At 42.0% G+C, this 143794-nt stretch overlaps 1 protein-coding gene across 1 annotated transcript; it reads left to right on the plus strand.

Moving 5' to 3' along the window:
* Nucleotides 1–1418: 1418 nt before the first annotated feature.
* Nucleotides 1419–107617, plus strand: HEG1 (heart development protein with EGF like domains 1). Its single transcript, XM_049785532.1, has 19 exons — nucleotides 1419–1428; nucleotides 16956–17121; nucleotides 18377–18564; nucleotides 44259–44543; nucleotides 55660–55998; nucleotides 58140–58460; nucleotides 59510–59782; nucleotides 60832–62100; nucleotides 64383–64499; nucleotides 65059–65178; nucleotides 70946–71037; nucleotides 75001–75059; nucleotides 75302–75462; nucleotides 83610–83744; nucleotides 89684–89726; nucleotides 89849–89886; nucleotides 98472–98559; nucleotides 101485–101659; nucleotides 106594–107617. The coding sequence occupies exons 1-19, from the start codon at nucleotides 1419–1421 to the stop codon at nucleotides 106741–106743; spliced, it is 4029 nt and encodes a 1342-aa protein (XP_049641489.1). The 3' UTR covers nucleotides 106744–107617.
* Nucleotides 107618–143794: the final 36177 nt, after the last annotated feature.

Consider the following 143794-nt stretch of genomic DNA (forward strand, 5'->3'; position numbering starts at 1 on the left):
TGTGTGTGTTGTGTGTGAGTGATAGCAGTGATAGCACTCTTGGCCAGAGCTGAGGTACTCACATGCTCTTTCCTGGTTGTGGACCATCGATTGCCCCTCTATTATGGTAACTGAGGTCCCAGACAGCAGAACCCACTAGACTGAACTTATCACATATGGGTGGCTCTGGGCAACAGACCTATAGCCTCACATTTGCAAGACTTTTAGCCATTAAATTATCCCTGGGATTCCAGAGTCCTTTTATTGAACATTCATCTACTTTGCTATTTTAGTATTTCTCCCATGGACATATTACATGCTCCTATTACAGTATTCCTTTGATAGCACAGATGCACCAGAAATTTTGTTTTGTTTTGTTTTTGTTGGGGGCCACACCTGGTAGTACTCCTGACTCTGTGCTCAGAAATCACTCCTGGCAGGTTTGGGGGACCATATGGGATGTCAGGGACTGAGTCTAGGTCAGTCAGTCCTGGGTTGGCTGCATGCAAGTCAAACACCCGATCTGCTGTGTTGTTACTCTGGTCCAGAAATTTTGTATTTTATTAAATATGACTTATCTATGAAGAAAGCATCTAGCAGAGTGACATCTTGTAGGGTGAGAGGTGACTACCATACCATGGTATCTCTCTATCTGAGACCTATTTCCTGTAGTGTTTAATTCATGATAATCACTGAGCTCTGCACAGCTCACTTAAGGCACCATCACTTTGTTCTATGGACATCACGTTTCAATCTTAAGCAAAAGATTTGAAGAGTTGCACATGTTTAAAATAGTTGCAAAATACATTTAAATGACAGAAGCCAGAGAGATGGCTCAACCAGTAGAGGCAAATGTGAGCAAATGTGAGGCCCTGTGTTTGATCCCTAACAACGTTGTCCTCTTTGCTTGGCTGAGACCTCAATCATCATGTTTGCATGCCTAAGTTAAGCATAATTGGAAGTGACTCAGAGTCCTCAAATTGCTTTTGGGGAGTGGTCATCTATAAAAATAGGTACAATCAGGCTAGAGGGAAGTGCACATGTATTTTTAAGTCACTGACAGTAGTGCTAGAGCATTGTGGGGATAAAATGGATCAAACTCAGGAACTTGAGATATCTCTGCCCACTGCCTATCAGTTTTAAAAACAAACCACAGAGACATTAAAATTTATTCTACAAGTATTCCTTTTTTTTTTATTTTTGAGTCACACATGGCAGTGCTCAGGGGTTACTCCTGGCAGGCTCGGGGGACCATATGGGATGCTGGGATTCAAACCACTGTCCTTCTCCATGCAAGACAAATACCCTATCTCTCCAGCCCCCTACAAGTATTTCTTGAAATTAATTTAGTTCAGGGTGGAGCCTGATTAATGCTTAACACTTTACAAGTGGCTGCAACTTTCTGACCTTACCCTGCCCCCAGAAGTGTCTGCGAAAGCATGTTTGGAGGTGAGCTGGAACAGCTCAGGAAGGGTGGACCCTGATCAATGCTGAATGCCTTACAAACGGCTGCAGCTGTTTGACCCTCTGCTGTGGGTTTTGAGACCAATCTTGCCCAGAAGCTTTTGCTGAAGCTATGTAATTAGAGATGAACTAAACCTCCCATGAAGGAGCTAGAGGAGCCCAACCTCTCCCCTCTCTCCACAGCTAAATACATCTTGTAGTCAATACACCCTAGCACAACATGCAGAAAGCACCACACTACAGACACAACAATGGAGAAATAAAGCAGGCCAACACCATGCATAGAGAATTAAGATGGCAGCTCTGATGACCCCCAAAAGTGCCAACTACCTATTTAGCCTCTTAGATAAGGAGTTTAGAAAAAATATGGAGGATGTTCATAGATTGAGCTGAATGAACCACAAATAAGAATCAAGAGAATATGAAAATAGAAATCAGAAACCTCAAAACTGAAATAACAGGACTGAAAAATGTAGTAGGTGAAATGAAAATCTCACTGGAAAGCTTCTCCAACAGAATAACAGCAGCAGAGGACCGAATCAGTAAACTGGAAGATGATATGCATAACAACTTCATATAATAAAAGATATTGGAAAACAAATGACCAGACAATGGAAAAAAAATCTTGAAGAATGTGAACAGATGAAAATAGAAATACTTGGGGCCAGAATGATGGTGCAGCAGCAGGGCATTTGCCTTTTATGTGGCTGACCCAGGACAGAACTCGGTTCGATCCCCAATGTCCCATATGGTCCCCCAAGCCAGGAGCAATTTCTGAGCACATAGCCAGGAGAAATCCCTGAGCATCACAGAGTATGGCCCAACCAAATACCTGAAAGAAAGAAAATAAAAATATTTGATAAACTGAACAGAAACAACATAAGAATCACTGAAGTTACAGAGACCCAGGAAGAAAATCCACATGAAGAATCATCAGTCCAGGGAATCAATGCAGAGAAATCCCCAGATTAAAGAGTGCATGCAACCAAATCCTGCATGCCCAAAGAGTACCATCTAAAAGAGATTTAGAAAAAAGCACCCAAAGATACATCCTAGTCACAATGATGAATCCCACAGATACAGATAGAATACTAAAAACAGCAAGATCAAAAAGGGAAAGTACATTCAAAGGAGCGTCCTTAAGATTTACAGCAGACCTGTCAAAAGAAACCCTTAAGAAGGCCAGAAGGTAAAGTGGGTATAGTGACAAAACGCAATGAAATAAATGTTTTGCCTAGAATACTACATTCAGCCGACTCTCTTTCAGATTTGAAGGAAGTATACATTGATTCATGGATAAACAACAGCTCAGAAACTTTACAGATTCAAATTTAGCCTTAAAAGACAAACAAAGCTATATTTTAAGACAAGACAGACAAAAAGACACACCAAACTCCTACATAAATGTGACACTAAATCCTATGGCAATCATCTCTCTCAATGTCAATGAATTAATATTCCAGTAAAGAGACACAGAGTGGGCATCAGAGAGATAGCATGGAGGTAAAGCGCTTGTCTTGCATGCAGCAGGATGGTGGTTCGAATCTTGGCATTCCATATTCGAATTCTGGCAGGTCCCCGAGCCTGCCAGGAGCAATTTCTGAGTTTAGAGCCAGGAATAACCCCTGAGCACTGCTGGGAATGACCCCCCCCCCCAAAAAAAAAGAAACACTTAGTGGCAAAATGGATCAAAAAGCCAAATCCAACATCCTGCTGCCTACAAGAAACACATCTGAATAACCAGAACAAACATAGCCTCAAAAATCAAAGGTTGGAGGAAAATCATCCAAGCATACAATTCCCTTATAAGTTGGAGTGGCCATATTAATATCAGATGACTCAAACTTTAGACTTCGAAAAGTTATAAGGGACAAAGATTGACATTTCATAATAATCAAGGGGTATGTACAACAGGAAAAAAATCACACTCCTAAACATATATGCACCCAATAGGAACCAGCAAAATATTTAATACAATTGATGAGGGCTGGAGCATTGGCACAGTGGTAAGGAATTTGCCTAGCATGTGGCTGACCTAGGACAAACTGCGGTTTGATCCCCAGGGTCCCATATGGTCCCCCTAGCCAGGAGTGATTACTGAGCGTGTAGCCAGGAGTAACCCCTGAGCATCACCGGGTGTGGCCCAAAATCCAAAAAAAAAAAAAAAATTTAATACAATTGTTAACAAATCTGAAAGAAGACATCAATAGCAACACAATAATGTTGGGAGACCTCAACATCACCCTGTCACCCCTTGATAGGTCAACCAGAATGAAACCTAACGATAATATACTAGCTCTAAAAAGAGAAATGAAAGAAATTGGACTAGTGTATATATATGTATGTATGTATATATATTGGGCTTTCCAACCCCCGAAAACTGGATATACATTCTTCTCCAGAGCACATGGGTCTATTACCATGATAGACCACATGCTGGACCATAAAACAAAACTCCATAAAACCAAGAGTATAGAAATTATACAAACTACCTCCTCAGATCGCAAAGCACTGAAGTTAGAAGTGAACTACAGGGCCTAGAGAGATAGCACAGAGGCATTTGCCTTACAAGCAGCTGATCCAGGACCAAAGGTGGTTGGTTCAAATCCCGGTGTCCCATATGGTCCCCCGTGCCTGCCAGGAGCTATTTCTGAGCAGACAGTCAGGAGTAACCCCTGAGCACCGCCGGGTGTGGCCCAAAAACAAAACAAAAACAAAAACAAAACAAAAAAAAAAGAAGTGAACTACAAATAGATGCAGAGAAAAAATTTAACATCTGGAAATTGAACAGCTCACTAATGAACAATGGGTGGGTCAGAGATGAAATCTAAAAGGAAATAAAAAGATTCCTGGAAACAAATGCAAATGAAGACACAAATTACCAGAATTTGTGAACATGGCTAAAGCAGTACTAAGAGGAAAAGTTATAGCTTTGCAAACACACATTAGGAGGGAAGAAGGGGCCTACATAAATAACTTAATGACACAACTTAGAAAATTAGAAAGTTATCAACAAAATAAATGAAAAATAGGCAGGCAGAAGGAAATAATGAAGCTTAGAGCAGAAATTAAAGAAGTGGAAAACAAAAAAATTCAAATGATCAATAAAAGCAAAAGTTGGTTCTTTGGAAAAATAAACAAGATAGAAAAACCACTAGCAAAACTCAACAAAGAAAGAAAGAGGAAAAAAAGAAAGGGAGAGAGAGAAACTTAACAAACCGGATTACAAATGAAAAGGAGGAGATCACTATAGATACTACAGAGATTCAAAGGGTAATCAGAGACTACTTTGAAAAAGTCTATGCCATGAAACAAGAGAACCTGGAAGAAACAGATAAATTCTTGGGTTCTTATAATGTTCCACAGTTGAATCAGGATAATTTAGCATATTTAAACAGACCCATCACTATTGAGAAAATTAAAATAGTAATCAAAAGCTCAGGTCTAGATGGATTCACTAAGGAATTCTTTCAAGCCTTTCAAAAACTATTACCAATCTCAGGCTCTTTCATGAAACTGAAGAAGCAGAAACACTCCCAAATAGTTCTTATGAAGCTAACATCACCCTGATACCAAAACCAGTCAGAGATGCTCCAAAAAAAGTAAACTACAGACCAATATCCCTATGAACACAAATGCAATGATCCTCAAGAACATTCTAGCAAATAAGATCCAACACCTCATCAAGAAGATCATACATATGACCAAGTAGGTTTTTTTCCAGAGATGCAAGGATGGTTTAACAGCCACAAATCACTCAACATAATCACTGTATCCACAAAAGAAAAAATAACCATATGATCATATCAATAGAAATTCATTTATAAATACTCACGAATAGCTAAATTAACCCTAAGGAAAAGGAAGATGGAGGTATCACTTTCCCCAACTTTAAATTGTATAACAAAGCATTATTATTAAAACAGCATGGTATTGGAATAAAGACAGATCCTCAGATAAGTGGAATACAATGAGTATTCAGAGAATGTTCCCCAACATACAACCAATTAATCTTTGAGAAAGAGGCAAGAAACACAAAACAGAGCAAGGAAAGCCTCTTTAACAAGTGATGCTGGAACAAGTGGTCATCCTCATACAAAAAAGTGAACTTGGACCTTCAACTAACACCATGAACAAAGGTCAAATCTAAATTGATTAAAGACTTTGATATCAGACCTGAAACCATAAGGTATATAGGATAGCACATAGGCAAAACACTCCATGACATTGAGACCAAAGGCATCTTCAAGGAGGAATCAGTACTGTCTGAACAAGTGGAAGCAGAGATAAACAGATGGGACTATATTAACCTGAGAAGCTTCTGCACCTCAAAGGAAATAGTGACTAGAATGCAAAGGCCACCTACAGAATGGGAGAAACTATTCACCCAATATCCATCAGATAAGGGACTAATAGCTAAGATATGCAAGGTACTGACAGAACTTAACAAGAAAAAAAAATCTAACCCAATCAAAAAAATGGGGAGAAGAAATGAACAATTTCTCAAAGAAGAAATACAAATGGCCAAAAGGCACATGAAAAAAATGCTTCACATCACCAATTATCAGGAGATGCAAAACAAAACAACAATGAGGTACCATATCATGTTATAGAGACTGGCACATACCACAAAGAACAAAAATAATCAGTGCTGGTTGGGATGTGGGGAAAAATAAATTCTCATTCACTACTGGTGGGAAATGCCATCTAGTCCAGTTTTTATAAAAAACAATATGGAGATTCTTCAAAAAACTGGAAATTGAGCTCCCATATGATCCAGCTATTCCACTCTTAGGAATATACTCTGGGAATACAAAAACACAACACAAAAATGCCTTCTGCACATCTATATTCATTGCAGCGCTATTTACAATAACCAGAACTTGGAAACAACCCAGATGCCTGACAACAGATGAGTGGCTAAAACAAGCTGTGGTACACATACACAATGGAATACTATGCTGCTGTCAGGAAAAATGAAGTCATGACATTTTCCTATACATAGATGGACATTAAAACTAGTATGCTGAGTGAAATAAGTCAGAGGAAGAGAGATAGATACAGAATAGTCTCACTTGTCTATGGGATTTAATGAAATAAAAGATAGTATTGTATAATCCCCAGAGACAATAGAGATGAGGGCTGGAAGGACCAGCCCATGAAGCTTACCACAAAGAGTAGTGAGTGCAGTTAGAGAAATAACTACACTGACAACTATATGAGTTTTTTTTATTAATATATTTATTTAAACAACTTGATTATGGGGCCGGAGAGATAGCATGGAAATAAGGCATTTGCCTTGCATGCAGATGGTCGGTGGTTCAAATCCCGGCATTCCATATGATCCCAAAGCCTGTCAGGAGCAATTTCTGAGGTTTGAACCAGGAGTAACCCTGAGCGCTGCTGGGTGTGACCCAAAAAACAATGAATAAATAAATAAATAAATAATAAAATAAAAACACCTTGATTACAAACATGATTGTACTTGGATTTCAGTCATGTAAAGAACACCTCCCTTCACCAGTGTGATATTCCCATCACCAATGTTACCATGACAATGTTAATGAGTGAGAGAAATAGAATGCCTGTTTCAAATACAGGCAAGGGGTTTGGGAGGAGGAAGATGGGGGCATTGGTTATAGGAATGTTGCACTGGTGAAGGAAGCTGTTCTTTACTATAACTGAAACCCAACTACAAACTTGATTGTAATAATAGTGCTTAAATATAGATATTATTATGAAAAATAAATGAATTTAGTTTTGCATGCAGTTTATTATTCTTTTGTAGGGGGAAGCACCCAGTAGTGTTCTGGTTTCTATGCTCAGGTGTGATTTTTAGTTGGGCTTTGGAGACTTGAGATTGATCTGAAGTCATTAATATGCAAGATGAAACCTTTTTCTCTGCTATTTCTCTGACTCATAACAGTTTTCTTCTTCATAACAGTTTTTTAAAGAGAAGAAACAGATAAGAGGGGGAGAATGTGTTGATGAATTGATTGGAAAAAAATCATAAAAGGATTGGGAAAAGGGTCAGAGATATAACTCAGTGGTAAAGAACTTGCCTTGCACATCATGGGATCCTAGATTCAAACCCTGGTGAAAAAAAGAGAGAAAGAGATTATATCGGTTGAGGTAGAAAAAGACATGGGCTGGAAGGTGCCTGAGATGTACAGCAAGGCAGAAAAAAAAGCATCTTTCCGAAAACAAATTTTGAGGAGATAATGCCAACAGAAGTAATATATAAAATAGATGAGAGGGAAATAGCACAGATAGATGGAATGCATGTTTGTATTCTGGGAGTGACCTCAAAGCACAGAGCCAAAAGTAGCCCTGGAGCCCCTCCAGAGTGGAGGGGAAGATGAAAACCCAAGTCTCAGAGAATGAGGCAGAGAGGAATCTGAGGGCAGCAAAGAGTTTTAGTAGTGGTTTGTGCACCTGATAGTTGTTCTTGAGCAGGCAGGAGGAACTTTGTAGTCACATGAAGACTGCCTTCCAGGGACACTGGCCCTATGGCCCACCAGGAGGTGCTCAGCAAATGCATACTGACAGATGAATGGATGGATGGATAAATAAATGGATGGATTTATTACATAATGGGTGGAGGGGTTGTAGATGGATGAATGGATGGATAGATGAAGGACGAATAGAAAGGTATATGGATGTATGGCTGAAATAGTGGATGAATGGATTGATTGGCAGGCATATGGATGGGTGAGTGGGTGGCTAGATGAATGGGTGGTAGATGAACAGATGAATGGCGCCTGAGATTGCAGGTCCTGGATTCACAGAGTAAATTTGACCATCGGGCTTCCTGCTCATTTCCCTCTGTTCCAGCCCAGGTTTCTGGCATCCCAAGAATTTCCCTGCCTGCTCAGAGGAAGATTTTTTCTGTGATGGAAGTTTTTGGTTTTTATTTTTTTATATTTTGCAAAATAAGATGCTTTATCAGAATCCTGTTGCGTCGGAAAATGTTCCTGGCCAGTTGACGTTTGCACTATGTAACCGATTTTATCAGAGGAATGTTGTTTGGAATGGAATAGTCCTCAGAGATGGGCAGACAAGAGACGGAAGGTCATCTGAGGGCCCACCCCAAGCTGTGTAATCTGGAAGTCAGGATTTCTGTACATGAGGCTTTGGAGTCTGGCCAAATCATGAGCAAGCCTTCCTGCCCAAGGAGGAGAACTTGCCCGTTGGTGGCAGGTCAAGATGTAAACATGTGAATAAGATGTAGACTTGTAGACAAGATATAGATGTGGATATGCTCACCTTATCCCTCCAGGGAATGGAGGTACAGCAAAAACTCCCCAAACTTGTGGTCCTACTCACAGGCCTGGCTTTGTCTGGACAAAACCAAACCATTTTTGACATGCAACAAATGGGATGTGCCTTACTCCATTCAGGTCAGAAAATAGCCCTTTCATCAAAATCCCCAGTGGCTCTGCTTCCTGACACTCTGAACAGAAAAGAGCAGGTGTAGCAAGTGGGGATTTGCATATAGGATGAGAGTCTGTGACTGCCTCTCTCTACAAAGCTTCTGGATATTTCTCTCTCTGGACAGATTGAGACTGAACAGGAAGGGAGTTATACCAGCAAAAGAGACCAGTATAATCAACACTCCAGAGGGAAAGGGTAAAGGATACCCCCCTTCCTTCCCAGGCTAAGGAATCTAGATGCCATGCAAGTGGGGACTTGTCTGTGGTACTCCAGGAATCTAGATGGGCCTGGGAGTTGCAATCCATTTCTCTCACTCCAACTGTTGCTAAACCTCTCTGTGATGCTTATGATTGTATGTCATAGAGGATATGTTCCAGACTAATCCCTAGAACTTAAACATGAAATTCATTGATTAGCTTCAAAATTTGTTTTTTGGTTTTTCAGTTACACCGGCTATGCTCAGAGGCTATTTCTTTCTTTAACTATTCTCTTTTTTGGGGGGGTGGGGTGGGGGGAAGAGCACACCTGTGGATGCTCAGTGGTAATTCGTGGCTAGGAATTACTAGAGAATTACACCTGGCAGTGATCAGGGCACATATGTAAAGCATGTGCCCTACATCAAGCCCCTCAGGGCTTATTTCTGGTTCAGTGCTCAGAAATTACTCTTGGCAGTTTTGTGGGGAGGAACATATATGGTGCTGGGGATTCAAGTTGCGGTCATGTGTAATATCTTTCTGGCCTCCTTAAACTTTATTTTAAGATATCTTTAGGGTCATGGCTGTGATTCTGTAATAGAGCATTTGTCTTGTCTATGTGAAGCCCAAGTTTGATGCCCAGTACCACCATATTGTCCTCTGTACACTGCCTGGAGTAACCTCCAAACACCAAGCTGGGAAGTAGCTCTTGAGTAATGCCAAATGTGGCCCCCAAACAAAAACAAGCAATCAAAAAATATATTTGTGGGTGACATCTGGTTAAAATAAGAGCAACCTTTTTTAAAGGAGGCCATGAGGAATCTATGGAGACACAGACATGCACAGAGGGAAAGTGGCCATTTGAGACCAGTGTGGTGTCTCCCAAGCCAGAACCATGGCTGACCACACAGCAAACTGGACAAGGAAAGATCTTCTCTCAGAGGGAGAGAGCACATCCTGGCCCTTTGAAGTAGGACCTCCAGCCTGTAGCTCTGAGAGGAGAAACATAATCATTTTCTTGCCAAGGATCAAACCCAAGTCCTTACCTATGCAAGGTGCTTTCCAGCAGAACTCACCTCTGGCTTAATTTCATTATTTTAAGCCAAACTCATGACCATGAGCTCATAGTCATCTGTTTTCTCAGCTTTAGGAAATGTATCCACCTGTAATCCTCAGAATTTCAAATCCCAAGGTTGGAGAGAGGGTATATAGGATAGTGTACTTGCCTTACATGTGATGGACTCCTGTGCAATCCCTGGAACAAAATATGGTCCCTAGACCACTGAAGAGAGCCAGGCACAGACCCTGAATCCCACTGGGTGTGGTCCCCAAACCTAATAAACACATTTAAAAATAACCAAAAGTTTTTTCAATCCTAAAAAATAAATTAAACTCCCTCAGGACCTACATCTTCAGTTCCTCTACTCTCAGCCAATAACCTTGTGGAATTCTTGGCAAGAATTCAAAACAAGCTGGAAACTTGACCCTATGCCATGCACCTCTCCTCCCTTCCTTCTCTGAGGGCCTGTCTCTACATCTGCATTCTTAATTCTCTTCCCTCATGCTTCTTAAGAAACTGGTTCTGTTTACCATCTTTTCTGTTTCTGATCTTTGCTTCTCTCCCTCCCAAACAGATCCTTTCCATGTCCCATTAAAAACAAAGAAAATTTCCCAAACCTTACATTCACCCATCCTTGACATCCTGACTTGCTCCTCCCCTTGAAAGCTGGAAAATAACTAGAAAAGTTTTCTCTACCAGCTTGACTTCTTTACTACTTGGATCTCCAGTTTGTTCCAGAGCCTTCTGCTTCTGTCACTACCTTGGAACACCACCAGTGACTGCATCCGAAGTTGCTAAAACCAAGGAACAATTTCCTTTTAACCTCACTTGACCTTTAGTAGTTTCACACACTCTTTTTTTTTTTTTTTTTTTTTTGGTTTTTGGGTCACACCCAGCAGCCCTCAGGGGTTACTCCTGGCTCTATGCTCAAGAAATCACTCCTGGCAGGCTCAGGCGACCATATGGGATGCAGGGATTCGAACCCCCGACCTTCTGCATGGGAGGCAAACGCCTTACCTCCATGCTATCTCTCTGGCCCCTTAACTTTATAACTTTTTAAAAAACTTTTAAAACTATGTTTAACAATTTTTTAACTTTCCCCCCTTAACTTTATACATTAAACACCATGGTTTATAACACTATTCATAATTCAGTTATTTTAGGCATTCAGTGTTCCAACACCAATCCCATCATCACTGTGACCTTTTCTCCATCATTGTCCCCTGTTTCCTATCCAACACACAAGCCTACCCCTTTGGCAGGCATAAAATAATTAATTTTATATTGCTGTTGCAACAAAATGGTAGGTGGAATTATCAAAAAATAGTTCAGTAAAAGCCATTGTCTGAGGTGTTATTAAAGTCATTGTCTGAGGATTTAACTGAGCTATTTGCTGCTAGTTGAAACTTCTGTGTTATGTTTTCCATTGTTGAGGTTAGTGAGCTTCTATACTACTTTCCCAAGCATTACAAACTCTTACCCACAATCTTTTTCCATTTGCTCCAGGGATATAATCTGCTCTGGGACTTTCTTCTGCTTGTCTGTAGTTCCTTTCCAGTCTTATTTCAGACTAGGCCCTCCTCTCCCCAGACTCTGCAGGTATATCCTCAGGACTCAACTCTCCTCACTTACGGTACTCCAATTCTTCCCTGAAATCATTGTTGTGATGCAGATTTAGGTTTCAAACTTCCTCCCAGATCTAAAAGCACCCTGGACATTGCCACTTGGATGTTAGAGTCACCCTAGACTGAGGTCCAAGACAATTAAGGACCTTGACCTCAAAGATCTATTTTTCAGCCCTCGCTTTTCCTTGTAAATGGTGGCCTTGCCCTTCTAATTATGGAAGCCAGACACTCAGGAACCTTTGATGCTGCTTCCCTTTCTTCATCTATATCCATCAACATATTATGTAAATTGTTACTCTCTATACAATCTTGAATCTCTGAACTCTATATCTCCTTGTCCAAGAATTTTTTACTTGAATTCAGAGTTCAATCATTAGCTCAAATTTCTTTCTAAACAGTCCCTCTTCACCCCTTTCTTTCTCTTCTTTCACCGATCACTCCAGCTCTCCAACTTTATATATATATATATTGTTTTGGAGTCACACCTGGTGACACTCAGGCATTACTCCTGGTATGTGCTCAGAAATTGCTCCTGGCTTGGGGGAACCATATGGGATGCCGGGGATCAAATTCAAGTACATCCTGGATCAGCCACATGCAAGGCAAATGCCCTACTGCTATGCTATCATTCTGCCCCCCCCCCTCAGCTCCCCAGTTTTAGCCTTACAATGGTAGTCCATTCTGCAAGGCCTGACCCCTAACTCTGCCTGGGAATTTGGACAGAGCTGTTTTCCACACTGTTCTCTTTCAGCTTAATACACTTCTAGAATTCGCCTGGATTACAGAACATCTCATTTATTCCCTTAGATATTCAGGAGGGACTCTTCTAAACTACTGGAGAGAACCAAGCATCTTGTCTGCATTTTTATATCCTGGAAAGGAAACATGGCCAATGTCCCCAACAGAGGAGAACACTGAAGCTTGCTCACAGATGTGAAACTGATAAAATCATGGCCTGAAGGTGCTTATACTTTCCAAACTTCTGTCTCTAACTCCACCATGTTGTTTTCTCTTTTTTGAAGTTAGAAAAGAAAAAATTGTGGAGCCAGAGCAATAGTACAGTAGGTAGGGCATCTGCCCTACAGCCATGCAAATGACTGACCTGGGTTCCATCTTCAGCATCCCATATGTTCCTCTGAGCCTGTCTGGACTGTTATTTCTCATAGAAGGCAGAGAGCAGATTGGAGAGACCTGTTGGGAACTAGATAAAAGAGACAAATAAGATGGGTAGTTTATGGGATTTTTAAATCCAGAGTGCTAGCAACTTAGAATGTAGGTGGAATGCTGTCCCAGTGGGGGTCCTGTAATTGCTCTATCTGCTGCTTCTTCTGAAATAATCTCCCCTTGAGAAAATCCACCACAAAGAATTTGTCCTAGTAAGAGAAAGCACAATGATGTATAAGTCTATTTAGTACAGATTAAAATAGGCATTTGACCAAAGTAGTTGTACTTCGGATGATTACTAGTTCTAAGCAATAAATATTGCATATGGAGGACAGTCTGAGCTCTCAATCTATGAGGCTTTGAGTTCCTTGACCCTATTTATGCCTTTTCTCTTTTATTGCTGTCTTTTTTGTTTGTTTGTTTTGTTTTGTTTTTGTTTTTGGGCCATACCTGGCGGTGCTCAGGAGCTCCTGGCAGGCACGGGGGACCATATGGGACACCGGGATTCGAACCAACCACCTTTGGTCCTGGATCGGCTGCTTGCAAGGCAAACGCCATTGTGCTATCTCTCCGGGCCCGCTGTCTTTTTTCTTAATCCTCTAAGTATCCCTATTTCAGGCCTGTTCATCAGTGGCTGGTCCCTTGCAGAGACCATTGGGATCTATAGTTCGTGAAAAAGAGAACACTGGCAGGTAACTGCTTGCTTCTTTAGTCTTAGTAGTGTTGCTGGTGAGTATCCCTGGGGGACACTTAAGTGAAGTGAGGAAGAGAGGCAATCTCTAATCTACTAATTTCTCCCTATCTCAGATAGGTAGATCTAGGACTGATAAAGTCTGTGATGAGCTCCTACATGGCTGTTCAGTCCCACTAGCCCCACTAGACAACCCATCAAGCTGCACCTGATGTCTACTTATTCTACCTGGCACAGGACTTAATCACCACCACCTGAGAGAGATTTCTCTCAGGAAGCCATGAACTCAGGCTGGAGAGAGGAATTGCTCTATGCATAAATGAAAGCCAGTCTTTGACATTACTCAGGCCTTTCAGGACTATCGCCTTCCCACACAAAACAGAATTTCAGGAGGAGACAAGCATTAAAGTAAAAACACAGTTTCTTTTATTTTTTTAAAATTAATTTTATTGAAACCATTGTGATTTACAAAGTCCTTTATACTTGGGTTTTAGACATCAGGGACAATCCTACCATCAATGTCCACCTTCCTCTGCTAATGTTCCCCAAATGCAATCTATACCACTCCCCCTGTCTCCCAGTCTGTAGTATAATAAGCCCATTTTAACTTTAGATTGTTAAAGTTTGGGTCTCTTGATTCCATTGTTGTTGCCCCTTTAGCTTGGATATTTAGTTCTGTCCTTTTTATAACACTACAATGCCCCTGAGATTGCTTGGCTCCTTGCCCCCGTTCTTTCATATTTGTGTTTCTCCTTTTCCACTTAGTTTCTTTCTGTCTCCTTGCTATACTGTGAGGCCAAGAGTGTTTGAGGCAACTCCCATTTAGACCATTGCATTCCTTCATGCAGTTATTCCAAATACCACATACAAGTTATATCATTCTGTATTTATCCTTCTTCTAGGAGGCTTACTTTATTTAACATAACATCTTCCAGTTCCATTCAGCTGAAAATTGCATGATTGCATCATGTAGTATTCCACTGAATATATGTACCACATCTTCATAATCCACTTGTCTGGTTTTGGACATCCAGGTTAATTCCAAGTCTTGGTTATTGTATCGAGTGCTGCAGTGAATAATGGTGTGCATATCTTTTTGGATGAATGTTTTTCTGTGCTGGGGATAGATGCCCAAAAGAAGAATTGTGGGGTTGTATGGTAGATCAATTTTGAGTTTATTGAGAACCCTCCATACTACTTTCCATAAGGGTTGGACTAGGCAGCATTCCCACCAACAGTGGATGAGAGTTCTTTCTTACCACATCCCTGCCAATAGGATTGTTCCCAATATTTTTAATACATGCCATTCTCACTAGTATAAGATGGCATCTCATTGTTGTCTTGAGTTGGATTTCCCTAATGATAAGTCATGATCATTTTTTCATGCCTCTGTTGGCCATCTATTGGTCTCTCTCAGAGAAGTGTCTATTCATTTCCTCTTCTCATTTTTTGATGGGGTTTTTAGGTTTTCTGGAGTTAACCTTTATGAGTACTTTGTATATCAAACCTTTACTTGATGTGTTGAGTGCAAACTTTTTCTCTTTTAATTTTAGCATGTGTTTCTTTTGTCATACAGAAACTTTTTTTGTTTGATGTAGTCCCATTTATTCAGGTGTGATGCTATAGCTCTTGCCATTGGCATTCTATCATTGAAGATTTCTTTGAAGTCTGTGTTGGTGTGTTCTGCTTATGTCCTCAGTGAACTTTATGGATTTGGATCTAATCTCAAGAACTTTAATCTACTTAGAATTGACTTTTGTGTAAAGTGTGAGATATGGATCAAGGTTTAATTTCATGCACGTGGTTATCCAATTGTTCCAATACCATTTGTTGAAGAGACTGTCTTTATTCCATTTAAAATTCTTGGCTCCTTTGTCAAAGATTAATTGACCATATACTTGGGAGGTTGTCCCTCGATATTCTATTCTGACTCATTGATCTGAAACTCTATCTTTGTTCCAATACCATGCTGTTTTGATCACTATAGCTTTACAGTAGAGCTTCAAATTAGGTAATGAGATGCCTCCCAGTTTTTGATAAATGAAGAGAGAGCACAGGCTTCTGCAAAGGTGGAGAGACCCCAGTACATGTCCCTGAGGCACCATGTACCCAAGCAACACATGTGCCTCCTCTTTTGTTCTAAGTTGACTTTTAGAGCATTTCCCCAACCTGTTCCATGCTGAACTTTCTATCCAGGTAAGATTCCTGTTGCTAGGGTGGTTGTCAGTATGTCCTTGAAGGTCTTTTTTAATATATTTTTTTTTCTGGCCTCTGTTTCTGCCTGTGCTTCTCCCATTTGAGGATTCATGTCTTTGGGTCTGCAGTGACTCCAGATGAGACTTATCAGTGATGAAGTAACTCCTCCAAATCCTGTCTTTTCATTTTATTACATCCCGAGATTCATTGCTTTGTGGGGGCCCTTCCCTACCTGCCTGTCTGCTTCCTTAGTGAAGACAGATTTTCTAGTGGAATTTCTGACTGCACATAAGAAGCCTGAAAAAGTCTCTAGCCCCATCTACCTTCTCAGTTGCCAGGGAGGGCAGCCTGCCACGTGGAATATTCACTGGAAGGGCAGGAACAGCAGTAGCCAGAGTTCTGAGCACAGCCAGTTCGCTAGGTTGGGACTTGTATCTGGGAAACAGGGCTGCATCCAGAGTTGAGATGGGTTCATCAGAGTAGATAATCACTTATACGGAGTTATAGGGTGACACTTTCTTAGATCTGGGAGAGTGCTGGAAAGGGGGGGTTTGTTCTGTGTTTCTTTGAAAGTATTAAACATTATGAACCTTAACCACTATTCCTCACACCACATTAGAGCTCAGTTTGTTTTCTCAGCACATCCTTAAGGTTTGCTGCCAGTTGTCTCGCTTGCTTGGACTGAGTCACCTATGAGGGGGGCCTAGGTCTATAGGCAGATGTCCTAGTCACTGTGATTTTTCTACTCATCCCTGTTCCCCCAGATGTGCTCTGAGGCAGCAATAGAAGAGTAGTGGATGAGGGAAGACATGGTCTGACCAGGAGATTTTTTAGTCATAATTTTCTGAATATCTGATGGTCAGACAGGAATCCCCAGACGAACTCAACAGATCCCCCAAACTGCTCCAGTCCGAGTTCAGCTGAGATTATTGCAAATCCAGAATTAGGGTTTCAGTTAATGAAGTCACTCACAGGGCGATTCACAGAGCAATCAATCTCAGGGTCCCATCTTCAGAACCATGAGTGAGTTGTTTTTTCATATTGGCCCCTCTCTTCTCCTTCGCCCCTAGAATCAACTGGGAGCTTGTACAAGTCTTAACAAACAGAATCTGAAAAGTTCCCTCAAATTGTGGATCTCTTCCCTGAAGGCTTCCCAGTGATCTCAGTGCGGGTTTATTCTGGGCCTGCCGCAGCCCTTTGCCCTGAAGATGAGTTTGCTGGAGCTACTGGCTCCATTCGGTTTCCTTATCCCGGGACCTTATTGGGTGTCCAGGTAGTGACAATTTTGCAGCAGTCGGGTGTGGGCCAGAGGCTGTAGTGGGAAAATAAGAGTAGGCGAAGTGGAAGACATCAGAACGCCTCTGAGGCAGGCCAGCTGTAAATCCTGGGCCAGCAGAGGATTTTTCCAAGGACACCTTTTGTCCTATACATCATCCCCAGGGCTTGAATCCTCAACTCAAGCATTAGTTACTTTCTACCAGAAAGTCCCTCTGTAACTGTATTGTGTGCACCATTTCTGCATCCATCTGGAAAAAAAAGGAATATTGGGACTGGAGCAGCTAGCGGGCATCATCTCCGAGGCGGGAGAGTTGCCTGGAAGGCTTGCAGGGGTCTCAAATTCAAGGCCCGCAGGGCAGGCCGTTTGCGGCCCTCCATACAACATTTTGTGGCCCTGCCCTAACCTAGAGGAATCTTTTTGTTTTGTTTTGTTTTGTTTTGTTTTAGTTGTTTGGGTCACACCCCCCAAAGTTCAAGGCTTACTACTAACTTTGCACTCATGGATCACCCGGACTTTGCCTCCTGTGGCCCCCAGGTAAATTGAGTTTGAGACCCCTGGAAGGGAAAGGGTGTAGGGATACTCCCAAGAGAACAAAGTTGGGGATTTTTGTTGTTGTTGTTGTTTTGTTTTTGGTTTTGGGTCACACCCGGCAGTGCTCAGGGGTTCCTCCTGGCTCTATGCTCAGAAATTGCTCCTGGCAGGCTCGGGGGACCATATGGGATGTTTTTTGGGGAGCAATGCAAATCACTAAGTTTTAAAGGAAAGGGTGTAGGGGTACTCCCAAGAGAGCAAAGTTGGGGGATGTTTTTGGGGGAGCAATGCAAAACACTAAGTTTTAAGGGAAAGGGGGTAGGGATACTCCCAAGAGAGCAAAGTTGGGGGATGTTTATGGGGGACAATGCAAATCACTTAAGGCCTCACCAAGCCGGCTGGGGGTGTGATTTTCCTTTTTTCATAAAGTTAAAGCACTTGGGGGGTGGTGGGAAACGAGTGCCAAGCCTACACCCAGCACCCACTTCGCGCCTGTTTCGGTGCGTGTAAGGAGTCGGGCAATTCTGGCCCCCGGTTTTGGAGATTCGGTTCCTCCTGGGGTGGGTGGGTAGGTGCGGGTAGCATCACCCCGTGGCCCGTGCCCGCCCTTTTCCTGGCCTCTCCCCGCCCCGGGGCCGGTGATGTCAGCCCGAGGAGGAGCCGCCGGCCCGCCGCGCCGAGCCGCGACCCGCCCGGGCTCAATTAGCACCGAGCGGCGCCGGGGCCGCCTCCGCCCGCTGCGCCCCAGAACTTTTGAAGCGGGCCCCGCTGCTTCTCCCGCCGCGCCGGCCCCGCCGTCCGCTGCCTCGCACCCGCGCCCGGAGCCGGGCGGCCGTGTGATGTGAACGCCGCCACCATGGCCTCGCTGCTGCTGCTGCTGCTGCTTTCGCTGCCGCCGTCCGCCTCCCCCGGAGCGAGCGGCCCGAACCCCGGAGGTGCGGGCGCGGGTGAGTGGGGGAGCCTGGCCAGACCCGGGCTGCGGGCTGCGGGCGTGGGCGCGTCCCTGGGCAGCAGCATCTTCTTCCCCTTGTGGATCCCGGGTGCGAGTGGGACCCCGAGGGTGGGCGGACAGCGGATGGGTGGAGGCTGTGCTCTTGGCCTGTGCGTGTGTGTTTGTGTGTGTATGTGTATGTGTGGTTGTGTGTGTGTGTGTGTGTGTGTGTGTATGTGTGTGTGTTTGTGTGTATGTGTGTGTGTTTCTAGCATCCTCCTCACCCACCTTTTCTTCCTGGAAGAAAACTTTGCTCTCTTGGGGTACCCCTACACCCTTTCCCTTAAAACTCTAGTGTGTGTGTGTGTGTGTGTGTGTGTGTGTGTGTGTGTGTGTGTGTGTTACCTTGCTTTCTTGGGGGTACCCTTACACTCTTTCCCTTAAAATTCAAAGCCTTCTCCTTCCTCGGGTCTTGGTGGTGACACCCTTTCCCTTAAAACTCTAGTGTGTGTGTGTGTGTGTGTGTGTGTGTGTGTGTGTGTGTGTGTGTGTGTGTGTGTTACCTTGCTTTCTTGGGGGTACCCTTACACTCTTTCCCTTAAAATTCAAAGCCTTCTCCTTCCTCGGGTCTTGGTGGTGACACCCTTTCCCTTAAAACTCTAGTGTGTGTGTGTGTGTGTGTGTGTGTTACCTTGCTTTCTTGGGGGTACCCTTACACTCTTTCCCTTAAAAGTCAAAGCCTTCTCCTTCCTCGGGTCTTGGTGGTGATGCCCACTAGCTGCTCCGGCCCCAGTATTCCATTCCTTTTTATATTTTCAGATGGACGCAGAAATGGTCCTCATAACACAGTTACAGAGAGACTTAACGGTAGGAAGTATCTGATGCGCGAGTTGAGGGTTCAAATTCTGGGGATAAGGTATAGGACAAAGGTGTCATTGGAAAACCTGCTCTGAGAGAGGAGGGAGGGAGAGAGGGAGGAAGGGACAGAGAGAGAGAGAGAGAGAGAGAGAGAGAGAGAGAGAGAGAGAGAGAGAGAGAGAGAGAGAGAGAGAGAGAGAGAGAGAGAGAAGAAAGAGAGAGAGAGAAGAAAGAGAGAGAGAGAGAAGAAAGAGAGAGAGAGAAGAAAGAGAGAGAAGAAAGAGAGAGAAGAAAGAGAGAGAGAGAGAGAGAGAGAGAGAGAGAGAGAGAGAGAGAGAGAGAGAGAGAGCCAGCCTTTCATCCTATTCCAGTTTTTTTCTTTAGATCTGGAAGAAACACTAAGGAATGAGTGGAATTCCAGCCATTACCCCCATTGTGACCTCTGGGGAATGGCCCCTCTTTTGAGCTCAGTCTCTTCATCTGTGAAATGGAAGCAATGATCCCTGACTTCCTAGTAGCTCCCTAGTGACCTTGGGACAAAAGGAAAGTAAAAATAGCTGAAGATGCTTTGTACTGGTGGCAGCCTTTGCTTTCGTCTTTTCAGGGTTATCTTGGAGAGAAGCAGGGTTTTGCCTGCCACGCTAGGCATAGATGTGGCATTTGGGTGAAGGTGGCAAAGATTGCATTCCCAGGGAATGGTCAGGTCACTGACGTGTCTTGTCACACAAACTTTAGTTATGTGCATGAGTGTTTCACTAAACCTGGGGATTCTTCACCTCATTAAGAGAAGTTAAGGGCACTTGCTTTGCATATCGCCCATCTGGGTTTTATTTCAGGCACCACCATCAGAGTGATTCAGAGACTGGAGTAAGCCCTGAGCACAGCCTGAAACCAAAAGAACTAGGAAGAATTAGTAATTAAAAAAAGTTAAAAAAAAATAGGTCCCTAATAAAAACTTAACTCCACATCTGTTGACTTGTTACTATGAAACGTATTGTCCTTAGGAATTTCTCAATCTCTGGTGCTCAGCTGAGAAACATTAAGGAAAGGGAGAGGAGAAAGACACACCCACAGGGACCCCGAGTGTAGATGACTTCCATTGTTTTGAAGTTCCACGGGAAGGAATAAAACATAGAAGAACATAAAACAGAATGTTTCCTGACTTTCTCATATTAGAACAGTGATTGAGAACTACAATGACTGGGGAACACAATGTAGGATTTGGGGAGCTTTCTTTTTTTCTTTGGCTTTTGGGTCACACTTGGCAGTGCTCAGGGGTTACTTCTGACTCTGTGCTCAGAAATCACCCCTGGCAGGCATGAGGGACCATATGGGATGCCGGGATTTGAACCACTGTCCTGGATGTAAGGCTAACGCCCTACCTCCAGGCTATCTCTCCGGCTTGGGGAGCTTTCTAAATAGATCTTGGGGTGCAGATGTTGGGAGGAGAACCTGGGATTAAAGGACAGCTTTTTTTGGCTGGTCTTCAGACTCTCTTAGCCTCAGAGCCTCATCTTACTAGGGTGTTGAATGGCAGAATGCTGGGGGACCCTAGGAAGATGAGCCTATTACATGAGCATCCTTCCTTCTCTTAGGGCTGGGAATCCCCACAGATCCTGGAGAGCTTTATGTTACAGAAATAGGGGAGAAGTTGAGACCCATCTGTTCCTAGAAAGGTCTTTATCCTGATCTCTATTTACTCAGAATAACTCAGAGGGGTGGCAGTGTACATACTAGATCTGGCTCTCCAGAACCTTTCCTCCAGGTTTAATTCATTGGGTAGGTGAGAATGAAGGAGGCGCCAGGAGACATCACTGTAAAGACCATGTCTCTTCTGTGTTGGAAAGTCCCAAATTCAGGGAGCGTTCTCCTGGTGTTTCCACAAAGAGCTCCCAAGGAGCTTTGATTGGCTCACTGTTCTCAGAATGTTAGAATGATTAGAAGAGATGAATAAATAAAATAAAATAAAATAAATAAGTGGGCTGTCATAAGATGAGTTGCAGAAACTACTTACGTGGCTGAAGACCAGGCATGACTTTTGCTCTCTGGTATCTGGCCCTAATAGTATATCATTTAGTGGAGAATGAAATAAAGAACAAGAGAACGAGCTTTGGGGATTTCTGCAAGTCTGAGGTTACTATGTTGATTGATTGATTGATCTCTGCATTCTTGGGCCACCAGGTTCAAGCAGTTATTTCCCAAGACAGCAAAGTCTCAAACTGACAGGGCCCATGGAGGCCCTGCAACCCACACTATCTGCCTTGTAGCCACTTCTCAGCACTCCTGTAGAAGTCCCTTCCAACATTGGAAGGGGAAGAGAGGAAAATACTGGCAGTGAGCTGACTTAACGGGACTGACAACTAATGTGCTTCTTGGGGGATGTTGGGGATGCTATCTGCAGCTCTTGCTGCTTCTAGGGTTCAGCCAAGGGTATAGGGGGGTTTTGTCAGTGTCTTGGCTTCATGACCTGGGTTTCCAAAAATACCTGGGATGCACAACAGAAACCCATTAGGCCATTTCCAGTCCTTTTCCTCCTCTTGGTTAGTTTGAGTTTCTCTCTGTTGTTGGTTCCTTTTGTGTAGTTTAACTACATCAGACAGAACTCTCCCTCCATCTCTATTTGAAAAGCCAAGAGTCCTCTCCTTTTTTTCTATTTTTTGTTTTTGGACCACACCTGGCAGTGCTTAGGACTTACTCCTGACTTTGTGCTCAGGGATCACTCTTTACTCTTGGCAGTGTTTCGGGGGGCCATATGGAATGCCAGAGAGAGGACCTAGGTGTGCAAGGCAATGTCTTATCTATTGTACTATTTCTTCAGCCCCAAGAGTTCTGATTTTGAGCCCACCTGTTACTCTGTTGGATGTTCAGTTGAAGTTCATTGCTGGTCACAAGAGAGGATACTGGGTCCTGAGGTTTTCTTTTTCTCTTGGTGTGTTACTTTGACCAGTCTGGGCTTCCGAGCCAGAGTTCTAAGTTGAGTGTTTTATATAAGCCTTTATTTTTGCTTTCATGGTGCTCTCTGCACATGAGAGGGGTGGAATGACTTTAGTCACTAGGAAAATGGCTATGGAGGGAAAGAACTTTCCCACCCAAAAGGGAAATGATGTTGGGTAGTTGAGCAGCAGCTCCAGGAAGAATAATCTTAGAAGAATGCAGATCTCTAGAGGAGAGGAAGCGCAGGCAGCCCAGCCCTTCTGAGCCTCTACAAAACTGCCTAGTTGTCACTCTGTCACCCTTCAGCCATTCTACTCCTCCCTCCCCCCCGCCCCCCCAGTGCAGCCTTTCCTGATAGGGGATTGGTCTTCTTCAGATTACACTGTCTCTCCACTGAGAAGTCTATTTGCTCTGATGGAGAGGTTTGGGGGAAGGGATAATCTGCAATGTGTGTTTTTAAAAGCCACACTTCCCTCCCTTTTTTAAATGAAAAATAAAATTATTCAAGATTATTGTTGAGGCTGGAGAGATAGCATGCAGGTAAGGTGTTTGCCTGCATGCAGAAGGACGGTGGTTCGAATCCTCGCATCCTGTATGGTCCCTTGAGCCAGCCAGGAGTGATTTCTGAATGTAGAGAGCCAGGAGTAACCCCTGAGCGCTGCCGGGTGTGACTCCCCCCCCAAAAAAAGATCATTGTTAAATTTTGCTGGGTGATAGTGAAAAATATTTAAGTCATAGTCTCTGTGCTCAAGAAGCATACAATCTAGAGGTGATATAAATAAATATTACATAATTATCAATAGTTTGAGTACCTTGTACCTTGAATTTTGTTTATTATTATTTTTATTTTTGGTTTTTGGGCCATAACCAGCGGTGCTCAGGGGTTATTCCTGGCTCTGTACTCAGAAATTGCTCCTGGCATGGGGGACCATATTGCTGGGGATCAAACTTGAGTCTGTCCTGGGTTGGCCATGTGAAAGGCAATCACCCTACTGCCGTGCAACCACTCCAGCCCCTGAATTTTTGTTTTTGTTTTTTTTTTTTTTGGTTTTTGGGCTACACCCAGTGACGCTGAGGGGCTACACCTGGCTATGCATTTAGAAATTGCTCCTGGCTTGAGGGCCATATGGGACATCGGGGATCAAACCAAGGTCAGCTTCATGCAAGGCAAATTGCCCTACTGCTCTCTATCACTCTGGCTCCATCCGGACCCTGAATTTTAAATACTAAAGTATGAAAGTAGATTACTACCTTTTTTTTGTCTATTATATATTAATAAAACCTTTATTAGAGACATTGAAAACTAATTTACAGGGGAGCCACAAGGAAGAAAGGAAGAAAAGGCATCTGTCTCCTTTGGGCCTTGCAGCCTTTGCACTCCTTTGCCCTGGGTGTGTCCATAGGCATTCCTCAGTTGGGGTACCCTCTACCCCCAATACCACCTACAATCCTGTGAGGAGGTATCTTCCCTTGCATTGGGGTACACACAGAGGCCTTAGCAAGGTTAGCATGCATGGCCAGTGGAAGAGGCAGAATTTCATTTAGAACATTGGCCATGGCCAAATTTAGGCGGCGGATATACTTTATCAGTGAAAGGATTCTGTCTAGATTCACACGGTCTTCTTCAGTTCCTCCTTTTCTGCTCTTCCTCTGCTCCTCCCTCCTGCTTCTACAATATTTTTTCTTTACTTTTGTTTATTTAAGAGACTGAGATTTACACTACTGGTCACGATAGGGCTTTGTACATACAGTATTCCAACACCTATTCCACACTAGAGTGTTCCCCTCAGCCCACCCCACTCCCATCTTTCTCTTGGTAAGCTCAGTTCTGTAGACCGGTCCTCAGGTTCTGTTGTCTTTGACCATTGATTGAGCTCTTACTTACTTTTATTTTTTTTTTATATTCCATATATGAATGATCATTCTGTGTCTGTCCCTTTCCTGACTAACTTCACTCAACACGATATTCCCAGATCCATTTAGAGTAGCAGCAAATTGCATGACTTCATCTTTTCTTATAGCTGAGTTGTATTCCATTGTGCTTATGCACCAGAGTTTCTTTATCCAGTCATTGGTTCTTGGACAACTGGCTCTTTCCATATTTGGGCTATTGTTAATAGTGCTACAATGAACATAGGGGTACAAATGTCACATTTCTCTTGCCTTTTTGGAAAAAGGAATTTGGAACTAGGGTTAGTGTGGGGGGGCAGGGATGATCCATTGGTAATGAGAACTACTAAGACAGTGGAAGCAAGAGCACACGTAAAGCATGAAGTATTATAGAAAAGATAGCAAGTTATGTCCTCTCTCTTCTCATTATTCACTAAGTGGAAAATTATCGGAGATGCTCTTAGAGAATGCTTACATGGGGCAGTGTCATGAAACCTGCCAGGAGTAGGAGAGGCTATCATTGCCCCTTTCCAGAGACTGCAACATAGTTTTCTTTTTTATATCTATGTTTCTTCACTCAATCTTGGTCCATCCATGCAGAGACTGGGGAGAATGAATGCAGGGGGAGGGAAAGGCTGCGAGCAGGACAGTGGGAAGTGGAAGTGGAAGGCAGGTTAGTAAGGAAGGAAGGGTGGGTTGGGGCCCTGGGTGACTCAGAGGGCCACTTGGCCCTCAATGAGGATTTCTCTGCGGGAGTATTTTCATACTAGGGCAGTGGAGAAGAGAGGCTAAAGTATGGAGGAGGCAGGGCCACACAGAGCCTGGGAGGTCTGAGGGTTGAGACCAGGGGAAAGGAGGAAGGCAGCTCTAAGTGAGGGGAGCGGGAGCATTCAGGGAGCCCCAAGGGAAAGTGGCTACCCTGGAGAGTCTACTAGGCTTGAAGGCCTCAGAGGGCAGGCAGGCTGGCAGATGATTTATTTAGGGTCCTTAGGTCTGGTGTGCACCTGTATCTGTATAGTGTGGCCATGCATCTGCCCATTGAAAGGGAGAAGGAAGGAGACAGGCATGTGGCACTTGTGAGACAGCCCTGGGTTATCTGCCCTGTACTGTGCATATGCACACACATGAGCACATACACATGTGCCTAAACACATGCACACATGCATACTTATTCACACAATGCATGTGTATGCTGTCACATAAGCATCCCTTCCCCATTGTCCACCACTTGAACTAAAAATATTCACAAATGAGCCTCTTATACTGATAGGCTGGAGCCAGTGGGTAGTGATGGGATACACTGTAGGAACATAGTGGAGGGAGATCGACACTGGTGGTGCGATTGGCTCTGATTCCATTGTATATCTGAAACCCATCTATGAAGGACCTTGTAAATCACAATGGTTTCAATAAAATACAATTAAAAATTTTTCAGAGATCATACATACAGCAAGGAAGGCACTTGCCTTGCACATGGCTGACCCCATTTGGGTCCCTGGCACTTCATATGGTTTTCTGAGCTCTGCTAGGAATCATCCCTAAGTACAGTCAGTACCACTTGGGTGTGGCACCTGCAAACAGGAGAAAAAAGTTTTCCTTAAAAGGAAAGGAAAAGAACTGGAATGTGTGAAGGCTGTGGGATATGAGTGGGGCTTTTTCAAGCACAGAAAGAAGCTAGGTGAGAGAAGGCAGAGGTTGCCCTGCCAGTGATGTTTGCCAGTGATATAGAGAACAAGCCCCTAAGTTACCCACCCTGCACCTGTTATTGGTGTCAGGAATGTGTAACACTGTCCTCTGATTGATTCAAGTGAGAAAGCTAGAAGCCGTCCTCCCATCCCTACTTTTCGCACCCTCTGCACCCTTCCATCTTTTGTTTCTTTCTCCCACTTGTTTCTTCTTCCAGAATTTCACAGATCTGTTCTCTTGGTCTCCTTGGGTTTTCCCTCCCCTGGTGCCCTTGGTCATGTTCATCCTTTCCCTCTAATCTCTGCTTACACAAGCCAGAATCATCTTCTTAGAATGTAATTCAGGTCACCTTCCTTAGAAAATCCTCCAAGGGCTTTGTACTTGGAATAAACCCCAGACTCCTGGGCTATAGCGCCCACAGGCCTGACTTACCCAGTTCTGACCTCCTCTAGCTCCTCTCCTGCTTTGAACCCTGAAAAGGAGACAAGGAAATAGTTGTTGTGTATGCCATACTACTTCTCATCTTGGACGCTCATGGTATCTCTCTGGTTTAATGGAGGGAACCTTTCAAGCAAAGGACTTAGCCTATGCAAACTCTTTGAGGCTGTCTAGAGCAGGAGGTTTCAGGGTTGGAAACAAGGCAGGCAGGGTCACTCAGGGCAAGAGAAGCATGGCTAGGTGGTTGGACATTCTGTTAGGAGCTGGGATAGGGATTTTTGAAACCAATGAATGATGAGAAGAGGGGATTGTGGGATGATGAGAAGAAGGGAAAGTGGGAAGTAGAACTGGTTCAGGCCCAACACATGGGGAAACCACAGTGATTGAAAAAATGATTGTGAAAGGGGCAAATAAGTTCAGATGCAAATGTGGGAGGAATAAGTAGAAAGCACACTTGCAGTACTATCTCAGACTAAGCTGCCCTTGGGTCACCAAACATGGAATGACACTTTCATCAATTTTGTAGGACGCTATTGATCTCACTCATCCCGTTTGTCATTGGGCATTTTGTTTTAATTGAATTTTTATTTGTGTGTGGGGCAATCTGGGGCTGCTTCCCACAGTGTTCTGGGATGATTTCTGGCTCAGTACTTGGTTCAGTTCTGGTGCTGTTTAGGGAACTATACACGGCACTGAGGTTCGACTATTTGCAAAGTCAATGCCTGAACTCTTGTACTATCTTAGATTTTAAAATAAAGCACCTTTCTTCTACCTTTTACTTTGTTTGTTTGTTTTTTGGGTCACATCTGGCAGCGCTCAGGGGTTACTTCTGGCTCTATGCTCAGAAATCGCCTCTGGTAGGCACAGGGGACCATATGGAATGCTGGGATTCGAATCACCATCCTTCTGCATGAAAGGCAAATGCCTTACCTCCATGCTATTTCTCTGGCCCCTCTTTTACCTTTTACTTTTACTCAGATAATTTTTAATGGCATGTGTGTTTTATAGGGTGTGTGTGTGTGTGTGTGTGTGTGTGTGTGTGTGTGTTGGGAAGGGTCAATCAAATTTCCGGAAACTTCTGTAACTCCACCTCATCCTTTTGTGTGAGGCCCACTGAGACTGACTTTAAAGACCAGCAGGAAGCTTATGCTATGTGTGTTGGGGAGGGATAAGAGGGGGTGCTGCTGCTGGAGGTGGTTCCTACCTACCAGCAGCACTTTTGTCATGGTCATGCCCATGGCAATAACTTCTCTGTAGGCAAGCGGGTTGTTTTTTTGGCAAAGTGGTTGATGGAAGATGCTTATTTCTGAAGGTGCTGGAGTGTGTGATTTGGATGGGCAGGAGAATGCAACAGGGGTGGGCCGGTGCCATAAATTTATAAGTGAGAGTCAATCAAAGGCTGAAATAGAACCTTTACATTGTGGCCACCTGGCAGGGATTATATTTCTATGTTGGGTCTGAAGAACACATATTTCTTGAGCATCCTCTTTGTATTTCAGAAGTCCAGGATTCTCAGCATAACAAGGAGCCTTCACATCTGTCTCCCTTAAATAACAAAAAGGCTAACTGGTCTCTATTTTGTTTTAGGGCTTTTGCTATTCTTGAACTTTAACTACTCTCATTAGTCCCTGTCCTCACTCCCCCTCTTGTTCCCCCAACTTCAGTGTGTGTCTCCTCTTACCCCCCCCCACTAGTGAATTTCACTAGAGTTCAGAAACTTTCCATTATTTTGTTTATGCCTGAGATCATCTAAGAAGATCTTGCAATCCAGCTGCTTCTCAATAGGAGATAGAACAAGCTGAGGCTCATGGAGTCTGGAAGATTCTGTAAATCAGCAAAGCAATTTCACAACCATCCTAGCTATAGTTCAATCTGCAGTTGGGGAATGGCTGGAGGTTAGCACTGCTCCTGAGCTCAGGTCTTGGCTATGCCACTTTGGTAGGGTGTAACTAACTTTGGCCAAACTATGCCACTCTTCTGGGCTTTCCTTTATCTTTAAGTGACGGCTTGGAAAAGTTCCATTTCTGAGGGGACCCATCTTTATCCTGTGATACTCCAGATTCCCCTCATTCTGGTACAAAGCATGAGAAGACTTAGTTTATTGGCTTCTTCTTCTGGAGCCTGTGTGTGTGTAAGCCTGAGTGAGGTGCTGAGGAGGGCCTGGGGAGGCACTAAGTGTATACCTGGGGCTCCCTCTATCCCCGTTTCCTGAGCTCAGAGGCTCCAGGGTTAACCTGATTTTACTCCTGGTGCCCTCTTGGCCCAAGGAGCACCATAGCCATGGCCTTCATGGGCTTGATGGCTACTGTTCTGAGATCTTATTGGTGGGCAGCAAGACAAGTTGCTAAGACTATAGCTATTCTAAATCAGTAAATCCCTCATACTTTATATTTTGGTTTCAGAGCTGTGAGGTCCTGTTTGGACATTCCTGTCCTGTCATATTATTTAGGGAATGTTCATGATTTAGATGGTGTGAATGGCAGGCTTTGTGTGTTCCCAGTGTTGGGTTGTGGGGGGGCCATGTGAGATGACTCTGACTTTGTAAGAGACCCTGAATACAATAGCACCTCCTGTGGCAGGGAGATGCATTTAATAAACTCCATAGGTTTCCACCCATGGTCTTTGCCAGTTTGGAGCTGAAGACCAGAGGATAAGACAGGTGATGAGAAGCAGGTAGTAATAGTCCTGCTTTCAGCTCCAGGCTTGCCACATAAGGGACAAGTTCTGAATGCTGTGGATTCAAGCCCACCTTCCATGGATCTCTATTACTTGTTGCCCCTAATTTGGGCCCCTGCCAATATCACCTTGTGGTATTGGTATTCCTTGATCTCTCTCCAGTCTTAGCTTCAGAGAAAGGAATGAACTTTAAATTCTGAAAATGGGAAGGCAGTAGCCAAAGTTTGTACTTGCAGGAGACTGAATAAAGAAGCAAGGAAGGTCCCTGAGAACACCAGGTGATTGCCAAATAATAAGCCTTTATATGTGCTCTGAGAGGTCAGCTTATAGCCTTCAGTAGTATTACACATACCTCAAGTATATGGGAAATGAATGGAAATCAGCTTTAGAGCCAGGGTACTTGCTTCAAGCTCCTTACTAGGGTTTGATCACATTTAAATTTCCTTCTCCTGAACCTAAGTGGGGTGGCTTATCTCCATCTCAAGGTTCAGGCTTTGCATTTTCCACAACAATTCAAATCCATCATCAAGGGATAAAATTTTTTCATTATTTAGGGAATGCAAAAGAATGTTCTGTTTTCTTGAAAGTGAGAGTTGTGGAAAATATCTGGAGCAGAACCAGTGTCATTGGGAATAAGAGAGGCCTTCATGGGCCTCTCTGAGCAAGATCACACTCACTGAGTAGGTGAATCCTTGAGGTCTGTTGGGAGTTATTTATAGCTCATGTACCTGGTGGTAATGGAGTGCTTCTATCTTTAGCAGCTGGCACAGATAGGGAAGGAAGATGTAAGTGGTAGTTGACGAGTTCTGACTGCCAGAAGACTTGGTCACAACCCTTTGCTATGGGTTGTGTGTCATCAGCTAGATGCCCAACGTCTCTGGGGCTTACCTTCTTCCTGTTAAAAGCAAGAATAAATAATGCTCATTTGACTTTCTTAACAAAATTCTTAAGTGAACTAAGTTTAATCATGGCCACAAAGTACTTTTAAATGAAAGTATAGCAAGTCATTTGAATTGTAATGCAATGTTGTAAGGCATTTCACCCATAAGTGTCTCCTGAGCTGTAAAATGGTGAGCGCACCAGCTATTTTCTGGTGAGATGAGTTCATTTATGTGAAGTTTTGTGAACTTGCCCATCTGTATGAATGTTGGTCCATTCATGCTTCTTTTTTTTTTTTTTTTTGGTTTTTGGTTTTTGGGCCACACCCGGTAACGCTCAGGGGTTACTCCTGGCTATGTGCTCAGAAGTTGCTCCTGGCTTGGGGGACCATATGGGACACCGGGGGATCGAACCGAGGTCCATCCAAGGCTAGTGCAGGCAAGGCAGGCACCTTACCTTTAGCGCCACCGCCCGGCTCCCCATTCATGCTTCTTAGCACACACCAGGCATCAATGTTACTCTAAGTGAGGTGGTGTTTCAATAAGAAGTTAGCTGAGAGAGAATGAGTTGAAAGTTGAAGAGCAGGTAGAGAGATGGAGAACATTCTAGAAAATCCCCAGGGCCTACTACTCAGCCCACCATCTCTTTTCGTGCTCTGCTTGCCATAGTTGATGCCATCTCTTTTTGCTCCCATCATGTGGGGATGTTCATCATAGCTATGCCCTTGACCTACCTTCAACCTCATCCAAAGAACATTCATTGAGCCTCCACCCTGAGCCGCAATGTCTCCTAAGGGACATAGAAATGATCAGTTGAGTTAGAATTGTGTAATAAGAAAGAACAGTAGTTGAAAAGATAAAATAATAGTTGGCAGCAGGGAGAACATTGTTTTGGGGGAAGTGGTTGCTTCTGAGCTGGAATGCCTCTGTGAGGAATATGACAGGTTTTTGCCAGAAGGCCAGGAGAAGGGATGGGGCATTCTAGTAGGAAGAACAAGAACAAAGATTAGGGAAAGATAAAGCCTATTTTCTCCAAGAGGGCCAGTCTCCAAACTACCTTGGTTCTGTGTCTTCATTGATCATTTAGACATTTTACATTGGTTTCACACATCACTCCTCTCCCTACACCATTTCCTTTACCAATTTTTCTTCTTTTGGTGGTTGGGGAACATACCCAAACTTGGTGGTGGTACTTACACATTGGGTGGTGTTACTCACTTGATGAATGGTGGTGCTTGCCACATTGGGTGATGAAGCTAGCACACTGAGTGGAACTCATTCTACACACTAGTGGTGCTCATGCATTGGTATTGCTGCTCACACAGGTATTCGGCAGTGGCTACACACCTGGCCACATCCTTGGACATTTTTAGGGGTGCTCCCATATTCCTGGCTTTGATCCTCCAGGATCCCTCTCCTCTACTGCCCCTCCCTTTTCCTCTCCTTTATCCTTGCAAAGCAAGAGCCTTACCCCTGTAATATTTCTCCAGCCCATCAAAAGGCTCCACCTTTTGACACAGCAGATAACAGACATGTGAATGTTCATTGTTCCACTACCCATTCCTGACTTTCCATGCTTGTGAAGTGTCTCCTGCTCCTCTTACATGTTCAGAACCTTAACCACCTTTGCCTCCCCCCGCCCTTTCTTAGCCACATCAGTGACGTGTTTGTCACTCATTGATCCCTTCTGTCCAACATTTCCTTCCTTTTTCTGAATTGGATTGATATAAGGTAATTCCTTTCGGATACTGGACTCCATCAGCTGTCAAGATAAAATCCCCATTTGAGCCAGGAAATTAGTTTGGACTAAAGAGAGGTAAGGCCTGGAAGCCCACCCTTTCTGGCTTCCCTCTCTGGGTTCACTCCTGTGGGTGTTTTGGAGATCATAGGTGGTTCTGGGGTCAAACTGGGCTGACTGCATGCCAGGCAAGCAATTTACCTGTCATACTGTCTCTCTGGCTCCTCTAGTCTATCTCATATTGGCATATGACTATCTTTTAAAAGTCTGATTATATTTGAAAAGCATGTCAGTATCTTAAAAACCTCCTAATAAACATTATATGTCCCTTTATTTAGACTATATGTCTACTTTACTGTACCACGTGGTGGGCCCTCTACCTGGTTGGGTTCCCCAGCATTAAGGACATATGCTGCCCTTGTCCATTCACACTCCCAACTCCCCCAATTCCCAGCAGGGGCCCTATCGTCCCACACCTCCAAGTAGAATTCTCTAACTTTGTGGAATCTGGCCCCTCCGCATAGCTTTGTGGAAGAAACAGCTTTATCAAAGTCAGCTGCCAGGGCCTGCCTAGGGTGAAGCCTGGATGCTGGCCCTGCGCCCCTGGGCAGCCCCCCTCTTCCTGCCGCATCCACCCCGGCCCCCTCCCCTCTTCCTCCTCGGAACCAGGATGTTTTTCCTTGCCTTTTTATTGTTTCACTAACCTGGCAGGCCTCCTTTGGTGGAGCCCTGCAACCAGGCTTCCTCCTGGGGTGTGAGTGAATATTAGGTGATGAGGCAGCCCCACAACTCTGTTGTACACCCCATATGCCACTTCCACTTCATCTCCACAGGCAAGGCCCTTTCAGACTCTATTCAAACTGCTCTTTGCCTTCTCTTCAGCACCTTTGGTCTTTATTTTCCAAAAGATGAGAATGGCTAAGAAGATGGATGTAGCCAGGTAAATGCTCCCCCCCCACCCCCAAACAAAGTAGGCATCTCTTGCAGAAAGCTGTTTTGGTCACTTCCCACAATGGCTGGGAATCTTCTGACTTTTGACTGTAGACCTTTGTCTCAAGACTTTTTTAAAAAAATTTTTTAAGCCTATTTTAAAGCCAAGAGTTTGAGGTCACATTGAGGTCATTCATCTTTCACTCCTCCCTGGTTGACTGACCTCACACCCCCAGCATCCTGAGACCACCTAAAGGGCCAATATTGTGAATTTTTGGAAGCCTGACCACAAACACAGCACTGCTGGAGTCCCCTGCATCCACTTCACTGCTGAAGCCCACCTGCCCTCGCAGGGAGCAGGGTGCAATGGGGCGGAAAGGGGGGATTGGCTTTCCATTAGAACCTTTTTCAAGCCTGGCCCTCTGATTCTGAAGCAGCTTTTCCCCAGGCCATGGCCTGTCTGAGGCTGTGCTCTCTCAGGGTAAGAACCCGGAAGGAAAGAAAACTCCCTGAGAGCCTGGAAAGGCCAGTTTGAGGGCCAAGGCCTTTGTTCACACTCTCATTTGGTTCCCAAATGTCCTCCACCCAGAATCATTACATCCGCAGCAGAGCTTCAAAACACAGCCCAGTGACCCAGCCAGGGGTTGGCTGTCTTTCTGGGCACTTTGCTGCTTGCCTCTCCCCACCCCTAGGTTCCTGCCTGCCCTAAAATAGCCCACTACTGGTCATCCGGCCTGAAATCCCCCTAATTTGGAGGAATCCGGGTGAAGGCAGCCAGAGACAGCTGTCTGCTGGAAGGCCTGTTATCTGGGGTGGGTGGGGTACCACAGGGAGGATGAATGGGATTCCGTCATCAGCCCAGGGCATTCCAAACCCGAGGCCTGGGGCCGGAGCAGTGGTGCAAAGCGGGGAGGCATCTGTTTTTGTGCACGCTAGCCTAGGATGGGCCATGGTTCAATTCCCTGGCATCCCGTATGGTCCCCCCCAAGCCAGGAGCGATTTCTGAGCACAGAGCCAAGAGCATCATCGGGTGTGGCCCAACAAAACAAAACAAAACAAAACAAAACAAAACAATCCCAAACCCCAGGCCTGCTTCATCACCCCACTGTGCCCTGGTGGTTTCTCAATGATGTTAAGGAGTGGGGTTTATATTTAGTAAATATATTCATATATATTTAAAAACATTGTGCTCTTTTATATAATATATATATACATATAAATAAATATACATATAAATAAAATGACAGTCTTTTTTTCTTTTTATTTTCTTTTTTTGTTTTTGGGCCACACCTGGTGCCACTCGGGTTACTCCTGGCTCTGAGCACAAAAATTACTCCTGGCAGGCTCGGAGGACATGTGAGATGTTGGGGATCGAACTTGGGCTGGCCACATGAAAGGAAAATGCCCCAACTCAGTCATTTTTAAGTGGACGCATCAAATACTTTCAGAATTTGTACAACCATCACTATCATTCATTTCTAGAACTTTTGGTTTATCTCAAGTAGAAATTCACTACTAATAATAACTCTTCCCCAGCCCCTGCTAATCTTTTTTCTACTTTCTAGCTCTGTGACTTTGCCCATTCTATGTTCCTCACTGAAGAGGAATCAGATACATTTTGTATAGCTTATATCACCTACAGTTTTGAAGGTTCACCAGCATTGTAAAACGTTCCAAGATTTCCTTCCTTTAAGGCTGAATAATATTCCATTGTTGTGTGTGCCTGCCACAGGTTGTTTATCCATTTATCCGGTGGGCACTTGGGTTTCTTCCTCCTTTTGGCTATTGTGCTGCCACTGTGAATAGAGGAATCCAAATTCCCAGCTTTCAGTTCTTCAGTGTATGTATTTCCAGTAGAACTACCTGGTCACTTTATTCTGAATCCATTTTTGAGGAACCACCAATTGCTTTCCTCACTCATGGCCCCATTTTACTTTCCTATCAGTTCTCTTCATCCATACTTCTTTTTCCAGCTTTATTGACAATAACCATTCTCATGAGTATTAAAGCAAAAAAACCTTTTTTTTTTTCAATTTATACCTGTTGCTCACTGTCTCTGTTATAGATTTGTAACCTGGATCTCAGTGCTGTGAGCATAGGATACGTCTAGTTGCTTATTATGACCTTCAGAGTGGTGGCCCCTTTATAGAGGCACCAAAGACAATGACACTGTTTTCTATCTTTGGGTATTAGCTCTTGAAGCAAGCTTCACAGCATCTGTTAGTCTGGAAAGAGCTGCATGATTTCTCTCCTCTTTTCCCATTGGTTTTCATTTGGGTATGGTTAAGTTAGGAAGGCACAAGAAGGAATAAGTTGGGCTTTAATCTCTGCTCTGCTTCTTATCTTTTGCCTGACTGCATAAAAGATGGCATCCTGAGCCTCAGTCCTCTTTTTTTTGTAAATGAGTATGAATCCCTGTCCTGCTGCTACTCCAGTTTAGCATCTAACAGCATGATTCCTTAAATGGTTCCTTAAAAAGAGCTTTGCAAATATGTGGAATTTCATACTTTGATCTCTAAGAATAGTGGCATTCTTAAATTCTCCCCAAAGTCCATTCAAACAGTGCCCTCCTCTTACCTTCATCATAGCAAAAGGGTTTATTAAAAATGGAGCAAGCACCACAAAGAGTGATGAGCTAAGTTAGAGAAATAACTACATTGAGAACTATCCTAACAATGAGAATGTATGAGGGAAATAGAAAGCCTGTGTAGAGTACAGGCAGGGGTGGGGTGAGGAGGAGGGAGAATTGGGACATTGGTGATGGGAATCCTGCACTGGTGATGGGGGGTGTTCTTTACATGACAGAAACCCAACCACTATCATGTTTGTAATCAAGGTGTTTAAATAAAATATAAAAAAAAATGGAGCAAGATGGGGCCAGAGAGATAACATGGAGGTAGGGCATTTGCCTTGCACACAGAAGGATGGTGGTTTGAATTCCTCCATCCCATATGGTCCTCCCAGCCTGCCAGGAGTATTCCCAGAGCACTACTGGGTGTGGTTCAAAAAAACAAAACAAAACAAAACAAAAGGAGCAGGAAAATGGTAGAGAGAGTCCCACTGATTGAGATGTATGCTTTGCATATGGCAGACTCCATCTTGATTCCCAACGCTGCTTGGTCCCTTGAACATGGCTAGAAGCGACTACCTAGCACAGAGGTGGGAGAAGCCTCTGAGCTACTGATTTTCCCAAATGGAGGGGAAAGTATGGCATTTTAAATAACAAGTCTCTCTTCTCCCTTTCCTCCCTGTGTGAGCAGTGGAACCTTAAGGAAAACTAAAACTCATACAGATGGGTGTAGGAGACAACTTAAGTGGGAGAGCACACACATGTGCATGGCTCAGAAACAACTGGCCCCCGAGCACACCAGCCCAAGCCCAGCCACACCACAGGCTGCATTGCCTGTGAATCTTTACTGCTGTGTGTAGCAGTGTCATGGCAAGCTTCTGCCTTACCTGCCCCTAGCAAGACCTCCCAAGTTGAAGATTCTGGGAAAGCAGGAAGGAAAAAAAATTTTTTAATTGTTAATTGCTTTATTTAAGTACTGTGTTTACAAATTTGTTCATTGTTGAGTTTAAGTCAAACCATCACTGATATCTCTCATTCTCTCCTCCTTTCCCCCTTACCTTGCTCAAGAGCAGACACATTGCTTCTGCTCACTCTCTATCTCCTCTCCCTCTTTCCTTTTTAACTCTGTGGTTTGCACTGTTGTTAATGGAGGGGTGCCTTGCTTGTAGCTTTCAGGAGGAGAATTCTTCTTTTTGTTTTGTTTTTGGGCCATACCTGGTGATCTCAGGAGTTACTTCTGGCTATGCGCTCAGAAATTGCTCCTGGCTCAGGAGACCATATGGGACGCTGGGGATTGAACCCAGGTCAGTCCTGGATCCGCCACATGCAAGGCAAATACCCTATCACTGTGCTATTGCTCTGGCCTCCCAGGAGGAGTGTCATATTATTTTAGAGTCTCTCCCTGTGGGTATCAACCCCTAGTGCTGTGATGTACAGCTCCTGTCTTCCAGATGTTTCTGACAAATGGGTCTCTGCCCTCACATCTGAGTCATATGGCCTTTCCCAGCCACTTTTCAGCCTTCCCGAATTTCATTCTATCATTTTCATACCACCCGTGTCTCCTTCACTGCCCTTCTGCTCCTTCCCAGTCCAGGCTTTCTTTTTCTTTTTCTTTTTTGGTTTTTGGGTCACACTCGGCGGCAGTGGCGCTCAGGGGTTACTCCTAGTTTTCTGCTTAGAAATCGCTCCTGGCAGGCTCGGGGGACCATATGCGATGCTGGGATTCAAACCACCGTCCTTCTGCATGCAAAGCAAACACTCTACCTCCATGCTATCTCTCCGGCCCTCCAGTCCAGGGTTTCTGACTTTTTCCTCCATCCTGATCTTCCTCTCCCTTCTTCTGCCATTTCCAATCCCTCCTCACCTCCATCCTCTGCTACTTAACTGCCTGCCTGTACTTTAATTCCAACTTGAAAGTGACAACATGGTTCCAGACTTCAGGTTGTCAAAACAGGCATTTCTTGTCCCTCCCACTCCTCCATCCTGGCAGGGCCCTCTCTTTGTGATTCTCTGTTCCATGATCTGTGAAAGTCATCTTAGTGTGAATGCAGATCCAGACAGTCCTCTTGCTCTGTCTGCAAGCTCTAAGGCAGGGGTGGCGAACACACGGCTCTCTCGAGCCACATGCGGCTCCCGGCCAAAACGAATGCGGCTCTTTGCCTCTTCTCATTATTTTGTAGACTGTGGCTCTTTGCCAAGTTTGGCTTTTGTTCTGCTGCTTCTGAGGAGGGAGGGACCTCTGAGGAGAGATCTCCGAGAGCGCAGTCCCGGCCCAGGCTGTGGCCTCCCGGCTCCCATCCCTGGGAAACAACTGCACGGGCCTGCCAGCCGGGCGACTCGTGTGGCACATATTGGTTAGTGTGGAGGACGCAGCACACCCTCATCATCACTGCAGGATTTTTACCCTCACTCAAAATGGCAAAAATGCAATATGTGTTTATTGTTATAGTTATATGCTTTTGTGTGAGTGTTTGTTTTGGCAGGTCATTGCGTGGTGTGGCTCTCTGACTCTCACAGTTTAAAATTTTGGCGCTTTGTGTTGAACTGGTTCGTCACCCCTGCTCTAAGGGATGGTCTGCTGTTCACAGTGGCTGGTTCTAAAGCCCTGTGCGGAGCAGTGCCTTCTTGTGCCCCTTGGGGAAGCAGGGTGGGAAGTGTGTGTGTGTGTGTGTGTGTGTGTGTTGGGAGGGGCTGCTCACATTTCATCCCCTGAAGCCACCCCATGTCACTGAATGAGCTAGAATATGTAGGAGTGAGACCTGGGGCCAGATGCTTTGACTCTGCTCTGGAGCTGATGACCTTAAACAATATTTCTTCTCAATTTGTCTTGGACAGGCAGTACTTGCTCGGCCTGACTCAATCATATGAAATAAGGTGCCACCTGTGAAAGCCTGGGGGTGAATCCCAATGGAGAGAAATAAAGGACTCCCTCTTCACCCCACAGTTGGCAGCAGGTCTTAGTTTTAGTGGATGGTGAAGTAGGTGGACTAGACCCTCAGGGAGGAAATTGCCTCTTTGTATGATGTGGCAGTCACTGTCTACGCCCATTTCCCCCACTGCTCAGCAACATTTTGTGTGTGTGTGAGTGTGTGTGTGTGTGTGTGTGTGTGTGTGTGTGTGTGTGTTGAGGGGTGGAGGCGTGACTGTGGAGCAGCTGCTAATTGGGAAATCCTCTCCCTGCTGGGCTGTCTGGCCTCCCTCATGCTGTGGGTGAACAAACAGATATTTGGGAACATTAAGACAGGACTGAAATGGAAATTGTCAACTTGTGTGTGCTGGTGGGAGGGATGCAGGCAGAACAATAAAACTTGTTAATGGGCTGAGCTTACTTCACAGAGCAAAGAAAAATGACACCTGACCTGGGCTGAGCCAAAGAGGCAGGATGGTCTTCCCAGTTAAGGAGATATTCGGATGGACTGGACGTGGGTGGTTGGTGAGAGACCTCCATGCAGCTGTGGTGTGATTTGAATGTATGTTTGTAGGTGGAAGTGATCATCCTCTCTGGCTCTCTGTGTGGGTGTGGGGTGAGGTGGGCAGACAGAGCTGTGCCTGAGTGGCTGTAGGTTTCCCAGCTTCTGGCCCAGGCTCCAGGGGTGAAGACAACCCTTCTCAGGAACCACTTTTTCTACCCAGGGTAAGAGCAGGCTTCTTGATACCCTTTCTTGTCTGTGACGGTCCTACCTTACTCAGAATTATTCTCCTACTCAGGCTTTATACACATGAACTAAGACTCAGGCCACAACAACCACCCCAGAGCTTCTGTGGGGACTTGAGCATCAGAGTCCTGCCTTTCCCCAACATTACCAGGAGTGGTAAAACCCTTAGAGTTTCCCAGTCAGATGATGGGGGGCTATTTTGGTGCTATGCTCCTTCTCTCACATGGCTTGCTCACCATGTGAGGAAACACTTGTGAGAAATTTTTCATAGGGAATAAAAGAAGTAGAGAAGTCCTTAGTTAAAACAGGGTGTGGTGGTTAGGACTGGAGTGAGTGCACAACAGGTTAGAGTACATGCTTTGCAATTAGGAAACTTGGGTTCGAGCCCCAGCACTGAATTTTTCCCAGAGCAGTTCCCGGTGGGACCTCCAAAACAAAAACTGCTGCAGTGGGGACCTTAGACCAGTGATCTTACACGTTGTCATGCCAGAGGTGTTCTCCCTCTAACCACACTGCCAGCCTGATCCTCATCTCTGATTTTGGCCCAAAAGGCCTTCTAGACAAGGTTGGGTGCCAGTGCCTGCCTCAACTGTCCCTAGATCTATATGGTTAAGAACTTTTATATTTTGGATCTGTATTTCATTTACTTCCATCAACATGTTAATTATTATTATTATTCATAATTATTAATAACTATTAATAGTTAACTTGTTTACTTATTAAAAATTAAAAAGATTGACAGATTCTCTGTATTAAGGATGGTAAATGGGTTGCACTGCAGCCTTTTACCTATTTGTTAATCAATTATTTTAAGTTTAATATGAATTTTAATCAAATATATACAGTTTAAATTTTAAGTATTATAAAGCTATTATAAAAAACCTGACCACTCATACCATTATTTTCTGCTTTTCAGAACAACATTCAGGTTCCTTAATTGATTCCTCTAGTAATTATGTCCATGTCTTTGAATAACATGCTCATTTTGCCATTTATTGAATTTTTAGATAGTACTCATTGATTTCTGTCAGAAGATTTTTTTTTTCTTTTTTGATTTTTTGGGCCATACCTGTTTGATGCTCAGGGATTACTCCTGGCTAAGTGTTCAGAAATTGCCCCTGGCTTGGGGGGACCATGTGGGACGCCGGGGGATTGAACCGTGGCCCTTCCTTGGCTAGCGCTTGCCAGGCAGATACCTTACTTCTAGCGCCACCTCGCCAGCCCCAAGATTTTACAGCATTTCAAGCTCTACCAGATTGGATGTGATACACTCTGTTTCTGTTCTTTTGGGGTCAGAATTTAAGTGAACTTTTGACATTATACAGAATTATGTTTCTCTTATATAATAATTCAGGTCATCCCTTTAGGCTTACTAGGATTGGGGCCTGAGTTGGACACTTGCCTTGCACATAAACCCCCTACCCCAGTTAGATTTCCAGCATCTCATATGATTTCCCATCACTGTCAGTAGTAATATCTGAGAGCAAAGCCAAGAGTAACCCCATACCTTGCGAGGTGTGGCCCAAAACAGAAAACCAAAACCAACCCTTCTTACTAGGATTTTTTAAAGCCCACAAATCAAAAAGTTTTATTACTTATATATCATTATTTTACATTTATACATTTATTTAACCATCATTATTGTTAATTATTTGTTCTCAAATTATCTAGGATTGTTTTGCTCTGTAATTTCCTTTGGAGAATATGAGAGATAAACTCAAATTTTGATGTAAAATTTTTTTTCTCCAGTTCTAGGGCTTGAAATGTGGGTTTCATACATTAAAGGTAATTGCTCTACTGCTGAGCTACATCCCAGGCCCCAATCGACTTCTATTTTGAAAAAAAAAAAAATAAACGGTCTCAAGATGTTTTTGAAAGGTCTTTTTATTTTTTCCCTTACTGAGTATATAATTCCATTTCTTTCTGTCTCAGCATACTGGACATATCCACTGTCTTAGCTTCTACTGTTGCTTTTGGGAAATTGGCTGCTACTCTAATTGGCATCTTTTGTGGCTGATTTCCCCCTCTGGTTGTTTTTAAGATCCAGTTTTTGTCTGTGATTTTCTGCAGTTTCACTGAAAAGGGTGTATAAATATAAATGGATACTCACACATATAAAACTTAGCCTCCTAACAATTTTCTATGCTTCCTAGTCTGAAGATTAATTTTTTTTTATCAAATCCTGGAAAATCTCACACATTTTTTTGAGTGGTCCCTTTCCTCCTTCCTTTTCTTACAAATGCACATAGAATATGTGTTAGACAGTCTTTATCTTCCTTTTCTCCTCACCTCTTTTTCATACTTTCTTTTTACTTCGTGTCTTTTTTTTTTTTTTAGCGACTATCTTTTGATTCTTTTTTTTTTTTTATCTTTTGATTCTTAATTCTCTATCATGGCTAATCTTCTATTCCTAAGTTCAAATGTATATTTTTAATTTCCATTTAGATATCCTTTATATCTTGTCCATTATTTATAGTCTCATTTTTCTCTTGTTTCCATTTGGTCTATTTCATGTAGCTTTATATCCTGATATTCTTTGATAATTTCAGTATTAGAAGTTCGTGCTTATCTAGTTTGCTGATTTTTGCTCATGAATACTCTTTCTCTTTAGATATTTGCTTAGTTATTTTTTGATTGTGATCTTTTATTTCTTTTTTTTTTTTTTTTTTGTGATTTTTGGGTCACACCCGGCAGTGCTCAGGGGTTATTCCTGGCTCCAGGCTCAGAAATTGCTCCTGGCAGGCACGGGGGACCATATGGGACGCCGGGATTCGAACCGATGACCTCCTGCATGAAAGGCAAACGCTTTACCTCCATGCTATCTCTCCGGCCCCGTGATCTTTTATTTCTAAGATTATTATTAGTGAATAATGAAATTAGGTTGAAATTAAGCTTGTTCATGCAGAAAACATTTTATGGTTGTGTTTTATTAGAATAATTTTTTCCTGTGTATTGGGATCATCTTTAATCCCCATGATTAATAGTATATGTGATATAATTTATATCATAGAATGTATCTTTAAAAATGTAGAATCTGGGACTAAAAGAGACAATACAGTAGGTAGGGAATTTGCCTCGCATGTGATGGTCCTGTTTTCAATCTCCTGTATCCTGTATAATTCCTGGTGTGCCAAGAATAATTCCTGAGTACAAAGCTAGGAGTACCCCCCGAACATCACCATATATGGCCCCTAAACAAAACCAATAAACAAATGTATAATTTTTAACTGGAACAATAGTACAGCAGGTAGGACACTTGCCTTGGGAGAGACCAACCCTGGTTTGATCTGGTATCCCAATATTCCATATGATCACCTGTGACCCCCCCACCAGGAGTGATCCCTGAGTGCAGAGCCAGAAGTAAGTCCTGAGCACAGTTGTGTGTAGCTCCAAAACTAAACCAAACAAAAGTATAATCTGGTGGCTATCAGCACAGTCTCAGCATTGAGGACTACTTTTAAATAGATTCTCAGTTTGTGATTTAGGCGACACAGATAATTTGTGCTGAATACTCTCTTAAAAGTTAACTTTATGGTTGCTGAGATTTCACCTTAAAACCTGGTTGAAGTGTCACATTTGCCTGTACCTCCTGCCTGGGAGGATTTTGCTGCTGGTTACATCTCATTACACCCTGGTTGCCAGCCATCCTGACTCAGCCTTATCTACTCTCTCTGACCTGGGAATGTTGCCTCCTCTTTCTTCAGTCCCATGCCTTGGAAACCCAAGTTCAAGGTCACTGATGTTGAGCCAGTACCCTGATCCCTGTCTTTCATACCTCCTTTGGAATTTACTCATCTCTGCATTCTAGCCCTGGGTTCATTTTGGCCACAGAAAATTTGGTTTTTTTTTTTTTACTTAATTGCCAGCTCAGCAATGCATGCAGAAAAATTTTCTAAAATGATTTCATTCAGCATACTGTCTGCCTTTCCATTTTATTTATAATGTGCATTTCTGTCTTCCTCAGTCTGAGTCACGCATCCTTGGAGACAGTATACTTCAAGAATCAGCTTTATCTGTCTTCTGGTTCTTTGTCCTATAGAATCCTTTGGGTCAGTGAGTTTGGGCCAAACAAACTGCTTGTCCCGGCTTTATCCCTGGTACTACCTTTGGTCCCCTGAGCCCACTAGGAGTGATCTCTGAACACAGAGCCTGGAGTCAGCTCTGAGTACAGTCAGATGTGGCTTCAACCCCCTCACCCCAAATAAAAAAATAAATAAAAAGAACCCCTAAAACTAAAGAGGTAAAACATTGTTTCCCCAAATCCCTCATATTTCTTTTCCTTCCCTTTTTTTTTTCTTTCTTTTTTTGGCCATATCCTGTGATGTTCAGGGGTTACTCCTGGCTATGTGCTCAGAAATCACTTCTGGCTTGGGGGACCATATGGGACACTGGGAATTGAACCAAGGTTTGTCCTAGATCGGCTGCATGCAAGGCAAATGCCCTACCACTGTACTATCTTTCTGGCCACCCCCCCTTTTTTTTTTGTTTTTGGGTCACACCTGGCATTGCTCAGGGGTTACTCCTGGCTGTCTGCTCAGAAATAGCTCCTGGCAGGCACGGGGAACCATATGGGACACCGGGATTTGAACCAACCACCTTTGGTCCTGGATCGGCTGCTTGCAAGGCAAACACCGCTGTGCTATCTCTCCGGGCCCCTCTTAATATTTCTTAAAGAAGGAGAGACATACTTCCACTTTAGAGACCCAGACTCACTTTTGTCTTAAGATTACAGTGAAGCTGCTAATCTTTGTCTTCATTCTTGGAAAAATTCCTTGGGACTGATTCCAAGGAAATTAAACCACTCAATGATTTTTCAAACTCCTGTCTACCAGTAATGCCATTTTGTAGGAGCTGAAAGTTTGAAATCCGCTTATTTATATTTTTTAAGAATGTAGTTATATTTCCAGATCCATCCTATATATTTCCAGAATGGTACCACCTCTCTTCCTGGCCACAGGCAAAGGTGTCAGGATTAGGAGCTGTATTTAAAAGAAATCGGGGGCCTGAGCACAGCAGGTTTGTGTTACACACAGCCGACCCGGGTGAACCCCAGACATTTCATATGTTCTTCTGAGTCTGCCAGGAGTAATTTCTGAATACAGAGTCAGAAGTAACCCCTGAATGCTGAGTGTGGCTTTCCCCACAAAAAATGTTGTCCATGTGGACACAGCACCTGCCACTTGGAAGGCTCTTGGCCTTGGTGTTTTAAAAGTGCTTTTCCCCCTGAGCCCCATGTCCATTCCCCATTTATTCTGCTTAGTGCATATTTAATCCTATGCAGATTGTCACACCTTAATTTTTTCTTTTGGGTTTCCAAAATAATTGCCTGGGGCAGAGAGGAAGGGGAAAGGATTTCCTGGGGAGGCTCCATTGCTCTGTAGTCATGCCTTGTGCTTTTTCTCTCTTTCTGGGAGCCCAGTATCTTCTCACTCAGCCATTTTCTTCTTTTTCTTGTAGCTACACTAAGAGACCATTGGCCTGAAACTCATACCAGCACCCACACTGCAAACCTCACCTTGAGTCAGGATCAAGGGAACGTCACAGCAGCAGCCTCCAAAGAGATGTTAATTCAGACGCTCCGAAAGAGCCTCATTTTGGCCAGTGCTCCAGAAGCCTTCACAGGGAAAACAGAAACATCAGATGATGGAGAAAGAGCAGAGTCTTCAAGAAGAACACATGATCCCCCCTCCCACTGGGGTCCTGAGAGGGCAGCTGCACTGACTCCTCAAAGCAGCACCTGGGGTGAGTTTGAGGTGCTGATGGCCCATTCATTCAAGCTTGTTCAGTTCTGGAAAACAGTTTCCACTTTCTACTGCTTTTTCATTTATACATACTGAGTACCAATGCATATCAGGGGTCCTGGACTGAGTGACCCAGACCTTAGGCTTAGGTACCCTCTAGGATATGCTTATGGTTAGTTAGTTAAAGTGAGTTCAGAGCAGTTGAGATCTTGTGGCAAACACGTCCCATGGCAAGTAAACCACATTCAGGGTGGGGGTGGGTGGAAGGTTGTGCCATATGCTAGGGCCACCGAGCACTGGTCTGGTGAGATGTGTGGCTATGCATTTGTGTCGATGGGGCTCGAAGGTGCTTATTTTGGATGAATGAGGGTTCTAGAACCATACCTGATGGTGCTTAGGGGCCATTTCAAGTTTTGTGTTCAAAAGTGACCCTTGGCTGTGCTCAGGGGATCATATCAGGGTCGACTGAACTGGCCATGTGAAAAAGCCTCTATACTTTGTGCCCCTTGACTCTCTCTTTAATCCAAAGGATGGCCATTCTTATTCCATCTTGCTCTGCTTAGCTCTTTTTAGCAAAGGATTTCATGAAGTGACTTGGGCAAGATGGGCAAGATTTGACAGAAAAAGTGAAAACAACAGAAGCCGTTCCATACCTACTACATGACAGTGTACCTCTCAGTTTTTCACTGCAAGTCAGTGAGGCCACAGGATTCTCATTTTAGATATAGGAAAACTGAAGCTCAGAGGGAAATTCATCTTATCCTATGTGTGCACAGTTCAAGCAGCTACCAAGTGTCAGAGCTGGAATGAGAGTCCAACTATGTATGTCTGGACAGAGTGGCAGGGCTTCCTGGCTTGCAAGGGGGTGCCCAGGCTATGGAAGTGATGTTACAGAGATGAGACTATGGCCTTCCTGGGGCCAGGGCACGCAGAGGGGTAGCGGTGGATAGGACTGTGGTCAAGATGGGCTTTGGACCAATCATAGGGCTTTGCCAGCCAGCCAGCTAGTTTGGATTTGGTGGATAGAACCACAAAGATTTTTCAACAGTCACTGACATGATTCAAGTGAATTTGGGGAGCATTCAATCAACAGCCGGGTATTAGATATCTGGGCTGGTCAGTGGGGATGGTGGGGGTCTGAGATTAAGAGAACTACACAGTCCAGCTCAGAAATCCAGATATAAGATGCTGAGATATGGCCCGAGATTTTTGCTGAGATATATCCTCTCAGGGATGGAGAGAGAGGGGCTAAAATAAATTCTTCACAGAGGGAAAACCAAAAGATAAAGCCATTAAGGATGCCACAGGATGTTAGGCGCCTGTGATAGGAGGCCTTATCAGTGGGTTTAAGTTCTAAAATGAGTCTGCAAGACCCTTATTTCAAATGCATTTATGAAGGAGCTTGGAAACTCCACACTAGATGTTACTTGGTCTTGCTGGCCAGCCAGACATTAAAAATTAGGTTTGAGTAATGCACTGTGAGTGGTAAGTTGTTATGCTCAGAAAGTGGCCTCTGTCTGCGGTATAGCCTCAGTGTGCTCTTTCTCTGATAATTTTACCTCACACAGCACAGTCTTGGGAGCTCTGAAAGCAAGTGGCTCAAGGATGCAGGGATGTAGCTCTGCAGTATAGCACATGCTTTGCATATGTGAAGCCCTAGGTTTCCATCCCCAGCAGCACCAAAAAAATTAAAGATAAAGGATTGTGCAGCTGGAATGATAGATAGTACAGTGAGTAGGACACTTGCCTTGCATGTGGCTGAACTGGGTTCAATTCTCAGCACATCATATGGTCCATTGAGCTCTACTAAGAGTGATCCTTGAGCTCAAAGCCAGGAGTAAACCCTGAGCACATTAGATGTGGCCACAAACAAACAAACAAACAAAGTGATAGCAATATTGGCCTTAAATTGTACCCCCTCATTTGGGGATCAGTTTTTCTGTTTTTTTCTCCTGTCCCTATATAATGATTTGAGCCGAGCTCACTTATGGAGCAGGCAGACATGAAAGGTCTGCGAGTATGAATGTGATTGTGACCTTTTGCTTTCAGCCTGGTCAGGCTACACCTGCTGTCCAGAGGTTTCTTGTCAGAAAGAAGGGCTGCCTCCTTTCATGTGGAGATTAGAACTTCCCAAGATTTCTTGAACAGGGACTGGGAGCTCCCAGAAGATTTTATTGTCCTTATCCAAGTGGCTGCTACTTTGGCTTGGAGCAGCCCTCCCCTGCTACCTTAGAGGTAGGGAAGGAGATCTCATTGTTCTGAAGAGTAGCCTCTGGGGACCAGCTGTGTTTTGGCTGCCCTCCCTTGCCACATGAGTGCTCTTTTCCCAGTGGGATGCTCAAAGATCCCTTCAACCAGAACATGAAACCCAATGATACACATGTATCACAGAGATTCAGGCTGTCAGACAGTAAGCCTTATTCACATAATGCATCTCAGTGTGGAAGTTCCTCTGTAAACTCTCTCTCTCTCTCTCTCTCTCTCTCTCTCTCTCTCTCTCTCTCTCTCTCTCTCTCTCTCTCTCTCTCTCTCTCTCATACTGGTGTCAGGGATTGAAGGCAGGGTTTCACATATGCAAAGCAAGTGCTCTATCATCGAGCCACCTCCTGCCCATGAGTTATTTTTTCTTGAAGAATCTAAAGAGGGAAATATTAGTTAGATTCAGCAGGAGAGCACTTGCTTTGAGGTCATTTGTGTCCATCAACCATGCTTTTCCCTTCTCTCCTCATATTCATCCACCAAGTGCTGCATTCTAGGTGAGTGGAGGGGTGGCTGTGCCATTTGTTAGCAGTTAGATTTGTATCTCTTAATGGTTGCAAAAGCATTTTCTTCCATAGAAACAATAGCCTAGCATTTTTTTAGACATCTTCTAAAAGAATAAATAAATAATAAAGGTTTACAAGGCGTGGTATGACTTAAGGCAGTGGTGATATGTTGACTGCCTTGCCACTGCAATTCCTTGTCATTGGCAACATCCTCACTCAGGAATCTTGTTGCTGCTCAGCCTTCATCCAGCCCCTGAGACTCTGTGTCATACTACATGTATGCTAGGTTTCTAGTGTGATCTACTAGGATAGACTGTGATGCTCTTGAGGATACAGCAGGTTCTCTTAGGGACCCTATAGTCCACAAATAAGGAATAATTGAATAGTAACAGGGCTCAGTACATGTCCAGTCATCCTGTCACCATCAGCCATGGACACATTGGTCCACTTTCTCTCTGCTGTGAGGCTGTGAGGCAGTATTCTAAGTTTCCCTATGTGTTTCTGCTTGAGAACAGGGCAGAGAAGGGTAAACAAGTTTCTGGGAAAGAGCGATTAATTTGCTTCAGAAATTTCCATGTTTTAGTTATAATTTTAATTATAGAAGTTTTGTTTTTGTTTTAGAAAAATGTGCAGAGAAGTAGCCTGGGAGCTGTTCTTGGTGATCCTCAACTACCCAGGCCAGCAGAGTCAGTGACTGAGCCTGGCTATGCCAGGGGTGACCAGCTATGCCTGGTGGTGCTCAGGTTCTCTAAGGTGCCAGGGTATTTAGATTTGTGTTTGAGCCAGTGGATGTACCACTGATTGCTCAGCAGCTTCCCCTGCTCTTTTGTTTCAAGTGCTTATAGGTCAGGGACTTTTGCAAGTAATTTGCAAAACTAGGTGTTTGGGTATGTGTCATCAAAAACAGAGATCCCTTCTAGGGTGTCTCTTTGAAACTTGGAGTCCTCGCCTGTGTCCTGCGGAGACATAGTTTTCTGCTGACTGGGTACAGATATAATTGATGTTTTCTCTTTTTTTTAGGAGTTGCTTTTCAAGATTCTTCTTAAACATCAGTTTATATTGGATGGAAGTTCTGAGCTTCTCCAGCTCCTAAGTTCTGTGGTTTAGTGATTTCTAGCCAGTTTGAGGAAATGCTGGAAAGGGAACATTTTCTTTTTTTTTTTTTTTTTTTTTGTGGTTTTTGGGTCACACCCGGCAGTGCTCAGGGGTTATTTCTGGCTCCAGGCTCAGAAATTGCTCCTGGCAGGCATGGGGGACCATATGGGGCGTCGGGATTCGAACCAATGACCTCCTGCATGAAAGGCAAACGCCTTACCTCCATGCTATCTCTCCTGCCCCGGGAACATTTTCAAGGAAGCTATACTTTGGTTCTGGTCAGGCGCATTTAATATTTATCACTAAAATTCAGTGCTGTGACATTTGAAGATCAGCATTGATACATTTGATATTATAGTCACCTTATTTTTTGACATGAGATAAAAAATTGCTCTCAAATGTTCCGAGTGGCTCTATTGCTGACATCCTGTGTGTGTGAATCCAACTCGACAGCCTCCTGTTCTTCCTACACAAGGGCCAGATACTTCGTGGAAAGCAAAGTCTTTCTCTATTGTAATTTTTTAATAGAAAATTAAGTTGTGGTGTGGGGGCTCCCGGAGCCACATCTGCTGACATTCTACCTGCAGGTGACTTAACTTGTGTGCTCACTCCTGCCATGCATTTTGCTGCTCAGACCTATGTAGTTGGGCCCCCTCCCCCGAATCATACTCCATGCCAGAGATGGAGCTAGGACCCTGATGTGTGCATATGCCTCAGCTTCTTGAGGTACCTCTTTGGCCCACTGCTCTGTTTTCATGGCTAGTGCCTGCTAACCTGCTACACAGAGCACTGGTCCACTTTTTCTAGCCCCTTTAGTCTTTCAGCCATGGGATATTGATGGGCACTCTGGGGGCACTGGCAAGAAGGTAAGAACCAGGGTTGTGGATACTGCCCCTTGGGACTCTCAGTCACTTTATCCACTAATGAAAGATGACTCAGTGAAATTCAGAAACTTGGTCCTGGGAGTCTGGGGTTTAGGGATTTGATGATTCTAAAGATATTTTGTTTTCATTTTGGGGCTATACCTGATAGTGCTCAGGGTTAATTTCTGGCTTTGTACTCGGAGATCACTCCTGGTGGGGCTTGGAAGACCATACGAGATGCCAGGTATAGAACATGGCATAGCCATATACAAGGCAAGTGCCTTACCCAGACTGTGGGTTATCTCTCCAGACTAGATTTTTAAAACTTTTTAATAGTTTTTATAGTTTGAGCATCTGTGAATCCAAATACATTCAGTCATTGCATTTTGGTCCCTTGCTTTATTGCTTGCTCTGTGGCACAGAAACACTGCTCATAGCTTCTTCTACTTCTGCTGCAACCTAGTGTCACTGGCTTTCAACAGTGCATCAGATGGCACAAATATTTGCATGAAAGCATGGCTCAGCCTGGATAGCTCAACCCAGTCTCATAAAAGAGATCAAAAGCCACTTGAAATTATTTTTTCAGGTCGCTTTACTTTCTCACTTTGCATGTTTTCTATTATGTGCAAGCTTTTTTGATCACTAGAGGCAAAAATAAGAAAAACAATAGGGAAAAGTTCCCTTAGGAAGGCGGAAAGAGATATGTATAGATTGAATTGTGTGAGAGTGGCTATAGCCCACACTAAATTTAGTACAGAGCTTCCTGGACACCAGGGCATAAAAGGAAGTTGGGTGGGGCATGAGATTACTGTCAGATAAAGTAAGCATACAATTGCAACTGTAGACTGAAGTGTCTGTTGGGACAATTCATTCAAAAGGGGAAGACTTATATAAGGACTGGGGTGTTGGCAGAAGGGCTGAGAGGTCATCAGGTGTTCAGAAAGTGCCTCCAGTTGCAGTTTTGTGGAAAACTGTGCTAAAGTTCTTCCCAAGGTGATTTTTGTTTTGTTTGGTTTGGGCCACACCCGGCAGTGCTCAGGAGTTATTCCTGGCTCTGTGCTCAGAAATCGCTCCTGGCTGGGGGGGGGGGGGCATATGAGATGCTGGGGATCTTAACCCTCCTCCATCCTGGGTCAGCTGCATGTAAGGCAACGCCCTACTACTGTGCTACCACTCTGGCCCCCCAAAATGCCAAGATGATTTTTTTAAATAGAGATTATATTTAAAATATTTAAATTTTAAATTTTTAAATTTTAATAGAAATTATATTATTTTTAAATAGAGATTATCAGTAGGATTTGAGGGCTTACTAATGGGTCTTACCTCATAAAAGTATTTTGTGGGTAGCTGAGTTAATGTGGTGCCAGGTAAATGGCTTTGTGGTAATTTTGCTTTATGAAGGCAGAGAGCACAAATAACTCAAAAGTGTATAGGTTTAGTATCTCTTTCTCAAATGTCAGCTGCTTCAGCTAGTTTCTGGCAAGTTCTGGATAGCAGTCAGCCAAAGTGGAGTATTCTGCCTCAAACCTGAGGTTCCAGGATTTTGTGTTGTGATTGGAGCAGGGTTCAGAAACTTTTGCCAGATGAGTGGGCATTCTTTCCATCTGTTATAAAAATTAGTGGTCTTGGCTTGCTTCTGTTTCCAAAATGGATGGTCTTCTTAATATCTAATGGATGCTTCACAGAAGAAATTAGTAGGGAAGGGAGATTATTGAAGAATCAATAATGTTGGTCTGTTGATTAACAACACAATAAATTCTACAGAGATTTATTAACCTGTGCTCAATGAATAGTCAGTGGTGATTATAGATTAGTTCCATGAGGGAGGAAGACATTTCTACTTCTGTTACACTACCGTTATGCTTACACACATTCATTCACATATTTTTTCATTAGCCATACTGTGAGGGTTACATGAGATTATGAAGGCCAAGTACCTGCTTAACTGTGTTGTAATGATGAAACTAAAATACTGGCATGTTCAACTTGGTTGGTCAGTTATTTATTTATTTATTTTTTTGGTCCACACCCAGTGACGCTCAAGGGTTACTTCTGGCTATGCGCTCAGAAATCACTCCTGGCTTGGGGGACCATATGGGACACCGGGGGATCTAACTGCAGTTCGTCCGATGCTAGTGCCAGCAAGGCAGACGCCTTACCGCTCTGCACTACCGCTTTGACCCCAGTTGGTCAATTTTTAATGGCGAGAATGGAGAAATGATGGAACAATGTTCTCCCAAGCTCTGGCCCAGGGAAATACTGGTGACTTTTGCTATTGTATTTTTTGGGCCATTAACTTGTTGCACAAATATATAATCTGAGTTCACCTAATTGCCACTGTACATTTAATGAGTGAAATAAAGCAGTCAAGACATTTTTGAAAGAACATCTAGGAATTTGATGAGGATAATTTGGTGGCTATAGATGAGAACTCAAATGAAATTAGACTTGTGAAGCCAAATGGTCGAGTATGGATCGGGTTCATAATTCTAGTGTGTTTACTTGTTTTCTAAAACTCATTCTTTGTGTGTTCGCTTTTAAATAGGGTGAGTGGAGGTAGCCTGAGATGTTCTGTATTTGAATCTATTTTTTGTTTTAATGACTGGTTTCCTGCATTTCTACTTTGTCTTTTTCACAGTTTAACAGCCAGAGTCGTGGTCTGGGTATAACCAGTTCTGTGGTCTGTTTGAGTGAGCGGAAAAATTTTGCTTTCTGTGCTCACTTCTTAACTATATTTATATTTATGTGTGCTTTAGGGAACAGTTGTTTGTTGGATGGGGCGTTAAGTAGCCATTTATAAGAAAACTTGTCTAGCTTATTCTGGTGCATAATAAACAACTTAAAGTCTTTCATTATAGGCACATATAAAAATTATTAGTTTTGGCTTAAAAAAGCAAAGCATACTTATTATTCTTATTTTTTTTTTTTTTTTGCCTTGAGATCTTATGTACCAGGTTTCTCCCCACCCAGGAGTTTTCCTGCAATTTACTCTTTCTAAGAAAGAGGATTTCAGTGTGCTTTCCGGAGGTCAGTTTTCAGGCTTCCCTCTGGAAAATACTCTACAGAAGGGAACTAACAGCAAACTACCCAAACTTTTGCTGAGTAACTACACATTTGACCAAAGAATACAATTTTGTATTTTTAAATCAAAACATTCATAACAGATTTTTTTAAGTTCTGCTTTATTTCTTATTATCACTTACTCTGTTATTTCAGCCAGCAATGGAATCATTCTGACTATAATATGTAGTAAAATACTTTAAATATTTATGGTGAATACATACAGTTTTGTTCTTGAGAATCTATCTTTGATTTATTTTAAGCTACACCTGCACTGCTCAGAACCACTCCTTGCTCTGTTCTCAGTGATCATCTTTCAAAGAGCTCAGGGAATCATATGCAGTGCCAGGGATAGATGCCAGGTTGATCTCATGTAAGGCACGTGCCCTAGCTACAATACTATTTCTCCTGCCCCTCCATCTTTTTGTCCAGATGGTGGCTCAGGGGCTACTCTAGACTCATGCTTTGGGGAACTGCTGGTAGTACATCCAGAACCACAAAGTACTGAGGTTCCCGCATTTAAAGCTTGCATTCTAATTTGTATTTATCCTGAGCCCACCCATTCTGGAACTTTTTGAAAATTACCCAGCATTATCATCTATTTCATCTGGCAGACTATTCCCAACATAGAATTTTGATAACTCCCAGGGTCCTAATAGAGTAGTATATGGCATAAAGTATATAGAGCCCAGTTGGGAATGGAAGTAAATCAATAGGTAACAATGAGTGTCTCATACTGATATGCAGCTTTGCTAATACTTCCTCAGTGAAGTTCTATTTAGTTTGGGGTGGCTATTGGGTGGGCAAGAAAGAACTCTCAAGGGTGACAGAGAGAAGCAGGGGGTTCTTGTTCTAAGCCCTCTTATTTCCGTTTTCTTTAATTAATATTTTTATTTAAACACCTTGATTACAAACATGATTGTGGTTGGGATTCAGTCATATAAAAAACACTCCCCTTCACCAGTGCAACATTCCTATCACAAATGTCCCAAATCTCCCTCCTCCTCACCCCACCTCCGCCTGTACTCTAGACAGGCTTTCTACTTCCCTCATTCATTCACATTGTTAGGATAGTTCTCAAAAAATAGTTATTTTTCTAACTGCACTCATCACTCTTTGTAGTGAGCTTTATGTCGTGAGTTGGAACTTTCAGCCCTCCTTTCTTAGTCTCTGAAAATTATTGCAAGAATATCTTTTATTTTTCTTAAAACCTATAGAAGAGTGAGACTATTCTGCATCTATCTCTCTCCCTCTGACTTATTTCATTCAGCATAATAGATTCCATGTACATCCATGTATAGGAAAATTTCATGAGTTCATCTCTCCTGACGCTAAGCCCTCTTATTTCAACTTGATTGCAGAGTCAAGACCTCCTCAGTAGAGACCTGGGGGCTGTATTCTCTGAAACTTGTGCACTTTTATTCATGCCTAGGTACTGAGCTTTCATCAAAATTGCATTTGAACAAGCTCAAATACATCAGAAATCTCTTCTGTCTCTATGTTTGTCCTGTGTAAGCTGCAAGGAGGAATTTTTTTGTTTGTTTGTTTTTGGGTCACACCCAGTAGTGCTTATGGGTTACTTACTCCTGGCTCTATGCTCAGAAATTGCTCCTGTCAGGCTCAGGTACCATATGGGATGCTGGGATTCGAACCACCATCCTTCTGCATGTAAGGCAAACACCCTACCTCCATGCTATCTCTCTGGCCTTGCAAGGAGGAATTTAAGAGTAGTTATTTTACCTGCCTTTATTCAAAAACTGCAGTCACCAGTGGCTTATTCCTAATTTTTCTTTTCCTTTATTTTACTTTTTTTAAGTATTAAATTTACTATTAATTCTTAGTATATACAAAAAATGAAATAAGTGTGCACTGTCATAGATTGTATCTTAACACATTCCAAATAATGAGTATATCAACATGCAATGAACATAAAATTAAGCTGCTTACATTTTTGCTAGTCTGAATTTTGAGTGAATATTATACACAGTACATCTCCAAGATCACTTAAATATTCATTAAGAACAGCCTATTTGTATATAGATTGTATAAAATCAACAACTAAAAAAAGTACATTCATTTTTCAAACCTCTTCTTAATTCCTTCTTTTCCAGTAACTGAATGGAATATAAAATTAAATTATTTGTGAGATACAGAGTTTAAAAGTCATTGACAGTTGAGTTTCAATCATATAATGTTCCATTACCATCCAGTGTTTATTTCCCCACACCACTCTCCCCAGTTACCTTCCTGTCCCCGCCAACTTACAACCCAGCTTGCTTCTGTTGCAGACACTTTTCTTCTCTCTGTCTCTGTGTCTCTGTGTGTCTGTGTCTGTCTGTCTTGTCTCCACTCTTCCTTTTTTTCCTTTTAGGTACTGTGGTTTGCAACTCTGTTACAGAAAAAATATCATGCAGAACACTTTACTTCCTTTCAGGTTCCATTTCTTGCCACAGTGATTATTTCCAATCCTTATTGTCATAGTGGACCCTTCTCAGTCTTAATTGTACTTGCCCCATCATTATTTGCCCTCGGGTATTATTCTCATGTTATGATTTTGCTGTTTATGGGCCACGTCCAGCAGTGTTCAGGGGTTGCTCCTAGATTTGTGCTCAGGGATCATTCCTGACAGGGCTTAGGGGACCATATGGGATGCTGGAGATTGAAGCTGGGTCAGCTGTGTGCAAGGCAAATGCCCTACCCACTGTGCTCAGCGCCTCCCTTTGTATATCCCTCAGATGAGTGTGATTATTCTATGTCTGTCTTTCTTCCTCTAGCTCATTTCATTCAGCATACTTACCTTCCATCCAAATATAAGCAAATTTCATAACTTCACTTTTCCTAAGAGCTGCATAGTATTCCATTGTGTAAATGTACATTCTACTATAACACAGTTTCCATATCCACTCACCTGTTCTCAGGCACTTGCTTATTGGAATCTAAGAATTTATTTACTGGGGCTGGAGTGGTGGCATAAGCGGTAGGGCGTTTGCCTTGCATGCGCTAACGTAGGACGGACCTTGGTTCTACCCCAGCATCTATATGGTCCCCCAAACCTAGAGCGATTTCTGAGTGCATAGCCAGGAGTAATCCCTGAGCATCACTGGGTGTGGCCCCAAAAAATTATCTACTAATTGTTTTTTTAGCTTAGCAACAACTTTCATTATGCTTGAGTGAAGGACCTCCACTTAACCCTGTGCGGTGCCAGTGAGGGAATAAATCTGTCACAATTTCCTATTTTTTATGTCTGAATTAGTCTTGCGGATGTCAGAAGGCAGTTTCATATCTAAAGACTTGATTTTTCTTTTCCTCTGAAGAATGTTGTGTTTCATTCTAGCTTCTGCAGGGACAGAGATGTTAAAGGGCCTTCCCGCCCTCCAGAGCTCCTCCACCAGGCAGGCAGACAGCAAGGGTGTCACACATACCATCTACAACATCTGGCCTGCACTTCAGTCTCTCACTGTCAGTTTTGGGCCTCCAGGGGAGACAGAGAGATTCTCAGGGGTCTCTGACCTAGCCACTGTGACTTATGCTGCTGCTTCTTCATCCCCCTTGGAGGCAGAATCAGGAAGAAAAGACACTCTTCAGGATCCAGGAGAAGGAATTCTCCCCGAAAGTGAATTTGCCCTTCTGTCTTCCAAGCTTCCAGTGGGATTTCAGCCAAATGATACCCCAGGTAAGTTTTAAGGACTTTTTGATCTGTTATGGCTACTTATTTACTTTTTACTTTAAATTTTATTAAGACACAGTAATTAACAAAGCTGTTTATAATAGAGTTGTTTTAGGAATGCAATGTTCCAACACCAATCCTACCACCAGTGGGACCTTCCTTTCACCAATGTTCCTAAGTTCCGAACTTCCAAGTCTTGTCTTGTACCAGATTTTTAGAGGAAAGGATTTTAATTTATCTCCATTATGTATAATATTTGCCCTGGGCTTGTGGTAAATGGCCTTGACTATGTTGAGAAAAATTCCTTCCATTCCCACCTTGTTGAAAGTTTTTATTATGAATGGATGTTGGACCTTATCAAATGCTTTTTCTGCATCTGTTGACATGATCATACGGTTTTTTATTTTTTTATTTTGCTGATATGGTGTATTATGTTGATTGTTTTTCGTATGTAAAATCCTCCTTGTATTCCTGGAATGAAACCTACTTGGTCGTGGTGTGTGACCTTCTTAATGAGATGTTGAATCCTATTTGATAGGATTTTATTGAGGATCTTTGTATCTGTGTTCACTAAGGATGTTGTTTTGTAGTTTTCCTTTTCTGTAGCATCTCTGTTTTGAATCAGGGTGATATTAGCTTCATTAAAGCTAGTTGGGAGTGTTTCTGTTTTTTATTTTTTCCTGTGTTTAGATATGCTAGATCATCCTGGTTTAACCAGGGTAGATTATAAGAGTCCAAGAATTATCCTTTTCTTCTAGGTTCTCTTATTTCCTGGCTTAGAATTTCTCAAAGTAGTCTCTGATTAGCCTTTGAATCTCTGTAGTATCTGTAGTGATCTCTCCCTTTTCATTTGTAATCCTGTTTTCTAAGTTCTCTTCATTTCTATGTGAGTTTTGTTAATGGTTTATTGATCTTGTTTATTTTTTCAAAGAACCAACTTTTGCTTTCATTGATCATTTGAATTGTATTGTTTGTTTTCCACTTCATTAATTTCTACTCTAAGCTTTGTTATTTTCTTCTGCCTACCTATTTTTAGTTCATTTTGTTGATCATTTTCTAATTTTATAAGTTGTGTCATTAAGTTATTTATTTATGTAGGCCCCTTCTTCCTTCCCGATGTGTTCTTGTAAAGCTATAAATGTTCCTCTTAGTACCACTTTTACCATGCCCCACAAATTCTGATAATTTGCGTCTTTGTTCTCATTTGTTTCAGGCATCTTTTGATTTCCTCTTTGATTTCATCTCTAACTCATTGGTTGTTCAGTAGTGAGCTGTTTAATTTTCAGGTGTTAAAGTTTTCCTCTGTGTCTGTTTGTAGTTTCCTTCTAATTTCATCATAAGTGCATTATGATCTGAGAAGGTACTTTGTGCAATTTCTATCTTCTTGATTTTATGGAGGCATGCTTTATGGCCAGCATATGATCTATTCTGGAGAATGACCAGGTGCCCTGGAGAAGAATGTGTATACAGTTTTCTCCTGGTAGAGTGCCATATATATATATATATATATATATATATATATATATATATATATTCTACTAGGCCACTTTCTTCCAGTTCATTTTTAGAGCTAGTATATTCTTGTTGCATTTCAGCCTGGTTGACCTATCAAGGGTAGTATTGAGATCTCCCACTATTATTCTATTGCTACTGATGTCTTCTTTCAGATTTGTCAATAATTGTTTTAAATATCTTGCTGCTTTCTCATTGGGTGTATATTTAGGAGTGTGGTTTATTCCAGTTGTACATATCTCTGATTATTACGAAATGTCCATCTTTGTCTGTTATAACTTTTTAAGTCTAAAGTTTGTGTCATCTGATACTAATATGGCCACTCCAGCTTTTTTTAAGGGAGTTGTTTGCTTGGATTGATTTTGAGTCTATGTTTGTTCTGACTATTTAGATGTGTTTCTTGTATGCAGCAGAATGTTAGATACAGCTTTTAGATTCATTTTGCCACTCTTTATCTCTTAACTGGTGCATTTAGTCTATTGACATTGACCCCTTCCCAACTCCCCCAACTCCCCCCACTTGTGCCAATTGTACAGTAAAAAACAGTCCATCTTTAACAACTCCTAGAATATTCATATGTGGTAAGAGCTGCCAAGTTCACAGGCCTGTAATAACTTGTTTTCTCTGGCCTGTAGCATCAAGTGAGCATCCTCTTGCCCACAACTCCAGTACAGAGACTAGAAGTCTCCCGGAGCAAACTGAGATGGTGTCCAGGTCAGTGCAATCGGCCCAGGAAGAAAAAAGTACAGCACAGTGGTTTGAGGCCGACAAGACCTCTACAGATATGACTGGAAACTCTACTTCCATTCCTGAAGCTGTGAACACTTCCAGTTTTACTCACTTCTCAGCTTTGGCCCCAAGGTCAGGAACAAGTAGCCTGGCACTGCGTAAGAGTCATTACTCCAAACCCTCCACTTCATCCTCCTCAGAAAGTTTGGAGATTTCTGCACCACGTGGTGAGCACTTGAGTGAATTTTTATACAGAAGGGATGGGAGGGTTTTTTTTTTTTTTCCGGGTTTCTGCTCTTGGCCTCATGTTAGAATCATGTGAGGAAATGGTAACCCCGGGCCTCTCACACCCTCAGACCATATATTCCTGGTTATCCCCAAGCTTTGCTGCTGCTGCTGCTGCTGCTGCTACTACTACTACTACTGCTACTGCTGTTATATGCTGGCGCTGGAAGCCAGGACTTCACACATGCCGGCCATGCATTGTAGGACATGTGGGGGATGATCTGAGTAAGGAGGGCTACCCTGGGCCTAGTCAGAAGATCTAAAGCTCTCTGAGTTCTCCAGGCTCCTTACCTATGTTCATTTCCTCCACTATCCTGACATAAGCCATTTTGTAAACAAAAATACAGCATCAATCCAGTTTACTGAAGTAATAAACTTTCCATAATTTCAGGTTCCCTAAACAAGATAGGCTAAATCATAGTGCCCACAGATTTTATTCATTCATATCCTTTGCAAACACCACACACACACACACACACACACACACACACACACACACACACACACATATGCAGGGACAGCATGTACACATGTGTTGTTCTCTGCAAGGTGACAGATAATACTAACCACAACTCCCCTTGATAGTTCAGCCACTGATACTGTTTGCAGGCATGTGCACATGCTCTAATGCACACGGATCTTCTGCATGGGAAGAGAAGCTAATCCATAGATAGCACCTGCAAGGTTTTACTCACCAATACTGTTTGTAAGCATTGCAGACGTGTGAGTATAGGCAGACATGCAGGCACCCTTGCAGACTACACTTCTGCATGGTGACAGATAGACTAATCCATAGTGCCTGAAGTTTCAGCCACTGATACTCTTTACAAGTGCCATTGCATACAAGCATATTGTAAACTGCACATAGAGACCCTGAGAAAGTGGTAGAGGGAAATCTTTTGGCCCAAGACTTCCAAAATGAAGCTTATTCCTGAGATTCATTATGATCAGTGCAAGCCCTGCATTGACTCTCCTTTTGATATTTCTGTAGCCACTGCGTATAACCCTGAGCTGGAGTTCAGGTCTGTCGTAGAGAAGGGGACTGCTGAGGGGACACCAGGAGCTGCTGCTCATGATCTGCACACATCAGCCACTTTGACTGGAAATGGAGAACGCACCTTGAGATCCCTCACCAACTGGAGTGCTGCGGCATCCCCAGACCTGGGGCACTCTGCAGCTATGCCCCAACATTCCGAGAGTACCACTCCCCATGGGAATGCAACAGCTATCAGTATTGCCCGCCTGGGCTCCCGAGTCCTTGGAGGTAAGTGGCAGAACCCTCCCTCATTCCTTTTGCTCTGTGTCTTTGATATGCCTGTTAGTGAGAGAAATTTATGGGTTCCTCCTCGTTCTGCTTTCAGCCCTTTCCCCACTTAGGGCTTCAAGCCCAGTGTTTGGTGGTCTGCCAGGATGCTTGATGCCAGAAGATCATTACAGGGTGGTGAAGGACAAGTTCTCTGGAAAGAAAAATCTGATTAGATAGGGGACATGGAAATTTAGGAGAGTTTTTCTTTTCTTTTTTTTTTTTTTTTTTGGTTTTTGGGCCACACCCGGTGACGCTCAGGGGTTACTCCTGGCTATGCGCTCAGAAGTCGCTCCTGGCTTGGGGGACCATATGGGATGCCGGGGGATCGAACCGCGGTCCGTCTCCTAGGCTAGCGCAGGTAAGGCAGGCACCTTACCTCGAGCGCCACCACCCGGCCCCGAGTTTTTCTTTTCAACTATTTGCACTACTTGGTATTTTTAGAGCTTTGGTCAAAGAAGTTTGTGGGAGAACAGGGAGATGGCTCAGTGGGCTGGAGAGAATACTTTGCAGGTAGTGCGAGCAAGCTCCAGTATTGCATGATCCTCTGAGCTCCATCAGGAGAAGCCCCGAGCACCATGACTTGTTATGACAAAAAAGCCAACCTGTAGGGACTGGAGAGAGAGTTCAGGGGTTTTTTGCACATAGCCCTCTCCAGCTGGATCCCCAGCCCAACATATGGACCACTGAGCCTCACCAAGACTGTTCCTGAGTGCAGAGCCAGGAGTAAACCCCCCTCCTAAACAAAAACAATCCCCCCAATGGCAAACTAACTAACTAAAAAAAAAGCCCAGATCCTGTAGACTTGAAAAGAGACCTTAATCCTAATCTTTGTTGTTCCTTTATCTTTGGCTACACCCACACTCCTTGGGAGGAAAGTAAACCCCATCCTCCCCCACTTTGTATTCAGAGGGTGTCAACAGCTCCTGAAGGTGGGAATGCTTCCTCCTGTTTCCTATATGCTTAGCTAACCTAACTTTGATTTGTTTCCCCTGTCCCTCCCTTTGCAGTCACTGGCAGCAACCAAGACGCTAGGAGTGGCTCTGATTTAGAGCATCGAACTGACGACCATACCTACATCTCCTCCACTTTCACCAAAGGGGAGCGGGCACTGTTGTCCATCACAGAGAACAGTTCTGCTTCTGCGCTGCGTGCCAGTGCGACCTTCTTGGTGCATGAATCTGGCCCATCCAGCTCCCAACATCTGCCTTCCTCTGGGGTACTGTCTGAAGGGACCAAAGCTGTCATTTCTGATGAGGAACATGTGAGGCTGTCTGCCACATCCCTGGTGCCTCACACAGCCCATATGCCCTCCCTCAGCCCCACGGTGAACATGTCCAACACGGTTCTGCTGGGCTCCGAGGTTGCCTCTGTGGGTAACCCGTCTTTTCCTCCTTCATCTTCGGGGCCTCCTTTGCCTCTGCCCTCAGTGTCACAACCCCAGCAGCCTTTGCCATTGACCAGAGCATTCACTTCTGTACTGCACCCCATCCCTGGCACACCCACCCCACTGTCTTCCTTACCACCTTCTTCACCAGTAATCCGTAGCACATGGACCTCTGCCTCTCATGCCATCTTCCCAACCACTGCTGCGTTACCAAGGACCTCAGTTCAAATGGCTACGATAGCATCATCTGAGGTCACACTCCCCAGTAATCATACCATAAACACTAAGAACCCCAGCCTGGTAGACCATGAGACAGTCATCACGGACTCAGAAGCGAGCCTGGAATCTCTGCCCACAGAGGCCCCCAATGCTGGAACCTTGAACTCTACTTCTGGTATCCTGGGGCCTGCGATCTTAACAAAGGCCTTCACTGATCCAGAACTGCCAGCTACCAGCATCAGATTAGCCCAAACCTCACCTACTGTGATCACCACTACCCTTCAGTCTTTGCCACCACTTGAGCCCACTTCCAGCTATGCAACCAGTACTGCAGCTACCAGCCCCACCACCGTGCAGCCAGAAACTGAGAAATTTTCGCCGACCAGTCCTGGAATTTTCTTGTCACTTATTACAACAGAGGGTCCCATCACCACACAGAGGAGCCCTGTACATACCCAAGCTGTGCCTGGATCCATTCCTCAGAGCAGTGTTTTTACACCTGCTAAGGAAGCAACCTCAGAGCCTGGCATTTCAAGAGAGTACAGCCACACATCACATTTCCATACATTTTCTCCTGATTCCCACACCCTGGAAATCTCAACAGCGGAAGTGCTGACCCCCACATCTCAGCACAACACACAGTCTCCAAAGGTTTCATTGTCACCTGCCACAGGTAGGTCTTAGGAGCCTTGATGACCCAGCCAGCTTCATGCTTGTGTGAAGGTATAGCTATAGTGATTAGTATTGGTGAATAGCTGGGTGTCTGTTTTGTGATTTCCAGTGTTTCCTATTGAAGTGCTTAAAACATGAAATTTTGTTACAGTGGGCCTTGTTATCTCACCTGAATTTCAACCTTCTTTCAGAAGGCAGGTCAGGAACACTCACCCTCTATGACATCAGTTGATAATACATTGGCCATGTGTACCCCCACCATGGCAAGAGCTTTCCAAGGCAGGGGTGGAAGATGCAGAACTAGAAGTCCAGAGGCATAGGGGTTCATATGAGTGATATGATCATGCTTCAGGGTCAGATCCCCTTTGCCCCAAACCAGTCATCCCTGTTGTCTCCCTGGATTTTGTTACTAGGTGATAAATACAGGTAGAAGAATTGCCATAAGAAGATGATGAACCTGTATTCTTATGGTGATTGAATGCCAGGAACTCCAGCACAAAGCTCTTGTGCTTTGTGTCAAGAGTTGCTGGCACAAAGAAAACAAAGTTATTTTTAGGAAAGGTAAATGCAAGTAGGTCTTCTAGTGTTTTATTGCAGATTGTACATTTGGGGTCAGAAATATGGCCTGTGTGGTAGAGTCAGGCCCTGGGTTTAATCTTCAGAACCACGTGGGGCCTTGGGTACTGTTAGGAGTGCTCCAGTGGTGCACCCCTTCCCCCAGCAATTACCAGCTACGTACCCACAAATAACAACAGAATTGCATATTTGGCTTGTCCAGATCTAGGAAAGGAAGCCTTTTGTGGGTAAAGGATGGCATGGAGACTGATCTCTTTAGGAAGCAGAGAGGTGCTCTGTAGAGGCGAGCAGGTGACTTCCCATAAGTCAGCTGCTCTCCATGGTGAGGCTGAAGAACCACTAGCCAGCCTGCCACCAGCCCTGGAGTACCACTCAGCATCAGCATCCCCATCACAGGGATCTGAGTACTGCTGGATGAGTCTTTGCATCCTTTCTCTGGGAAATTTACAGACTCATAAAGCTTTGTTTCTGGAGATAAATATATCCCAGCATCTGATGGCATGTAACTGAGCAGCTTTCTGAGAACTGATGATCACTATTGCCTTGATAATCTATGAGCAAATAGTAGGAGCATCATTACTGGCTGCTCATGTATTATTTGGAACAGTGACCATGTGTTTAGTGTCTGGAGGTGGAGTTATATCTGTGCAGCGATTTTTGATTGGATTTACCTTAAGGGAGCAAGTGGGGCTAGAGAGAGGTTAAGGTACCTATGTTGCATGCAGCTGACCCCCATTTTATCCCTAGCACTATGATGTCCCAGAGGAATGCCATATGCTATCCTGGAGGTTCTTTGGGATGGCCCAAATAACCATTAGCATTGCCAACATAGCCTCAGACTCTTTCATTGAACTGGCTAGGTTGCCTGAGAATCACCGACTGTGGGGGGTGCCAACAGCTTCTCTGAGCACTGCTTGGAATGCTTCCAAATAAATACATTAAATTAAATTAATACATAAATAAATGCATAAGTAATTAATACATAAGTAAGCATTTTTTTTAGATTTGGCCCCATTTTCCTTGGAGGTAGAATTCTAGACTGTTCATTTCCTTTGCTTGTCCAACCTCTTGAGTTTATGTCAGGAACCTTGACTAAGCATTTTTTATAGAACTGAAGCATGATCAGTGATATAGATCAAGACAGTTTGGCCCTTGGGAGCTAGGAGCTTAGTTGACCTTTTGGAAGCCTCCTTGCCTCTGGATACATTCAAATCAGTTCTGTAAAGAAAAGGCTCTGCAGTGCTCAGCCCCATATTTTCACTAAGCGATCACATGATCTGTGGAACCCAAGTTCCATTTTGAGTTTTAGGCTGAGAGGAAATCTGTGACAGGATGTTAGAGTGGCCAGGATTTATTTCTCCCAATCATGTATATAAAACAGACATTGATAGAAACAGAATTTCTGCAGGCCACAAAAACAATTTAATGAGCCAAGTGACCATTTGGATTTGAACTTGATCTTGTGTTCAGAGACTCAGGTGTTTGACACTTCTCCACGTGCATAGCCTATGTCCATGTTCACTCCCCTGCCTTGCTTCTGTACCTCTTAGGAAACTACTCTGTTTCCTTAGTATGGCCTTTCAGGGCAAGTAAACAGAAACAAGCAGGAATCAAATATTGGCTGTGGATATAAAATATTTTCCTAGGGCTGACTTCACATTCCCTCAGTGATTAACTGCTTTGTTCCTTCTTTATTTGTGTTTTTAGTGAACAGCTGTGCCTCTAGTCCTTGTCTCCATGGTGGCAGATGCATAGAGGAGCCCCTTGGCCGTGGGTATCGATGTGTGTGCTCACCCTCCTGGCAAGGGGACAACTGCAGTGTGGGTAAGGGGAAAAGCCATTGTGTACACCAACATAAGATCTTCCCCAGATTCCCAAATATCAGGCAGTGGGATCTTTCACCAACACTTTACTTCTTTGAAAGAGTGCTTGGGTAGATCAGGCAGTTCCCACCTCTGTGATCTGGCTCCATTCCTCAGTACCTGAGACTCTTGTCACCCCTGACCAGCATCAGCTCCCCAGAAATCCCAGTACCTCCCTGCTCCTGTCCTTTGCTTGGAAACTCCCCAACATATGATGATTAAAATCATTCCATTATTAAAATATGAGAGATTTATTAAAGTCCATGGTTCAGTTGTTATTTGAAGGAGTCCATATTTTTCCCTCCAGTGAAATCTGCTTATTAACATATTGTTATCATCTTTATCCAGCAAGACTGACTCCACCATCTACAGTTGGCCACCACTTGCAGATCTTGATACATCCCACTTTCTGGGACTCTACCAGGCCTAGAGCCATCTGGCCCTCAGTAAAGATTTATGCTACTAGATTATTTTGTTTGCTACTTTAAATTCATCATGGCCTTGTTTTCTGTCCTTCACAGATGTGAATGAATGCCTCTCGAATCCCTGTCCGTCCCTCGCTGTGTGCAATAATACACAGGGATCCTTTATGTGCAAATGCCCAGTTGGGTATCAGTTGGAAAAAGGAATATGCAGTTTAGGTAAGAGAAATAGTCCTTAGTTTTAGACTGTCTTGAGCACTAAAATATTAAAGTATATTTTACCAAGTAATATTCATTGGTTCCCCCCCCCCAATCAAGATCATTATTCATTTGAGGTATAAATCAAAGTAGAGAGAGACATGGAAGATCTTGTTGATTATTCAACCTCATAGAGATATAGTTCTTTATTTGTTATCTCTTTTGTGTGCATTGTTTTCTATATAATGAAATCAGATGATATTTGTTTCTTTAGCTGGTTTTATTTATTTATTTTTTTTTGTTTTTTTTTTTTTTTTGGGCCACACCCGTTTGACGCTCAGGGGTTACTCCTGGCTATGCGCTCAGAAATCGCCCCTGGCTTGGGGGGACCATATGGGACACCGGGGGATCGAACCGAGGTCCTTCCTTGGCTAGCGCTTGCAAGGCAGACACCTTACCTCCAGCGCCACCTACCCGGCCCCTAGCTGGTTTTATTTTAAGGCTACACATAACTGACCTGAGGCTTACTCCTGGCTATGCACATTTCTGGCAGTGCTCAGGGGAACATATCAGGTGTAGGCCACATATTATGTAAGTACTCTATCCTGTAATACCTTTCTAGCCCTAACCAGATGATATTTATACAAGCTTTGTATATCAGAGACATGGTTTCATGTTATGAAAAATAACATATAGGGCCCGGAGAGATAGCACAGCGGCGTTTGCCTTGCAAGCAGCCGATCCAGGACCAAAGGTGGTTGGTTCAAATCCCGGTGTCCCATATGGTCCCCCGTGCCTGCCGGGAGGGGAGCTATTTCTGAGCAGACAGCCAGGAGTAACCCCTGAGCACTGCCGGGTGTAGCCCAAAAACCAAAGAAACCAAAAACCAAAAAAAAAAAGAAAAAAGAAAAATAACATATAAACAAACATCTTAATGACAACATAAATATATTTAATTATTAAATTAATTAAAATCAATACAATTAATATTAAATTAATTAATTTAAATTAATTAAAATTAAGTATAATTTTTTGATATAATATAAATATGTCACCATTTTGCATATAAAACTTTTATTACTTAATCATTTCCTCCTGTCAGGAGAAAAACACATATCCGAAGGATATTTATTAATCACATTATTTAAAAGAGAAGAAACCCTGGTTATATGCCACATTTACTGAGTGTTTTCATTTTCAAATGACCTTCATGTTCTTGTCCACAGAAAGATACTTTTTCACAAAGCCTCTGTGTTGAAATGTACCAGGCAGTTTGTCATATTTCATTCCATAATTGGATGGAATCACAAAGCTAGTTGATTTTAGAAATAATCTGCACTTGAAAGGTTTAAAAGCAAATAAAATCCTCAAGTCAAAGCAATAATCTGACAAGACACTGAGCAGCCAGCCAGAGCACTGCTTCATGGAAGGTCAAGACTGGCCCACAGGGCCTTCCATCATACAACCATGTGCTGACCAGAAGCACTTCCTTGCACACAGGGTATAACTAATGCCAAGCTCAGTGCTCACATTGAAGACTTTTAGATGTAAAGAATTTAGCTGTATAGGGTTAGAGAGATAGCGTAGTGGTAAGGCATTTACCTTGCATGTGATTGACCTAGGATGGACCCGGTTCGATTCCCGGCATCCCATGTGGTCCCTCAAGCTTGTCAGGATTGGTTTCTGAGCACAGAGCCAGGAGTAACTTCTGAGCTCTCCAGGTGTGGCCCCAAAACCAATCAATTAATAAATAAATAAACAGAATTTCGCTGGATAAGAAATTGGATGTAGCTGGTTAAGGAAACTAGTAGGTAAAGTGACCCAAATTAGAATAACTTAAATACTCAAAAACAAACAAGTTCAGTAAATATTTTTTCTGAGAGAACAGTTATGGGTGTCCTTTGAAGTTGTTATTTGTACAAATTCCTATCTCCAGATAGGAATCTGGAGGGGGAATCGCTGACTTTCTTAAGAAGCTTGGGCCTTTACTAATCTATAGCCTTTTGAAAACTCTAAAATACCTTCTTGAAATGGGTTGTGGTTCCAGTGATTGAATATATGCTTTTCTGACTGATATCACCTGGACACTCCCTAAAGTGACCCAGGACCTTGAATACTCTTGGAAATTGCTTGCCAAAAAATAATTGAAAAAAATTACAAGGATTAAGATAAATCATTAAAGAAAAAACCCTCTTAAGAACATAGACATTAGTCAAGATGAAACTTTAATCCTAAAATTAAAATTTTTCTCTAATAGTTTATTTACTTTTGCACAATCTGTACCTTTTTGGATATGTCTTATAAGAAATAAACCAGTTTCCTATTTAAGAATGGAGATGAGAGTCAGCAATGGGACTCAATAATAAAACACATACCTTGTTTAAAGAAGATTCTCAGAGAGTCTGACCTTGATTTTGCCCCAGGAAGGGTGGGGGGGAGTGTTGAAGAGGTGGTGTTGGTAGTGGTGAATGAAAGAGAAGAAAGTGATTTATGTCAATGCAATACGGAAAATGGACTTGTCCAAGAATTTAAAAAGCCTGGACCACCAACCACAGCACAGGGACCCTGAACATCAGTTTCCTCATCTACAAAATTGATTACCACTGGGCTTTGCTTCCTACTCAGGGTTATCATGAAGATGAAATAGAATGATGGCACTGGGGAGACTGTGCAAAGGGTTGGAGCACATGCTTTGCAGTTGGGAGGCCCAGGCACTACATTATGTCCCAAACACCATCAGGAATAACTCCCAAGTACTGAGCTGGGAATAGCACCTGAGTACTGCCACATGACCTTCTCTCCAAATAAAATAAAACTAGAATAATGTATTCTTTTAGTAAAGGTTGGAAAGGCTGCACTCTGGATGGGGGAGTTAAATGTTAATTCTTTTTTTGGGGGGGGTCACACCTGGCAGCACTCCTGGCACTATGCTCAGAAATTGCCCCTGGCAGGCTTGGGGGACCCTAAGGGATGCTGGGATTCGAACCACCAACCTTCTGCAAGCAAGGCAAACACCTTACCTCCATGCTATCTCTGCGGTCACAAATGTTAATTATTTAACATTTGTTGTCAACCTCTTGGACCAGATTTGAAAACAAAGGACTTTGTGTGAAACGTCATAATTGCATTTTATTTTTGCTTTTGCATTTTGTCTGTTTGTGGGTTGCACCTGGCAGTGCTGAGGGCCTACTTGTAGCTCCCTGCTTTTTGCATTATTCCTGGTGGCAGCTCAGGAGATCATGCATTGCTGGACATGGAACTTGGACCTCCTGTAAACAAAGCAAGGAAATAGAAGCCTGTTGAACTGTCATTCTGGGCCCCTTAATTATGGATTTTTTTTTTTTTTTTTTTGGTATTTGGGTAATGTCTGGTGATGCTCAGGGGTTACTCCTGGCTGTGCGCTCAGAAATCACTTCTGGCTTGGGGACCCTATGGGATGCCAGGGGATTGAACCACAGTCTGTCCTAGGCTAGTGCATGCAAGGCATACACCTTAATTCTTGCTTCACTGCTCCGGCCTCAATTATGGATCTTTTAAAAAGATTTTTAGCTAACCTGTGTAAATTGGCAGTGAAATCTGAAATCAAGATTGCCTTCAGGTGGGCAACAAAACAGGAGGTGTGTGTGTGTGTGTGTGTGTGTGTATGTGTGTGTGTGTGTGTGTGTGTTTGTGTGTGCATGCACCAGGGAGAGAACAAGGCTTATGGGTGAGCCTCCTCTCTCATGGTCAAAAGAAGCCACTTGAACTGTCCTTCTTGAGAGAAGACCTGTGTTGCTAACACTTAGCATGCCCTTTCCCACACAGAGCTTCAGGTCTAAAGCTGTGTGAGTGAGCCCGGTGGTTGAGGGAGCTCAGGCCTGTTCTGGAAGCCTCTGTGTGTCCCAGCACTGAGGATTGTCGCTCTATTGTGTTAACAATAATCATTCCCTTTTCAAGTCATTTATCTTCATTGTTCATAAACATCAGAGGAACATGCAAATTAAAGCATGCTGCAGTGCTTTCATTTGGCCAGGAATGTTTTAAAGAGCTCCCTGCTGCTCAGAAAGAGTCCTGAGCAGCTGGCTTCACTGAACTGTAGAACAAGCAAAAAGATGTTCAATCAGTATTAAGAGCTTTAGATAGTAAGTATAAGATGTTAAATGTTTTCCCTAACTCATCTGTGGATCTTTTCTGAATTCAGCAGGCAAAGTCATTCAGAAAGAGCAGCTTCATGAGATTTTATGTTTGGGCTATTATTATTATTATTATTATTATTATTATTATTATTATTATTTTGTCCTGAGGGAAGGATATGAGTTTAATATAAAGGAAACTAAGAGCCAGATATGAAGCAGGCTAAACTCATGTTTGGTGGCCTGCCCATTTATAAGTTCCATTTCCCTCTGGCCCAATCAGCTCAAGTGGATGTTAACTAGAATAGTCTCTTAGGGATGAAATGGGGCTTAAAAATGAGTTTGCCTTCTTTCATGTCTGAACCCAACTATTTTGAATCTGGATTGTTTTCATCATGTGTCTGGTAATCATTGAGTTCTGCAGTCACCTGAAGTGGGGCAGGGCTCATAGGTTTGGTCCTCTTCTCTAAATCCTTGTGGCTGTCCTCAGAATACCTGATTCCTCAGGGATGGGAGTATAACAGGGAAACCAAGAACTTGGAAGATGAGCATATGTTCATTTTGACCCTTGAGAGCTGAGTAATTTTTTTTTTTTTTGTGGTTTTTGGGTCACACCCGGCAGTGCTCAGGGGTTAATCCTGGCTCCATGCTCAGAAATTGCTCCTGGCAGGCACGGGGGACCATATGGGACGCCGGGATTCGAACCGATGACCTTCTGCATGAAAGGCAAACGCCTTACCTCCATGCTATCTCTCCGGCCCCGAGAGCTGAGTAATTTTGAGAAGCTAGGTAACTTCTGGAAACCTCTTTTATCAATGATAAAAAAGGCATCTCCTCAGAGTGAGAGAAGAGGAAGCTGCACAGAAGGATTGTGATGAGAAAAGGGAAATGCGACACTGTTGATGGTGAAGATGTGTTAATCCAGTAAAAGCCCTGGAAAACAAGAGCTCTCTGCTCATAAAGCTCTAGATAACCCAATAAACATTTTGGGGGATCTAATATCATATTTTCCTCTCCTTTACCTTTGAGTGTGGCATTCAGACCAGCTTGGCTCTCCTCTGCCACAGCTTTAGGAAGCAACTTTTATGTGGGAGGTCATATACGGGAGGCCTAGTGTTTCTCAACAGGGGGCCTGAGACATTCTGATGTATCATGAATGTTCCAGAATATTCCAAGGGGGCCAATGATGAATAAGTGAAGGCATAAGTGAATAAGTATGGCTTAAGACAAAGGGGGTCAACCGTTGGGCTGCGGGAGCCACAGGAAGGGATTATAGTGAGAAGACTGAGAAACACTGGTCTAGAAGCCTCCTTATCGCAACATATCTCACACATCCAAAATTCTGGTTGGAGTCTCACCTAGAGATTTTTTTTTTTAGGCTGCACCTTCAGTTCACTCAGCAGAAACTCAAGCCTGGAAGAGGAAGAGTTTTTAGTCTCAGGGAGAAAAATAGGAGAAAATCATTGGGTTCTATCCCAGCACTGCATGATCCCCTAACTCAGACCAGGAAGAGTCCCTGAACACCATTGCATCATTGGATGTGCTCCCATAACAGCAAATAAGACAGGCAGGAGATTGTCTTGTGAGCTCGCATAACAGCTGGAGATTTGCAAACATACATCCCCATGGAGGCCAGCCTGTCAGACAATCTAACAAGGCCCTGTTTTTATTTTTAGTGAGGACCTATGTAGCAGAGTTTAAGATCAAGAAAACTCTTCTTAATGCCACCGTGGAGCTACATGAAGTTGAAAACAAGATCACCAGAATGGTCAGTGTCCTGAAAAGTATCTCTGTCATTCTGTTTCCTACTATAGAGTTATTTGGTTTTTGTGTGTGCTTTTATTCAGAAATGGGAACCTCCTAGACATGAGCTATACTTCCTGGTTATGTTTGAAAGGCTAAGTTCATGGTAAAATTAAGCCTCTGAAGTACAAGTAGGGACAACCAGAGGTACCCTGTACAAGTATCTTGAAACATATCCTCATATTTCTCTCTCAGTGCCAGGGCATCTCTTCCCTGAGCACTGCACTCACTGTCACAGACTGTGAGATGACAGAAACCACAAAGAGATGTTGGGATAGGAGAAAAACTCAGATAATCCTGCTACTCCTTCTGCTCTTGAAATGCTGTGTGAATTTCCCATATGGTTTCAGAATTTAGTGGAGTCTCTAGGAGAGGTGGGGGTATGGGAGGTGGAAGCTTCAGCAGAAAATTCAAGTGCCTTGACCCCTTGACCTTTCAAATTCCCTGGGACATGCCTTGGGGATTTAGGGTGATAAAAGTTGACCATAGGCCTACAAGGCGATGATGCTAGTGTCCTACCAGCCCAGTTTGTGAGGCTGCACTTGGTATCAGCTTTATCTCTGGAGTGTGGAAAATGATCCCTGCTATCTGAGTTCCCAGGGAATTCAGTCAGGAGCAAAGGATTTCTTTTTGCAGGAAGCGAAAAATCACTCCTGATCTCAGCCCAGGTTTGCCAAATTTGTTGCCTACAGCCACAGAAAAGTATTTCAGGAGGAGATGAATAGCGCATTAAAGAAATATCATTAGGGGCCGGAGAATAGTACAGCTGGTAGGTTGCTTGCTTTACATAAGACAGACTTGGGTTTGATCCCCATTGTCCCATATGGTTCTGAAGCCTGCCAGGACTAATGCCAGAGTCTGGAGTAACCTTTGAACACTGTAGTGTGTGTGTGCCCCCCCCCCCCCAAAAAAAAAAAAAAACACCAATACCAAACAAAAACACAAAAGCATTTTCATTCAAGAGTGAGAAAGGAAGATTATTCCAATCAAGAGAAAATTCAGGCATCTTCAGAGAGGAGTCTTTTCAAGTAAAAGAAAATAATTCACACACTCCAAATTGGGATGTCAGTGAATCCAAAGTGGAATGTTTTGCTTGTTTTGGCAAAGCTGCTTTTATGTTTTCTCCAAACTGCCCAATGTGGAGTTTTCTATGTAGATAGGAGTCTGTTGCTAGGGTATTTTCCTAGGACAAGGATTTTGCATCTTCTGTGTTCTTTTAGATTTCTTATTATGGCATTTTGTTCCTGCTGACGTTTTTCCTTTCCTGAGGAGGTTCAGCCTTTTCTGGGGAGTGCCTGAATTATTGAAAATCTCATAAGATCCCAGTTCCTGCACTTCCTGAGGGGTACAGACTTGATGTTTTGTAGCTGATTTTGGCCTGGCAACAGTATCTTCCTTTCTTTGGATATACCTTGTTTTGTTTTGTTTTCTACCAAAACAGGAGGCATATCTCTTCTATTTCAGAATGATCCTTTAGAAAAAGCAACCCAGAACACAGTGAGGATGGCTTAATGTCTAGAACACATTCTTTGAATGCAGAAAGCCCACTAAACAGTGCATAGTCTCCTCGAACCAATTGGCCCCCTAGTACCACTAGGAGCAAAACCTGAGCATTGATCTGAGAGTAATCCCCAAGTAACATTGGGTGTAAAAAAGATAGAGAAAGAAAACACATGTTATAGGCAGTTAATCCTAATTATGCAGGTTGGGAATTTACTGCATAGATTTTCTAGGGCCTTTGATTCTTTTATCCCTCTTTGCCTTCTTGTCTGAGTGTGTGGAGGTAGGGGGGTTGGAGGAGGACAGGAAATGAAGAGGAAGTAAAAAAAGATATATACATGAAGCTCAAGAAGTAAATTTTGTATATCAACTGCTACTTCAGTCTAAGATTTGATATTTAAAAAATTAGAATTTTTTTATTAAAATAAGTCTAGAGATGAATTAACTTCTGATATCAATTTTATGTATTCAATCGTTATTTGTCAGAGTTAGCAGATTAGTCAAAACCTGTCAGATTTTCTAGAACTGTGACTTTTACGAAAAGTAAAACACAGGATTTAATTCTTTCTTAGCATCTTCCAGAGATGATTCCCAAAGTAGGCAGCTTACCAGTGCCTTACTGACACCATCCCAGATGGGGCCAGGCAGGCGATAGGAGGTGGACATTGAGTTCCCACAGAGCAGGGACGAACCTAGGAGTCAGCTCACTAAACCACACTCACTTTTTACATCTTCACTTCTCACTTCTCATGCCAGTTGTGAGTTTGCAAATCCCAAAATAACCTTCAGATTTTCTAAAAGGACTCACTTATTTTCTTGAGTGTGGTTATAATCATGGTTATAGTTTAGTACAGGGAATAGATCCAGGTTACACTCAGCCAAGGGGACACCTGGGCCGGGAAAATGAAGGGTCCTGAAGACTTGCTTCTGACTGTTCCTTCCCCTGAACTGTGGAGCCTCCTCTGAGCATCAGTGTTGGATCAGTATCACCCTCAGGGGAGCTCTATAGCTCTCAAGGAGCTCTATAACTAACAAATCTCTACGACTGACCTCAGCCTCCTGCCCCTCACATCAGCTCATCTGATATAATCCAGTGTTGCTATAGTGGATGGAAACACCCCACTGGTGGTGATACAATTCAGGGTGATGATAGTAACCTCAGGTACAAATAGAGGAGTAGTTTCTTTTCATTTAAGGAGGGTACATTTCCAGAGGTACATCAAATGATTTTTTTTTCTATAAAGGGAGGTATAGGGTGAATTAAGTACCTTCCAGTCCCCGAACTCCCCACCATATACTACCTTTTAGGTGATCAGAAGTGGCCTGCAGCCTCCAAGAAAACAAAGCCCTTTTTTTTTATTAATAACTTTTCTTTTGACCAAAGTGGATTACAAATCTTTCACAGTAATATTTTTTAGGTACACAGTGACATTGAATCAGGGGCATTCCCACCAATAGTGTTGTCCTCTCTCTACCCCTGAACAAAGTCTTTCCAGAGGGGCTATTCTGTTCTAAAATGTGTCATTTTTTTTTAACTTGAGACAAAAGTTTACTACTACTACTACTACTACTACTACTACTACTACTACTACTACTACTACTTAATAAGATGTTAGTCATTATCTATTGGAGTTTGAAGCCATGTCACAATGTCTGAAATATCTTGTGTTTGGATCTGTCATCTTGAGTGAGAGATATTCATGGGTGGACTTTAAGAATGGGAGGGGAGGAATCTGTGCTGGGCATGGTTTGAGTCCCTCTGCTGCATTAAAGGGTCTGTTGCCCCAGTCCCTTGTAGGGAGGAGCCTAGAATCAGGCCAGGTGCTTTGTGCCATGAATTGCTCTGCTACTCGCTTTAGCGGTACTACGAAGCACATGTGGAAGAAATGCTCTTAATTTGCTCTCAACAAAAGGGCTCTTGACCCACATAATACAATGCACATGGAGAGCCTTTGAGAAAGGCCCTATCTTTGAGTCAGCTAAGCTCACAGTAGATTTTTGAGGGGTTTGTGGCAGACCTGCCAGACCTACAGAAGCTAAAAGGAGTCCAGCCTTTTTAGTGAGGCCTGCTTCCTAGCCAGAGGCCAAACAACTGCTGCTTGGGCCCTTTGTGAGCTGGATCTCAGAGCAGAGCTGCTTCTTTGAACATGCTCGGCATCCCAGGGTGCTGTTCTCAATATCTTCCTGCCAAGATTCTCCCCACTGATTTACTATCTGTCATAGTCCTCTGAACAACAAAATGGGAGCAGAAAGGCCTTTAAGAGGGGAACCAAAAAAAAGAAAAAAAAAGGACACCAATCTCTGTGAAGCCTCCTGCTGACAACATGAAGGCTGGAAGATGCCTGTTTTATCCTGAAAATGCGACATTGGTTCTAGGTGGTGGGTTTTTGTGTAACTCATTTAATGACAAACCTCTTCTTCCTTTCAGTTAAATATCTGTTTTTCACCCTTACCTGGCTATATGAAATCCACAGTTCATGCTTCCAGGTATGTTACAGAATCACATTTGCTTAGGAACCTTTTGGCAGGTGGCGGGGCAGGGGTGGGGATTCTATACTGGGGCGGGGGAGCTTGAGAAACATAAAACAAGGCCCTGGTAATTCCAGTCAGAAGTCATTGGCCTTTCTTGTTTCTTCTATACAAACAGAGAGGACATTTATTTCTGAAAGCCCCAGATCCCTCATATACCAGTCATTAAGGGATTCTAAACTGACCCCCTTATTCTGCAGGGAGTCCAGCACAATGACAGTAGCCCTGCAGACCACATTTTCTTTGGCCTCCAATGTTACGCTCTTTGACTTGGCTGACAGGGTGCAGCGCTGTACTAACTCCTGCAGAGCCTCAGCTGATCTCTGCCACCTTCTAGGATCCCAGAGGCGGATCTTTCGAGGTAAGAGATTGGTCCTCACCTGTGCAGATGGTAAAGCAGAGAGTTAGAAGACAAATGTAAGGATTTGGGGCTCACACCCAAGAAACAAGCCTTTCTGTGACATGGGTGGTCTGCAAAAGGCTTTGGTGTCTGTGTTCCTTTGGGTATATACATATGCCATAAAAGTATTACATACACAACACACACACATAACACAGAATGATAATAAATGAAGGGGTATTCTATTCTGTTTTTTTTTTAATTAAATGTACTTTATTTAAACACTGTAGTTACAAAATTGTTCATTGTTGAGTTTCAATCATACAGTGTACATCACTCTTCACTGTAACACATTTTCTGCCACCAGTGTTCCCAGTTTTCCTCCCCCTTTTCCTTGTCTCCCTCTGGGACAGGTATTTTACTTCTCTTTCCTTCTCTATTTCTCTTTCTCTCTTCCTTTTAGACATTGTGGTTTGCACTATTGTTAATGAAGGGGTACAGTGCATATCACTTTATCTCCTTTCAGGACCCAGGTCTTATCCAGAGAGATCAGTACTTGCCTTGCATGCAGTGAACTCTGGTTTAATTCCCTGTACTGCTCTGCCCAGAGTGGCCCTGAGAACTGCTGAACATGGCCCCAAACCAAAATAACAACAACAACAACAACAACAACAATAATAATAAAAGTTTCTACTCTCTGATAGGAGAGATAGAATAAGATCTGGCATTGAATTACAGGCCAAGAATTGCTGAGTCCCTGGAGCACTGCTTGGGAGGGGGAGAAAAGAAAGAAGAGGAGAGGAAGATAATGAGAGGAGGAAAAAGAGGAAGAATAAGAGAGAGCACATGCTTTGTGGGCACCCTGAGTTCAGTCATTGGCACCACATTTCCCCTGAAGCACACCAAGAGTGACCCCCAAGAACTTCAGAGAGCTGATTTGGAATGTTCATTGGCTTCTTATAAGGGGGAAATTTTGCTTCTGGTATGGGAAAGTTCTGTGCTGGATCCCAAATGGGGTCTCTGTCTTGTACTATATAATTATAAGAGCAAACAAGGTAGAGTCTGCATAAACTTTGGTACTAATCCCCCTTCCTAAGTATGTGTTGTTTGCTAAGTGTTGCAGGGTTAGGAGTTGGAAAGGAGATGATGGATGAGAGGGGGACCTAGATATGGTGAGGGAAGGATAGTAGCAATATTCCTGAAATATTAGTATTTACATGGTAAATCTCTCATCTTGACAAAATTATATGGTGCTGAAAAGTGTTTGAAAGTAGGGCATAAAAGGAAGGTTTCTTAAATTTTTCTGCTATGCGAATCCTTTTTGCCTGAGGAATTTTTGTAAGGATAACTGGCATATACAATAGATATATAGGGGCCAGAGCAATGGCAGAGTGGGTAGGGTACTTGCTTTTCACACGACTGACCCTGATTTGATCCCTGACATCCTATATGGTTACCTGAGCACCAACAAGAATAAATGCTAAGTGCAGAGCTGAGTAACTCCTGAGCATTTCTATTATTCCAGGTGTGGCCCCAAAATAATACAAAGATATAGATACAGGAAAAATAGTACAGGGGCAAGGTGTTTGCCTTGCTTGCAGCCAACCCCTGTTTAATCTCCAAAAATATAGTTTCCACAATAGTTCCCAGGACTAACCCAAAGCTAGGAGTAAGCCCTGAGCACTGCTGGGTGTAGGCCTCACCCCAATAAAATTAAATTAAATAGGTTTACAGGTTTTAATTTGTTATTACTTTATTTAAACAACCTGGTTTACAAAATTGCTCACAATACAGTTATTTCTGGCACTTAGTGCCCCAACAGCAATCCTATCACCAGTGTAAAATTCCCTTCACTATTATTGTTCCCAGTTTCCCAACTACCGCCAAGTCTATCACTTTGGCAGGCAACAAATAATTTACTTTACATTCTTATTTGCAACTAGATGGTCATGGAAAAAAAAGGAATCTTTAGTAAAAAAAAAAATGTGAAATTGTTATTTCTCTTAATAGGATCATTAAAATTCTGAAAGTTTTCTAAATTGTTTGTTGCTAGTTGAACATTCTGTGTTATTGATTTTGTTTGTTGAACTTAATGTGGCTTCTATGTTACTTTCACATCTAATTTGATGCGTTCCAATTGGAATATCAATATTAAAAATTGGAGGTGTCATGTGGTGGTTAACCCCAGGAGTTCCAGTATCATTGGAGTTGGGGCGATGAGCTGACATGGTGGCAGCTGGGGTGTATTTTTGACTGCTGGGGCTTCTAGAAATACAGAGGGGCTGGGGAGGGAGGCTGCCTGCCCTCATTCCAAGAAGACTCCTAAGTTTTCAGCCCAAAGCCAACATACCTGGAGTTTTGTCAATTAGGTATCTCTGCAGAGATCAGCAGTAAACTGATGAAGTTGGTGAAGTGTTGAAGTGGCAATTGGTATGGCTGGTATATGGTTTTAAGATTCTATACAATCTTTCCCTGCCTCCCAGTTTAAGAAGCTAGATTCTAAAGTACAGTCTATAGTAGTTTGGCTTGACTTTGTTTTCTTGGTAGTGATTCAAGGTTTACACAATTCTTCTCCCCATGGAGGTAGGAAGAGGTTTTCAACTCACTAGTTACCTGCATAGTTAGTTCTGTTAGATTCCCATCATGCCTCAGTTGTACAAAACCAAGAATAACTCCACAAGAAAGAGAGACTTTACTGAAAAGACAAAGTTTATCCAGAAAGGCATATATAAACAGCACAAGCTGTAGAATAAACTTCAGAAAGTGGGGTCAGGTTTTATACACCTAGAATGTCATAGTGTACATGTATTTAGGAGTTTTTCAGAAAAAAAGCATGCATATTTGTGAGTAGGGGAAGTGGACATTCACACTTGAGAAGTATATAAGGAATGGACTTAGTATGTATGAGAAAGGTTGGGGGAAATGGTTGAGAAAATGGTATCAGGGGTGAATTTGGCTTTGGTAATGAGAAATGAGGTACCTTAGGTCAAGGATGGCTCTGCTAACCAGCGCCATGACCTGGGGTCTAATCAGTATGGAAGGATTTCTATGGCTCTGTCTAGGACCAATCAAATCAAAGGATGAAACAAGGTGATTTTATCCTGGGAGAAGTTGTTGTATTTGGTATTTGGTTAACTAAAGCCCCTTGACCAATCTCCTTTTTTTTTTCTTAAACTTGGAGATTTTATCTACAATTTTTTTGTGGTGTGGAGGTAGGGGGTAGGGTGGTGGTGGTGGTGGTGGTGGTTTATGGTGTGATTACACAGATTAGTTTTTGGTCACCGATAATACATTCCCTGCCTTAATGCAAATATTATGGCCCACTATGTGGATATATCAGATCCTGCTTACTGCAACCCTGCCTGCTCTCTTGAGTGTGGCTTTTTGACAAGGCCCTATTTATCTTGCATCTTTGCAAAGTTTTTATGTGGTTTTTGGGTAACATATGACCATGTCCAGGGTTTCCTCCTGGCTTTGTGCTCAGAAATCATTCCTGTTGGCTTGAGGAAACATACAAAGTACCAGGGTAGGCCATGGAGCAAGGCAAATGCCCTACCTGAGATACTATCTTTCCAGCCCTTCTATTTTTTTTAATAAATTTTAATATTTAAAAATATTATTTTTTTACATTTTAATATAATTTTTTAAATTAATACATTTCTTTGTTTTATATACCATGGTTTATGAAGTTGTTCATAATACAATTATTTCTGGCATTTAATGTTCCAACACCAATCTCACCACCAGTGCAATATTCTCTCTACCATCGACCCCAGTCCTCCAATATCTCCCTTAGTAAGTATGAATAATTTACTTACTATTGCTTGTTACATCTAAATAGTAATGAAACTGGCAAAAAATTCATTAAAAATTTGGAGGCCGGAGAAATAGCATGGAGGTAAAGTGTTTGCCTTGCATGCAGAAGGTCGGTGGTTCGAATCCCAGCATCCCATGTGGTCCCCTGAGCCTACCAGGAGTGATTTCTGAGCATAGAGCCAGGAGTAACCCCTGAGCGTTACCGGGTGTGACCCAAAACAAACAAACAAACAAATAAAAAAATTTATTAGAAATTTTTAAAAATTGGGGCCAGAGTGATAATGTGTTGCCTTGCATGCGGCCAACACAGGATGGATCCTGGTTTGAATCCCAGTATCCCATATGGTCTGCCAAGACTGTCAGGTTTGACTTCTAAGTTCAGAGCCAAGAGTAACCCCTGAGTGCTGCTGGGTGTGACCCAAAAACAAACAAACACATTTGTAAAAATTGACTGTCTCTCAGTGGGGTGATTATGTCATTGTCTGGTTTACTTTAAATATTTGTTCCCAATTGAGCAGTTTGTTGTTGGTTTTGTGTTGGCTTCTGTGATAATTTCACATCTAATTTGGTATATTGTGACTGAGATGTGAGTATTAGAACTATGGAAGTGTTGTGTAGTGCATATGTGGCTGTGTAGTCCAGGACTACAAGAATCTGTGGAGCTGGGCTGATGAGCTAATATGGTGGCAGTTGTGGTTTATGGGCATGACTGTCAGGACTTCTAGAAATACAGTATTCCCAGATAATATAGCCACAAAACTAGTGTATCTGTTTTTGGTGGTTAGGTGTCTTTGCAGAGATTAATGGAGAAGCTAGACCATTGGTATGGTGGCAGTTGTGGGCGTGTGGGCAACTACCATGGCTTTAGCAGGGCGGTGGACTTGCCTCCTTTTGAGGTACCCCAGTGCAATCTCTATCAGCTGAGAGATCAGCATTTCTGTGAACTTTCGCAGCTTGGTTTGCCTCAGTCAAGAGTCAGAGGAGTCTATGGCATTGCTGATTACGAGACATAGTGGCAGCTCTTAAGCTATGTTTAGAACAATTTTTTCTCCAGGGGCTGGAGCTATAGTACAGCAGGTAAAGTACTTGCCTTGCATGCAGCTGGCCTGGGTTTGATTCCTGGCATCCCATATGGCCCCCTAAGTACCATGAGAAGTTATTCCTGAGTGCATAGCTAGGAGTAGCCCTCAAATACCACTGGGTGTAACCAAAAAATAAAAAAATAAAAATAAAAATTTTCTCCAAGATTAATCCTAGAGATGTGTGCATGCAAAGCAAGTGTTCTACACTGAGCTATATTCTGACTGCCCCAAGAAATTTTAGATCCACAGTAAAAAAAAAAAAAAGTGAAGGGACAGATCCATAGTATGCTATATGGTCCTCTAAGCACCGCTAGAAGTGCTCCCTGAATACAGGAGTCTGGTCTCAAACCAGAAAACAAACAAACATAAGAAAACATTGAAAGTACAGGGGCTGGATAATATAGGGATTAAGGCACTTGCCCAGGTTCAATTCTCAGTGCCACATGTGCACCTGGATATGGCCATTCCCCCAAAAAAAAATCCTCAAGAAAAAAACATAAACAAAATACCAAAAGAACAGAAATGTCCTCTGTGTTCATATACCTGCTTATGCAGCCAGCTCTCATTCTTTCTTCTGCTGTTGGAGCCTGGAATGGCAAGAGATTCCACTGAATACAGGCTCAGGCCTCCCCAGGTTGTACCTGAGCATCCAGCTTGGCTTCTTCTGTACCTTAAGATGCTACAAAGACAGGTTGGTGACAGGCCTGACTGGACAGGGATGGGCTGGTCCACATTGTCAGTTCTGTCATGTGGGTATTTCTAATAAACATTGTAGGGTTGGTGGGGGGCTAGTCTTAGTTTTCAGAAAGGTGAGTTGTTGTTGTTGTTGTTGTTGTTGTTGTTGTTCTTCTTCTTCTTCTTCTTTTTCTTCTTCTTTTTCTTCTTCTTCTTCTTCTTCTTCTTCTTCTTCTTCTTCTTCTTCTTCTTCTTCTTCTTCTTCTTCTTCTTCCTCCTCCTCCTCCTCCTCCTCTTCCTCCTCTTCCTCTTCCTCCTCCTCCTCCTTTTTTTTTTTTTTGAGTCACACCCAGCAATGCTCAGGGGTTACTCCTGGCTCTACACTCAGAAATTGCCCCTGGCAGGCACAGAGGACCATAGGGGATGCAGGATTCAAACCACCATCCTTCTGCATGGAAGGCCTTACCACCATGCTATCTCGCCAGCCCCCAAATATCCACTTTCTTACCTTTCAAAGAACCACAGCTCCTGCCGAGGCCTTCAGCCCATGGAATTTCCCCAGGGAGTCTCTATCCATTGACCTAAGTTTTTCATTGTCTGTTGGGCGGATGTTATGCCCAGGAAAGACCCTGAGAACCTTGGATATAGAACAATCGCATGGCCAGACATACCATGTTCCCATTGGCTGGACTTGTGATGGGATGATCTTCAAGATTTAAGGAGAGTCTCTCCATCCAGAAGCAGAAATTGCTATCCCCATTTTGATATGAATCTACTTCTGTGTAGAGAGGTAGGGTAGGGGCCAATCCTGGTGCTTCTGGCTGGTGAATAATACCAGAGTTCTGGGTAAATGGGTGGGATGGAACGAAGATGTGACATTGGCTTCCATAATATATCTATCTAATCAGGCCAGGCGGCTGAGGCTGGCTGCTGACTAGGCGAGTGCCGACCTTGTCAGCTACAAAGCTACCCTGGAGATGTGTTCTATTAAGGCTAGAGGACTTAACAAAGCATTCAGAAGCCTCAGACAAGGGATTATGGAGCTTTTGTGCTTCTCTGGTGCCAGCCTTACAGCGTTAGTCTAGTGAGATTTCTCTGCGTTTTCTCCATACCACTCTCCCCCTTTTGCTCCCCACAAAATGCTACACAATAAACAAAGGAAATTCTGTGATTCTATGGCACATACAAATACGCTTCTGATTTCAAATGCCGACAGCCACTGATAAAGACAGGAAATTCAGCACTGAGAACGACAGTTGTGTCCTAAGCTTGCCTCCCTGGGAGCAAGCTCCCATCTGTAGCTTAGACTCTTCAAGTATGGGAGGCAGGTGAATGGCAGCACTCCACATGGACCACCCAGCTCTGCTCTCAGTTCATTTCAACAGCACCTGCCTGGACAGGACCAGTTATGCAGAAACTGCTACCTGGGACTGAGGATAGGATGTGGAAAGGGCCCTGAAGGCTGGAGTTCCTTCCTGGGTCTGATACCCAAAACCCCATGTACTTCCAAGCACTTCTGGGTACAGTCCTTATGGCCTCTGACACTATTAAGGAGTCTTCCCAGCAACCACCTAGAAAGTTGCTAACTGATTTCTAATAGACTGGCATGTTCCCTGAGGTGGCCACAACTATCTGGCTTGACCTTCTGCAACTCCCTCTCCAGTGGCTCCTTGCTCTTGGCTCCTGGCCACAGTGAGCAGTGGTCTTGCTTAGCCCTGTTCTTGGTGTAAATAAATAAGTGATGTCTGGGACTCAGGACATAGGACTCAAGGGTTAGGGTCCTTGACTTGCACAAGACAGAAATAAGTAAAGAAAAAATAAGTAAGAAAGAAAACACCAAAAACTAGTGATTTCTCAATATCTACTCAGTTTCATACTAGTGACTTCTCAGTATCTACTCAGTTTCATGTTTTTGTTCTACTTTCTTGGGTAACATTTCCACATAACTTTCATTGTGCCTATTATAGCCCTAGAGAAATTCACACCCCCCTGAACAATAAATGCTTTTTGATAAGGAGGAAATGGTTCTTTGTTGCTCTTTTGAGTTGAGTGTAGCTGCAGAGAGCCCTCAAAGGGGGCACTACACCCCACCCTATACCTGCAGCATGGGGTGCCAATATGGTAGGCAATGTAATACCCCTAACCCTGGAAGCAGGCCCACCCCCCCAACCCTATTGTCTCCCCTAACCTCTTCAGATAGCAGACAAATTTCAGCCTGAGGCAGGAAGGGGTCAGGCTTTCTCAGCTTTTGGAAGGGGTTCACCCTGCACCCCACCCCCGCAGGCTCCCCTGAAGGTCCAGAGGACACTAGCTGTTGAGCTAGTATTGTCAGCAGGGGCTTCTGAGTTGGGAGTCTCTTCCAACCCCCAGACAGTGGGGGTGTTTTTTTTTTTTTATCAGGGACAAGCCTGTGGGAGCTTTCACTGAAACAGCTTAAGAGCCAACATGAAGAATGGGCTGGGCTAGCAGAGTAAAGAACCTGGAAAACATGGGTGATTCAGGCTAACTTGGTGGGGAAATATGCTCAAAGCCTATTGGAGTCTAAGGATTCGGTCGGAGGAGGGTCCCCACGTCATTGTCTTCTTTTGGTTCCAGTGGGCAGCTTGTGCAGGCGGAAAACTCCAGAATGTGATAGAGAGACCTCACTATGCACAGATGTGGATGGCATTGCGCGCTGCCAGTGCAAGCTGGGCTATTTCCAGTTCAACAAGATGGATCACTCCTGCCGAGGTACGTGTGAATGGCAGCTGCCAGGGCTGGGTTCCCCTCTGCACAAGGGTCCCTGTTCACATGGGGTATGACCCTTCCAAACTGAAGATGCTGAGGTTCCTGCTGCTTGCTCCCAGCAGAACTGACTTCATTTTACCTCCTGGGAATATTAGCATCATCTCTTCTGGTCCAGTCCATCTAATCAAAGGAAAAAGCAAACTTAGGAACCCATGGCTGTGGTCTCATTGTCTTTTCTTTTGTTTTTCTTTTCATCCCTTTGATAGAAGTTAGGAAAATGAATGCTGGAATTCCCAAAACTTTATTCTGTTGTCTGCTAATCTTTTTAAATGGAAATATAAGCCTGGAATCAGGCCTGCAAAGTTTTTTTAGCTGTTCAGAAGATCTGAGTCATAATCTGATCTATCATGTGTTGCCTCATACAAGTTACTTTGCTTGCCTCAGTTTACCTTTACTTTGAGCTTCTGTGAACAGTGGGTAAAGTGATATTAAGGGGGGTATTCTAAGAATGAAGGAAGACCATGGGAGGGCTGAGGAGATAGCATAGGAGGAGATAGTGGAGGAGATAGCACCCTTGGCAGTGCATGCTCCCTCAAGCTCTCACTCACACATGAGATCTGGGGTGTTCCTGGTGTGTTCTGGCACTGCAATGCCTGAGTAGCAAGACAGTCTTACGTTTGAGTATCGAACCTGTTAGCTTGGTTGGCTGACTCCTGGTGCACTGAGCTCCACTCCACTTAGGTGCTACCCCAACTCCAAAAGAAAGGCCATGTGTATTGTAGGACCTTCTAAACCATCTGGGTTTGTGCCTGTATTTTGCACAGGTTTCTGGATATTTGTGTTGGTGCTTTAAATGGTTTATGAACTGTTGGAGGCAGAAATGTTTGTGTCACTCAGTGTTGGGGAGGCAGGAGGCTAGTGCCAGAATATTGACCACTTTAGAAGAAATGTACATCTTGCCAGAGAGACAGAATGGAAGTTTAGGTGCTGGTATTGCACATGGCTGACTACAATTCTATCCTTGAGCTCCTGAGCACAAAGGGCGAGGAGTAAGCTCTGGAAAAAGGCAAAACAGAATCACATAGCTGGAGCACAATTTGTCTCAACTTATGAAAAACACTCTTGCAGTTTGTGACCACCAGAATGAATGCTTTGTTGGAAAAAGCCACATGGAGTTTTCAGTATCTTCTGTGCTGATGGGCAAGATGCATTCCTGCTCTGTCAGCATCTGCCACTGGCTGGCAGATGTCCTGGAACCTGAGCACAACTCCCTACTGGGCAGAGGTGACCTGCCACTGATTGTCAGAACTTTCCCTTCTAGGATACATTCCTTCAGGAGAGGCTAAAAATATACAGTAGAGTCTTTGCTTATTCCGAGCTTCAGACCCACACAGAGGTCCATGTGTGGCTCTACTCTACAGCTCAACCTAACATCTCTGTTCTTGATGACTTTCCTGCCAGACCCAGACTGCTGCTTTGATAGAAAAAGATGCCACCTCCTAATTCCATCTTTCCTGGTTTAAAGCCAGGGGTTTATTGCCTTGCTTAAATACTTCAGGTGACAGAGAACCCTCTTTGTATCTACAGACCTGTGTGGTTTGTGAATTGATAGCATGAAAAGGCAATGTTGGCATGGGTTGGACTCAGGAGCAGTGCTCCCATGTGTGGTACTCCCAGAGGTTACACCTCAAGCCCTCTTGTCTCCTGGGCTTCGTGCTGACATCAGCTTTACCCTTTTGTTTCTTATTTTGATTTGGTTTTGGGGACAAACTCAACAGTGCTCAGGATCTGCTCCCAGTTCTGTGCTATTCCTCACTCAGTTCTCAGAGGACTGTATGGCACTAGGGATCAAACCCAGACTTCTTGTATACAAAACCTGTACTCAGCTCATTGAGATATCTCTTAGTTCTAACCTGTTTCTCAGTCAGTAATTTCCTAGCTATTGCCTTAGAAACAAACATTAGCAGGTGGTCAGTGATTGCCTCAGTGCTGTGGCATAGATAGGCACCAGCAATCTCATGTTTACCAACGGCAGTTCCAAAAGCAGCCTAAGGCAGTCCTGGTTACCTTGTTGCCCAGGACCCCAGAACTCATCTCCCAGTTAGATTAGATTTGTATCTGGGCTTTCAGACCTTGAGTCGATGCTGGGGATCCTCAGTACTCCTGGCTAGGTTCTGACGGGTGAGCAGTGACATCTTCAGGCCATCCACGGTAGAGCTTCAACTCATTTTGCGTTCTTTTTGGGACACCTCTAATAGATGCTCCATCTCCTGTATAAATTAGAACCAAGGGGTATGGGTACCCATGTTCTGAATCTCTGCCACATAAGTTTACAGCTGTCCTTAGCAGGTCTACATTGTTCTCTGAATACACTTTTTAGTGTTTCACCAAGCAGGTCTCTCTTGTGTGTTCACTTTGACCAAAGCCCTGTAAAAGGAGAAGTAGAAGTCTTTCCACATGTCTGAGCTTTCTGCTACCTTGCAGGTATCTTTATGGGCTCTACCCCTGCTTGGAGACCCTCCTCTCTCCCACTAGCCTTGGAAATAAAACTTGATTCTAGATTATACTCAATTTGGGAGATTCAGCAGGGGTGTGTTGGATGATAAGGCAGCAATTATAAGAAGACAAGACTGGTGTGTCTTGATTTATTTCATGGCAAGAGAACAAATGAGCCTTAAGGTTCAACTCATGACGTTTGTGCTCAGTGCTTATTCCTGGTTCTGGTGCTACTCCTGGTGGTATTCAGGGAACCATATCTGATGTTGGGGATTAGACTGGAGACAGCCCCATGCAAAGCAAGCACCTTAACCCCTACTCTATCCAGTCCCCAATGTTTTATGTTTGTTTGTGTTTTATTTGTTTTTAAAGGCTTCAATTTAGACATATCCTTTATTTCAATATGGAGTTTATAACAATTGGAGTTACTTGCTAGCTGGCCCCTGAGTCATTTCACTTCTATGTAAAAGTCAGTCCTTCTATAGGGTGGAGCTATGAGGAGCTCGATTGCCAAGGCACCTCAGAGTAGTTTTCCTCCACAGACCCCAGAAACCATCCCAGGTTTTTTCTTCTTTGACAAGCAGCTAAGCCATGAACTTAGGGAATACTCATGAACTCAAGGACTATACTCATGCTCATGTTAGCCACCAGCATGCAGGCAGGAGAGCAGATGGCATGAAGCTGGGCTGGATAGCAGCCACTGTAGGAGGCTGCACCCAACTCACCAGGACTGGGTGGGTAGATTTGATATAAAAACATTTCCAGGAAGGAGTTTTTAGAATAGAACAGGCCTGTGTGACATCAGCCTGCTCAGCTCAGCCAAAATGGATGGGGTGAGTCATTGCAGAGCTCAAATCTGCACCGGTAGAGCTGTAGGTCACTCAGGGGCAATTCCCCCGCACTCACACCCCAGTGGCCCAGTAGTCATCTGAAGATGGCTCAAGTGCCTTCCCTGTTTGGGATACAGGGCTGCTCATCTGTTCATTCTTAGACAAGGCACTACTCAGGGAAACTCAGTTGGATAAAAACTTGGCAGAGGGACCTTGTTCCCCTTCTCTAATTGTATCTTATCTAATCAGTCAAAAATATTTGGTTTTGGCCTTGTAGATAATAATAAAAACATTTGAAACACCTAGTAAAATCATATCGAAAATTGAGTATAATAGTATTGAAAAGTTTTTAAAGAAAAAACTAAAAAAAAAACCAATATTGAATCTTGAATAAAATAAAATGTGAAATACCTAATAAAAATCCATGCAAAGGGCCCAGAGATACAGTATAGGGGTTAAAGCATGTACCTTGCATACTGACAGCCTGGACTGGATCCCCAAACCATGTGACCACCTGAGCTTTATTCTGTGAAGTCCGGGTGCCCTGGGAACCTTGGGGACACTGAAGGTTCTGAGTAGCACATCTTCTGCCTCTCTATGGACCCATCCCTCCTAGTTGACTGGGAATCTCTTGGAGGGACCTGAATTTCCTGAGCACCCCTTAAGAACACCTTCCCCCATAAATAAACAAAATTCACAAATAAAATAAGATGAAATTTAAAAGGTGAGTCAGGTTACAGATGAATCAAATGACTGCTTTGCTGAGACCTAAAGGAAAGTGAAAATGTACATTCCAGAGCAAACATTCTCATGTTCGTTGGAGGTAGCCCCTGATTCAAGTGCTGATCTTTTGGACACCAAAAGCCCTTTTTTGAAAAGGCTGGGAACCCCAGAATAAAAAGTGATTGCTGAGCTCCATCTCCATTTTTCTAGGCTTTCAGGCTCAGGGGAAATTTATCTGGGGTCTCCTCGTCAAGAGGTATACTATATCCCATAGTGCCAAAGGACTTGGAAAAGTTGGCCTTTGTGTTGTTTCATTGGCAATGAGGATCCCAGGCAGTGCTCAAGTGCCTTGAGAGACACTCTGGGGTAAACTACTTAATGCTTAGACTGGCCAGTACTGTGCTGCTCAGACCCAGCAGTGCCAAGGTTCTCCAAGGTCTTGCAGTTTGGGCTGTTCCTATCCCAATAATTAGTTCTCCAAGTGAATGTTGCTGGGAATAGTGGTTCCACGGAGTCAGCTTCTGTGAGAGGGATTATAGATGATTTGCAACACTGGTTCCAAACCATTTCTTAAGACTCCAGTGTTTGGCCCATGGTCTTGTGAAAACAAAATAGATGCTGGGAATGTTTACCATTAAATGCTCAGATGTAGAAGAACACAATTGATCCCATCTGCCTTGTTATTATTATGCACTGGTTCATAATAGATATGGAATATCCAGGAGTGCTCCCTGCATCCACCTCCCTACTCCCCACCTTCAGCTTTGCACAATGCATGTTTGTATTTGTTCTCTTTCCTGTGGATGGGGACTGCTGCTCCTCCATGCACTTTGATGTGGTATGTATAGCATATGTTAATCAAGAATTAGGTTTGTTCATTCCTTAAAGCTGTAGCTTTGTCTCTGGGGTAATTTTGTATTGTCTACTTCCACCCAAGTTTATATTATTGCCCATGGTGTCTCTCTCAACTTATCATAGTATAACTATGTCCAGTCTGATAAGTTTGTGAAGCACCAATGGGAAATGATGGGGCTCTGGGCCCTTCAAGGATGCTGTGAATTATGTCCAATATATGCAGGAGTTGTGTCTGACAGGCTGCTCATGCTCAACTAGATGTGTCACTGTCCAAACTCTGGTACCAGGTACAGGGTGAGCAATTGCCTGCAAACATTGAGGTGTCGCCAAAACTGTGATTTGGTACATATCACAGCCCCCCATCATTATAGAAGAGAACTGACAGCAACTTCAATCTTAGTTGACTATACGAAAGGAGCATCTCTCTGTGTGTACCTGGAAGTGTGTTTCCTTAGGAACACAGAATCTACAAAAAGATTGCATTTGTGGCAAAGTAATTACGCTCACCAGCAGTTATTTGGTGCTTACTGTGTGCTGGGCTCTATGCGTAGGCATTTGCGAGTCTAATTCTTCTTACTCTTTACTCAGAAGCTATGGTTGAGGTGGTGGTAGTGATGATGATTCTATAAGTGGAAAATTGAAAGTCATAAAATTTTGGGGGAAGGGGCTAGAGAGATAGTATAGGAATTAGGGCACTCTCCTCTCTTATAACCATCCCTGGTTTGATCCACCAGCGCCATACAAGTCTCTCTGGGCCCCATCAGGAATGATCTTTAAGCACAGACAGAGCTAGAAGTAAGCCCTGAGCACTGCCAGGTGTCCCCCTCACCAAGAATAAAAGAAAAAAGATTTGAAAAGAAAAAAAAAATGTTGGTAAAATGCAGTCAAACAGTAGCAGTCTTGTTACAGAAAAATCTGAAGCTATTTGTGGTCCTGGGTTCTAGACTCTTGTGGCATACAGAGGATTGGTGTTTAATTGTCCTTTGGACTGGGGAAGAAAAATCTCTGATTTCATAGACTTTTCCTTTTCTCTTTCAGCTTGTGAAGATGGCTATAGGCTTGAAAATAAAACCTGTATGAGGTAGGCTATTCATTTCTCATGATTTTGTTACAAATCCAGCTTAGAACTAACTTAGATAGGTTCATGCTTGTGGTATCTGGAACCAATTCTTGTTTTGTTTTTATTTTTGTCTTTCCTTGCAGTTGCCCATTTGGCCTTGGTGGTCTCAACTGTGGAAACCGTGAGTCAGCTTCCCTCCCTCCTCTAAGTTTCTGTTTTCCTGTGCTGGGGCTGGACCAATGTCTCCCATCACCCTCGGCCCCAATCCAGGCTTCTGCGCTCCTGTACAGGAAGGAAACCATGAAAAGTGACATCAGCAGTGCAAGATGAGGCAGGGGAGACACATTTCTACATGAGACACTCCATTTGAACACAATAAATTAGGGATGAGAGGTGTCAGGGAGAGAAGTATAAGGGGAAAGGAAGAAATGCCTGCGAGATCTTTTCAGAAGGAAGGAAATGGGGCACTTTTTGACTTTGGTTGGTAGGTCTGGAGGGAGAAAGAATTGCTTGGCAGAAGGAATAAGTTGAACTAAGGTCTGGACTTCTAGACAAGAGGGATGACTGACAACTGAAAAGAGGCACAGAATGGAGGAGGGGAAAGGGTGGCTGAATAAGTGAGGGCCACACCGTGGACTGGGCTTGTGGAGAGGGTTGGTTGGTGTCACTGAGGAGCAGTGGGAGATCATTCAGTAAGTGTTTTGTTGGTAGTAAGAGTCTCAGCAGGAAAAAGTCTAAGAAAATACAAAGATGCTGCATTCAGAGGTCTAGACCAGAAAAGGTGACAGGGATTCAGACTTTAGTGCCATCACAGCTGGGGCTCAGGGCTGGAGACAGACTCCAGAGTGACCTTAGATTCAGAGGACAGTGTGGTGGTGCCTATGGGCTTTGTTCTGACTCTGTTCTTAGAGAAATACCATGTGATTCACTGACATGCTGATATACCGAAACCTAACAGAGATACTAGACAATTGTCAGTAGAAATCCTCCCGTAGGAGCCAGAGAGATAGTATGGAGGTAAGGCATTTGCCTTGCATGCATAAGGCCAGTGGTTCAAATCCTGCCATCCCATATGGTCCCCTGAGCCTGCGAGGAGCGATTTCAGAGCATTGAGCCAGGAGTAACCCCTGAGCGCTACTGGGTGTGACCCAAAAACTGAAAAAAAAAAAAAAAGAAATTCTGCCATAGAGGATGTAGCCATTACACTTCTTTCTGTCAGGATGGCTTTACTCCTTGTTTTATAGGCCAGTGTGCTGGTAGTGCCTAGTCTGTGTTCACTAAGTCAGAGGTGATCAGTATTTCATATAACGTGCATGGAAGACACTGGCTTCTGTTTCTCAGTGGTGCAGTCTTGATGGTATTTTATTTGGGCATAAAGCTTTTCTAAAACAAGTGACAGTATTGTCTTCCTTTGAATGTCAACAAAGTAATATATGAAGCAGATTCAGTACCAAGCAGGAAACATCTCAGGCTCTGGCTGAACTCAGCTGGGAGACTTTCTTTTCTTCCTTTGCTTTGATGCTGCCACTGTTACTGAGAGTCTTGGGTGACACTCTGATTTGTGGTGTTTACTCAGGGTTGAGCACTGGTTATGGCTCATCCAGGGTCCCAGGGTACCCTATCACGTCTTCTGTGAGGCAAGGAATCTCCAGGGCAAAGGCATCAGGATCACATTCAGAGCTGGGGTGGTGCTAAGGATCTAAGTCAGGGCTTTATGCCTGCTTCATGCCTCCAGCACTGAGCCACATCCCTGGTTCACATCCCTCATGTCCAGGTTTCACAGCATAGTAATTGTAGATCTTATAACATTTTATTTTGGCAAAAAGTGAGATGTAGCCATTATGTAACACACAAAAAATGGGTCAGAATTTCTGAAAAGCAGAGTGCAGTGATTAAGTGGTGGTGCAGAACCAAAGGAAGATTAGGAATTCTGTAGACTAGCCAAAGGTTTCAGTTCTAGAAGCACATAGATTTTTATCATACCAGATAGAGAACTGGCAGTCCAGAGAATAAATATTTATCTCCCCACACTCCCCCTTTCAAAAGTAGCTCCAAGGCCACTGTGTGGTAGAGCTATGGCCTCCACCATCTGTGGCCCATTCCAAAATACTTCCAGAAACAGCCAATTTTCCACCTGAGCCTCATTTCCGCCTCAACTATCCATGTCCAGCAGAGGGCAGCCTCCTTCCTCCTCTTGCGTGGCTGGCTCCTAGTTAAGTCTGATGGTGTGTGAATGTCTTTTTATGATTTTGACAACAATATTTGTTTTAGTGTTGCAAAGCAACTAATAGGGACTGGTATAATAATAATAATAATAATAATAATAATAATAATAATAATAATAATAGCAGTAACAATAAAATAACAGCAGCAGCAACAATCAGTGCTGGGTACTGGGTTGGGTTTTGACACCTGAATTTTATTCCTGTCTGTGGGGTAGGCCCTTGTGACTTCTGGGACTTGCTCCTTTGTGGCTTTTGTTATTTGCTTTTGTTATTCCTTTGAGCAGGGGACTCTCCATCATTGCTCAGAGGCCCTGGGATCACTCTCCAGTGACACTCAGCTCAGCTGGCCATGCTTGGTGTTGATGGGAGGGGGGTGATGCTAGGGATCCAACTGGCAGCCATATGCACACAAGCATGTACTCCAGCCTTTTGCTCACTCTCCCTGACCCCAACCCCTCGGTATCATGGGTATGAGGTTGATTGCGATTGTGACATCTGCATCTTGTCACAAAGGATTCCTTTCCTCTACCGATGGTATCTGAATGGCTGCACTCTCCTGCTAGACTCTCCAGTGCACTCAGGGTCCAGTTTGGATTATGTGTTTCTTCCCATGTGTGATGGTGTTGCATAGACATGCAGGGGAGCTAATGCAGTAGGTTTCATTAAACTAAAAAATGTGTGTGTGTGTGTGTGTGTGTGTGTGTGTGTGTGTGTGTGTGTGTGTGTGTGTGTGTGTGTGTATGTTTCACTTAGCTCTGCTCAAGACTTATTCCTGACTCCAAATATCTCCTATCAGTGCTTGGGGTCCATATTTTGTGCCAGGGATCAAACCAAGGTCAACTGTATTCAAAGCAAGTGCCTTATTTGCTATACTATATCTCTTGATATATATATATGTAATATTTATTTTATAAATAAATATAGAGACAGAGATAAAGAGATATTTATATATTTAGAGATGAAAGATTGTGTTTTTTTAATTATTTTTAATTATGAGAATAAAGAGTGTGTTTTTATTGAAGTATGAATAAAATTTGAGAAGTACAAGGACTAGAGAGAGAATACCATGAATCAGGCTCTTGCCTTGCATGCAGTTGACCAAGGTTCAACATCTAGTACCACATATGATCTACCTAAGTCCATCCAGGAGTTATCTGTAGCTCAGATCCAGGAGTAATCCCTGAACATCACTGAGTGTAATCCAAAAATAAACAAACCAAAAAAAAAAACTCCCATGATCTTTAGAAGTATAGAAAAATAAGAAGAAAAGGTCAAACATTACTATTACCCAAGGTAGAACTAACTTCTGTGAATATATGAATGAATGCTCCCTCACATTGTTTTTTTGGGGGGGGAGGGGTGGGAGGGTTTAAACAATCAAAAATATATGGATATACTTGGCACAGTGCTCAGGACTTACTTCTGGGATCACTCCTAGCAGTGCTCAGGGTATACAGTTTGGGTTGTGAGAATGAAATCCAGGTCAACTTGTGTAAGACAAGTACATTACTCACTGCATCAGGTTCTTTGTCATGAGTCTTTGTGCTTTTTGTCTACTGTTCTTCCTTCTCTTATATAATCCAAGCCAGTGCTACCCACAGTCTGATTGCATCCCACCCCAAAGAGGTCCACTGGGAAAAATGTAGCCCCAGTTTTGGCCTAGCAGTCATAAGTCTTGGGGTGATGGCAGACATCTTTGTTTTAGCAAGTTTTTTTAGTAATTCAAATGCTCTCTCAAGATGGAGCACGATTTCATACAAGTGCTGCTCACAGTGGGTTCTATGATCTCTTATTGCAAATACCAACAGGACATGCTGTTTTTTAAGCTTCGAGAGGAAGCACGTAGAAGCATACCTATCAATTCAATGTAGTGCTGACTTCCAAGCAGGGGATCTTCTTTTTTTTTTTATAATTTTTTTATTATGAATTATGAGAACAAAAGATGCAAAGAAAGAGGATAAGGTAAAGTTACAGTGGAAGGACAATCACCCATAACATAATTATCAGAAGAAGTCCCCTTGCTGATATCTTAACTTTGAATTTTCACCAAAGAAAGTTAAGATAAATAAAACAGAATCCATGTGCAATTACTTTTTCCCTCAAGTCCCCAGATTGTAGCACATTATAATATTTCTTAACAGCACACAAGGCAATCTAAAGCCATCAAACTTACGTAACTCCTTAAACATTAGAGGCATAGTATTTTTTACATTTCCATGTACATGCATATTAGCTTAAGTTAACCTCAAATTTTAAGTGGGTGTGTTTTAAGGATTAGAGTCAAAGGAGCACAGTAAAAACGGTGTTAAAGTGGCAATTGTTGTTTGCATAGGCCCACCAAAATATGAGAGGCATGGAAAGGAATAGCCTTGGCCTAAATACAAAGAGATCCTACCCCTGAAGTTTCCTGGCATAAGACCAGCTCTAAGCCTCAGGAAAGTTATCGTTCGCTCCAAGACATTGTCCGTAGCGCCAACACACTTATCACACAGTCTCTGTTGTTGGTCTCATGTTTCTGTATTAAAGATTCTGGAATCTGCATGTCCTACATTGAAGTCATGATGTGGAGTGCCTTCTCGTTTCACCTCACCATGAAAGGGGAATGCAGGAAGCCCTGTCCTGTAAGCAGGTTGTTGTTGTTAAGTCTTCTCAGTGTTAAGGGAAGTCTCTTTTGAGCAGGACGATGTCTGAGCAGTGGTAGGGTCTTCCGTGGTAGAGGATTGCTTCCAGGTGATGTTATAGACAAACCTCACCATAAAGGGGCAATACAGCAAGCCCTGTCCAGTAAACAGGTCATTGTTCTTGTTGTCTTCTCAGTGTTAAGGGATGTCTCTTTTGAGTAGATCGATGTCAGAGCAGCTGTAGGGTCGTCCCTGGTACAGGAATGCCTCCGGGTGATGTTATATACAACCTTGGATGTTTTGTAAATGTCTTCTGTAGATCAAGGGGTAAATGGAGAATGCCCATTCTTCTGAGGCCTGTGCCAGGTCTTTATGTCAATGTTCAGGGTGTAAGGTCTCATTGCACTACAAGATTTGTGTGTTCCCATTTCTATTAGATAAGAACTTATTGGTATGTATAGTATTTTCCCATGTCAGTGTGCCTACGCAAACAAGATATAAAGCCACGTGGTGCTATCAGATATATGGGGGCATAAGAACATTTCCAACAAGACCCATGACTTGGTTCAAACATAAGTATTAAACTGAGGGATTCTTTCACACCAAATTCCATATTGAGCAGTTCACAAAGAGAAGATAAAAAACATGGGGGGGGGGAAATCATCACTGTATAAGAAAGTATTTAGCAAAAGTTATAGCCGTCAAAGAAAACACCCATAAAATGTTGAAAAGATATGTGTCCTTTTTATGCCTTTTAAAATAGTTGGGTGGGTGTTAACTCTAGGGCACCACTTTGGTCTGTGAATTAGGACTCAACAGTACTTAAGTTAGAAAGGGTAAAAAAGGAGTAATGATGATAGGAGTTAAAGAAGTTAAAGAGAAATATGAACTTATGAAGGGGTATGCAAAAGGGCAGAGTACAAAATGGACATTCTGCATACATAAAAACATAATTCAATGATAGTGAGTACTATTAATGTTTCTTGTGAGAGTACTATTAATGTTTCTTGTGCGCGCGGGGGCAATAGCCCCCGCGCAATTTTGAAAATGTAGACTGGACAGAGATTACCAGTGCCAGCCAAACCTCCTCCTGCTAGACTCCCAGCTCCCAGGAAGGAGAGATCCTTCAAGAAGCTGGGAGAACAGAAGTTCAGAGCCCCACCCAGACCCTCCCTAAGGAGCTGCATGGATAGTGGGGGAAGGCCTAGGGTACCTTCAAGCTCCACCAAGGAACCCAACTCACCGGCTTGCCCAGGGGTGTGGCCCAGGGAAGCCCTGGAGATCTGGAGCAAGGCGGCAGAGGGGTGCTGGGGTTACCCAAATCCCGCACCCCCCCTAGGCCTGGCCAAGCAGGCCTCCGGCATGGCGTGGGCCTGCCAAACCTCCTCCTGCTAGGCTCCCGGCTCCCAGGAAGGAGAGATCCTTCAAGAAGCTGGGAGAACAGAAGTTCAGAGCCCCACCCAGACCCTCCCTAAGGAGCCGCATGGATAGTGGGGGAAGGCCTAGGGTACCTTCAAGCTCCACCGAGGGACCCAACTCACCGGCTTGCCCAGGGGTGTGGCCCGGGGAAGCCCTGGAGATCTGGAGCAAGGCGGCAGAGGGGTGCTGGGGTTACCCAAATCCCGCACCCCCCCTAGGCCTGGCCAAGCAGGCCTCCGGCATGGCGTGGGCCTGCCAAACCTCCTCCTGCTAGACTCCCGGCTCCCAGGAAGGAGAGATCCTTCAAGAAGCTGGGAGAACAGAAGTTCAGAGCCCCACCCAGACCCTCCCTAAGGAGCCGCATGGATAGTGGGGGAAGGCCTAGGGTACCTTCAAGCTCCACCGAGGGACCCAACTCACCGGCTTGCCCAGGGGTGTGGCCCGGGGAAGCCCTGGAGATCTGGAGCAAGGCGGCAGAGGGGTGCTGGGGTTACCCAAATCCCGCACCCCCCCTAGGCCTGGCCAAGCAGGCCTCCGGCATGGCGTGGGCCTGCCAAACCTCCTCCTGCTAGGCTCCCGGCTCCCAGGAAGGAGAGATCCTTCAAGAAGCTGGGAGAACAGAAGTTCAGAGCCCCACCCAGACCCTCCCTAAGGAGCCGCATGGATAGTGGGGGAAGGCCTAGGGTACCTTCAAGCTCCACCGAGGGACCCAACTCACCGGCTTGCCCAGGGGTGTGGCCCGGGGAAGCCCTGGAGATCTGGAGCAAGGCGGCAGAGGGGTGCTGGGGTTACCCAAATCCCGCACCCCCCCCTAGGCCTGGCCAAGCAGGCCTCCGGCATGGCGTGGGCCTGCCAAACCTCCTCCTGCTAGACTCCCGGGATCTTCTTAAACACATCAGTATATTGTACATTACAAAATAGAATTTGTAATTGATTTTTTGACAAGAGGATGAAGGAAATTCATGATAGAGATGCCTACAGAGAAAGACAGAGGAGAGAAAAACTAGTTTCTCTATTTAAATTTTATATTCAAGGAACAGAGAAATATTTTAGCAGGTAGTGCTTTGCCTTTTTGCAGCTGGCCCTAGGTTGTACCCCAAGCCTACCAGGAGTGATCCTTGAGCCCAGAACCAGGAGTAAGCACTGAGCACAGTGGGGAAGTGTGGCCCCCAAAAACCCAGTTAAGTAAAAGGAATATTCAAAGCACCAAAGAAAAAGGGATCTTTGACCACAGATAGTTTGGGAAACATTGGTCTATACTGGCTGAGTCTTTTTTGAGACAAAACTACTCTTTCAAAAGAGAAGCTACCCTCACCCCAGCCTCTGACAGGAGTTCACTAGTTCTTCAGTGAGCACTTGCTGGTTTTGCAAGAACTGAGGCATTTGAATTTGGTGTGGAAGGTTAGACAGAAGTTAGACTTTGGTGTTGGTTATGGAACAAAGGGAAGCACTGTAGTTTTTTCTAAGTAGGAAATGGCACCATCAGATTTGCTTTTGAAATGAGTGGTCAAGATGAGTGTAGGTAGGTGAACTGTAGGTAGGGGTGGGGATGTTTCAGAAATTGCCAGGGTGAGAATGGAGAGGGGAAAAGGGCAATGAGGCAAGAAGTATTGTTCTTTGTAGGCTTTACTTTTGTTGAAAATGGACTTTGAAGCCGGGTGTCAGGATATGAGGGAGTATTTGACCACATTCCCTGGAGTTTTGTAGGATGCCTTAACACTGATATTTTTTTTCATAATAAACTGGTGTCTGCTATTTACTTAAACAGGGTTAGGTAAATTGCTATAGAACCTGTATTTGCTCATCTCACAGTCTCCTAGACTTTCTATGAAAATTTAGAGAAGGTTTCACCACTGAAAATTCTGTTATTGGAGCTGTAGTGGTACAGCAGGTAGGAAGGACATTTACTTTGTATGCAGCCAATCTGGGATCAAACTCTGGCTCTATTATGGTTCTCTGAGCACTGCCAAGAGTGATTCTAAATACAGAGCCAGTAGTAAACCCTGAGCATTTGTCAGGTATGGCCAAACTCTCCCCCAAATTAAACAAAACCTTGGTATTAACGTGATTGGTCCTTTTCTTTATTCTCTACCTCACAACCTGAGAACACACTTTTAATTAAATTTCCATAGCAAAATATATATCTGAATATTTAATAGGTTATCAAAATAATTTTTTTTCTGAAATACACAGGCATTGAAACTACTCAAATAAAAATTGAATATTATGTATTAAGAGAGGAAATGTTCTTTTAATCCTCTTGAATCTTGGCCAGATGGACCTCTTGGAAGGGGTGCCTCTTTGTGATGGATGCCACCAATGTTTTAGTGAAGAACTTGCTTCCCATGTGAGAACAGCCCACTATCAGGGCTTATATTATTTGAGATACCAGAGCAAGCAGGCTGGGAGCTATGGAGTGAAGAAGGGATCCATTCTTTTCTGTTGGGTTGTTTATTTATTACCACTTACCTTGCCACTTCTTCCTTTTCAAACACCATTAGCTTATCAACTCATCACAGTGGTGATTGCAGCAGCAGGAGGGGGCCTTTTGCTGATCCTGGGCATCGCCTTGATTGTTACTTGTTGCCGGTGAGTGATGGGTATTCATTTGAATTCTGGTTTTGTTTTGTTTTCGCCTGAGCTATGCAAAAATCCAGGTTTACTTTCTGGGGACTAATAGCTAAGGAGTGCAGGTATTCTTTTGGGAGCGATGAGACTATTGATGATTGCAAAATTATGAATGCTTTAACTTGTTCACTATAAGTGAGCAAATTAAGAATAAATAAGAAACATTTCAAGAGTATATGGTAGCTGGTACAGGAGATGGGCAGATACTCAGCAGTTAGCTTGGCTTCAAGCTTCCTAGAAGGGGTTTCTACTGGACAAAGAGAGAATTGGTCCCTCTCCTCTTAATATTTTGGGAGTGGGACACAACCAGCAGTGCTCAGTGCTTACACCTAGCTCTGCACTCAAGATCACTCCTGAGGCAGGCTCTGGGGACTATATGGTTCTGCGGGTCAAACTCAGGTTGGCTGGCTATGTGCAAGACAAGCACCCTCCCCACCTGTATTAGCATACTCCAGCCCCTATATTTAGATAAGGAAAATTATTATCTTTGAATTAGGAATTTTTTACCATAAATGTCACCATTTTTGACCATTGGTACAGATAACATTTTACAATATCTTTTGACTATTGTAGGCTGCCAAGAGTAATCTGCTTTAAATGTTCTTTGTTTAGTTTAATTTTGTTTTGTTTTGTTTTTGGGTCTACCTGGCAGCACTCAGGAGTTAGTTCTGGCAAGCTCGAGGGACCATATGGGATGCTGGGATTCAAACCACCGTCCTTCTGCATGCAAGGCCAATGACGACCTACCTCCATGCTATCTTTCCTGCCCTGCTTTACATGTTCATTCAGGAATATAGGCCTCACAATACAAATTTTGTCTGTGTTGGGGAAGTAAAATTTTTTCTTGTTATTTATCTAGTCTAATAATTTAATTAATATAAATTAACAGAAGAAAAATTTATAGTATTTTGTTCACATAAGGAAGAGAAATTATTCCCAAGGACAAATTGGCCTATGCAATTTGGAGGGAGGAGGATGAGTCATAGAGTAGTTGAAAAGCATGTGTTTTGGCATTTAGATATCATTTAAATAAAGTAATAACTCTTCCATCCCCAATCGAAAAGATATTTTTAGTAATTAAGGAAAAGGTAAAAGGTTGTCCTTGAATCTGGTTATTGCTATAGCTCAAAATAGTCATATATCATACGAGAATGTTTAATGAAAAATTAGCCAGTAGGTGATTTTATCCCTAGGGTAAAAGTATCCTAGGATATACTTAAATAGACCTAGAGTTATAGCCTACTACCTAGACTATGTGGTTTAGCCTATTGTGACCACTATTGTGTATGTATGTCATGAACAGTAATGGCAACCCATATACCAAACTGGTACCTTAGTGAGGTGGTAGTGATGGGGAGATATTATATTCTGTCTTTTTTTTTTTTTAATTTTTGGCTTTTGGGCCCTACTCAGTGGTGCTCAGGGGGTTACTCCTGGCACTAAGGTCAGGAATCACTCCTGGAGCAGGGTCAAGGGACCATATTGGATGCTGAGGATAGAACCTGAGTCAGCTGCATGCAAGGCAAGTGCCCTATTCATTATGCTATTGCCCATCACCTGTTCTTTTTATGAAGTTGATTTCAAGTGATCAAAGGTTAATTATATAAATAGAAACAAAATTCTTATAAATCGAAAGCGAAACCTCAATACTCAAGGAAATACAAGATTTCTGTTCATCTTATTTCTAGAAGCTGGTCAGTTTGCCATCTTGATCAGGACCTTGGGACTATTGATTACGTGGAGGGAAAGCCACTGTGGATATCTTAGTCATTTTGTGACATAGGATACCCCACCCTCTAGTGAGCAGTAAAATGGAATTTTGTTCTGAACACCCAAGAAGGAACAATATCTAGATCACAGGCTAGACATTTGGTTTTATGATGTTGAGTCATTTTATGCCTGCTCAGAAATTCTAGTTAAGAGTAATGTGAGTATGGGGCCGGAGAGATAGCATGGAGGTAAGGCGTTTGCCTTGCATGCAGACAGACAGTGGTTCGAATCCCTGGCATCCCATATGGTCTCCCAAGCTTGCCAGGAGTAATTTCTGAGTGTAGAGCCAGGAGTAACCCCCCCTGAGCGCTGCCGGTGTGAACCAAAAACCAAAAAAAAATAAAAGTGTAATGTGAGTAGAAGGAAAAAATTTCACATTCTCTTCCCCAGAGCAAATACAATTCTTAATGTCTGCTCTTCATTTCATTAGATAAATAAAGAAAAATTCTACTAATCATTCCCAGCCAGTGAAATATCACAAATAGCCAAGCAGTTCCAGGGTTCCCCAGGCCCACTGGAATAAAAGTATATGTAGATTCATCAATAGATAGATTGGTTTGAAAGGATTGGTTTGTTTTGCCAACCAAGCATTTTTTTTTTTTTTTTGGTTTATGAAATCACTTCTTGTGGTTGAAGAGCTGGCCAGGAAATTTAGAGGAATTCTAGTCCCAACTTTGTGAAGAGCAAAATGTGACCAGGAAGCAGATCTCTTCTCTTCTTTTCTTAGAGTTGGCCCATTCCCAGAAATCCTATCTAGGGAGGTTAAGCAGGACCAACAAGACTCCATGTAAATTCTGATATGTAAGCAAATAGGAACCTTTAGCCCTTCTGACTCCAGTATTCTGTTAATTTACAGCTCTTGGTCCCTGAACACTATGGCTGTCCTTCACAGGAGTTCTCTATTTCTGACCCTGGCAGAAATGGGAAGATCTTTTGTAACTGTTTTTGCACTTGCCTTTTGTTTTGCGTAAAGGAAATAGTAGAAATAATAGTATCAGACTTCAGTGTGTACAGCTACCAAGAAATACAGCTGTCTGATTTTTGAAAACTACTTATAGTAGCACTTCTATAGAGCTAATTCTTCTAACTTGTAAAATTTGTTGTCTTACCTCGCAGAAAGAATAAAAACGACATAAGCAAACTTATCTTCAAAAGTGGGGATTTCCAAATGTCCCCATATGCTGAGTATCCCAAGAACCCTCGCTCTCAAGAATGGGGCCGAGAAGCTATTGAGATGCATGAGAATGGAAGTACCAAAAACCTTCTTCAGATGACGGATGTGTATTATTCGGTGTGTATCTCTGTGTCTGGGACTGTCTACAGAGTTCCCAGAAGTAAAGGAATTTCTTTTTGTTATGGTAAAACTGGCACCATAACTAGTTAAGGGCTAAAGAGAATGGTAATTTGTGCCTATAATTTATATGATTTGCTTATAATCTATTACAGTTTATTTGCCTGGCATTTGTTAGTTTTGACTTGTGCTATGGTGTTATTTTCATAGGGCACATTTCTTTCATTTTGTTGAGTAATAATGTTTATGATACTAATCTTGCCTTTTAGCAGTGGGAATAGAAACTGGAAAAGAAAGAAGTTGGAGATGTTGAGTCACTGATACTTTTATTTATGCATTTTGCCCTCTCTGCTTGACCTGGTATGACTGGGAGATCAACACTGGGGAAATAGAAACCTAAACTATGAAAACTATTTGATATCACCTTCTCCAAGCTCTTCACAAGGTTTGGAGTCTGTGTTCAGGAGGCCTTGCATCATTTCCTTTGTCTAGTCCTGAATGTATGGGCCCATTGTGAGAGATGGATAATAACTTTGACTCTGGCCTGTGCCACCCCAAATTGAATACCCCTATTCTGTGTAGTTTCTTTCATATCACTCTGCTATGTCAACCATAAGTGAGCACATACAGGAATCTCTGAGTGGAATAATGAACAGACTTTTCTCTTACCCTTTGGAACAATTAGAGATAACAGCGATTAGATTGACAGGGAACTTTGACCAAAGTAGACAATAAAAACCAAGCAGACTTGTGATTGCCATAGTTTCACTGGTTGCTGTGGATTAACCTCGAGACTTCAGACTTTGGACAGGAGAGACAAGTTTGTTCAGGCTATAGAAGCTGAGATGAGATCTTTGAAAAATGTGAATCTGGAAAGAAAACTAGGAGAAATAAGGCGAATAGTGAATGTAGATGCATACTAGCTCTAGTTAAAAATGTTTTCATGGATCTTTCTATGGAAGAGTTTTTTTTCTCTGTGCATAAGGAAACTTCTTATTCTTCTAACAGCAGCCCCACTAGCAGGGTTCTCAACCTGGTGTGCCCACACTCTGCTAGGAATTTTCAATCCAGCTGGAGTTGATCCCAGCAACAAATTGCCCAACTTGGCTGGGTTTGTCTGGTGTTAAGGTGTTGCTTTATATTGATAAAGTCAAGACTTTGAATGACTGTCATCCCTGTGCACATGCCATTTGGAGCAGTGTGAAGAAAGAGAGCTAAAGCAAGGGCACACAGCTGTTCCCTAAGGGAGAGAATTGTCTGACCATGAGCCCTCACTTGTCTGCATCTAGCTTTTGCAGGATTTACTTTCTTAAACTTTTAATTGAACCAAACCAGCATTTGTCCCTTCTAGTTCTTCTCCAAAAAGTCCTGCATGGAAGGCCTTTTGTATATCTGATAGGAAGTCATAACTTGGTTAGGATCTGGTCAGAGAAACACATCTGCTTTCTTTTCAGGGTGCTAGGTCTACTCCTAAGGGGCCTTTCAATCCTGTAAAGATCTGGCCCCACTTTCTGACTAGAGGGATTTACTAAATGCCAGTGAGGTTCTGAAGCCATTGTACTACCCAAAGAGTTTTTTTTCTTCAAGAAGTAAAAATAATTATCATATAATGATTCATCTTTATAATAATAAAGATAATGGATAATCCAAGTTTTTTCTTTTTCTTTTTTTTTGGGGGGGGCACACCCATTTGATGTTCAGGGGTTACTTCTGGCTAAGCGCTCAGAAATTACCCCTGGCTTGGGGGACCATATGGGACGCCGGGGGATCGAACCGCGGTCCTTCCTTGGCTAGCGCTTGCAAGGCAGACAACTTACCTCTAGTGCCACCTCACTGGCCCCAATCTAAGTTTTTTCTATGATTGTCTAAAATATTAGGTTTGATTATTGACAATATTTTTCTTTTTAAATCCCATTTTTTAAAATATGAGCAAAGATACCCCAGGTTTCCCAGAGAGACAGGCTTGGGAAAATCTTTCTCTGTGAAATATAAGTGCTTCCATTTTAAGTTTATTGTATATCTTTGTTTTTGTTTATATATATTTATAATATATGCATATATTTATGTATAATGTTTTTGTTTTTGATGTTTTTTCCATTTGGGAATCAGATCCCAGACCTTACACCAGATACATGATCAGCTGAACTACATATTTGTTTTGTTTTGTTTTGTTTTGGGGCCATACCCGGTGATGCTCAGGGGTTACTCTTGGCTGTGTGCTCAGAAATCGCTCCTGGCTTGGAGGACCATATGGTATACTGGAGGATCAAACTGTAGTTTGTCCTAGGTCAGCCACGTGCAAGGCAAATGCCCTACTGCTGTGCCACCTCTCTGGCACCCATTTTATAATTGTTATTGGGTAACTTTATCCTTGTAAAGTTATGACTTATATATAATATATGTATAAAGATTCTTTACCTTCACCACCACCAAAATACTAGAGATTCTCTGCTACTGTATTTTATGCCACCTCTCCTCTCCCTTCCCACCCCCACATACCACATGCCTCCATTTGGTCATTTCATTTCTGTAATCAAAGCTCAAGTGTTTGTTTTGTCTGGACACCACCATTCCCTTGCTTTGTTTCTTCATAGACCACATATGAGTGAGAATGTCTAGCATTTTGTCTTCCTTTCACCCTCTAATTCCATCTAACTAGTAGCAAAAGACAGGATTTTATTGTTTGTTATAGTTGAACAGGATTCTGTTGTGTATCTCATAATTTCCTTGTCTACTTCTCTGCTGTTGGGTTGTGTGGCTTCCATGTCTTGGCATATAAATAGTGCTACAATAAACATATGTGTGCATATATCCTTAGGAGTTAGTAGGGTTTTTTCCTTTTTTGTTTTGGGATCAGACCCAGGACCTCTTTTTTTTTTTCCCTCTTTTTGAGATCTCTATATTGTTTCCATAGCTGAACCAGCGGATTTCCACCAACAGAGAATGAGGATTCTTTGTTAGTTGAATCCCTGCCAATGTTGTTTTGCCTTTTTTTTTAAGTCTTTTTTCAATATTTGCAATTTTTTTGGGTTTTGGGCCACACCCGTTTGATGCTCAGGGGTTACTCCTGGCTATGCGCTCAGAAATCGTCCCTGGTTTGGGGGGACCATATGGGACGCCGGGGAATTGAACCACGGTCCATCCTACGCTAGTGCTTGCAAGGCAGACACCTTACCTCTAGCGCCACCTTCCCGGCCCCAATATTTGCAATTTTCACTGGTGGGAAGTTATATCTCATTGCCATTTTGATTTACATTTCCCTCAATGATAATGAATACTTTTTTTCTACATCTATGAGTGAACTGTATATTTTGTTTGAGGAAGTGTTTGTTCATCATCTTTCCCAGTTTTTGGTGGAGTTCTGTTTGTTTTGTTTGGGGGCTATATCCAGGAATGCTTAGATCTTATTCCTGGTTCTGTGCTCAGAAGTCACTTCTGGAGGTGAGAAGGGGGACTATATGCACTGCTAAGGGTTAATTAACAGGGGTAAACCTCTGCCGTGCAAGTGCCTTAAGCCCAGTAAGCACTCCTTACCTTGATGGAGTTGTTCTTTCTGTTAAGCTTTGTGAGTACTTTACATATTTTGGATATTAGCCCATGTATTTTGTCAGATATAAATGTCATTTATATAAATATAAAATGCCAGGTATAAATATTTTCTTTCACTCAGTATGATGTCTTATTTTAGCCTTAATTTATTTTGCCATGCAGAAACTTTTATGTTGATGAAGTCCCATTTGTTTATTTTTGCTTTTATTTCTTTGCTAAAGAATGCCAAGTCATTGAAGATAACAGTGAGGTAGATATCATGGAAAGGTCTTCATATGTTTTTTTTATTGCATTTTATGAATTTGGCTCTAATTTCAAAGTCTTTGCCCTATTTCAAAGTAATTTCTTCATATTTAGGAAGATTGTAATCTAATTTTATTTGTGTGGTAGCTGTCTAATTTTCCCAGCACCATTTGTTGAAAAGACTTTCTTCCATCCATTAATGAACTTAACTCCTCAGTAATTATTATAACTCTTAGGATTTGTATCTGAACTATCCATTATCTTTTATTGGTTTAAAAGTCTGCTTTTATTTTGGTAGTATGTTGTTTTGATTACTGTACGTATATAGTATAATTTAAAGTCCAGACTGAGAGGCTGGAGATACAGATCAAAGGATTTAAGTGCATGTTTTGTACATGGGATACCAGTGTTTGATCCTCTGCATTGTATGAACCCTGAGCATCAAAATCAGGAAGATCTTACTTTCAGGCCAAGTGTATCCCGAAGTAAACATTCACCTGGACCTGGGAGAGGATACAGTGTTTAAGGCACATATGTACCCAGTTGTCGTTTTATCCCTGGCACTTCATGGCCTTGAAAGCATCACCTAGTATAGACCTGGAAGCCTCTGAGTACTACTGCCTGTAGCCTTGGAGACCCCTGAACATTGAAGGGTTGGATATTCCGGTTCCCATTATTGCAGTGTCTTGACACTGAACTAGCTGGTAGCCCTAGGATTTTCCTCATTAGCTCTCCCCCCCAAAAAAAGAATATCTAAAAAATCTTGAGTATGCAATGCCTTCCATCTTTCCCCTTAAAATGAATTTGGCTAGTCAAGAAATTTTACGGTTCCATGCAAATTTTAGTAGTGTTTTTCTCTGTCCTTGAATTGGAATTTTGTTAGACTATTGTGTTAAAGCTGTGTAACACTTTGAGTAATGTGGCCATTTTAACAACGTGATTTTTTCCAATACAAGAAGATGTACTATATTTCTATTTCTTAGTGCCTTCTATTTCTTTAAGCAGTGACTTGAAGTTTCTAATGTGTAAATCTTTCACCTCCTTTGTAGATTGCTAGTTTCTTGATTTTTTTTTAATCTATAAGTGATTTCATTTAAACCCAACAATTGTAATTGACTTTCCTCTTTCTCTTTGGTCTCCAGCCCACAAGTGTCAGGAATCCTGAGCTTGAACGAAATGGACTATACCCAGCCTACACTGGATTGCCAGGATCACGGCATTCTTGCATTTTTCCTGGACAATACAACCCATCTTTCATCAGTGATGAAAGCAGGAGAAGAGACTACTTTTAAGTACAGAAGGGTCAATTGCTCTGAGTGAGTCACTCAGAGCACTGCACCAGGAGGGAGCACCACACACTAAGGTCTCCCAGGGTTCCCTAGAGCCACTATTGAGTGGCATGTGGAAAGTGGACAGACATGAAGAGTAATCACAGTGGAAGAAGACAGTGGATAGAACCTATGAACATGGAACTGCTGGCTGCCCATCGGGCACATTTGCTGTTACTGTGAATGTACATGGGCCAGTACAAGAGTGAATGACTTCAGCATGGCCACTGGTTTAAGAAATAATGGTTAGATTTTGTGCAAGTCATTGAGCATCACTACAGGGACCCAGTTTTTCCTTAGTTTGCACTTTAGTAAATTGGGTAGGGATATCTCCTTTTGTATTTTTTTTAAGGCTGTTCTGAAAAGAAGGTCTCTTTTTTTCCTTAGCACTTCCATAGGCCTCCGTTTGGGGATTAATTTATAGTAAAATACTGGCCCTTTCTTTCTTTGTCTAGTTCCTAAGACTAAATCAGCATTTCTTAAGATTTTTTCACCATGGCATGACACCAAGACGCCAATGGATAGGGGAAGAAGGCACAAGAAGGAAACAAGATTTGAAGGGGACCATGGTCGGAAAAACATTGAGAAATGTGTTCTAAACAGATGCTGATGAACATACCACTCAGCTCTGGGACATAGGATTTCTAGGTCTTTTGCTCCAGTTTCCAAACCAGCTGCCCAGAGGAAGTACTGACATTTGTCAAGCATCACACATAATGAAAATTTGCTTTTTAAGTTCAGGAGACACATTTGCTCTGTGCATTGAAGTTACGCTATATCACCTAAGTCTGGCTCAGGTCAAAGCAACTTTCCCCTGCTGTTTGAAGCATACTGGAGTGAGCCTATACAGGTCCTGGAGAAAGATCCTCTTCAAGGGGCACAGGGCCCTATCTTAGAGACTACAGCTGCCTTTGGTTTCCTAAGCATGGGCCTGAGCTGGTATTTTGCCACTAGAGGAAAGGTGGCTACATAATCTGATCTCTACACCAGTGTTACTTTGCAAGCTTGAGGAAGAGCAACTCAGGTGCTGGGATATAGCCATATGGGGGAGTAAGGGGGAAATCACCCTACATAGCAGCTCTTCAGCCTTGTTTGATCGCATCCACAGACTTCATGTGAAACTTTATACCAGCCTTTCCACTGCAGACTTTCACTGCTTACTTTCACTCACCTAGGCTTTTGTTTTTCCATATACTGCTCTGCAGCTCCCTCCAACAAAGCTACCATGATCTCATGACAGCTTTGGAGAACTAAGGATTTCTAGCCAGTTAGGGAGGCTATAGTTGACCACTGGGAATTAAATTTGCAAATCTTTATTATGCCTATGTGGGAAGTAACAGGGCTTAGGGCTGGGGTTTGTGGTGGTCATGTTCTGTGTCATTATTTGCACTACTGTAATATTCATCTCCTGTTGAGAAACAAAGGAAAGGAAACACAAGTCAAAGGACTATCCTGACCTTGATATTGACCCCTAAGCCTTGGCATTCAGGGTCCTTCTACAGAGACACTTCTGTCCTGGGTTTCAGGTTATAGTTACTCTAGGATGAACTAATCTTTACTCTTAGGTGCTCTTCAGCTTGAGTTTTGTGTGGAATCTCCAGGATCTTATAGGCTTTCTCCAGATGGCCCATCACCTGCTGGAGCAACTGGGCTTGCCAGGTGGGCACTTCTGCACATCACAGTTGTGCTCCACAAAAGTCATGCACAAAGAAGGATACTTCTGCCATGGGTGCTGCTGAGAGTGACAGTGCATTGCTTATTTTGAACCTTGAATTTCACATCTTTCACGAATCCGAGCTAGTTACCTGCCCTTTGACCCCATAGCTATGCCTCTGACTAGTGGACCACAGCTCCAGGAAGGAAGCACTTCCTGGTTCCTGGTGCTTATTCCAGAATCCAGAACCATGAAGAAGTGGGGTGCTAATCCCAAATTCTAGCAGATAGATATTTAACTGTATCAGCACAAATCATCTCCTAGGTCATGGCCAAAAATGGCATTTCCATAGAAGGAAGTGCTGTTCTGTTGTCAAAGCATCCTTGACAAGAAGCCTCCAGGCAAGTAAAGTGTGTCTTGTAGGTCCCAAGAATGTGTTGCTAGGCACTCATGAGCTTTGTGCTTATGAAGTAGATTAGGCTCGTTCTTGCATTTACCATTCAAACAAAAAAATGGCACCCTGCCATGTTGATTTGACTTAGTAGCTTCATTTCCTGGATGGCTGTGCAAGTGTGAGTGGGAAATACCTCTCAGGAGCAGGGGTGTAGGAGATAAGAAAGGTGGTAGGAAAATAGAGGTTAACTTCTCTTAATTTGCAAGTAATCCTTTCACAGTGCCTGTCTTGAGTCCAGAGAACCTTTGGCAGGACAGATGTGACAAGGTTCAAGGCAGACCAGCAAGCCAAATCCTTGACATCAATTCTGACATCATCTCCATTCCTGGAGCTCTTGGACAATGCAGTTGCCCAAGAGTAGTGTGGCAACTTCCCAGTCAGAGGCTTTCACTCATGGCTCTCATCATCTGTGAGTTGCCTTTGAGCTTTAGAGGGTCCTGTGTCTTTCCCTTTTTGTCCAGTGAGTGAGTCAGGAAATTTAAATAGTCCTAGAGAGCATTTCCTGAGTTCCATCAATGGCCTGGTTCCACATAGGGAGTTAAATATCCTTTCCATCGCTCAGATCTGGCCCTTCCTGGGAAAAGCACTTTGCCTTGGAGATGTGGGATTTGGACCTTTCTCCCCATCTTGCACAAAAAGAGAAAAAGTTGAAAAAAGTCAGGTTTGTAGTATGTATCTCTGGTTATTATGAGGAAAAATATGGCTGAGGAATTTAGATGTATGGCTCAGTGGCACATGTCAGGCCTTGGGGGCCATCCCAAGTTTCTCCAAACAACAAATACCATGGCTTGTACCAAGCAGAAAACAAATTAATTCATGGCTCTAGGAATAGGAGTCTAGGAATAGGAATAGGCCTGTATTAGGGTCATATACAATCAGATAGGCATGCATTCGATGTCGACCTTGTTCCTGTGATCAGACCATTACCCCATACGATAGTATATTCAGCGGAACAGTATCGGAATCAGTTGAATGTCTTCATATTCAACAAACATCCTCTTTTGACAAGCTTATTTTAGAGGCAACTAAGTCATGCAGAGCCAAAATTGGTTGAATTCGTCTAGTAATCAAGTTGGCTGATGTCATTTGAAGTTAAAAACTAAGATGGGATATTTAGTTCTAAAAGAAGTAGCTCTTCCAATCCTTTGCATTGTAGAGTAGCATAGCTGCCTTAGAAAAGGTCTTTGATTTTCCTTTAATTTCCTGAGGTGAGAACGAGCCTGAAGGATATGGTATAGTCATTCTCTGCATGTGGTTTTTTTGAACCCCTTAACACTGTTTTGTCTACTGTGGCAGTGCCTGATCTGTGACTTGGTAGGCCTGGCCCTAGTATTCAATCCAGTGCTTCCTGCTCTACTACCCAACATACCTAGAGTTTAGACCCATTCTTTGATTATCATTTCTTAATCTTGAAATAAGAGCACTGCTTTGGAGGGCCAGTCCAAAGTTTAGTATCATTAGTTTGTATTTTATTTAAACCTATCCTTAATATTAGTGTAGGTTTTTTTCCTATGTGAAAACTGTGGAGGGAATTAGAAGGAAAATTTCATGGACAAAGCGTCATACTAGGTATTTGGGAAACAGATACCTTTCCACTTTTGAGTTTGCTTTTGAGTCGGTATTCTCTTTTTCTTTTCTTGAATTCCCCAGCTTAAAGTAGGAAGTGCCAGTTTATCTGTTTTGCTTAAGTTCTTTTTAAGGCTTGTTAAAGTCCATCCTGTTTGGTGTACACTTCAGAAATGCTTGTGAAACCACTCAATTGGATAGTAGAGCTAAAAGATAGTTTAGCTAAAATGGTTAAAATGAGAGCTGATACAGATCGAAGATTGTCTCTGAGCCTTTGACATTTTTATGAAGAGGATATTCAAATAATTTTTCTGGTATATTCTGATTTTTTTTCCCTCATTGGACACATCTATGTAAAGAGACTTGGTGCATAGACTTGGGTAGAAAGGACAGGGCAGCACAGGATGAAATGGAAGCTTATACCATGGCACTGGAAAACTAGCCTCATCACTTACCTTTCTATACTGTCCTATCCTGCTTCATGAGTTGCTGAGTTTTGTTGATGTTCATGTATTGATGTACATGATTTATGTAGTTTGAGATATGAGCTTTTTGAGTTTTTACATAGTGTCCGATTTCTTTTTACAAATCTTTAGCCTTAGTCCCAGATTGTGTTTATTCTATTATTAGAATGTTATTTAAAGTTGTACCATAATTGCAAACTCCACTAATTATTCAGTACTGTAACAGCAAAGTATTATTTGTAAGGATTTTGTTATTTTTTTACTTATATCCACTATATAACTGGCGTTCTAGTCAGTAAAATGAAGCAATAAAATAAAACAATTTTTATTCTGTGTGTGTCTTCTCTTAAAATCAGACCAGAGAACAATGGTATTTTTTATGAGGGCATCGCTGCAACAAGGCCAGTGTTGAAACTTAGTCCTTTCTGTTTCCTCAGTACTCCAGCACAGTGAGGAAATACATATGTGGGGATGGATGAATGAACAGGCAGATGAATGACAGATCAGCCTAACAAAAGCTTAACAAAGGTGCCATAGAGACAGTACAGCAGGTAGGGAACCCAAGTTCAATCCCCAGCATCCCATATTGTTTCTCAAGCCCTTCAGAAGTGACCTCTGAGCATAGCCAGGCATGCCCCACCATTCTCAAAAAAACAAAAAAACAAAAAAACCTAACAGAAATATAACTTCTGCTCTTGTTTTCTCTCTATGAATTGAATTGGAGAACAGAAGCAACTGTATTCAGACAGTTTTTTTTTTAACAAATTCTATAATTGAATAATTGAATAGCTGTGGAATTCAGTTATCAAGTTCATGATTGAGTTTTGGTCATACAGTGCACAAAAACCTTCACTAGTGCACATTTCCTGCCAACAATGTTCCAAGTTTCCCACCTACCCACCCTTATACTTTCCCCCCGCCCAACCACTGTCTTGATCTCTCTCTCTCTCTCTCTCTCTCTCTTGCTCTTGCTCTCTCTCTCTCTCATTTAGACACTGTGGTTTAAATATTGTTAGTGAAGAGATATCATACATATCACTTTATCTCTTTTTTAGCACCTAATTCTTGTCCAGAGTGATCGTTTTTACTATCACTGTCATAATGGTTCATTTTCTGCCCTAACTGCACTTGCCTACTATTATGGCAAACTCCTTACCATGGACTGGTCCTTCTGGCCTTCATCTCTATTGTCTCTGGATATTATTACCATACTATCTTTTTTATATTCCACAAATGAATGCAATCATTTTATGTTTCTCTTCTGGCTCATTTTGCTCAGCACAATAGTCTCTATATCCATCCATGTATTAGCAGATTTCATGGCTTCATTTTTTCCTAACAGCTGCATAGTATTCCATTGTGTAGATACATAGTTTATTCACTCATCTGCGTGGGTGTTTCCAGATTTTGACTATTAATAGTGCTACAAAGAACATAGGAGTGTAGCTGTCTTTTTTGACATTGTATTTTGGGGCCCCTAGGATATATTCCTAGGAGAGGTATTTCTGAGTCTTGTGGGAACTCAGTTTCTAGTGTTTTGAGGAATACCCTTATTTTCCAAAAAGGTTGGACCAGTTGACATTCCAGTCACCAGTGAATGAGAATCCCCTTACATCCACACTAGCACTGGTTGTTCTTGTCTTTTAGATGTGTGCCAGTCTTCATGGTGCAATATCTCATTGTTTTGATTTGTATTTCCCTGATTAACTCTGTGGGTCATTTTTTTTTCATTTTTCCCTTGGTCAGCTGTATTTTTTTTAAGAAAGTTTTTGTTCATCTCTTTTTCCCATTTTTGGATGGGGGTTAGATTTTTTTTTCTTGTTAATCTCTAAAACAATCCTTAGGGAAAAAGATGGAAAGTATCACTCGCCCCAACTTCAAACTGTATTATAAAGAAGTAGTCATTAAAACTGCCTGGTATTGGGATAAAGACAGACCCTCAGATCAGATGAACATTTCAAGATGGACCCCAGGTATACAATTAATGAATCTTTGATTAAGGGCACGAAATACAAAGTGAAGAAAGGAAAGCCTCTTCAACTAATGGAATTGGGAAAACTAGTTAGCTACATGCAAAAGTAGTGAACTCAGACTTCTCTTTAATGCCATGCACAAAAGTCAAATAAAAATGAATTAAATATCTTGATATCATACTTGAAATCATAAAGTACATAGAGGAAAATGTAGGCAGAGCAATTCATGACTTAGAAGCTAAAGGAATCTTCAAGGATGAAACACCACTCACCAAGCAAGTGGAAACAAATACAAACAAATGGGACTACTCTAAGAAGTTTCTGTACCTCAAAGGAAATGGTGACTAGGAAAAAAGACTACCAATGGAATGGGAGAAACTATTCACCCAATATCCAGCTAATAAGGGGTTAATTTTCTAAGATATATATTAAGACAGTTTATTCTGAAATGCCCCCCACCATCCCTTTATGCCAACTCCTTACTTCTTGGAGTAGAAAACAAGGATGCTTTTCTGTGCTCTGTGATGAGAAGTTGGTGGCATTAAGAGGTAGACACAAGGGGCTGGAGCAGTGGTGCAAGCAGTAAGGTGTCTGCCTTGCCCATGCTTGCCTAGGATGGACTGCAGTTCAATCCCCTGGTGTCCCATATGATCCCCCAGGCAGGAGCGATTTCTTTTTTTTTTTTTTTTATTTCATGCATTAACTTATTTTTTTTTATAATTTTTTTTATTTAAACACCTTGATTACATACATGATTGTGTTTGGGTTTCAGTCATAAAAGGAACACCACCCATCACCAGTGCAACATTCCCATCACCCAAGTCCCAAATCTCCCTCCTCCCCACCCAACCCCCGCCTGTACCCTAAACAGGCTCTCCATTTCCCTCATACATTCTCAATATTAGGACAGTTAAAAATGTAGTTATTTCTCTAACTAAACTCATCACTCTTTGTGGTGAGCTTCCTGAGGTGAGCTGGAACTTCCAGCTCTTTTCTCTTTTGTGTCTGAAAATTATTATTACAAGGGTGTCTTTCATTTTTCTTAAAACCCATAGATGAGTGAGACCATTCTGCGTTTTTCTCTCTCTCTCTGACTTATTTCACTCAGCATAATAGATTCCATGTACATCCATGTATAGGAAAATTTCATGACTTCATCTCTCCTGACAGCTGCATAATATTCCATTGTGTATATGTACCACAGTTTCTTTAGCCATTCGTCTGTTGAAGGGCATCTTGGTTGTTTCCAGAGTCTTGCTATGGTAAATAGTGCTGCAATGAATATAGGTGTAAGGAAGGGGTTTTTGTATTGTATTTTTGTGTTCCTAGGGTATATTCCTAGGAGTGGTATAGCTGGATCGTATGGGAGCTCGATTTCCAGTTTTTGGAGGAATCTCCATATCGCTTTCCATAAAGGTTGAACTAGACAGCATTCCCACCAGCAGTGGATAAGAGTTCCTTTCTCTCCACATCCCCGCCAACACTGTTTATTCTCATTCTTTGTGATGTGTGCCATTCTCTGGGGTGTGAGGTGGTATCTCATCGTTGTTTTGATTTGCATCTCCCTGATGATTAGTGATGTGGAACATTTTTTCATGTGTCTTTTGGCCATGTGTATTTCTTCTTTGTCAAAGTGTCTGTTCATTTCTTCTCCCCATTTTTTGATGGGGTTAGATGTTTTTTTCTTGTAAAGTTCTGTCAGTGCCTTGTATATTTTGGAGATTAGCCCCTTATCTGATGGGTATTGGGTGAATAGTTTCTCCCACTCAGTGGGTGGCTCTTGTATCCTAGGCACTATTTCCTTTGAGGTGCAGAAGCTTCTCAGCTTAATATATTCCCATCTGTTAATCTCTGCTTTCACTTGCTTGGAGAGTGCAGTTTCCTCCTTGAAGATGCCTGTAATGTCCTGGAGTGTTTTGCCTATGTGCTGTTCTATATATCTTATGGATTGGGGGCTGATATCGAGGTCTTAAATCCATTTGGATTTTACCTTTGTACATGATGTTAGCTGGGGGTCTAAGTTTAATTTTTTGCAAGTGGCTATCCAATTGTGCCAACACCACTTGTTGAAGAGGCTTTCCCTGCTCCATTTAGGATTTCCTGCTCCTTTATCAAAAATTAGATGGTTGTATCTCTGGGGAACATTTTCTGAGTATTCAAGCCTATTCCACTGATCTGAGGGTCTGTCCTTATTCCAATACCATGCTGTTTTGATAACTGTTGCTTTGTAGTACAGTTTAAAGTTGGGGAAAGTAATTCCTCCCATATTCTTTTTCCCAATGATTGCTTTAGCTATTCGAGGGTGTTTATTGTTCCAAATGAATTTCAAAAGTGTCTGATCCACTTCTTTGAAGAATGTCATGGGTATCTTTAGAGGGATGGCATTAAATCTGTATAATGCCTTGGGGAGTATTGCCATTTTGATGATGTTAATCCTGCCAATCCATGAGCAGGGTATGCGTTTCCATTTCCGTGTGTCCTCTCTTATTTCTTGGAGCAGAGTTTTATAGTTTTCTTTGTATAGGTCCTTCACATATTTAGTCAAGTTGATTCCAAGATATTTGAGTTTGTGTGGCACTATTGTGAATGGGGTTGTTTTCTTAATGTCCATTTCATCCTTATTACTATTGGTATATAGAAAGGCCATTGATTTTTGTGTGTTAATTTTGTAGCCTGCCACCTTGCTATATGAGTCTATTGTTTCTAGAAGCTTTTTGATAGAGTCTTTAGGGTTTTCTAAGTAGAGCATCATGTCATCTGCAAACAGTGAGAGCTTGACTTCTTCCTTTCCTATCTGGATTCCCTTGATATCCTTTTCTTGCCTAATCGCTATAGCAAGTACTTCCAGTGCTATGTTGAATAGGAGTGGTGAGAGAGGGCAGCCTTGTCTTGTGCCAGAATTTAGAGGGAAGGCTTTCAGTTTTTCTCCATTGAGGATAATATTTGCCACTGGCTTGTGGTAGATGGCCTTCACTATATTGAGAAAGGTTCCCTCCATTCCCATCTTGCTGAGAGTTTTGATCAAGAATGGGTGTTGGACCTTATCAAATGCTTTCTCTGCATCTATTGATATGATCATGTGGTTTTTATTTTTCTTGTTATTGATGTTGTGTATTATGTTGATAGATTTACGGATGTTAAACCAGCCTTGCATTCCTGGGATGAAACCTACTTGATCGTAGTGGATGATCTTCCTAACGAGGCATTGAATCCTATTTGCCAGGATTTTGTTGAGGATCTTTGCATCTACATTCATCAGTGATATTGGTCTGTAATTTTCTTTTTTGGTAGCGTCTCTGTCTGGTTTAGGTATCAAGGTGATGTTGGCTTCATAAAAGCTATTTGGAAGTGTTTCTGTTTGTTCAATTTCATGAAAGAGTCTTGCCAAGATTGGCAGTAGTTCCTCTTGGAAAGTTTGATAGAATTCATTAGTGAATCCATCTGGACCTGGGCTTTTGTTTTTCGGCAGACATTTGATTACTGTTTTAATTTCATCAATGGTGATGGGGGTGTTTAGATATGCTACATCCTCTTCCTTCAACCGTGGAAGATTATAAGAGTCCAAGAATTTATCCATTTCTTCCAGGTTCTCATTTTTAGTGGCGTAGAGTTTTTCAAAGTAGTTTCTGATTACCCTTTGAATCTCTGTCATATCAGTAGTGATCTCTCCTTTTTCATTCCTGATACGAGTTATCAAGTTTCTCTCTCTCTCTTTCTTTGTTAGGTTTGCCAGTGGTCTATCAATCTTGTTTATTTTTTCAAAGAACCAACTTCTGCTTTCGTTGATCTTTCGGATTGTTTTTTGAGTTTCCACTTCGTTGATTTCTGCTCTCAGCTTTGTTATTTCCTTCTGTCTTCCTATTCTTGGGTCCTTTTGTTGAGCATTTTCTAGTTCTATTAGCTGTGTCATTAAGCTACTCAGGTAAGCTCCTTCTTCCTTCCTATGTGTGCTTGCAAAGCTATAAATTTTCCTCTCAGTACTGCTTTTGCTGTGTCCCATAAGTTCTGATAGTTTGTGTCTTTATTGTCATTTGTTTCCAGGAATCTTTTTATTTCCTCCTTGATTTCATCTCGGACCCACTGGTTATTGAGCATGAGGCTGTTTAACTTCCAGGTGTTAAATTGTTTCTTCTGAGTCCCTTTGGAGTTCACAAATAATTTCAGAGCCTTGTGGTCAGCGAAGGTAGTCTGCAAAATTTCTATCCTCTTGATCTTATGGAGGTATGTTTTATGTGCCAGCATGTAGTCTATCCTGGAGAATGTCCCATGTACATTGGAGAAGAATGTGTATCCAGGTTTCTGGGGATGGAGTGTCCTATATATATCCACTAGGCCTCTTTCTTCCATTTCTCTCCTCAGGTCTAGTATATTCTTGTTGGGTTTCAGTCTGGTTGACCTGTCCAGTGTTGACAAAGCCGTGTTAAGGTCCCCCACAATTATTGTGTTGTTGTTGATATTATTTTTCAGATTTGTCAACAGTTGTATTAAATATTTTGCTGGCCCCTCATTCGGTGCATATATGTTTAGGAGAGTGAATTCTTCCTGCTCTACGTACCCCTTGATTAATATAAAATGTCCGTCTTTGTCCCTTACAACCTTCCTGAGTATAAAGTTTGCATTATCTGATATTAGTATGGCCACTCCAGCTTTTTTATGGGTGTTGTTTGCTTGGATAATTTTTCTCCAGCCTTTTATTTTGAGTCTATGTTTGTTCTGACTATTCAGGTGCGTTTCTTGTAGGCAGCAGAAGGTTGGATTGAGTTTTTTGATCCATTTAGCCACTCTGTGTCTCTTAACTGGTGCATTTAGTCCATTGACATTGAGAGAAAGAATTGTCCTGGGATTTAACGCCATCTTTATTTCAAAATTTGGTGTGTCTTTTGGGTAGTCTTGTCTTAGATTAGGTCTTTCAGTTTTTCTCTTAAGACTGGTTTTGTGTCTGTGAAGTTTCTGAGCTGTTTTTTGTCTGTGAAACCATGTATTCTTCCATCAAACCGGAAAGTGAGTTTTGCTGGGTATAGTATTCTGGGTGAAGCATTCATTTCATTCAGTCTTGTCACAATATCCCACCACTGCTTTCTGGCATTGAGTGTTTCTGGTGACAGGTCTGCTGTAAATCTCAGGGAAGCTTGCTTGAACATGATTTCCCCTTTTGATCTTGCTGTTTTCAGAATTCTGTCTCTATCTGTGGGATTTGTCATTGTGACTAGGATGTGTCTTGGGGTGGTTTTTCTGGGGTCTCTTTTGGTTGGTACTCTTCGGGCATGCAGGATTTGATCACATATATTCTTTAGCTCTGGAAGTTTCTCTTTAATGATGTTCTTGACCATTGATTCTTCCTGGAAATTTTCTTCCTGGGTCTCTGGGACTCCAATGATTCTTAAGTTGTTTCTGTTGATCTTATCATAGACTTCTATTTTCGTCTGTTCCCATTCTTTGACTAATTTTTCCATTGTCTGCTCATTTGCTTTAAGTTTTTTGTCCAATCTCTCCTGCTGTATGGAATTGTTCTGTATCTCATCTTCCACAGCACCAAGTCTATTCTCAGCTTCTGATACCCTGTCCCAGAGCTTATCCATTTTGTCATTCACTTCGTTTACTGACTTTTTCAGTCCTGTTAGTTGACATGTTATTTCAGTTTGGAGTTTTGTCATTTCTGCCTTCATATTTTCTTGGTTCTTATTAGTGTTCTGTTCAACTCGATCCATGGTTTCTTGGAGTCTGTTGAGCACCTTCCATATTGCTAGTCTAAAGTCCTTATCTGAGAGGTTGATTAGTTGGTCAGTCATTATCTGGTCCTCAGAATTGTCATCTTCATTCTCTATGTCTGATGCTGGCCTGCGTTGTTTCCCCATTGTCACACTTGTATTGTGGGTTTTTCTACGTGTTGTGGTGGTATTCATTGTCTATATGATGTAGGCAGCACACTCCTCTGGCTCCTCCCTTTCTGGATGGGCTGACTTGCCTCTAAGGGAGGGGAGTCCTCCGTGGATGAAGCCTCACACTGGGTCAAATCTTAGGCCCGAGCATGCAACAGAGAAGACAGTCCAGAGAGAAATGTTTGCTTCTGTGATATAGCGCCGTTCTTAGTGTGATTTTTCCTTCTTGTTGCAATGGAGTTCTTTCCTTAGAAAGAGTGCACGGCCGCGTAGCGAAGCGGAGCGGCCGTGCTCCTCTGAGCCTCTTTTTGCCCCACTCGCAAGAGTTTCACGCAAGAGGACAGTAGACAGACATAGACAGGTCACACTCACAGTCTTTCACAGTTGAGCCCCACTGGGCCGGTGTACTTTCGCGGATTTTCCCTGCCTGGTGTCACACACAGGGAGCCGGGTTTTGCAAAGCTTAGCCGGTTTTTATGCTCTGAAGTCCCTCCCTGAAAATGGCGTCTGGGTGAGCGAGGTTTCTGGAGCCTCTTTTTGCCCCACTCGCAAGAGTTTCACGCAAGAGGACAGTAGACGGACATAGACAGGTCACACTCACAGTCTTTCACAGTTGAGCCCCACTGGGCCGGTGTACTTTCGCGGATTTTCCCTGCCTCAGCAGGAGCGATTTCTGAGTGCATAGCCAAGAGTAAACCCTGAGCATTTTGGGTGTGGCCCAAAAAACAAAAGAGGTAGCCACAAGCTATTCCCTGTGGTGACCAATGAGTATGACTATTTTAAGTGTCAATTTGCCATTGTTTTGTACCTCCTGTGGCAGGAGTGGAAATCTTAATGTTTTATGGCTGAAACCTGGTGAATAGAGGCCATTAATAGTAGCATGGGGCATAAAGGTTTAATCTTGGCTAATTCAGTCAGTTTGGCAGTTTGGCCAGCATTTGGGATTGGACATGCCCAGCAGCTCTCATTTTGCCTGCTCCTCAAACTATTATGTTACTAAATCCCAGTTGAAATCCTAGCAGGACCCCAGCAACATCTCCTTTCTTGTTGCTCAGTCAGACGAATTTCCCAGTATCTTCAGACCTGCTTTCTCCTCTAAGTTTCTAAGATAGGAAAGACCTGCTGTCCACTCTCAAGCTGGCCTGAACATTCTTCTTTATGTGATCAGGCTATGAGCATTTCCATATCAGGGTTTAATTTTCCAGTAAGTAAAAATTAAAAACAATTGAATGTACAGAGTTCAGAACTGAGTCGTTTTCCAGTTGGCTTGAGACATAATTCTGGTACCACAATCATGGGAATATACTGAATGGCCAGGACAATTTTACAACTCTGCAACTGAATTGTGGTGACATGTAGCACCAACTAAAACAATATGAGCTTCAGATCATAATGGCATGACAGAGAGTCTAGGAATAAAGACAATTCATATTGTATTTATTAAATTCTTGAAAACTTAGAGCACCATCCCCAAAATCTGGATTCCAATGGCTGGTGTAGCCACACTTGTGATTTCATGCTGCTTCTCTTAGATGATATTGTCAGGCTGAGGAGTTTCCTCAGTCTTCTGAGTGCAGTGTCTTGACCAGTGAAGTGGAGATAATAATTATTACTTCACTGAGTTGTTACAGGATTAAAAGAGAACTCAGGGAACCCAGAGAAATAGTAAAAAGGGATAAGGCACTTGCCTTGCATGTAGCAGGCCCTGTTTAGTCTCTGGCACTATATATGATCTCCCAAGCACTATCAGGAGTGATCCCCGAGCACAAAGCCAGGATTAAGACTTGAGCAACACTGGGTGTGATTCAATACCCACCTCTCAAAAAAGATGGGGAATTTATATGGAAAACCTCAACAACAACAAAAGAACATAATGGATATTATTCCTCTGTTTTAGAGCTTTCTGGCCTTCAAAGAAAACTGTCTCATAATTGTATGTCATTTTCATTGGTTTACCAATGTCTGTCTCTGGTTACTTGAACTTGCTAGTAGTGTATTATCATCTCCCACTTCCTCCTTTCCATATGCTGGATAGTCCTATGAGCTCTAAACCATGAATTATTGGGGATAGGAATCAAGACTGTGCTGCTGAGTGACTCAGTGTGTTTCACTGAGATCTCCAGAAATCGAGTAAGTGGGGGAAAAATGATTCAGCATTATCAAACTACTGGAATGAAGGATCTTGAAGAACACTGCAACTCTGAGAGCTACAAGCTGATGACAGTAAGTAAATATGATAAATAAATAAGAACTCTGAGCAAAGGTCTCATAGCTAAAGGTAAATAGACATAGATTAAACACTAAATGCATGCTGGAATTATCCCAGCTAATGAGTTATGGAACTATTATATAATAAAGAGTTCTTGGACTCAACTCAGAGTAGACATGTCAATGTATTAGACTTCCTCACACCAACAAGAAATTCTCAAACACTGCACGGTGTCCAAATTCAACTAAGAATCAAGATGTATCCCAGCAGTGGAGCACTTGCCTTACATGTGTGAGACCCTGAGTTTAATCTTAGCACTGCAAAGTGAAAAGGAAAGGAAGAATTCAGTTCTTGATATGACCTATCTGGAGAAAGCACATGGTTCTAACATGAAGGGATCTATCCCCACAAGACTGTCCTCCAAGTCAGAGGACATGCTCTAGCTGTTTCCTGTGCTTCTTACCTCTGAATGGCTCCCTAGAGTTGGGTTTAATTAACTTGCTAGAATAGTTCACAAAACTCAGGAAATCTGTATTTGCTAGGGTTCTTATGTCTTACAATATGTCCTTATTAAGATATAATGATGTCTTTATTAACAAAGTAAAGAAGATAAGTTAACAGCCAAATGAATACCCACAACAGGACAAGGTTACAAAGGAGCGTCTATGTTCCTGTGAAATTGAACTACAGCATGGCAACACAGAAGAATCAATTCCCGCACCCAGAAACTCTCCGACATCCTCTTTTTGAGATGTTCATGGAGGCTTCCTTGTACATGCATTGGTGGTTGAGACATTTGTACCTTCTACCCCTTCCAACAGGATGAAGCTTCCAACTCTCTATATGTGATTCATTACTCTAGCAACCAGCTGTGCTCTTTAGGTGTTTCCAAAAGTCCTATTCATGAGACAATCTTTTCACTTTTTTTGTTTGTTTGTTTAAGGTTGGTCTTTTTTTTTTTTTTGGTGGTGGTGGTGGGAATACCCAGCATTACTCAGGAGTTACTTCTGGCTCTGTACTCAGGAATTATTTCTGGCGGTGCTCAGGAGACCATAGGGGGCGCTGGAGATCAAACCTGGGTCAGCTTCAGGCAAGGCAAATGCCCTATCTACTGTACTATTGTTCCAGTCCTTTTTTCACTTCCATGGCTATGCAGGATGAGACTATTATAAATTCCCTCAAATGCAGAAACTATTTAATTATTTTTATTCCTCAGAAAATTCCAAGGGTTTGTGAAACAGAGCCAGGAACCATAACTGCATCATATATGTCAGGCTTGGATGAAGTTGACTTTGAATAAATTTCCTGGTCAGCATGGTGGATAAAGTGTCCAAAATAACAATATTGTTGGTTAAATAACACGAATTTCTGTTCTTTTATTATTTATTTATTTATTGGGTTTTTTTGGACCACACCTGGTAGCACTCAGGGGTTACACCTGGCATCTACAAGCATGATGGCTGGATTCCAGCAGGGCTAATGGGTGCAGGCCAAGCCTCCCCTCTGAAAAAGAGGGTGCAGTCCTGATAGACACTGCTGAGAAAAGGCCAGTGTGCCTTAGGTAAGCACTTGGCAGGATAGCAACCATGAACTTACTAAACATGTATGTATGATGAGAATTAACAATGCTGAGTACATAATAGAAACAAGCATTAAAACAAGAATTGCTGAAACATATCTTGCTTACTCTAAGCTGATAGAATAATATACAAAAATATTTTCCCCAAAGCTAGTAGAATCAGTAGTAATATTTTTTATTCAGTTATTTAGTATTTTGTAGACTACAGGTATGTTTGGTCTTATAATTACACCTGCCCTTTTTTCACAATAACCCTTTGATATAATATTAAATGGACAATGGGGTTGTACTTTGTCAGTTAATAGGTGACTAGCAAGAATCATATCCAAGAGGAAAAAATAAGTATTTTTCTGATTTCTGTTCACTACCAAGAATCATATCCAAAAGGAAACAACAAATACTTTTCTGATGTCTGTTTATGGCAAATTAAACTGATGACAAAGAATTTACAATATATGTATAACGTTTAGATGATGATCTAATGATTATGCTGATATGTAATGTTTATTCTATAGCAAAAAACATGTTACATTTGATCCACCCAACTTTGTACAATTGATAACTTTTTGCTTAAATATTAAGTAGAACCCCCAATAAACCGGACTCAGTTCCAACTACTCTTGAGTATGTCTGGACTCTGAATACCCACTGTTCATAGTCTCCTTGCTCCCCTCCTCCTATTGAATAACCCTGAAGCCCCCTTCAGTGCTGCCCAACTCAGCTAGCCTGAAACAGGCATTGAACTTGCATCTGTCCTGGGTCAGCCACATGCAAGGCAGACGCCCTACTGCTGTGCTACCACTGCGGCCCAGTTTCTGTTCTTTTACCTTTCGTTTCCACTTGTTTCATAGTCATGATATCCCATTGTAAAGCATTAACAGTGTGAAACTACTATCACCAATGTGATACATGTTGTTTGAGTAATACACTATAATAGAGGAGAATTGGTCTATATTTAACTAAGAGATAAGGACAAGGTTCAATGTTCTCATCTCTCTACAGCCTTCACACACAGGCATGGAATACTCTGTCTCTTACTTATATATTGATTGTTTCATGTTTCACCTCGAGGCAAAGTTTTTGCAAAAAACCAAGTGGCGTGGATATAATAATCATGACCTATGAATATAAGCATACTACCATTTTACATATCCACACTGGATGGCTTTGGGAAAACTGTGGGAGGAGCATTTGGGAAAGGCCATCACTGAGCTGTTGCCAAATGTGTGGAAGTAGTAGTGAGGTTTGTTAAAAGGCAAACTTCACTCACTTCATTAGTATTATGCAATAAAGTTCTTTGGTGTTGTAAAAATGGTCTTTTTATCTTTTGAAACCAATCATCTTCAATAGAAATCAGCAAGATTAATGATTAAGTTAAAAAGTATTTGGGAGTAGTAGAAAGGTATAATTGGGGTTCACAGATTCAGGCCCAAATTGGGGTACACAATCCAATTTGGGGAAGTGGAAGAGTTCTTGAAATAGAAATGAAAAGAATAAGGTCCTAGAAGAGGAAGACATCATGAGAATGGTAGCTGTGACAAAGTAAAAGTAGGTAGCAGTTTTCTCCTGGGTTTTTCGAGCAGTATAATCATTTGTTTGTGTTTGTGTCACACCCAGAATACTCAGAGTTTATTCCTGGCTCTACACTTAGCATCACTCATGGCAGGAAGGAACTCAGGTCAGCCCCAGGCAAGGCAAAGTGCAATACCTGCTATACTACTGCTCTGGTCCCCCAGAGCAATGTTGTATTGCCTTCTCAGAACATTAGCAATTTGGTAAAGTTCAAGAATCTGAATTTGTCTGAGGAACTTTATAAAGAAGTTTCTTCCGTTTTTTTTTCCATGGTGGTATTTTTTCAGTCCTATTTTATTTTATGCCTCTTCCTTAAAATTGAGATAGCATTGCATTATAGCACTGCATCCGATTCAGATGTACATCATTGAAAACCCACAGGTGTATTACTCTCAAGTTTACCACTGATGATACAGTTCTATCTCTCAGCATATAATTATCCCCTTCATTCTTATTTACCCACTCTCCTTTGCTCAGGTAACCAAAATTATTTCCATAGTCCAATTTTTTTATTTGTTTTATTTAGTTCATCTATTTACCACATGAGAATAAAATCATATGGGGCCAGAGAGATAGCATAGTGGTAGGGCATTTGCCTTACATGCGGAAGGATGCTGGTTCGAATCCCAGCATCTTATATTGTCTCCCCCTCACCCCCCGCCCCGTGCCTTCCAGGAGCGATTTCTGAGCATAGAGCCAGGAGTAGCCCCTGAGCGCTGCACCCTTTGTTCTGTTCATGTTGTTGCACATGGGAACATTTCTTTTTATAGCTAAATTTGTGAATTTGAGGTTTTCTCCCCTTTTCTGTTTCTGGGACATACCAAGTGGTATTCAGGGATTACTCTTTGCTCAGGGATAATTCCTGGGGGGTGCTCAGAAGATCATTTGCAGTTCTGGGTATTGAATTGGATTCAGCTGAATGCAAGGCTAGCACTTTAACCTCTACACTATCTCTCTTCAGCCTCCAGTTTATAAATTGTGCATTTATACCACATCTTCTTTATCCATTTGTCAGTGGATGAGCACTTACCTTGATTCTAGGTTGTTTCCAGATCTTGGCTGCTAAAAGCCAGCAAACATGGGAAGGCACCTATCTGTTTGAATTGGCATTCTGATATTGGGTAGGGTGTAAATTGTCCAAATTGTGAAAACTAAATCATATCAAATTTGTTTTTGTTTTGGGGCCACATCTGGTAGTGCTTGGAGATTATTCGTGGCTCTATGATAAGGGGTTGGTCACGCCTGAAGGTGCCTGGGAAATCATATATGGTGCTGGGATTCACACTGCACAGTTGTGGGCAAGGCAAACACCCTACCCTCATATGAAATTTCTACTTTTATTAGGGTTGGAGAATTTACAAACTACTTTTCACAATGGTTATGCAATTCATGTTCCTTCTTGTCTGTCCTGTTCCTCTCACCCCTCTATCATTCCCAACATCACACTTACATGCTGTATGCATATGGGTTTTTTTTGTTTTTTTTGTTTTTTTGGTTTTTGGGCCACACCTGGCAGTGTTCAGGGGTTACTCCTGGCTATCTGCTCAGAAATAGCTCCTGGCAGGCAAGGGGGACCATATGGGATGCCGGGATTTGAACCAACCACCATAGGTCCTGGATCATCTACTTGCAAGGCAAACACTGCTGTGCTATCTCTCCAGTCCCGCATAAGGTTTTATTTTTAACATCCTTTCCACTACTTTTGTTAATTTTTTTGAGCAATAGCCATCCTCACAATGGGAGGTGAGTGAGATCTCATTGTCCATTTGAATTTCTAGTGATAATAGCGATGAACATCTTTTCATTTGCCTGTTGGCCTTCTATATGTTTCCTTTAGAGATGTGCCTTTCATATCCTCAGCATGTGTTTAGTCAAGTTCTTTATTAAAAGCATAACTTTTACAAGTTCTTTGCATACTTTGGATATTAACCCCCCTGTCATCTGTAAATGCTCAAATATACCAGACATTCATTCAAATATATCATAAAGTCATGCAAATGCACCATACGTTTATTCAAATACATACTACATTTTTACCACTCATTGAAGGCCCTTCTCATTTCTATGCAAGTTTTATTCTTGCTCTCCAATATCATTTTCATACGGTACCTGTAGTGTCATTTTCTATCCAACAATGGCAATAACAAATGCTGGTTTGATCTTTTTTAGCACCCATGCTTAGTGTAATACCAAACTATTTTGCTTGTTTTGAGCACATACTTACTTTTTTTTTTTTTTTTACAAAAGCTGTAAATATGGAAATCACTGACATTGCCAATCCAGACATTTTACAAAAGAGGCCCATCAAGGCTGAGTTACTTTCCCCCCAAAGTTTCCTTGGTTGTATTTTTGCAAGACAAATTCCACTGAGTGGGGGAGAGAGGAGTATAAGCTCTAGTAAGGAAAGATATTTTTATCAATTCAGTCTAATACTCAGTGGGAGAAGACCTTAATAAACCATGCCACCTCCCAAAATCAGTCATTGCCTTCCCCTATTTTTCATAAAAAATGTTTTAAAGAAATTTTGTCCTGACCTGTTCTAACTTCATAGCAATATGCAAAGTTTAAAGCAATGAATATTAAGAAAGTAAGTGAAATGTCCTTTCCCTTGTTTCCCAGAGTAGATTGAGGAGTAGTGGAGAGTGGAGGATTCACCAAGTTTGTAGGAGAGACCTCAAAGAAATCCAAAAAAGAACAAGGGCCATTCTCTTGTGGGGAGCTCTATAAAAACAAAATCCAATCAGTGCTTCTAGATGGGCTCAAGGGAGATGGGAGGAATTTGTGGAGGGAAGGTTGCACTGGTGAAGGGGATGTACTTTTTTTTTTTTATGACTGAAACCCAATTACAAACATGTTTGTAATCATGGTGCTTAAATAAAGATATTATTAAAAAAAATAAAGATCTCACCATAATCAGATCAACAAGGCAAGTCTCAGTCAATTTCTCTCCAGAAAATTTTTCTAAATTACTCTTAACCTTTGGGTATAACTCACTCAAAGGTGAGGACCTCAGCTTTTCTTTTCTTTCTTTCTTTCTTTCTTTCTTTTGTTTGTTTGTTTGATTTCTATCTCTACTCACTTTCGCTAATACTCAAATGACACATAAAATAGTAGTTGGTGTTTCAGAGTTCCATGCTTTCTTTGAATTCTGTGAACACCCTCTATATTTCTTCTCTAAAGTCCTTATCAAGAAGCTAAATAGATGGTTGTACTTTTTTGGGTCATCAGAACTATCATCTTCTTTCTCTAAGCATGATGGGGACCTGCATTGTTTCCCCATGTCACGGTTGTAGTGTAGTATTTCTATGTCCCGTGCTGGCATTCTTTTACTAGGAGGAGCTGCTGCATTCCACTGGCTCTTGGTCTTGATTCTGTCCCTCACTTGGGCACCACTGATGTCCCTTCAAGTAAACTTCCAAGCAACCTTCTTTCCTAGAGCTGTGCACACAAAATTTAAGAAAACAGCAGGTCTTAATTAGAGTACTAGTTTATATTTTCACAATGACATCATTGTTCACGAGTACTTCGTGTGTGACTGAAGGAATTAGAACCCCCAAACCTTAGCAGCAACATGTCCTCTCATTGCTGAGCCTCTCATCCCTAAGAAAGAGATTATTTTTAAAGTTAATATATCTTTCCCTTCCTTTCTTCTCCTTTGAGACTTCTCTGATGTAACTATCTTGATGTCCCCCAAATTTTATATTTTCTTTGATTTTTAATAATTAAAATTAATTTAATTTTTTATTTCATTTGGTTTTCTCTACCTTACCCACAATCTCACTGCCAGCTTGGTCATTCTGGTGAGTTCCTCTGCTGTATTTTTCAGTACAGCTAACTATTTTTTTTTTTTTTAGCTCATTGATCTCTTTGAATTTTCTCCTACTCTCACATTTTTTTTCCTGTCCTTATTCTCTTTTGTTTATTTAATTAATTCAGAGAGCAACCTTAAGATTACTGCTTTGAAGATTTCAAGGAGTTTAGTAAGCTTGATGCACTTGGGGGTTCTTCAAGACTTTTGTCTTCATCCATCAGTGCAGATGAATCTTTTTGTTTCTTCATAATGCTTGGTTCTATGTGAAGACTGGCTATGGATATATATTTAAGGGCCTGGGAAGCAATCTTTGATTTACACTCACTATTTCTAGCTGGAGATAGTGTTGAAATCACTGGGAATTTTCAGTTATTAGTGTCTCACAGAAACTATATCACCAGTGTCTAGCAGATGTACCTGGGCAGTTCAAATTTAATGGTTCTGCTCCAGAAGATCTAGCAAATCTGGGCTTTCAGGGTCGCTAGTGCCAAATAGCAACAATAGTGTATAGCTATCCTGTATAGCTACAAGAGTATTTACATATGCCAATGCCTGACAGCCCCTATAAGTGCCAGGGTCAACTTATATATTGTTTTTTTTTTGTTTGTTTTATTTTTTTGGTCACACCCGGCAGCACTCAGGGGTTACTCCTGGCTCTATGCTCAGAAATCGCTCCTGGCAGGCTCAGGGGACCATATGGGATGCCAGTACTTGAACCACCGAATTTCTGCATGCAAGGCAAATGCTCTACCTCCATGCTATCTCTCCGGCCCTTATATTGTTTTTTTTTTTAATGATATCTTTATTTAAGCACCATGATTACCAATATGATTGTAGTTGGCTTTCAATAATAAAAATGTTTCTTTTTTTGTTTTTGTTTTTCCTTTTCTTTTTTCTTTCTTCTTCTGAATTGATATTTATAGCCTCTAGACAGAGTCCCTCAATGTCTTTCTTTTTCTTTCTTTCTTTCTTTCTTTCTTTCTTTCTTTCTTTCTTTCTTTCTTTCTTTCTTTCTTTCTTTCTTTCTTTCTTTCTTTCTTTCTTTCTTTCTTTCTTTCTTTCTTTCTTTCTTTCTTTCTTCTTTCCTTTCTTTCCTCCTTCCTTCCTTCCTTCCTTCCTTCCTTCCTTCCTTCCTTCCTTCCTTCCTTCCTTCCTTCCTTCCTTCCTTCCTTCCTTCCTTCCTTCCTTCCTTCCTTCCTTCCTTCCTTCCTTCCTTCCTTCCTTCCTTCCTTCCTTCCTTCCTTCTTCCTTCCTTTCCTTTCTTTCTTTCTTTCTTTCTTCTTTCTTTCTTTCTTTCTTTCTTTCTCTCTCTCTCTCTCTCTCTCTCTCTTTCTTTCTTTCTTTCTTTTCTCTCTCTCTCTCTCTCTCTTTCTTTCTTTCTTTCTTTCTTTTCTTTCTTTCTTTCTTTCTTTCTTTCTTTCTTTCTTTCTTTCTTTCTTTCTTTCTTTCTTTCTTTCTTTCTTTCTTTCTTTCTTTCTTTCTTTCTTTCTTTTTTTCTTTCTTTCTCTTTCATTTCTTTTTCCAACAGAACAACAAAACTTGAATCATCTTGTTCTCCCTCATAACTTGAGGGAAAAAAAAGGATGGTACCAGGCACAATCCATCATATGAACATTGAGTGGAAATAAAGAATGATCAGACTTAAACACCAAACCCAAAGTTAATGACACCAGAATCGATATTCAATCTACAAAATCTATACACAAAGGAGACTTGTTTCATTGCAGTTCAAGATGTGAAGCGGGGAGGTTTGGAATGCATGCTGGGAACAGGGGTGGAGGAAGGAAAACACTAGTGGTGAGAATGGCCCTAATTCTTTGTCACTATGTACCTTAAATATTACTGTGATAAAGACTTGAAATTCACTTTGATCACAATTAAAATGATAAAAACACAAATATTCCTCCAATGTAAAAAAAAAAACACCACTCTTCACCAATGAAACATTCTCTCCAACAATGCCCCCCCATTCTCTCCCACACCCTGCCAGTATTTGAGACAAGCAACATACCTCTCTCATTAACATTGTCATGATATGCCCCAGATATACAATCAATTAATCTTTGATAAAGGGGCAAGAAATGCAAAATTGAGCAAGGAAAGCTTCTTGAACAAGTGGTGTTGGAGCAAATGGTCAGCTGTTTGCAAAAAAGCAAACTCAAACTTCCATCTAACACCATGCACAAAGGTCAAATCCAAATGGATTAAAGATCTGAATATCAAACCCGAAAGCATAAGATATGCTGAACAACATGTAGGTAAAAACACTCCATGACATTGAGAGTAAAGTCATCTTCAAGGCAGAAACAGCACTCTTCATATAAGTGTAAACAAAGATAAACAGATGAGACTATAATAAGCTTAGAAGCTTCTGAACCTCAAAGGAAATAGTGCTTAGGATACAAAAGTCACCCACAGATTGGGAGAAACTATTCATCCAATACCCATCAGACAAGGGGCTAATATCTAAGATATACAAGTAACTGATAGAACGTAACAAGGAAAAAAAAAACATCTAACCCCACCAAAAAATGGGGAGAAGAAATGAATAGACAATCTCTCAATTTCATGGCCAAAAGGCACATAAAAATGCTCCACATCACTAATTATCAGGGAGATGCAAATCAAAACAACAATGAGATACCATCTTATGCCACAGAGACTGGCACACATCACAAGGATCAAGAACAATAAGTGCTGGCAGGGATGTGGGAGAAAGCAACTCTCATTCACTGCTTGTGGGAATGCCATCTATTCCAGCCCTTAAGGAAAACAATATGAGATTTCTCCAAAAACTGGAAATTGGGCTCCCATATGATCCAGCTATACCACTCCAAGGGATATATCCTACGAACACAAAAATGAAATACCAAAATTCCTTCCTCACACCTATATTTATTGCAGCACTATTTACAACAGCCAGACTCTAGAAACAACTAAGATGTCCTTCAACAAATGAATAAAGAAACTGTGGTACAATGGAATATTATGCAGCTGTCAGGAGAGATGAAGTCATGAAATTTTCCTATACATGGATGGACATGGAAATGAGTGAAATAAGTCAAAGGGGGAGACACAGAGTAGTGGGTTTTAAAAAAAATAAAAGGCATTATTATAATAATGCCCAGAGGTGAGGGCTAGAAGGACCAGCTCACAGTATGAAGCTCACCTCAAGGATGGGTGAATGCAGCTAGAACACTAACAACTACCATGACAATGTTAATGAGTGAGAGAAGTAGAATGCCTGTTTTGTATACAGGCAGGGGTTGAGGGTAGAGGGATATAGGGATATAGGGAGCATTGGTAGTGGGAATGTTGCACTGGTGAAGGGGGGGTGTTCTTTTTGTGACCAAAACCCAACTAAAGTCATGTTTGTAATCATGGTTTTAAATAATGATTAAAAAACATTGTCATGGTAGTTGTTTGTGTAGTTAATTCTCTAAATACACTCATCACTATTTGTGGTGAGCTTCATAGCATGAGCCGGTCCTTCCAACCCTCCTCTCTATTGTCTCTGGGCATCATTACACTAATGATTTTTAATTGTTCTAAAAACACATAGATGATTTTCTGTGTGTGTCTCTCTCTCCCTCTGACTTATTTCATTCAGCATAATAGTTTCCATGTACATCCATATATAGGAAAATTTTATAACTTCATCTTTACTGACAGCTGCATAATATTTCATTGTGTATTAAGAAACCAGAGTTTCTTAACCATTTATTTTTTGAAGAGCATCTGGTTGTTTCCAGATTCTGGCTATTGTAAATAGTGCTGCAATGAATATAAGTATAGGGAAGGCATTTTTGTATTGTGTTTTTGTGTTCCTAGGGTATATCCCTGGGAACGGTATAGCTGGATCATATGGGTGCTCAATTTCCAGTTTTTCGAGGAATCACCCTATTGTTTTCCATAAAGGCTCGACTAGATGGCATTCCCACCAGCAGTGAATGAGGGTCCCTTTCTCCCCACATTCCCACCAGCACAGGTTGTTTTTGTTCTTTGTGATGTGTGCAGTCTCTGTAGCATGAGATAGCACTTTATTGTTGTTTTGATTTGCATCCCCCTGATAATTAGTGATGTAGAGCATTTTTTCATGTGCCTTTTGGCCATTGTGTTTCTTCTTTGAGAAAGTGTCTGTTAATTTCTTTTTCTCAATTTTTTGATGGGGATAGACTTTTTTTCTTGTTATGTTATGTCATACCCTGTATATCTTATATATTAGCCCCTTATCTGATGGGTATTGGGTGAATAGTTTCTCCCATTCTGTAGGTGGCTTTTTTTCTAGTCACTATTTACTTTGAGATTAAGAAGTTTCTATGTTTAATATAGTTCCATCTGTTTATCTCTACTTCCACCTATTTGGAGAGTGATGTTTTCTCCTTGAAGATACCTTTAGTCTCAATGTCATGGAGTGTTTTACCTACATGTTGTTCTATACTATATAGTTTTGGGTCTGATATCAAGGTTCTTAATCCATTTGGATTTGACCTTTGTGCATGGTGTTAGCTGGAGGTCTGAGTTTGCCTATTTTTGCAAGCCAACTTTTAAGAAGATTTTCATGGGTTTAAAAGTCTTCTTATATGCCAGATGATATGATAATCTATGTCTAGGAATTTCAGAAGTGGAGGAAAAGGGAAAAGAGAAGAATAAGTAGTGAGGGGGAATAATTGCAGAAATTTTTCCACCCTCTGGAAAGAGGCATCTATACAAATCCAAGGCTCTAAAATAGTTTCAAATAAAATAGACCCTAATAGATCAACAGCAAGACATATAGTAATCCAAATGGCAAAAGAACAAAGAAAGAGATGAATTCTTAAAAGGAATAAGGGTGAAAAAAAAAAACCCTCAAGTACAAAGGAAGAAACATAAGAATCAAACCAGACCTCCCATTTGAAACAATTCAGACAAGAAGACAGTTGGATGACATATTTAACTTACTGAATGAAAGAAACTTCAAACTTAGAGACCACTACCTGGCAAAACTCTCATTTACATGAAAAGGAGGACTAAAAACATTCTCAGACAAAAAAAGAACTCATAATATTTGCACTAGCCAAACCAACTCTAAATGAATTACTCAAAGATAAACTACACAATCCAAACACCAAATTGTATCAACAACAACAACAACAATAACGACAACAACCCTACACAATATAACAGTTCAAGAACCCTCTCTGTCAATAATATTAAATGTCAATGGACTAAATAAATTCCCCCATTAAAAGACATAGAGTAGAGGTTTGGATCAGAAAACAAAAACTGAATATCTGCTACCTGCAGGATACACATCTAAAATATCAGGATAGACATAAAGTTAGAATAAAAATGGAAATCAATTATTCAAGCCACTGGAAAAAAAGGGCTGGGACAGCCATACATATATCAGACCAAATTGCATTTAACCTCAAGAAAGTACTCAGAGACAAAGAAGGGCACTATTTATTGATCAGGAAATATTTACTTACTTATTGAACATTAGGCCAAGAAGTACTAACTCTGATCAACATTTATGCACCAAATGTAGAGCCAGCAATATATGTAAGGCTTTTGCTCACATACCTAGAGAAACATATGAAAGGAAATTTGATAGTAGTAGGAGGCTTCAACACCCCATTATCACCACTAGATATATCCACTAGGCAAACTAACAAAGACGTAAGAGCCCTAAATGAAAATCTAGAAGAATTAAGACTAATGAATTATACAGGGCCCTCCATCCTCAGAAAGCAGAATACACATTATTCAAAGTACACATGGAACTTTCTCTAGAATAGACGCAAATATAACTTGCATAAAGTCACAAATATAAGAATTATACTAAGCACCCTATCAGACCACAATCCAACAGAGATCAATAATGACTGTAAAAAAGATGTGGATAGGGGCCGGAGAGATAGCATGGAGGTAAGGTGTTTGCCTTACAAGCAGAAGGATGGGGTTTCGAATCACGGCATCCCCTTAGCTTGCCAAGAGTGATTTCTGAGCATATAGCCAGGAGTAACCCCTGAGCCCTGCTGGGTGTGACCCAAAAACAAACAAACAAACAAACAAAAAGATGTGGAGAAAATCTAACACCTGGAGACTAAACAACATGCTTTTCACAACTGGATCAAAGAGGAAATAAAGGAAGAAATAAAAAGATTCCTCGAGATGAATGACAATAAAGAAACAGATTGCCAAAAGCTATGATACACAGCAAAGGTAGTAATTAGGGGGAAACTCAGCAAGACAGGCCTATGTTAGGAAAACGACAAAATCAACATCTTAAAGGAATACCTTAAAGATTTGGAAAACCAACAGCAGAGGAAACCAAACACAGGTAGAAGAAAATAAATAATAAAAACCAGAGCAGAAATAAGCAACGTAGAAACAAAGAAAACAATACAAAGAATCAATGAAACCAGAGCTGTTTTTTTTTTTAAATTATAAACAAGATAGACAAACGACTGGCATGACTCATACGGAATATAAAAGGAAAACACTCAAATAAATTGGATCACAAATGAAAGGGGAGTGATTACAACAGAACATCAAGAAATCCAAGACATCATGAGGGCTTATTATGAACAACTGTACTCAAGTTAAAGAACTCAGAAGATATTGACAGATTCCTGGATAAATATCATCTCTTGAGACTTAATAAGGAGAAAGTAGAAATCCTAAACAGACCAAAATGATCTAAAGAAATTAAAGCAATAATTAAGAAACTTCCTAAGAATAAAAGTCCAGGACCAGATGGTTTTACAAGTGAATTCTAGCAAACATTCAGAGAAGAATTACTGCCATTGATCCTCTGGCTCTTCCAAACATTGAAAAGACAGGAATCCTCCCTAATTCCTTTTATGAGGCTAATATCATGCTCATTCCCAAAGCTGACAAAGAAAACTACAGACTAATCTCACTAATGAAAATGGATGCAAAAATTATTTTTAATAATATCTTTATTTAAGCACCTTGATTACAGACATAATGGTATTTGGGTTTCAGTCATATATAAAAATCCCCCTTCACCAGTGCAACATTCTCATCATCAATATCCCCAATCTTCCTCCTCTTCGCAAAGCAAAAATTCTTAACAAAATCTTAGCAAACAGAATCCAACAAAATATCAAAAAGATTTACACCATAACCAAATGGGATTCATCCAAGGGATGCAAGGATAGTTCAACATATGCAAATCAATCAGCACCATATACCACATCAACAAAAAAGAAAGACAAAAACCACATGATCATATCAATTGATGCAGAGAAGACACTTGATAAAATTCTACACTCATTCATGATGAAAACACTCAGCAAAATAGAGCTTGAAGCCTAGACTCCATAAGATTGAACAGTGATCATCCAAAAACAACCCTGAAACCCAGATCCCAGACATAGAACCAATACAGTTCCCTGCAACAACACCAGGAATCAAACTCCCCCTGGGAAATTTCTAATACCATCTGCAACAACTTGCACCAGTTTTGATATGACATCCTGACAATGAGGAAATGGCAACAACTTGATCTAAAAGCAGGTTGTCCTATCTCATCACCTAAAGGTAAGATCAAATCAAAAGACATGTTGTCCTCTGATCTGTGCAAAAACCAAGATAGCTAACTACAGAAGACTGACTTTGACAACCATGACTAGGCAGAATTTATCCTGGGACCAATAAGAAAGATCTTAGCCTAGGCTTCAGTCTAGGACTGTACAAAAATCAAGATCTCTAATTCCAGAGTTCCAACTCTGAAAACTGAGATTGAGCTGAACTTCTGGAACCATAATGAAAGACTCTATCCTAGGCTTTGGCCTAGGATCTGAGAAAAAACCAAGACTACTTATTACAGAAGACTGATTACAACAACAATGATGGAACAGAACAACTGTACAACTGTAAAGAAAGACTCTATCTAGATTTCATCCTATGACCTATGCAAATGCCAAGATCTCTAGCTATAGAGGCCTGAGCGGAAAGTTCCCTGGCACCATAAGAAGACCTTAGGGTGTGATAATGAGCATGTAAGGAGCCAGTAGTTGTTCCCATGGCAGTATGCTTCAAGGGCAAAGAAACCCTGAATCTCTTAAATCAGTAGTCGGCAACCTGCGGCTCGTGAGCCACATGAGGCTCTTTACACTTTTAATTTAGCTTTTCTGTGTGCCAGGCGGCCACTCCAGGAGTCAGGAGTCTGCTCCTAGCCTCTGTCAGTGCGCGCCTTGTGTGGCTCTCAAAAAAATTTCAATCGTGGTTTTGGCGGGATTTGGCTCAGTTGAAAAAAAAGGTTGCTGATCACTGTCTTAGATCAAGGGAATTCCCTTTCTTATTTCCCCAATACTTACTGTGCCTATGCAAAAAAAAAAAAAAAAAAAAAAAAAAAAAAAGAAGGAAGCACAAAACCTTGCCACACCAGCACTTTTTTTTTATTTTTTTATAATATCTTTATTTAAGCACCATGATTATAAACATGTTTATAGTTGAGTTTCAATCATAAAAAAAAGAACACCCCCCACTTCACCAGTGCAATCTTTCCACCACCTCCTCTCCCCTTGCCTATATTCAAGGCAAGCATTTTTTTTTATAGTATTTGTAGATTTTTGATATTTTTTTTTAATTTTTATTTTTTTATTTAAACACCTTGATTACATACATGATTGTTTTTGGGTTTCAGTCATGTAAAGAACACCACCCATCACCAGTGCAACATTCCCATCACCAATGTCCAAGTCTCCCTCCTACCCACCCAACCCCCGCCTGTACTCTAAACAGGCTCTCCATTTCCCTCATACATTCTCATTATAAGGAAAATTCAAAATGTAGTTATTTCTCTAACTAAACTCATCACTCTTTGTGGTGAGCTTCCTATGGTGAGCTGGAACATCCAGCTCTTTTCACTTTTGTGTCTGGAAATTATTATTGCAAGAATGTCTTTCATTTCTCTTAAAACCCATAGATGAGTGAGACCATTCTGCGTTTTTCTCTCTCTCTCTGACTTATTTCACTCAGCATAATAGATTCCGTATACATCCATGTATAGGAAAATTTCATGACTTCATCTCTCCTGACAGCTGCATAATATTCCATTGTGTATATGTACCACAGTTTCTTTAGCCATTCATCTGTTGAAGGGCATCTTGGTTGTTTCCAGAGTCTTGCTATGGTAAATAGTGCTGCAATGAATATAGGTGTAAGGAAGGGGTTTTTGTACTGTATTTTTGTGTTCCTAGGGTATATTCCTAGGAGTGGTATAGCTGGATCATATGAGAGCTCGATTTCCAGTTTTTGAAGGAATCTCCATATCGCTTTCCATAAAGGTTGAACTAGACGGCATTCCCACCAGCAGTGGATAAGAGTTCCTTTCTCTCCACATCCCCGCCAACACTGTTTGTTCTCATTCTTTGTGATGTGTGCCATTCTCTGTGGTGTGAGGTGGTATCTCATCGTTGTTTTGATTTGCATCTCCCTGATGATTAGTGATGTGGAGCATTTTTTCATGTGTCTTTTGGCCATCTGTATTTCTTCTTTGTCAAAGTGTCTGTTCATTTCTTCTCCCCATTTTTTGATGGGATTAGATGTTTTTTTCTTGTTTTTTATGTTTTTCCTTTTTATTCTTTGTTTTCTTTCTTTTCTTTTTTTTTCACTCTGTGGCTACTATTTGGTGCTTTTTTGGTAGCTGGATGCTCTTCTTTTTTGATGTTACTGCCTTTTCTTGTTGTTTGTTGGTTATTTTGTTATGTTTTTCTTCTTCTTTTCTGTCTTCTTCTAACAGAGTTACACAACTTGAATCATCTTGTTCTGCCTCATGACTTGAGGGAAAAAATAAAAATGAATGGTACCAGGACCAAGCAGCCATATGAACATTGAGTGGAAATAAAAAATTATCAGACTTAAACACCAAATCCAAAGTCAACAACAACAGAATCGATACCCTATCTACAACAAGCTATACACAGATGGAAACAGTTACAACTAGCACTCCAGGGGGCAAAGGAGGGAGATATGGGACATATGCTGGGAAAAGGAGTGGAGGGAGGACAGCCTTGGTGGTGGAATGGTCTTGATTTATTGTCTCTATGTACATTAAATATTACTGTGAAAGATTTGTTATTCACTTTGGTCACAATAAAAATTATTTAAAAAATAAGGTTGGAAGAAACCTTCCTCAAGACAAGAGAGTAACTTTATTTTTAATAAAAAGTCAATGGCCTGCATTATCCTTAACAGCAAAAAGCTGAAGGAATTTCCACTAAGGTTAAGCACTAGGCAAGTCTGTCTCCACTCTTATTCAACATAGTTTTAGAAGTCCTAGCAATAGCAATCAGACAAGAGAAGGAATCAATGGAATTCAAATAGGGAAAGAGGAAGTCAGACTATCTCTATTTGCAGATGATATGATGATATATATTAAAAACCCTAACTAGATCACAGAAAAACTTCTAGAAACAATAAACCAATACAGCAAAGTGGCCAGCTACAAAGTCAATACACAAAAGACAGTAGCATTCCTTTATACAAATAACAAAGTAGACAAGTAAGAGATAAAGGAGTCCATCCCATTTAAAATACTATCTAACCATATCAAGTGCCTAGGAATCAACCTAACAAGAGAGGTGAAAGACCTATACCATGAAAACTTTAAAACACTTCAGAAAGAAATTGAAGAGGACCTAAGGAAGTGGAAGAACATCCCATGTTCATGGGTAGGAAAAATCAACATCATCAAAATTGCCATCTTACCTAAACTACTATATAGATTCAATGCAATCCCTATCCAAATTCAGACATCATTTTTTTTAAGAACTTAGAACAATCAATTATAAGGTTTGTGTGAACAAAAGACCTTTGTTAGTCAAAACTATATTGAGAAACAAGAAACTGGATGGCAACTCTTTATCTAACCTGAAACTTTACTATAAAGTCATAGTAATCAAAACAGAATGATACTGGAACAAAAACAGAGTCTCATATCAATGGGTCAGAATAGAATATCCAGTGACATTTCCTCAAATATATGGTCAACTAACATTTGACAAAGGAGCCAAGAACTTGAAATGGAACAAAGACAGTCTCTTCAACAAATGGTGTTAGAACAACCTGTAAAAAATTAAAGATTGATCCATACCTCATACCTTACACAAAAGTCAACTCAAAATGAATTTAGGACCTTGAAATCAAACCCAAAGCTATAAAGTTCATTGAGGAAAACATGGGCAAAACACTTTAAGACTTGTATCTCAAAAAAGTCTTTGATGATAGAATGCCAATGGAAAGAGCTATAGCATCAAATCTAAATAAATGGTACTACATCGAATTAAAAAGTTTCTGTATAGCAAAAGAAATATGGGCTAAAACTAGAAGACAGCTAATGGAATGGAAAATTTTTCTTCACTCAACACATTAGATAAAAGTTTGATATCTAGGATATAAAAAGCACTCAGAAAGGTTAGCTCCACAAAACTTAAAAAAACCATCAAAAAATGGGGTGAAGAAATGAATAGACACTTCTCTGAGGAAGACCAACAGATTGCCAATAGACACATGAAAACATGTTCATCATCACTCATTATTAGGGAAATCTGAATCAAGACAACAATGGGGTATCACCTTACACTAGTTAGGATGGCACATATCAAAAATTATGGGACCAAACTTTGTTGGTGGGGATGCTGTAAGAAAGGAACTCTCATCCACTGCTAATAGGAATGCTGCCTGGTCCAACCCCTATGGAAAACAGTATGGAGGGTTCTCAGTAAACTCAAAATTGAGCTACCATATGACCCAGAAATCTCTCTCTTAGATATCTATCCCCAAGATAAAAACAAATCTACCCAAAATTATGTACGCACACCACTATTCATTGTAGCATCAATACAAGAACCAAGACTTGAAATCAACCTAGATGTCCAACAAAAGATGAGTGGATCATGAAGAATGTGGTACATATACACTACGGAATGCTACATAGCAGTAAGAAATGACACAATCAAGCAATTTACAGCAACATCAATGGAACTAGAAAATATTATGTTAAATGAAGTAAGCCAGAAGAAGGATAAATACAGAATGATATCACTTATATGTGGTATATTAAATAACTCCACAGAAAACCCCACAATGGTCTAAAAGATAGTTACTCTGAACCTGTAGGAGCCACGTTATAGTGAGGAGAAATGAACACATCAAATGGAAGAAGAGAAACACAGACTTTACTCTCTTTTATACTACAAAGAAATCTGCAACAACGAAAACAGCTGTTTACATTGAACAGGTGTTCAATCTCTCACTACAAAGGCCTATAATAATGTTCTAATGCTTTAGGTACCAAGATCAACCTCCTGCCCCAATAAGTCACTACCCAGATCCCAAAGCAAAAGGACACCCTCTTAGTCTGACATCTTGTGCGCTGGCAAGAAGCTGCAACCACCTACTGACTCATTTTATGTGGCCATTCTTCTCACACACACCCCCCCTAAGTGTGGACTGTTGCATGCTACCAGATTCAGCTCCAGAAGGCCCCTCTGTTGCAAACCATTGCTCAAACTCAACAGGTCCATGGTGTGGGATAAAAATGTGCCCTGGATTTCACCTTCCCCAAGAATATCTCAAAAGACTTAATGGGTATATCTATATTTTTCTTGCATGTTTAATGCCTCAATAGTTATACCTCTTAGTGTGTTTATTTCTAAAAGTAAAGGTAGCCTCCTCCATTCTTACTTATTTATTATATATATTTAATTTAATTTGTTTTGGATCTGCTTGATATAAAATTCTAGAAGAAAAAGTCTTGCTTGGGATAAAAGCTCAAGTCAAAACTAGGGCACAGAGATTGTATAACCCATCATTCTGACCCTCAAATGCACCATCAATTTAATATGGCAACATTCCCTTTTGAGGAGGGACATCAACACTGGTTGTGGGAATGGCCCTAATTCATTGTCACTATGTACCTGAAATACAACTGTGAAAGACTAATAGTTCACATTGATCTCAAAAAATTATAAAAAAAATTATGAAAATAAAAAAGTCATGAGACATACCATCTAAGTCTATGAAAGCAGATGCCACTCTTATCTATTGCAATCACCCTTATCTGTATTTTTTAAATGAAATGTAACAGAATTTTCTAAATAAATTAATTTCAATGAGAAATAAAAAGAGATGAACTCTCCTCATCTTACCACATATAAACCCTCCTCTCTTTTTTTAATGGATATTGGTGCTGTCCTAAGTCATTTCAGACTATGAGCTAGTAGCATCATCTATCATAAAGTCAGACTCCTCTATCCTACCACTGAGACATATATTATATGACTAGCCCTAACAGGTGACTGCCTTTGTTTCAACGTTGGTTAATGACTGGACTTTGTACCAGAAAGAGAGTTAAAACTAGGGTGGGCAGGAAGAGTTTTTTCTACCTTGGTTTATCTTACAAGAGTAAGTCATGAAACGGTTTACTCACTTCACTCTTCTTGCTGTTCTTTTAGTAACCCCAGGTAAGGCACATTTTATTTTGTTTTATTTCTATATCCTGTCCCTCCCCTTCATATTGTGAAGAACGAGGTTGAATATTTGGTAATTGCATCGTTTGTTTTCCTATGCAGTGCTTGATGGGGCTTGCATATTTGGTTGATTTTGATCATTCACACTTGGTTGCATTGTGCCAGAGATCTCTTTGTGGAAGTGCCATGGATTCCCCCCAAATAGAGTAGGATCAACATTACATATGTGGATTGGTAATGAATCATAATTGCATTCTACTCTTGTAAGGCAGAAACCTCAGTGCTGAGTAGTATTTTGCCCTCCAAAAGAACAATTAAAAATTCACAGGGGAGGGAGGGTGGAAGGGAAGAGGGCATCAGCAAGAATAAGAGGAAAACTGTTGACACTGGTGATGGGAAATGTGAACTGGTGAAGGTTGTTGTATATTGTATGTCTGTAACTCAATCATGAATAACTATATACTGTAGTATGAATAACCTTATAACCATAGTGTTTAAATAAACAAAATTACAAATTTTTATGACTTTTGAATTTTGCCTTTTAAATACAATATGTAGCCTAACTACCAATTCCCACTCTTCAAAAACAGGTGAATGGAAATGAAGAAAGAAAGGAAGAAAGGAAGGAAGAAAAGGGAGGAAGGTTAATAGAGGGGGAAAAGAAGAGGCAGGAGAAAGGGAAGGGGAAATAAAGAACAGAAAAAAGAAAGAAGAAAGAAGAAAGAAAGAAAGAAAGAAAGAAAGAAAAAAGAAAGAAAGAAAGAAAGAAAGAAAAGAAAGAGAGAGAAAGAAAGAAGGAAGGAAGGAAGGAAAGAAGGAAGGAAGGAAGAAAACGATTAAGAAATGAGGGAAAGGGAACAAGAAAAGTATAAAAGAAAGGAAGGAAGAAAAGAAGAAAGGATGATGGAAAGAAGAAAGGAAGGGAAGGAGGCAAAGAGAAAGGAAAGAAAGAAGTAAGGAAGAAAAATTAGGAAGGAAGGAAGAAAAGAAGGAAGTTAAGTAGGAAGGAAGGAAGTGCCCAGGAGTGATCCTCTAGCAAGTCAGACATGGCCCCACAAAAATAAAAATAAGAAGAGTTCTCTGGGGGTGCTTGTATAGGAAATGATCATCTTTATCTAAGAGGTGAGGATTAGAGGAAAGCTAAAAATAACCCATTTATGGGTTTTAAGAAAAATGAAAGACATTCTTGCAATAATTTTCAGAGACAAAAGAGGAGGGCTGGAAGTTACAGCCCACTTCATGAACCTCACCACAAAGAGTGATGAGTTTAGTTAGAGAAATAGCTACATTGCAAACTATCCTAACATTGAGAATGTATGAGGGAAATAGAAAGCCTGTCTAGAGTACAGGTAGGGGCGGGGTGGGAAGGAGGATTATTTGGGACATTGGTGATGGGAATTTTGCACTGGAGATGGGGGGTGTCCTCTTATATGACTGAAACCCAACCCCAATCATGTGAGTAACCAAGGTGTTCAAATAAAATATTATAAAAAAAGGAGATATATAAAAAGTATTAGCTAAAAAAAAGTATTAGTTCTCATCAAGAGTGATCCCAGAGTACAGAGCCAGAGCATACTAAAAAACACTGCTAGATGTGGCCATCCCACCCCCCAAAAAAATCACCCCCAAATCTCTAGAATTTAATGGGTACATTTTACTAGAAATGAATATTTAAAGTTTAATGCATATTTAATAAGATAATTTTATTTTTAAAAATGTAAATATCGCGGCCAGTGAGTGGACGGAGCGCGCCCGCCAGCCCCGCGTCTACGTCTCGCCGCCCGCCCGGCCCGGGGCGCGGCCGGAGCCCGGGGGGGGACCCGGCTCCGCTCCCCGCGGATCCTGAGCCTCAGTTTCTTCATCTGTGAATGGGGCACTTTGGGAAAAGCGAGCAGCCGGAAAGGCAGGGTGGATGGGTGTGTGGGCATCCGTCTGCTGGCCCTCAGTGCCCTGTGGTCCCCCACACTGGGCCACCTCCCGGCCTGCCACCGGGAGTGGGCGGCCCGGAGGTGTGGCAGGCGGCTGCGGGGCGTGGGAGGCCGGGCGAGCACCGGCAGCCCAGCGGGCTGAGTCATCGCGAGCCTGGGGTGCCGAGGCCGGCGCCAGCCTGGGTGTGGTCGAGGGCCATGGGCCTGGGGCGCTTGGAGGGGGTGGCGTGGAGAGGCCGGGGAACCCCGCGTCTGGTCTGGGGGGTGTCTGGGAGGCTCCACGTCTCCTGTGTTCCCCACCCACCATTCCCCAGGGATCTGGCATCTTGTCTCCCAGTCCCACACCAGCCCACCGCCTTGATCCAGTGCCCACACTTTGAGAATGACTTTTGGGGGCGCCCAGAGTAGCCGGGAACTCTTGGGGTTGCGCGGGGAGGCG

This window comes from Suncus etruscus, chromosome 13 (genome assembly GCF_024139225.1).
Source record: "Suncus etruscus isolate mSunEtr1 chromosome 13, mSunEtr1.pri.cur, whole genome shotgun sequence".
NCBI lineage: Eukaryota > Metazoa > Chordata > Mammalia > Eulipotyphla > Soricidae > Suncus > Suncus etruscus.

Excerpts from the sequence above, each read along its gene's own strand:
- HEG1 (XM_049785532.1), top strand. Across the intron at positions 65,179-70,945 it reads AAAAGGAATATGCAGTTTAG|TGAGGACCTATGTAGCAGAG; the intron begins GTAAGAGAAATA and ends TTTTATTTTTAG. Across the intron at positions 71,038-75,000 it reads AAAACAAGATCACCAGAATG|TTAAATATCTGTTTTTCACC; the intron begins GTCAGTGTCCTG and ends TCTTCCTTTCAG.